The sequence below is a fragment of the Typopeltis vanoorti genome, chromosome 25 (genome assembly GCF_054136105.1).
Source record: "Typopeltis vanoorti isolate ZY-2024b chromosome 25, IOZ_Tvanoo_1.0, whole genome shotgun sequence".
NCBI lineage: Eukaryota > Metazoa > Arthropoda > Arachnida > Uropygi > Thelyphonidae > Typopeltis > Typopeltis vanoorti.
The window spans coordinates 61,037,758-61,171,571 of record NC_143573.1 but is presented as its reverse complement, the minus strand read 5'-3'; the positions used below and the strand labels follow the sequence as shown (position 1 = coordinate 61,171,571).

Sequence of the window (133,814 nt, the reverse complement as noted above, 5' to 3'; positions counted from 1 at the left end):
TTCTAAGCAATTAGAAGAAAATATTTTTTTTTAAATAATTCTCTAGAATTATTCGGTTATTTATTTCCCAAGAGACGAATTTTAACCTTGGTATCATACATTATTTTGATCAGTAAGGCATGCTGCATTAAACTTTGCTTGGATTTGCAAAAACTCTTTGCTAACCTTGGCTTGTTCAAGTGCCCATTGTTAAGCTGGCAAGCAGTAATGAGCTTCATGTGTTGTAAAATGAGTCCTGTTTTAATTGGCAGTAGACAGGGTGGAATATTGTACGATTAATTAAAAGTCTAATAAGTAAAATGCAAATTGAAGTTTAATGGAGAAAGTGAAGTATTAATTATTTGATTGAATGATGACTGATATTCGTTAAGTGACTGAGAGAGAATATAAAATAATTTGGTGTAGATTCATAAGCGGGTCTTGTTCGAATTTAATTAGTAGAATGCAAGAAAGTAGATAAATAATATAGTTAATTATTATTATTAGTTCTCAGCTTGATTTCGTAACGAATATTTTGGTTCCTTATAACACAATGAAAGATAAAACTCATTGGATCCTGTCTTTTCCTTATCGAAACAGATGTGTCTCCGAGGATGGCGAAGGTAGTAACGATGGGTGGAATTCTGTCGTCCTATTTAAAGCGCGCTATCTCCAACGTTACTTATACTGGCAAGACGCCACTCTGGTAATCGCTCGTAGTTAGGAGCGAGCGGGGCTTAATACATGCACATCGAAAGTTAGACTATATTTTTTATATATATTTCTTTGTTTGTTTTCTGGTTTCAGTGCTGAAGATTACTGTGATTTCTTGGATGCGAACTTGGACTAGTTACTTGGTAAACAACTGCAATGAAAAATATTTTAAGGCTTGAGTAAAACATTTCTTTTTAAAAAATACAAAATGATAATGTCGCTGTTTTGTAAGCAATATTAGTTGATTCTGAACAAAGCATAGCTTGATTTAAAAAAAAATAGAACTTTTTAAGTCAGTATGAGTGTAAATGACAATAGTTGGTTATTAATAACACTAAGTAACTCACACATTTTACTTATAATTAAATTATAATACCTTTAATCAATCCCATTTCAATTAAAATTGATCAAACACAGTACCAAACTATTGCTACTATTGTTTTTTTTTTAAAGATTTTTCTGTTCAAATGTTTAATTTTTGTGCTTTTAACGGACTATTTTAATGTGTGTGTGTGTGTGTCAAGAATCAGTTTTGTTATACCTCTTACCAAAAAGAAAAAAAAATAAATAAATAACACGTTACTGTAGTAAGAAATTTTCCATATTATTTCAAAACGTTCTGTGTTGTTCAAGATCGAATTATGTCCAAACAAAGTGAACCGTGCTTTATCAAAGGATATAGACATATTTTAGTGTGCTATGCAAATACTAAAATTCTGATCTTTTTAATAAAAGTAACGTTTCTAATTAATATTATGATTACCTGCAAGTTGGAAGAAAAATAAATTGGTTCGCAAGACATTATAATCCACTTGAAAAGAAGAAGCGAAAAAGGTACAAAATGGGAAAAAAAAAGAAAGAAGAAAGAACGAGAAAAGAAAGTTGGGGAAAATATGGAAGAAAGAAAGAAATCATTATAATTATAATGTACCTTAATACTTCGAGTCTGCTTGGAATTAAATAATGGGAACTGCTTGAGAGACGAAACAAGTCATTGTTTTAAGCCCCTCCCGACTTCGATAAGAAAGGCAATAGTTGCACATCGAACAGTAAGAATCCTTTATCACCTAAAGACGTTAGCTTTATTAAGGATCCATGTCACAGTGAGTCGTTATATGTGATCCATCAGGCTTCTTTTTTTTCTCGTAAAAATTAAACGATAACTATGATACGTAAAAAAGATACTCGTATATAAAAAGTATACTGTTATTGAAGACGACATTGATCTAGAAATATGTGCAGGTAGAACTAGATTTACATTCTTATTTTTATCCAGTACATGTTAAATGGAGAGAGAGAGGGAGAGAGATGGCTATTTGGCCGAAGTACGAGTCTATTAACTTCTGTTCCCGAACTGAGTTATGTATTTTGGGATTCATTCCACAAAACACAAGGAAAATCCATACATCCCTGTATGAAACTGAGATTCACCTTCAATTTAAAACTCCTTACGAATTTCGTCTCCTCCCTCCTAGATGCTGTTCGAAGCCAGTCTTTCTAACCTTATGGAAACATCATATTATATTTCAGACTGTCCTATAGAGGTAAAAATGAAAACAGTTACTCGCTAGCAATTTTGCATCTGGAATTTGTATTCTGCGTGCTTCATACTAAGAGATGTTGAATTCATCTCGTTTCGTTTTTTTCTTTCTTTTTTTTTGCTTCAATAGTTGGAAATGTAACTGTTTCTGTTATGGAGGTGATTTGGTCTTTTAAATATTTCATCTGCTTGCGAGGCGATTACAGAAAGAGTTGCAAACTTTTCCGAAAGATTAAACATTTTAATTCTTTTAATTTTCGTCATTACTCATTAGATGCTTTTAATTTTAATAGATGGAAATTGAGTACTGAAATCGAACCCTCTTTGGATAATTTCGACAGCCTTAAAAGACAGATTTTCCTAGAGAAAACCCCACACATTTCAGACCGCATAGCTAACCTTCAGATTAAAGAACCCCCATTATAAATATTCCTCGCCTTCTAAATGGGACTAATGCAAACCTAGTTCTTTCCATCCGAACAGTAAATGTTACTAAGTCATCGAGCCTGCACTACGAAGGTCACTTTATCCAGTTACAGTAAACCAAATGTTGCACTAAATAAATGAATTTTGTTTACATGAAATGCAAACTGGGTATGATAGAGAGGTGGGAATAGTGTAGAGCAAAAGTTACGACCACTTGCTTTAGCAAGAGACCAAACACGGCTGCCATTTGGGCAGGCTGCAAGCTTCCTGCCCGTTCAAATTCTGTTTTGGAAGCATTGATAATTTTCTTGCATTGGTTTCGCACTTCAATGTAAGCACTGAAGGTGGATGGAGTTTTTGGTTTGATCCCGTTCTGATATGCTTGATTTTTCATTTGTAAAACCTTGGCACATCTTTGATGAACCAGGATTTAGATGGGGAACGGCAATTCAGAGTATGGAACTACTTTCAGAGTATCAAACTAGAGTATCTAAAGCCATCTAACTACCCCATCTCACTCACCTCAGTCCTACCTAAAGTGATGGAGAAATCCATCAATTCTCAACTCTCACATTACTTTAAAGGCACCCAGCTATTAATCGACCACCAGTACGGATTCCTTCGCTGCCGATTAGCAGATCTACTCTCATATATGACCCATTTCTGGATATTTGCCATGAAGAAACTTGATATCTCAAAAGCTTTTGACCGGGTCTAGCACAAAGGCTTACTAAGCAAACTTCCATCATTTGGACTGTCTGAGGACTTTTGCAGTTGGATTGCTAGCTTTCTGTCTGGACGCACACTATGTGTGATGGCATCGGTTCCCTATCCTCTCACCATCCAACTAATGCTGGGGTTCCACAAGGTTTTTTCTCTCGCCAACCCTCTTCCTTCTGTATATCAATAACCTACTTCAGTTGACCTCCAACCCAATACACAGTTTTGCAGATGATAGCACATTGCACTCCTCCCTTTCATTTCACAAATCTTACTCTATACAACTCACTTCAACCTACTACTACCCTCAATTCATGCTCCAAGCCATCCTTCAATGGGGGGGGGGGCTCAGATGACAACGTTAACTTCAATGCTAGTAAAACCCAGTTATCTCTTATTTCTCACAAAAAGGAACCATTTTCTTCCAATATTGAATTGATAACACTCAAATTTCCAGACAAGATGAAATTTCTCTTCTTGGAATTACCCTGACATCAGGCCTCTCCTGGCATAAATACAACCATTGCATCCTCAGCTTCCAAAAAAAACTAGGATTTCTCTTTCGCTGAAGACGATGCTTCACCTATAAACAGCTGTTAACCGTATACAAGTCACAAACCCGCCCAGCTATCAAATACTGCTCTCACATTTGGAGTGGGGATCCTAAAAGCTCCCTCAAAATGCTTGACTCAATACAGAGGAGAGCAATTAGATTGATAAATGACCCATCTCTTACCAACTCACTCTCCTCACATTCACACAGACGTTTAGTCTCTGCAATTTGTGTATTCTATAAATATTTCCATGACAAATATTCATCTGAAATAGCATCAATAATTCCCACCACTCAGTACTAAGCCCATTGGAACACGTACAGCTTTCACCTAACATCCTTTCACAGTACACCTTGAAATCCATAAAACATGACGAAGTATTCTTCATGTTTTATGGATTATGGGACTATGGAACAGTTTTTCCACTGATGTATTTCCCAAGGAATACAATATACAGACTTTTAAATCAAATTAAAACACGTTTCTCCTTTCCCAACCCATATACGGTGCTAACGTACTATAGGTTAATCAACAAACCTCTCTTGTATGGGCCCAACATTAATATTAATAATAATAATAATAATAATAATAATAATAATAATAATAATAATAATAATAATAATAATAATAATAATAATAAACTTCATGTAGCTCAAATTTCATTTGCTGTCCTTATCTGTTCGTGTGTGACATGTTCTTATGATTTCATCTGCTGGTCGACAGTGAATCATGTAGACGCTTCCAAATTTTGAAAGCTTGTATTTTCTATCGTTCAAACTAGGTTGCTCGTGATGTTGGCAGCAATTTATTACGGAAAAAGGATGCTAAAAAGTAAATATAACTAGCACAATTTACCTTTATGTAATAGGGTGTATTCGCTGTTTTGAAGATGAAGTCAAAAGTTAACTATAACAGTATTTCAGGAAATGTTTCGCCACAACTTTTTCACACAAACGTTTTCTCAGTTTAGAATAAATACGGACATACTTTGTTAAGATATTTCAAGAACAGCTAAATATCTTAACAGGCTCTTCCTCCATTAACCCATAATTTATTTTCATCTTGCTTCTGTACATTAATTGAAGTCATAATACAGAATTACGAACAAACATTACTATAAAATCCAACACCTTTTCAGAAAACAACATAATATTTTTATTAAAACAACAACGTAAAATAACACAAATAATACGTAATTGTAATTTTCTGGAACTTTTTAAACTTTGTGGACTCCGTATTTGCATCTTGTTGCAAATATACAACAAAATGCAATTCTGATACTTCGCAAAGTACTTACCTGGGCTATGCTATTAGTAGAGTATGGTAAGAATCGTAGGAAAGAAATTTATTTCACGGATCGCTGTTGCGATGTTCGCTTAAGTTATAATAAAATTAATTGTCTAGAAAATCAAGTTTTCTAGACAAATAAACTGGAGTGTAAAAATATATTAAAGAAATCATGATCCAACTGGATCAAAATAGGGGGGGGGGGGGTAAAATTTCTCTAAGAGATGATTTATCCCCACTAAGCCTAAAAGATTTCTCCACAGAACACGATTTGAATTGTGCAATTTATTTTCAATTTTGATCTGCAGTAATGAAAAAAATTAGTACTTATTAGCAACCATATTAGGGCAAGGTATCTACTGCCAGCTTATGATTCAAAATTAGTACTTTGTATCTGCCTTTTAAGAGATTGTTATCTTTCATAGTTTACGTTTAGAATCAACGTGTTGCTACCTTTCCTATCAGAAGTAAAGCGAACAGTTTCTGCGCATTGAGGATGAGGAAAAGTCTTAAGTCTGACAAACATATAGTCAGACTTAAGACTTTTGGGGATAATTAATTTACGTTTGGGGATAATTAATTTATGTTATTCGCGACTGGTAAGTAGAACGCTCAAATTTATTGCACACTGCCTGCTCAATGTAGTCAAAAATGCTGACAGAGCAACCATTTATTAAAATAGATACTGCAGGAGAATAGAAACTTAAATACTTCAGAAAATATTATGTATTGCGGTTGGGTGCCGCACGTGGCACCCAAACGCAACGTAAAACTGTGTTCCGCAAATCAGCTAAATGTAGCACATTCAGTGAATCTATCCCAATGGCTTTAACAGGCCTTTAAGGCCCACAACCTTCCAAGCATGCTTGGATTTCGTAACCGAAATACGAGGATAGAATGGTCACTCCTATGCCTCAAGGTATTCTTGGCTGTATCCCTGTGTGTTCACGGGGCAGGTTTGCCTGCTTGCGGGATGAAAAACACCAGATAAACTGGCGGAAAAAACCCTACTGCCGGCGCCCAAGACCGGCTAACTTGGCTATAACTGAGGAAGATCCTTCAGCTCCTCACGTCTCCCACGGGAATCGAACCTAGGACACTCCTTCCCCAGGAATATGGTTGCGAAGCGCAAAGCCACTAGGCTAACCGCGCGGACACATTCAGTGAATGAGAGAGAGAAAGAAAGAAAAAAGAAACTGATATAATAACACAAATAAGATATGCTCCGAATATTTAATGCGTCCCCAATGAGTCGATTCACTGTGATATTTCTACGAACAGTCCGTTTTAGTTTTAGTCATTTCAGGTTACGTGTGAAATACAAACCAATATTGAACACTTTGGGTGGCATGTTTTCACCAAAAGATTAATATATATTTTTTTAAACATTTTATTATTTCTCAGATAAATTACATACATACGATAATAATACATGAATACAATTGTATATAACAGATACTTGCACGCACATAATGGTTTTTTAAATAATAATAATAATCTAATAAAGATTGGAGGTCGACAGATATTTTCAATACGATACGCATATGTTATTATCAAATACTGAAACAGGACTACAACATCTGTTGAACAGATTACTGAAAATCCTGTATCAATTATGGAATGAAAATTAAAATAAGTAAAACAAAGGTATAGAACGTAGAAAGGAAAGAGGCAAATATGGATATCAGAATAAATGGGGAAAATTGAATCAAGTAAAGCCATTTAAACAACTAGGAAGTGTGATTAGCAGTGATGGGAGATGCAAAAGTGACATAAATGTAAGAATAGCGATGGGAAGAGATGCCTTTAATAGAAAATGGAATTTATTCAGAAGTAAAATGGACAGAAACCTAAAGAAAAGACTAATAAAATGTTATGTGTGGAGTGTTGCCCTCTATGCAGCTGAAACTTGAACACTGAAGAAAGAAGAAATTAAGATTTTGGAAAGCTTTGAGATGTGGATTTGGAGAAGGATGGAAAAAATAACTAATGAAGAGGTCTTAAAAGAGTAGAAGAACAAAGAAGTCTGTTAAATAGGATAAAAAGAAGAAAGGGAAACTGGATCGGACATATTCTCAGAGGAAATGGAATCATCAGAGATGCCATCAAAGGTAAAATAGACGGGAAAAGACCCAGAGTAAAGAAAACAATGCTAGATGACATGCTGAATGGAGACTGGTACACGACCTTGAAAGAGAAGGCTCAGAACAGAAGAGAGTGGAAGGAAGCTTTTTGCTGCTAAGAGAAGAACCTGCTCAATTGCAGAATACTTAAGAAGAGGAAGAATAATAGTAATCGTATAAAACATATATTATTATTATTATTATGTTAACAATGATAATTATTACGGTTTATTTTGCATTTTTTACACTCTATATATATACAATAACAATAGATATTATTTCTCTATATAATAATTTTTTTAATAATCATTTTTTTTCCATTATCATCAGACAAAGTACATATGTACATTTGTACATTTGTACTTTGTCTTAAATGTATGTCATATGTACATTTAAGACCTATTACATTTTCTGCTCTGTACAAAATTCTGTACGCAGTTTAAAGTACATTATTTCTTTAATGTTTTTTTCTTTTAATATAAATACCCATATTTTTTTTTCATATCAGTATCATCATTTATTATTATACACCGTATTGAACATATACATTACAATAATTTCCAGTCTATGATTATGAGGATTAGTTGAATGTGGCGGACTAATTCCCCTACTTCGAAGCTAGGGTTAGGTTTTATGAAGAGAGTAGGATTAGCCTTCACTATTTATTTTGATTGGCACTGTTTATGGATGGAATGTAGGAGTTGGATGCTTGTGATTTGTCATGTGTATATAAGTGTTAATGCTATTATTATAATAACGGCTATTATAGCCTGTTTTTTTTTTAGGAGTGTCCCTTATTTTAAATACCTTGGCTATTATTATTCAAAAAAAAGGGGTATATATATTTTAGGGCATTATGGGTGAGTATAGAAGGCAATTATAGCAGAATAAAAGAGGTGGAAAATTTTTGTACATACCTGGTTTTGATTCCAGGATGTCTTCCAATTTCATGATCCTGCTGAAGGTTGTTTATAAAGGGGGGAAAGGAGAAAGGGAACGTGGGGGTGTATTTTGACGTGGGAAAATATATTTGGAAACCCGGGTTATGTATTAATAATATATATATTATTGTGTTTAGGGGCGCATTTTATGGGGGAGAAGGAAAGAAGGGGAAGAGTTTACTTATGTGGAAACTGGGCAGAGGAGGGGTTAACGGGGTGCGGACCGTTTCGGTCGACAAATTTTTGCTATATTAACTATATTGGTATAGTTTCCAGAGTTCGCGTTTTAAGATTCTGTAGTTGTCTATGTGTTTTAAATTTCTTGATAGGTTGTTGAGTAACGTGGGTATCAGATGCGATCTCACAAAAGAACCGCATGAGTTGTTGAAGGGTCTAGGGATACAAAGGGTTGTTGTGGGTCGTGTTGTGCGATATGTGTCTCTGTTGTTACGATAGGTGATGTTACAGAAATTTCTTAGTAACATTATGTAGTGTTTCAGATTTTTAATGCTGAGGATTCCGTGTGTCGCCATAAGCGGTTCGTATATTGGCTGCTGTGTATAAGGCTCGAAATCGCTGTTGACACTATTTTCCTATATTTCTAATTTTGTTAGGTGGCCGTTTGATGTGTTTGCGTAGACCGTTATATCGTACCTGAGTAGAGATTCACAGATACCGTGATATAGGAGTTTTTGTATGTTGGATAGAATCATGTCTTTTACATGGAAGAGTTTTGCTGCGATGATGCGGAGTTTAGTATGTAGGTAATGTATACAGTATGTTTTGTCCATTTAAGGTGGCAATCTATATAAAGGCCAAGGTATTTTGCATATGTTACAGGTTTGATTTCGGGACATTGGCAGGTTTTTTGTTGTTAAAGCAGCGATAGTGGTCCGAGCACATGATTCTGTTATTATGTATTATTAACATCTGTGTCTTGGTGCCGTTGATTACAATTGAGTTTTAGTAGAAGTATCTTGTGATTTCATTTAGGGGTTGTTGTGCATTGGGTAGAGGCATGTTGATGTCTGTGTGAACTGCTAGTACAGTGTCATCTGCGTATACCGAAATATTTGGCTTCGTGTGTCCAGGTTATTATAATTAATTTATATGTTGAATAGAGTAGGTGATACTATGGCGCCTTGTGGGACATCTTGTTTTAACTGTATACCCCTGCTGTAACACGAACCTGTTTTTGTTACTTGTGTTCTGTTTCAGAGATAGTTCCTGAACCAGGTATGCAGTGATTCTCTTTTCCCGAATGAGTATAGTTTAGTCAGTAGTATGTCATGTTCACGTGTATCAAAAGCTTTGGTTAAGTCAAGCAGTATAAGGATAGCGTACTTGTTTTTATCGAGAGCTTTGTTTATTGCTTCGGCAATGTCTTCTAATACAGTGATGGTGCTTTTTGTTTTCTGAAAGCCGTATTGGTTTTGTGAGATCATGTTGTACTTCTATAAATAGTTCAGTATATGGTATGTGTGTTATGTTTTCTAGAATTTTTTTCTGGTAGGGTAGCTATTGGTCTGCAGTTCTGAGTATCGTTTCTTTTACCATGTTTAAAATTAGCGTAATTATCGCAATTTGTAGTTGTTGTGGAATAATGCCAGTGTCGAATATTATGTTTACGAGTCTCAAAAGTATTGGATTTATTTGTTCAAAGTGTGTTAAAAGGTCTGTGAGTCTTATTTTGTCTATTTCTGGAGTCGTCTCCAGGATTTATTGCATTTATTTGTTCAAAGTGTGTTAAAAGGTCTGTGAGTCTTATTTTGTCTATTCCTGGAGTCGTCTTTGGTTTTAACTCTAAGAGTGCTCCCTTCAGTTCCTGTTTTGTTACAGGTGGAAAATACATAGTTTGCTGTCACTTTGTGTTGGTAATTTTTTGTTAACGTTGGTAGATTATCTTTTTCGAGTTGTGTGATATTGACTGTGAATGCGTTGTTGAATGAGTCTGCTAATTCCACTTGGTTTGTATTCTGACAGAAGTTTCTTGCGATAAAATCTTGTGCTGGAGTTTTCTTTTTTAGAGTCAGTAATTTGTTAAGTGCAGCTCATGTTTACTTCATATTGTGATTGTATTCTGTAAATTGTGGAAATAGTAGTGTCTTTTTGCCCTACGAAGTTTGCTGTTAGTCGATTTCTTGTTTTTATATAATCTTTGTAGTTGTGTGTTACTGGATGACTTTTAGTCTTTTCCACTGATTTTCTTTCACAATGATACCATTTAGAATGTCACCATTTATCCATGTATTATTGTCTGTTTGTCGCCTCGTTTGCGTAGGCTTTGTTACTTTTTTGTATATTTCTGTGAACATTAGTTGGAAGTTCTCATATAAAGCAGGCAATTCCAGTCTGTATTTTTTACAAGATTGTCCACAATGCTCTTTAATATGACTGAGTTTTGTTGACTTTTGTGGGAGGGGGGGGATACCGTAATGAAACGAAATTGAGACAAAGTAGTGATCGCAATTTTGATTGATTACTGATGATGTATGGATGGAAGCGCGTATGTTGATATGGTCAATGCATGATTGCGTTTGTGAATTGTTGAGTATTTCTCTCTTGTTGAGGAGTTAATGGTAGGGTTTATATTGTACTGACTTAGTATATCAAGATATGTGTTAGTGGTTGAAGAAGCGTGGTCAAGAGTATTTATTTTACTGTCTCCTATTAGGATGAGCTTATGTGTTGTATGGGGTTCAATACCGCTTAGCGATGATTCTAATTCATGCAGAAAGCTAAGTGGATTATCTGGGGCGGAGGGGTCTGTATATATGTTTATTGTATATTTGATGTTGTGTTTGTCGCTATTTGTATTTCCAAAATTAGTGTTTCCGCGTGTTCGAAATGAGTTTATTTTTCAGTCGCATTGTATTTTTTTTGATAAATGTCACGATGCCACCTCCTCTTTTGTTTGGTCTACATAAGTTATAGGTTTCGTAATTATTAATTTTGTATGCGTCAATTTCTGTGTCGTTTATTGCAACTTCTGTCAGTATTAGAGCATCTATGTTTGTCAAGGTGTAATTGAGCAGTGTTATCAATGTAAGCCAGTGTTTTTTTATACTTCTTATGTTTGTGTGTATGATAGTGAAGTTGGTATTGGTGGAAATGTTGTCTGACCATTTCTTCAAAGAGTCAAAGACCTTGAAGTTTATATTGTCTGATTGGACATGTTGGCCTAGATTTGAGATCTTCATTATATAGTTTTTAAGGTGATTTTAAATCGTGTTCTTAGGGATATGGGGAGTTAATGTTTTATATTGGTAGGCTGTTTAGGTCGGATTCTCTTGCAATTATATAAACTCGAGTGTTTTCATTCTGTCTCATAAATATCTGTGAATCCTTAGTCACAGGAAATTGTAGTTTTTCTCTGTTTTTGTTTTCCTTGCTTGGTATAAAAGATTTTTAAAGTATGGAGTCCAGAAAGATCCCATTTCAATCCTCCAACGGGAAGGTAGCATTCAAACACCTACTGATGAAATTCATCTATCACCTAATGACATTCACGAACATCCCTGTCCATTCATTGATCAATCGGTCATGACGTCATGACCGTTTAAACAAATAAACATGCAAACAAAAATGGTCAGTTATTGAAATGATCTTGGAGAATCACGAAAACATGTACAAGATGAATTTCCTATCTGCAATGTTTACTAAAGCCTACTTTATTGTTATCAATTTAACTGGTCAATAAGTGTATTTAGTTCAATCGACAATCATTGTGTGTGGTAACATTCTGCTAAAGTGACGTTATTCGTTATATACAGTAATAAAAGGGTTTTTTTTTTCGGTTTTCAAACTAATAAATTTAATGTATTATCATTTGTAAATTATCATTTTGTTGTCGAATTGTTTTCGCCTTATATTGCAACTAAAATATCATTACATTTTTCGGCTGTGAGAGGTCATGTTACATAATTAGCAACTGATGAACAAAGCGAAATTAGTTTGTGTCTATTCATTGTTACAGATGAATAGACACAAATGAAAGAAAATGACAAGTCATGTTCTTGTACTAACTGCTGCATTTTTAATTTTTATAAAACTTACATTGAAAACCTATAATACAGATTGCACGTGGAAAACAGCTGTAAATTGATAAAACTTGTGATCGCAGCACTGAATGTTCCTATTTTGTTTCGTTTACATTCTGTAGTTCTCATGCAAATGAATTAGCGATTACTCAGTGATCATTTGTGTTAAAAATCGACTAATGGGAGACTTGTCCGACTTTGAAATAGAACAGATCGTTAGTGTGCATTTAGCGGAGCATCAGTGACAAAACCTGTCACATTAGTTGACCTTCACGCTGTTTCCTATATCAGGACGAGTTTACGTTGAACAACACCCAAGGAAGTTTACAATCGGAAATTTGGTTTCAACAGTAAAGCACGAGGGTGGTTCTGTGATGGACTTGGCAGCAACATCGTGGTATTCTGCTAGTCAAATTCTAACTCTTCATGGCAGAATTACTGCAGGGGATTATTTGGACATTTTGGATGATCTAGTGCATTGCATGATCCATATGTTATTTCTAAACAATAATATAGTAATCCAAGATGACAATGACCCCCATTCACACAACTTGGACTGAATAGTCGTGGTTTGAAGAGCATGAAGGTAAACGTCAACGTCTTCCCTAGCCAGCACAGCACGATCACCAGATTTGAATATTAATGAACCAATCTAGTCAGTTTTGGAGATAAGATACGGATTACCACCTCCTGTCTTTAAAATAACTTGAATATGTTTAAGAAAAATGATACAAAATTCCATAAAGAGTTATTCAAAACTTATTTGAGTCCATTCCAAAAATAATTTAGGCTGTCCTGGAGGTAAAAGGTGGTCTTACACATATTAATTTGAACTCATGTTTTTCCAACCAAAGAACGTCTTTACCGATTGAACTACAAAGACTTCCACAAAAGACAGCTGATATTCTGAATGTAAGTACAGTTTGAAAACTAGCTTGATGAGCTCAAAAGTAAAACTAACGAGCAAGTCTTGAACACCATTTTAAAATCAGAACAGAGGAAAGGTACCAAAAGCAGCGATATTCGCCTAAAAACGAATTTCTTTCTTTTTTTTTGCATTTTAATTGTAACCATTAATTTTTGCATTACATTAATTTTTGAATTATTATTTCATTTTTCTGTCAAGTATTGGTACATGTAACCGTGAAAAGAAGCTTATTCTGTATTGTGAACTATTATATTTGTTTCCAGTTAGAAACAAATATATAATTTAGAATTTCATTATTACTTATATTAATGATATTACTTGTTTAATTAGTTATATAAAAAAATTAGTTATATAAAATGTATATGAATAAATCTTACTACAATAACTAGGAAATAGAAATTTGGTAAGGGATATCTCTGAGTGTCTTCAACGAGCTTTTTCGTACACAAAGTATAAAATACTGATAAATATACACTACAGATGAAACTAATGATGGTACTATGTTTATTCAAAAAAGTAATAACATATTAGTTCACTTTTGACTGTCACAACAGAGAGAACAATCATATTACAGATACCATAGCAGGTGTAGCACACCGCTAGTATTTTGCTCAATTTCTTTTTTTTTTAAATATGTTTGTTTAAAAATATAAATTTTTTAAAAAATATAAAAATATAAAAATAAAATATATGCACATATTAAAAATATATGCATATATACAAGAGAAGATATTTAGTTTTACCCAATATTGGATAACATAAGGCAAATATCGATGATATAAGGCTGGAACTGCTTCATTTATTCCCATATATAATTAATTCAATCCGTATGAAGGTCTATCCATCATGACACATTTTAAACCTGCAGAAATAAACGTTTATTATCGGTTCACTGCCGCATTCTGAAAAAATATATTTACAGTCATTTTGTGAGTAAAATATATCTCCAACATAAAGTTAATTGGAATTTCCTCTTAATTTTTTTCTCCATTTTCGTAATGCATCATTCTAAATTTTGATATTGACATATACATAATTTATCAGCACATCATTAGCATGCAGTTGATATCTTGAGCTAGCGAGTAAATATTTGATGTAAGTGATACTTAATTTAAAGATGTTTCACGAATGTGTTTGAACTTTCCGTAGCACATTTTTCTTTTGGCAACGGTCCTAATTGCCGTGAACAGGTGAAGTGTGGTGTTGAGAGGCGGATGATGCGATGTAAACACCTAACATTACATCCGCAATGATTTCCTGTTTGACACGCATTCTGGTATCCACAAATTGCCAAACCTGTAAGCTGCAATCGCATATGACATTATCAATAACTAACATGGTTTTAATCAGATTTTCATTCTCATAGAGTCTCGAGTGCAATTAAATATGACACCAACGTATGTCATTCATAATCCATAATGATTAAATTAATTACGATCATTTCAAATAAAAAAAATACCATCCATCAGCGTTCTAATCCCACAAAGGGTAGGAATGTTTGATTCTCTCATTAATTCATACATACAAAATATTCTGGGACTGGGTTACCATGGGAGAAGTAGACGCATGCATGTAGTAGATATATATTATCAATGTTTGGTCTTTATCCATTTGTAACAGGATAAAACTTGGCTAATATATACTCAGATACTGTCCTCGGCGAAACTGAACAATCATCAGAATGTCCCTCTAATGGTATTTCAACTGATTTGTTACTTAAATCAAATAAATATTGATCTACCATTTTAATATATAACGATGTACAGAATAAGGTAACCATAGGATCGTAATAAATAATTTTTATTCACCTTGAGAATTCCTCATTCATCTTCTATAAAAATCTGACTGAAAATAACTCGTCTGTGATTTTCTCATAAGACTAATACTTAACAATAAGTAAAACGTTTAGGGATATCATATAATTACAAAATTACAAGCAATAACGTTGAACTTAATTTTCTCTGAAATATAGTACTTTGACCTAGAACTGGCCAGAATCCCATCCGGAACTGGATTATGGCCAGTTGGCAAACTAGTGTCCTAGAGGGAAAGGTCCCGCAGTTCAGAGATTGAGTTCCAAATATAGTTTTGCATTATGCTCCCAAGAAAGACTGCTTTTAGTTTCTCGGGAGTTAGAAACATCTTAAATTTCGTAGAACACTAAGTCTTTGATGATGCACTAGCTTTGATCATTGCACCTATGGTTACCTTCTCGAAGACAGTTCAAGTTTTCCTTTGCAATTCTCCTGGCTTTGGCAGCTGTAATAAAATATTCTTTGTTGCAGTTTTTTCCAATCAATGGTTTGGACTTTACTAATTTCTATCCCACCTTTAAAGCCTACAGGGTGGAATATTCGTTTTCGAAGGAGGAGGTGATGAAAGCCGCTACGTGCCAATCTCTTTCCCAAAAATTTTGCCAGCATCTTTGGACATCTACTATTCGGTCTTCTCTAAGCTGTGAATCGATTAAAATAAGAAACTATTATCTAATAATAGTTGTAATTGTAAAGTTTTAAATAAAATATACATTGTTTACACATTTATTTCTTTTATAAAGGATACGGCAAGACTTCAAAATTTACAGTTTATTCTATTTTATGAAAAGATTGACTAACGACTGTTATTTTGAAAACTTTTTATTGCGTATAGTCGTTAGGAACAAGAGGGTAGGGTAGTAGGATATAGTGGATTAGAAGTTTGCAAAAATTAAAAACAAATGAGTGGGCGAATTTCTTTCATGTGCATTATAAATTCCAGTACTTATTCAGTTACAAAGAATACTATATTTTAATAACCCGTGATTACTGTTTAGTAATTTTTGCTTCTTTAAGTACATAATTACTGAGTGAATGATTCCTTTTTTTACTTAAACAAACTGAAGGATTATCAAAAAATTCGATTTCCTGATTTTTGCAGTTTTTGTGTTAGCATTGACTACAGTATGTGCAACTTTGCTTTTCATTTTGTACTCCATTTCTTCTTATAATTATAGTTTTTATTTTTATTTTTTTTGTTGATATTAGCGTTACGTATATTTTTATTTTGTTTTATGTTTTTCATTCAGTGTCTAGAATAATACCTTAGAAGACCGACAGTAAAGTGCAAACAAGTGATAGATTAATTTGGAAGGAAATTATTGATAGGAGATTATTAATAATGGAAATTGAATCATGTGGTGCTAAGGATCAGAAAATTGATGATGATGAATGACTACTACAGTTGTGAACTCTGTTGATCTCCGTTCAATGAGGATCAACTTGTACTACAGAAATTGAACTGCTTGGAAAGAAGTCAACGAACATCCACATGGGCAAGATGCATCGCGTCACATAACGAGTCATATGTGTGTAGCCGGTATAAATTGGAGGAATATGATGCTCTCAGGTCAGTGCAACTGTGCCCAGGTGAAATGGATGCAAGAAGAGGACTGACGGAGGTTGAAAGGGACGTTGTGATATGTTGCCCTCCGATCTGTTTGGAAATTGTCGACCAATTGGGCCATCTCAGGTCAACCATCAGTGATACCATGCAGAGATGGAAGCACAGTGAGTCAACTGCAAGTGCTAATCGCAGTGGATAACCCATCACATTCATGGAAAGTGACCGTAGAGTGCTACGAAGGATAATATGTAAAAACTGCCATTCACTGGCTGGCACATTCCGGGCGTCGACGGGAACACGAATCTGCACATACATTCAGAAGCGGCGAGACTCACAACATGAGTTTCCATAGTAGGACCACAATATGCAAGCCATACATTATCCGAACCAACATACAGGGTCGCTTTCAGTGGTGCAAGAGCGTATAAACAGTGGGACATGGAAGATTGGAAACCTGTGTTATGGAGCTACGAATTACTACACCCTCTACCGATCAGATGGACAGGTGTGGGTGTTCAGATGTCCGGTGGACGTCTATTTCCAGAATACGTAACCCCAACTACGATATTCGGAGGTGGATTGATGTATTGTCCTTTTTTTCCTGGTTTGGCCTCATACCTCTGTCTGTGGTACTACGAACATTGAACGCGGGGAGGAATCTGAACATTCTGGGCAATTCAATGCTTCCTATTTTGTGGCGTGTTTACGGAACTGACCATTGTCTCTTTTGGCAAGACGTAAGGATGTTGCTCTTCTGTAACTTCATGGTAACTTCTGGAGTCCAGTCACCACATTTGACTGGACTCCAGAAGGCTCTGATCTCAACCCTACGCAACATCTGTAGAATGAACGGGAGCATCGGGTGAGGTCAAGGGACATCCGCTGCACAATAGTTCAGGACTTCGTTACCTGCCTACAGGAAGAATGGTCCAAAATTCCCATTGATCGCTATGGTGCGCTTGTGGAAAGTATGCCCGTAGGATTGCTGCAGTCATCACAGCGAAAGGAGGTCCTACATCGTATCTAGATGGACGCCATGGCTGTTTGTGCCTCACAGTATGGTGTCCATTAACCTCTTTCTAAGCAGTGTACGTCTGATTATATTATATGTTCCACGTGAATTATGTACCGGAGGTATAAAGTTGTTTGAAAAAGTTCTATGTTCGTCTCTAAAGCGGGATCCAAGATTATTTATCCATCAGACTATCGATGTACTTCATTTAATGCAGGTTACCAACCTTTATTCGATAGAATTGATACAAAATGATGAAAAGTATTGTTCTCATAATTCAGGCTGTGCACCAAACATCTTGCTAAAATACTTGCTATCCAAAAGAAACTATAATTATCTATTTTTTGACTTGATAATCTTGAAAGATAACTTTTACATATCTGATCTTGATTACTCAAACGGCCTAGTTCTTTCTTATGCTGTATTTATAGATATTTCTATGGGCGCTGACCACTAATTGATCTCACTATTACTGCACTCTCTCCTGTAAACCTATTTAAATATAGATAGCATCTGCTTACCGAACGACGCACACACACACATACACAAATTAAGCGACTAAACCTACGACGCACGATGTTTAGTCGCTTATGCCGATTATAGCCAAACCAAACCACGCATTGACCCTCCACAACAAAGTTCAAGAATAGCACTTTATGTTCCGAGTGGTTTAATATTACTATTTTAAAAGATAAGTGTTGGAGTTCTACAATTGCATTGGAATGACTCTGTTTGTCTGACTATTGTACAGCCCATTATCCGTTAGTCATCGAAATATTCCCAGTTGTTAGAAGTGATATTCTCATAAGTATAAATAAAGTAGGTCGGTGGAACTATTTCTAAACTCTATAACACTCACTCTCTCTTTGAATGATATTAATATTAACATTAATATTAATATTAATATTACGACACTGATTACTGTTGCATTGTTGCATAGAATGATCTCTTTTGTCCTGATTGGAAAGCACTTTTATCACACTACTTTGATGGACCCGTGTTTCACTCAGGATTTCTTCATGTGCAGGTCACAAAGATGCCTCCAACGATCTCGATCCTCTCTCTTCCATGTTATACCCATAGATTTCACTAATGGATCTTCCCATATTGTAGGTGGTCTTCCTGGTTTTCTCTTTATTCTTGGTTGCCAGTTAAGTATTCTATATGTCCATCTGTTATCCTTGAGTCTAGCTATGTGACCAGCCCATCTCATCTTGCTTTCATATACTGCAGTTACCACATCTTTTATGCCTGATCTCTTTCTTAGTTCCGTGTTTCTAACATGTTCCATTCTGATGATGTTACAAATCCTGCGTTCTATTGCACGCTGAGTTATTCTGAGAGTCTCTTCTTCTTTTCTTGTCGTGTTCCATGTGTCTGATCCATATGTGAGTGATGGTAGAATATCACTATTAAATAGTTTTGCCTTAGGAGAGATGTCAAGATTTGGATGAGCAAGTGTTTCGTTTTCTGTTGAATGATAGCCATGCAGCTTTCTTCCTTTTTGCTAGTTCTTTAGATAAATCGTGATTCATTTTCATTGTTTGTCCTAAGCACTTGTATGAGTCAACTTGTTCTATATGGATGATTTTGATCCATTTTGTTTTTTCTAGATTCATTTCTAAGCCTATCTTACTGCTGTTTTTGATAGGCTTAGAAATGGATGAAGAAGTTTAGCTTAGCTTCTTCCCCCATTTCTTCTAGGTCTTTTGGGTTGTGGGATATAAGTACTAGATCATCGGCAAACATAAGAATTTGTAGCTTTTCACCATCTATGTTTATTCCTCCGTTTAGGTCTATTTTTGTTTTCAGAATGTATTCTAAAGTGCTGGTAAATAGATTTGTGGAGATCACATAGCCTTGGCGGACCCCTCTCTTTATATCTATATTTATAGGTTGATCAAATAGAGTTATTTGTGTGGTCTGATTTTTGTTAATTTCTTTTATCATGTGGATATGAGTAGGGTCCACTTTTATTTCCAGTAAGTCACTGATGATTTCATCTCATGCTATATTATATAGAGCATAAGTTTAAAAATAAATTGTCTTCATGCTTATTTCAAAATTATGTTTACAGCATTCGTTTCATCCACAGAAGTTTTGTGCAGCTGTTAGAAATATAAAATGAGTAACGAAGTAAAGTTCATAGTTATATTATCTATTATTACCTTAGCAGTCAAAGTTCGCTACTAAATGTTAGTCACATTTTAATGGTGAGTTCATTGCAAAGGTCGTTTATATTTACTTAGAGAAGAAAAATATCCACGTTTGCCGTGTCCGCTATATTATTTTAATTCATCTTCACAAATGCCACTATTTTCTCTCGAGCCATATTTTTAATGCGATATTCCGAAATACCAGTGGTTTAGTAGTAAGAAATTTTACGTCTTCAAAACATGTTTACAGTTCAATTCTTCGTCATTATAGAGGACTACTTCCATGCTATCGATAAATGAATACAAGCAGCTATATCTATTTCGTGCATATTTGTGGAATAAAGTGCACAAAAAAAAATCAAATATTACATTTATTATAAAAATTGAATCTAAATATATTACAGATATCTGCCATCATTGCTTTGAAAAACTGTTATAATAGATAACAAGTAACAGAAAAGAATTGAAAGAAAATATGTAAGAAGCATTAATTTACGGATGTATTTATACATCCGTAAATTAATCCATACTAATTAAATAAATCCATACTAATGAAATAAAGGTTTCAACTTTTAAAGGACCGGTTTCAACCTCAATAAAGGTTGAAACCGGTCTGGGTAGTGACCTATCTCCCTTAATGTAAAACAATATAACATCTCATAGGGGATGAGTTTTACATTAGGGTTAATACTAAGAATAGTGATCCTAGCTTTATCCACCTTTACTACGAGTTTCCCGGTATTGTACTACCCAGGTGTTTGCTTACGCTTGGACTCGCCGAACTTTTATATTCGGCATGAAACTCTTTGATTTCTATCTTAGAGTTTCTTATTCGGCTTTGAAATAATGTGGGATTAAATATCCCCTTAATTTAAATAATCTCTATTTAAACTTTATTTATCGCAAAAATATATAGGAAATAATCTAAGGACAAACTCTTCGTTGTTCTTAATACGTATGGGGTAAATGATTGAGTTGCGAACCAGTAGTCAGAGCAATGTTGTAAGCAGAGTTTAATCTAAGCATACGATATTGAACTTATTTTCTTTATACACGTATAACTGTTGATTTTATTCTATTACATAATATTCACTTCATATGAAAAAAAAGTCCGAAAAGTTCGCGTGAACGCTAGCAGTTTAAAATCAGGAAATAGCTAAACATGACAGGCTGTTTGATGTGCATCCGATCCCACTAAGTGGTAGTGTAGCATGGCTGGGTCTGAATGTCTTTAGGTAATAGTGATTGAATTTAAATGTACAGTTTCAGGCCACCATCCATTGAACTAGAAGCTAAAGCTGATTCCAATCTTCGAGTTTCAATTCTCTTACATGGTAACATTTATCGAGCATCCATTCTCCATTGCTCGCATTACTGATTACCATGACTGATTGTAAATAATTCATGGTAATCGTTCTAGCTGATTGTAAATCAGTTACTAACAAACAATTGTATATTTCTTTTCAGGGTATCCACAATTTTTGTACTATATAAATTAAACAACAGTGGAGTAGAGAATCTCTTGGGGCATTTTTATCTTCTTTGAATTTGCTCCTCTATACATTACTCTGATATGTATCGGGGATCAACCCTGTTATTTACCTATAATTTATCTAAAAACTATAATCTATGATGTTTTCTAAAATCTTCTTTCAAAGGTCCAGTACTGTCATCATGTAGTCAATCCATCTTAACTGCTACGTTTATTAAAATGTAAGCATATTACTGAAACATGTTCAGCATTAAGTTTCATATCACACTCTACCTTGCTTTGAGTTCTGGATTTAACAAACATTTTTAAAAAAAACTTTAACGATTCCTTTAACCTGCCCATAATTTTTACTTGTTTACTGGCAAAACTATTGTTACATGGACATATTCTACCGCGCTGTGGGCTATAGATTCAAAGGAAATAAACTCATCAGATGTAATAATTCCGTTTTATATTCTTTTAATAGAGGCTTACCGCTCATGCTTTCAATGAAATTTCGCAGAAAGACCTCTAAGACATCCTTTCATCTCCATTATATTCGCCTTTTCTCTCCTTATAGACTGTTATATCCTTTCCATCCGCATGCTATTACTCTGTCATAGTAGCTGTTTATTAATCCAAGTACTTGCAGTTCTCAACTGAAGGTGAATTAGCTGGCCTCATAAGAAGGAGGTAGGATTTTGCTCGTAGAAGATTTTTCGAGAAATGCAAATTCTCCAGGACTATCATTTTTTATTTATTTTGTTTTATTTGTCAGACGGCGAAAGAATTCCTTATGATGTCCGTTGGCCTACTCAGCTAGTTTTCTCTCATAATCATATTTTGTTTTCCTTACTGTTCTTGCAACTTTTAGCCTGAACTTTGCACTCCATATACCCATTTCTGTATATTCCATCTGCACCAACTTAATTTATTTCGTTCTTGTTCAATGATTTATTTATCCATTTTTAGCATCTATATTTTGACTGTTTACAACTTTTCCTTGTCATTCTTCATCTCACGGTATCACTTCAGTTTATTATATGTTTGCCATAATTTCCTACTCCGCATCTTCTATGTTTCTTTTCCCCAAAATAAATCTAATATGCCTGGCTATCACCCACGTTACGACTTTATGATCCCCTCCCACCTTCTCGCCTTATTTATAAACATATCCTGTGGAATATAATGCTATGGTCATTAGTCATAGAAGGCAGTTCCTACTCTGCTAGCAAAAAAACCTTATAAATTTCCTTTTTTTCCTCCCATTTGCTTTTTTCACTATTCCTTAAAATTCTAAATACTATAACTTTCTAAAAAGTTTCAAATCAATGCAACGTTGTTATTTTATATTAATTCAAACAAACAATTAAAAAAATGCAATACAAAGAGGTATTTCTACATTGCAAAAAACTATTAGTTAACTTATCAATCTGAGATTAGCATTTTTTTAAAATTATTTTCTTCTTATTTTTGAATCTTAGAGAAATTCACAAAGAGTATTGATTGAGGCCAACACTTTTACGTTATCTCGATTAATTTAAGGAATTTGACTTAATCAAAAAAACAGATATCGCCTTTAATAAATAAATTAATTTTAACAATGCATTTTTTAATAATTCAATGAATATTTTTAATAACTTGTTGAATTTTTAAAAAAAATGAAACTGATTTATTAACTTTATTGATATTATACGTCTGATTTAATAACTCGATTAATTTTAACAATTAAATTTTATAACTCGATTAATTTTAACAATTAAATTTTATAACTCGATTAATTTTAACAATTAAATTTTATAACTCGATTAATTTTAACAATGAATCCGATTTAATAACTCGATTAATTTTAACAATGAATCCGATTTAATAACTCGATTAATTTTAACAATGAATCCGATTTAATAACTCGATTAATTTTAACAATGAATCTAATTTAATTTTAACAATGAATCTAATTTAATTTTAACAATGAATCTAATTTAATTTTAACAATGAATCTGATTTGATAACTCGATTAAACTGAGTAATGTGTTGATTTCATAACTAAATTACTTGAATCTAAAAATGCATGATCACCATTGTATTACTCAATGTTCCAAAATTTCACATTATTGACTATGTTGTTTCTTATGTAGAAAAAAAAAAACGAATCAATCAGAGTTAATAAAAATAATAATTGCATATAAAATATACTTCAGTTTTATCAACTAGGTATAATTTGTGAACTAGAAACGCAATTATGTACTCTTCATGAGCGTTTCACTGTTACTTCTTTATTTAGATTCGGAGATATTTTCTTGTAGCGATACCACGTGATCAAAGCAGTATAGGTAGGTAGGAGGTGGAAAGAAAAGGAGGGGTGAATTATAATGGAAGGAAAAACTCTGTAAATTTGGGTACATGGCCCAGAAAGTTTGGCACGATCTGGCTGGTGCTCGTGAATCGGTCGGGACAACCGGCAAGCGAATCCAGGCATTCCTACGAACAGTGCACTTGAGTGTTATCTGCTAGCGAGAGTGCGTGTGACTCCAAACTCCGAGCGTCGCGCTCATTCTACTGCCGTTGGTCCATGGAAACTGTTAGGGGTGCTTTTTAAGCTATAATAAAGGGTGGGTGTTATTTGTTGAACGTTTTCAGCTTGGGAGTTTTTACGAGTGTGGGCTGTTGCTGTCAAAGTCAGTGAAGATACAAAAACAGAAGTCGTTCGGTAAGTTTTTATTTCTGCCTTAAGTAATTTGTGTTCTTCTTAAGTAAACCGAAAAGAGAGAGAGGGAGGATGAAAAAAATATATAAATATCATCTTTCGCGCAGTCAATTTATATGCAGTTCTTTCTTTTATGCTCCCATTATTATTGAGGAAATCAAGGGTCTAAATATTGCACAAAATTTGTGAAGTATTTTTTTAAAAGTGAAAAAGTCAAACTTACCCCCCCCCACTCTTGAATACCATGTACTGCTTTCGAATTTTTTCAAAGAATTATGATTAATAAATAACGCCATTTAATTATTACTATATCATTAATAAAGAAATCTTTTTTTATGTTATAAAGAACTTTTTTTTTTCTTTCATTAACGAACTATACAGAGACCAAAATTGATTTTTCTGAAATGTTTAAAGTCATTTTTCGCAAAAATTAAAGTTGATCAATCATTCGAATGTGTGTTATCACTTAAACTACGTTCTCACATAAGATAAAAAGAATTAATTTATGGCTTTTTAAACTACACTGTGTCAATAATAACGTTGCTATGATGTGTTGATATGGGTTTGCTCACATAACGACTTAACCGCGTGCTCAAACACGTCAGACATTTCAAAGTTTAAAGGCTTTCCATGTCATTCAAATTATTTTGGAGATCATTCTCATTTTGCTGAGTTTTATCGGAAAAGACAAAGTATTATTGACGTCAATGTGTTTTTGTTTCATTAAAACCGTTACAGAGTGCAAGGTTTTCACAGGCAATTTAGCAACGACTTGATACGTTTTTGTTACATTCCTTAAAGGTAGGGCAGATCATAGTGCAATGGCCCAAAGTTTGGCTTACGTAATACAGCAATAATACTGCATGTATATAGTAGGCACAAATAAGACACTGGCAAAGATATAAGGCTGGTTGATACATTTGGGATTCTTGAGGAGGTAGCCGATTTTTTTGTGCAGTTCCTAAATAACGAAACTGCTCATTAATTTAAAATACTTCAATATTTTTCAAGTGCGTTTGAAGCAGTGTAGCGGTGGTTCTCTTTTCTCTCTTAATTCTGACTAAATTGAATTCGATTAAAATAATCACTTTATATCGATAAAACGCAATACCGATCTTAATTTATTTCGATTTACTTTGTCTTGATCTCCATCCTACAAAAATTCTCGAAACTATTACTGTTGGCAATTCAGAATAGCCAGTTGTAGTAATCAATTATTAACGCACTAGATTTTAAAATGCCAATGTTATTTCCAAAACAAATTGAGCACAATCGGTGCATGAAACAAAAAGGAGATATTTAATTTTTAATCCAAGTTTGATCTTTTATTTGTTGTAACGATCAAAATTGTTCGATTAGAGAATTATAATCATTTTAATTATTAGGCGAGTTATATTTTTTTTTAGCTGAAAATTGCACGTGAGTTTATTCGAAAATTTGATTTGCTTCAATGGTTTTACTTTTCAGACAGAATCCACATCTCATTTTCGATAATTATAATTAATTTTTATAATATAGCCTTCGATTTCTACGACTATTGGTTGGCCGAGTGAATATTATTGACGCTGCTCGTTCAGTAGGTTGTGTGTTCAAATCCACGTAAAGCATTCGGAAGTTCCATGTTAAGTGTCAAGAGCAAGGTTCATGGATTATTGACCGTTAAACAAACCTTCAGCACTAAACTGTTCTATAAGTTTATAAGAGGGTATGATTCACATTGAAAAAAATAATCTTGATCATGGTCTCACCTAAAAAAAATTTTGACACCTATTTCATGTTTGTTAGCGTTGATGAATTAAAACTAAATTATCAACAGCGTAACTGGTTCATTACTTGTCATTCTACACTACTAAATTCTCACTACTACATGGAACAGCTTGAATTCTTAACTTGAGGCATATTTTTTTATCATTCCCATATAATAATGAGACATTTAATTCGCTTTCTTTAAATGTTTAATTTACACATAAAATTATTTATTTTTTGTGTATCGGATTTGTTTATATAAGGAGAAGTTTTAACTCCGGTTGATATTTTTTTATTCATTTAATTTGGGAGAGTGCGCAGAAGGAATTTAGCTATAAAAAAGAATTAACTTGTCATGTTTCTCAATGATAATAAGCTTAACTCTTATCGCCAAGTTTACCTCGTTATACGACCAAACATGGAATTTTTGCAACGCGTTCAAGTTCCCATAATTAGAATGGTGGTTTCACACAACTACCGTCTGTCTCTCGAAGACAGGAGACGTCCATTCGGCCAACCGATCAGCAACTGAATTATGAAATATCAATTATATTAAGCATTAATACAGGGTTCTATATTAATATTATATTAATAATATTAATATAGAACTATTGTCACAGTTTAAATAAAAATTTAAACTGTGACAATAAGTCACAGTTTAAAATATAAATAATTCTTAACTAATAAAAAGAAATCCCAAGATTCTGCTTCCATCATAACAAAAAAAAAAGAATAAAAATAAAGTTACTAGCTGTTTAAACCCGTCCATGATTTATGGGCTACCCTGTATAAATAAAATTCTCGCCACTTAGTGTTACCTAAAATTGGAAAACCTTTTTATCACTAAAGGTATGTTAAAAGAAATCTTGAAGCGCTTTTTGATTTTCCAAAGAGAATAGGTAGCATTAGTTCTGAGTAATTGGGAGGATTTCATGTTCATCCGGAAGGAGAAACTACTCCATTACACCAAGGATGACTAGAATTGATTCTATAATACCATTCTTTGTTCGGGCTCAGCGTCTTAGAAGTACAACGAGGATAAACAGAGCTTTCGTGATCAGTCTCGTATGTAAACTAATTATATCAAGTTCTAATTAAAAGTATTACATACTGTAGACGTAAGAGTATAACCACGTTACCAAACCACCCTGGCGACCATTTCTATCTAACCAGATTATACCGTTGTCCCGATATAAACCGGTGGTGGAGGTATCCTAGAATGGGCATTGTTCTCGTGGACATCACCGGATTCTTTCATCCTATTTAAACCTTGACCTCTAATTCTTACCTGGAGGTTGTTTGAGACCAGGCATTTCTCTAAATGGTGACAATGTGGCCCAGTAGAGTTGGACTCCTCTAGCAAGACACTTCCCGTGTTATGAAACTCGCGTTGTACAAGCATGGTTAAAAAAGCATATCAAGCACATTTCATGCGCTCCCCTGGATGAGTAACTCTCATTATTTGAATCGCATCGAACATTTGCGGGATATTGTAAAATGCAGATCTGTTAGTGTCTCGCGAGGTTGCTGATTTCCGGGCTTTATTCTGTCTAGTTGGTCCAAAATACCTTAGAACACCTTCAGTGGACTAGCAGAGTTAAGGCCAAGATAGGTGCAAGAGTTTATCTCGGCCAAAGAAGCTCAACGCACTATTAGGCAGGTAGTCATGCCTTTTGGCAAATGAATGTACACTCTTATAAGTGGCAGCAGGTAGGCTGTAATTCTGTATGTTTGTCAGTTCTTTCCTTATTGTTGGGTCCTATCAAAATTGTTATCTGAGCATTGAGGTCAAAATACTGTCAAAAGTGAGGTCTGTGTGTTGGGGGAGTGAGAGATGAAACGGCAAAATGTAACTTTCCATTATTTCAGTACTCATTGTTGGCAGTTAACTATAGTGTTAATCAACGATGGCAATTGCTGATAATGTAAGAAAGATAACATGGTATGCATCTAGTGGACGAGCAAATTGAGAACGCTAGGTCTACTGTGTAGATAAAATGTATACCACAGATTCATATTTACTTGTATGATGATTAATCTGCGACTTCTCTTTTCATGTTATGTAAATAGGAGAGAGAGAGAATGTTTTGAGAGCCAAATGTGTCATCAATAAATTGCATAACGTGGATTTTAATCTTCCTCCATTATACTTACTATATATAATAGAGTGGACCTTTTCGGCTTACTGTTACAATATTGATTGCTCAAAGGCTTTGTGATTCATGTAAAAGTCAAAATCCTGAGACATCCATTTCTTGTGACTTCTAGTTGCATATATTCGCCTCTAGGTTTATTTGTTGATCAGGAATAATAAATAGGCATATCAAAACTGTTACTTCCTTTTGAGAACAATTAACCTGGTCGTTCTCAGATGAAGGCAAGCATGTACTTTCCTGACGGAAACTTGGAATAAAGAAATTTGTAATGTATATGCAATTTTGAAATCAAAGTAGTAACGTTGCAGGTTTTTACGATAAAATTGGGGGGGGGTCAGGACATAGTGAAAAAAAGTTTGATTTTAAGTAGAACTATAGCCGAATGGAACTAAGAGTGAGGCCAGTGTGTTATGTCTGTTAAACTGTTTTTAGCCTGTTTTCCTGTTCTGCGTGATGTATCAAAGAGCAAATACATCATCCTGTCCATTATGCATACAGCTTTTTTACTCTTTCGTATGCAATTTGTTTTATGCAGAATAAGAAATGGAATGATTTCCTTTCATCCTTACGGATGGTAGCGGCAGCTACGCTACCATACTAGGGACGTGACTGTGAGCAAGGTTGTTTCCTATTGCCCTCCTTGCCGTGCTATGTCCTGTGGCTGTATCCTGTGTGTTCACGGGTTCCGTTTGCGTGATGAAAAACCGCAGATAAACTGGGTGAAAAACCCTACTGTTCACGCCCAAGACCGGCTAACTTGGCTATGGTCGAGGGAGCTCCTTACGTCTCCGGCGAGAATTGAACCTACGACACTCCTTCCCCAGGCATATAGTTGCGAAGCGCACAGCCACTAGGCTAACCGCGCGGTCATGCAGAATAAGACATAATATTAAAAAGTTTTTTTCATTACCAAAAATATTAGACCCGCATATTCTGACGGTGGTCTAATATTTTTGATAACTATCCATTAAAAGTGCTAGTTAACTCCGTTTTACCCCTTGAACAGTGCAGAAGTCGAAGGAATTCTGCAAAAAAAAAGTTCATTTTGACATCATCCAACAACAGCAGCTTTCCACCAGTAAATGACTCGAGGAGTTTTTTATAAAGGGTTTTTAGCTGAAGATATGTTCTCCAATTTCATAAGGAGATGGAAGGGTTTCACATCCACCAAAACACTCTCCAGAGACAGAAGCGATTGTAAAAAAAAAAAATACTGATCTGATAAGAGCCTATGTAGCTCATGTAGTAGAGGCGATGTCCTTTGGCTGGAAAGACCTGTGTTCGCATCTCGTCTAGGAAGCGAAGCATCTTTAGGACTTTTTTTCAATCCATGATAATTTCATCCTCCCGGTAAACTTGAGTTTTTCTTCCATCAAAGCGAATAAGTATGCCCATAACACAGAGTTAATAGATCTAATTACACTGGCTTCATACCTACCGATAATTGTTTCTATGTAATTCAAAATAATCCACTCAAGGTGAACCCCAAGCCATAGTGCCATGTTTCCCATTTTATGAAGAATAAGACACTATTAACGCGCTTTGGCATTACCAAAGTTGAAACGAATGCGTTGCCGCACAAAACAACCCTTATTATTATGGTCGAATCACTCTACATCTCAAATTTGGCTCTGACTTCCATCTTTTCCTGACACTAGATTTCATCTGTGAGGATATTGTCCGAAGAAGATCATGAAATTATGCGTGTTCTGTCACAATTAAATTAAGAGAATGCTTAATTCTATCTCAATGGACTTTTTTTTTTTAATCTTAAAACTCAAATCTTAACATATTTCGAGATAAGTGATCGGATGCTTATCATATCCGTAATTATTTTAATTAGATTTTGCCTTTTTGTCTTAGATAAATGTGCTAAATATATGCTGCAAAGAAATATTCAAATAAATCAAGGCAATCTAATGCCAATTTTCCATGACATATATGGCACATTTTTGTGTCATTGGTGAGCAAAATGTTGAATATTCGAGAATCTGCTCTGAAGAAGACCAAATATAGAACTTTATAAAAATTAAAACATTGATTAAATCTCGGTAAAACTATTCATTCCGCATTAATGAAGTTTTTATACAATAATTGCAAAAAATATATAGTTTTTGATGCTATTTGATTATACAAAATCCAATTGGAGGAGCAGTTATTGAATAATAGGTGTATGGAAATATTTTGATTTAAGACGGCATATTTCTGATTCAAAAATAATTCCCTATATGATTTGCATAAAGAGGTTTTTTAAAAACGAGATACTTTTATTTCATAACAAGTTTTAAATAAATTTTAAACTGGTAATTTGACTTTGGAGTAGTTATTCAAAACTTGTGATGAATGCAATGAGGCAGACATACATCTCAGAAATGTCTTCAAATTATGTAACTTACATTGTTGTCATAGCATTGTTACAAATATTTAGCGTTTTTTTTAATTCATAATAAACACAAAGCACTTTCACTAAACTATAATAATGAACAACTCCAGTTTTTTTTTTTTTCGAATATGAAAAAAAATAAAAGTATATCCACTATATACATTTGCGTGATTCGAAGTTAACTTAAACTTACCGTCTTGAAAAATCCCAGGAGGACTGGGGATTTTTTTTCAAATACGTACTTTTCATATCTATTTCTGGAGAATATTTTTCCAATATTTTATTTTATCTATACACAATTTTAGAAGTTTATTTGTCTCTTAGAAAAGAAATCAGACCATAACTGGAGTTCAAACATTGAACACTAATAAATTTTCATCCTATTAATGATAATGCTTTTTTGGCATGCAATTTCAACTCTGGAAATATACTCCTTCCCTAAGGTATTCTATAACTGCACACGATTACACAGATTAAAAAACAAAAGCTTGGACAAGGCAAACACGCATGCCTATCCTTATTGCTTATCAATGTGATTTATTAAGCTTGTAAAATTGATATATTTTTAACGCACGTTTTCATGGTGACTAATGGAGTCAGTGATTTATAACGCTTACAACAAATAAGCGATTATTGTGCGTCCTGTAATGTTCATCGGACTCTGCTATAGAACCAAAGAAGCTCTGCGCAGATTACTTCCATCATTACTTATCTACAGTGCTGTAACAAGGACAAACGACTAGCTAATTTTAGAGAAGCCACGAAGCAAAATATAAGCCCTCTTATGCTGAAGAAAGAAGCATTAAAAGAGAATAAAAACCTAAGAAAATTTAAGAAGTAAAAGAAGCAGACCGACCTTAAAGATCAATTTTAGGGTGAAAGAAAAATGACGAAATTCTAAGCATTTTAGTAGTTTGACTAGCTTCTAATGAATTATGATTTTAATCCAAAATAGTTTAAATGGGATGCTTGTACGTTTATTGGCTTAACCAAGTAACCATAAGTTACTTTATGATCATGTTAATGAGTTATTTTAGTAATTAAGGAAAATAAATTGCTTGCAAAAGGAAACCCTTGAAGGATTTTAACTAAATACGTTTCAAATTTTGTTTTATTTCACATTATTGTCAACAATTCATCATATAAAATGGTTCAGTTTAATAAAGTACCTATATAATCAAAGTAACAAAGAACAAATTTTATGGCTGTTCAATTGTTTCAATTAAACCACTGATTTTTCCGAAGTTCCCACTTTAGTTATCGGCTGCAAATGTTTTCGGCAAAATATGCTCAAAAGTTTCATGCATGGAATTAATTTTGTTCATGTCAGTAGTTAAATTCACATCCATTTAGTCGTTTTTAACTCAGCAGGTCTTCTGTTTTTTGAAAAGTATAATAGATTTTGCATTTTCGTGATACTTCATTATTTTTTCTTGACATTATATATACCGTTAGTCACTACGAATACAGTATAGGCTATTTGGGCACTCGAACAAAACTGTTGGATAGGTCTATTCGTGAAAAAAAAAAGTGCTACTGCTCCTCTGACAATAGTTTGAAATCTTTTCTCAAAGAGCATCTGTTTTTGTCGACAGAACGTACATCCTATTCGAAATTTGGAAGAGACACAATTTTTCAGAACGTTTGAACTATGACATGATAAAAAAGACCATAAAAACAAAAGTCGCAAACGAAAAATGATTCTCTAGCGCTCAATAATTTGGAGAAAAAAATTGACATTTATGATCGATACACAGATTAAAAAAATTTATAATTAATAAAATAAAATTTTATTTTAAGATTAATAAAATAAAAGCTCCATTATTATTCCAGTGTTGTTTTATTCGTCTGTTAAGAAAATTGCACCATGACTGAATTTTGTTTTCCCAAAATTTTATTCAAACCTAGCTTTTGTTAATGATTTTCTTTAATGATTGTTTATATCATCACAGCCGGCAAAAAAAATCATATTTTCAATATGCACGTATTTTTACAAACTTTGTTACACAAATATGTGATTTTTCAGTATGAAGTTAAATCAAGAGAATCTTAAATTTTGCTCTCTATAATAGTTTCATCTGATTCAAAATGACACGAAATTGTTGCAATGAAACATTTTCTGATTTTGGTAGCACAGAGGAAAGTGGAACATCGTTACTATAGAACATTCTGCATTCGAGTGTCACTTATCCTACAAGTTGTTTTGTTTACTTACTCGGTTCTCTTCTACCTGATGGTTTAGAGGTGACACAAAAAGCACGCCACTGCTTTCGATTTCTAGCTAGTACATTGGCATCTTTCCATCTCATTTCTCTCTGTGTATGTGCATTGGATACTTTCTTCCCTGTCTACATAGATCTACCCATGGATCCTTTCCTATACTGTCATGCTTGCCAAGCTATCTATGGATGTTTCCCATCTTCTTTCCTTCCTTATAAATGTTGATGCAATTTGTAGACGGTAATATTTAAGAAATGAGTTTTGCCGCAAAGCAGTGGAATATTGCAGTGGCAACAGTTTACAAATCGACTCTAAGAAACAAAGTTATTGGGATATTTTTCTTTTTATGCGACTCACATGCACTACACGTAATAAACCTATAGTACATTAATAGGTAACATAATAGGTTTTCTTTCTTCATTCTCTTACATAGTCAAACTCTGCTTCAAGTACAGTACTAAATCTGGATGTTTTTCAAGGCTTCCAAATATGTGGATTGATGGTTTCTCACTGGACGATGAAATTCATCTGCTACCTACAGACAATCGCAAATTTTAAGTCATGCCAATGACCGAGTTCCAACCCAAGTCCATTGGGTGGAATTGGAATGCGTCAGACAAGTAGGCTAGCGATATATATAATATCTCTTTAGATACACATTACATAAAATGATCTATTCAAAAATATGGACAACTGGAAGTTATTGTGCTAATAATAATCTAGAGAATTACTAATATGCACCCTCTATTGTGCGCCTCTAATTCAAATCGCTTCCTTTTTTCTTCTTCACTGCATTGTTCTCTAAGTTTTAAAACTTATAAGACTAAATATACTCGTATTCTAAGACTACTACCCAAACTTCCGATTTAAACTGTGCTTTTATATTAACATCCTTGCTCGTATATCGCCGTAGCTTGCAGAGCGTGGGTAACTATCCACTCGGGTGGTGAGTGAGTATTTTCCAAGCTTTTCAATCAACAAGCTTCACAGCTTGCTTAAGACAAATCGATAATAACTACTAAATATAATTACAATACATTTTTCAGTAATACTAACTAGACTCAAATGCATTAGGCAGCTAACACTGTGTGTGTGTGTGAAATAACTGTCATCTTGATATCGTAGGATAGGCTACCATTTTAAGGACGTGCCGAATTAATTGATGGGAAATATATTTTTCCTTTAATTTATATTTATGAAGTATAAAATGACAAACCTGAGCCTACAGATCATTCCTGCCAGCCTCATTTGCGGTCTGTTCTATTTTAAATCGGATATTAATGACTGATTTTTCAGGATCATTGAAATCACTAATGATTCAGATGGTTATATAAATTTTTAATAAAAATTGACAAAACTTTATGACGAAATTATTATAGGATCTTCCTCTTAATGATCCTAAGTTAGAAACAATGGAGTCTATTCTTTCTCTGATATGACAATATGTATCAACAGAGGCCATATATGTGCGTAAATTTGGTCTCGAGGGTTTCAGAGGTGATATAGAGGAGAGGATGCATGCAAGGGAGATTATTAAAGAGGAATGTGAAAAGTAGATTATGAAAACATTGATAATCTGTGGGTTGCAGGCATTAGCAGAAAGGAGAAAAAAGTCTATAGAAACCTTAACTTTTTAAAGGGTGATATCAGTAGATGGAATGTTTTAATTTTATGGAAAGTAGGGAGAGGACTAGAAGTCATCCATGGAATTAAGGATGAATACAGTCATGAACGTCGTGCCAGTAAGATTTTTCTTTCATAAATGTGCGCGCCTGTATTGGCTTGTGTTTGGATGTGGTGAATACAAATAGTGTGAAGTCCAAAGGAGAAAATATCTGGTCTGGGTAATATATGATCTCCCTCGATTAGTCCCCGATTCCTGAATGTCCCTGATAATAATTATCTAGTAAATAATTGTATTTGTTAGAAAATGTACTCATTTTTTGGATAAACTAGGGACAGAAAAATTGTATTATTTATATGCTGGAGGGGAAAGGAATGCATTAATAAGGGTAAAAGATATAATGAATTACATTCAATGTCTGCTGTGAGATATTAAAATGCAAAATATTACGGAAATTTTCAAAACTGGAGTTTTCTTGTTCAGATGAACAATATACCAGTCTCGAGTCTCTATAGAGAAATGACAATATTTATGCAATTAGTGAATTGGCAGGAATTTCGACTAGAAGATCAGAGTATTCAATCAGTTTCACTATTGAACAGCACGCAGTTTACTTACAAATAATTTGGGGTACAGTTACACTCTTTACTAATTGACATCTTTCCTATTATTAGGAATTTTTACGCCCTTCCTACTTGTGCCCCCCTTGTGTAATGTATGAAAACTTCTTTTTTTTTTCTCATGAAGTAACTATTTTAGTTTTCTCAACCATAAATTAATGTTGCTGCTTGAAGTACTAAATATATTTGTGGCAAGCTGTTCAATAGTGTCCTGCATAGTACCTTTATGGCAACTGATTAATGCACGACTAGGATGCATTGGATTTAAGATCGGTTAAAAACGGAGTTTCTATATGGCTGTGACCCAGGAAAGGTTATTTGCATATATTTGCTACTTTCTTATCTTGTGTGAGCTAAGGCTTATTTTATCAGTTTTATTTTTGTATTTCTTTTTGTATTTTGGATTTACCGATTAATTGGGAAATCCAATTAATCTACCTAATCGGGAAATCCTGCTGCTGTAAGGAAACTTTTTCAAGCCACTTCGGTCTGCAATAAACGGGTCAGTGATCTCACACCGAGCAATGAAATTCATCATCCACCTTCGTCTTCTTCTTAACATGGAATTTAGGCCAAGTGGCCTGTTCCAGTCTCATGCCATCTCTTTCTTGGTCTTCCGATTCTTCTTTTCCACTTATTTTGTATCTGTATAATATTTTTGGTAGTCTGCTGTTGTCCATTCGATTTAAATGTTCTAGTCATTTTTGTTTATACTGTCTTATGTAGTAATTAATTGGTTTTATTTTCAGGGATTGTAATATTTCTTCGTTTGTTTTGTGGTCCTACTTGGTATCTCCAGCTGTTTTTCTGAGAAACTTCATTTCTGCTGTTTGAATTCGTTTTTCATCTTTCCTTTTCATGGTCCATGTTTCGCTTCCGTATAGTAGAGTAGGTTTTAACAAGACATCATATAGTCTGATTCAAGTGTGTTTTTGTACTAGGGATGGCTTAAATATATTATTTATTATGCTATTTACTTTGACAAAGTTTGATATTTTAGTGTCTGTCTTTTTCTTCTTCGTATGATAGATCACATCCCAAGCATCTGAAAGTGTTTACTTGTTCTAGTATTTTATTATCTATCACTATTTTACATCTTATTGGGTTTCCTCCTTTGAATGCCATTATTTTTGTTTTTTCTTTAGATATTGTCATTATATTGCTTTGAGATATCATTTAACGATTTTAATGATCTTTGTAAGTCATCTTCAGATGTAGCTAATACTATTTTATCATCTGCAAATAGTGTATCTATCTTCATTTGTGGGTGATTTGTATACCAAATGGGTTACGGTGTTTCCAGATTGTTAATATTTCATTCATGTGTGTGTGTGTATATATATATATTAAAAAGCAGGGGTGAGAGGGTACATCCTTGTCGTAAAACATCCACAAGCTTTTCATTTGGCTGACGTTTTCTTTTAGTCAACTATGTTGACATATTAGAGGAAACATATATCATTCAAGTACCTCGAACTACTGAAGGAAATTCCTCTTTTTAATATGGTAATATCTTTATTTTAGTTTTCAAATCTTATCTTAAATTCATCCCATCATGTACATTAATTATGCATATTAGTTGCCATTAATGTAGAATGTGTAGGACGCTCAAAAAGCAGACTTACTATATATATATAGTATGCTCACTAAATTTTTATTTCATTGTTGTAATAAATTAATCCACTAAAGGTCATTAAATCATGAAAATGCGTTATCCTTAATAAAGCATTTTATCGTATCGCCGAAACAATTGTTTGAAAGTACTGCAAAACACTGGAGATCAAATTATAATAGCTTACAACAGGATACATCGAAGAAGTATCTCAGCCCAATAAGAAGACCAAGAGACCCATGGATATCAGATTCAACATGGGAACTAATCAAAAGAAGGCGATTGGAAAAACAAAGACACTGGGACTGAAGAATACAAGGGATTACACAGAGAAGTCAGAAGAGCCATCAAGCAGAACAAGGAAATGTTCTATACTAACAAATGTGAAGAAATGGAGTTCCAGATGAGAAGGCACAATTATGAAAGGATGTTTCATTTAGTTCATGACTTAAAACACAAGTTTAAGCCTAAATTGAATGTCATCAAAGACAGGAATGGATCATTATTTACAGAAGAATTGGAAATAAAAAACAGATGGAAAGAATACTGTGAGGAACTGTACAGCAGAGTGGATAAAGAAAATGTGGAGCACTCCCACCAGGAAAATTTTGATTTTGATTTGAACCTCCTCCACTTGGGCATGAAGTTGAAAGAGCAATTAAGCAGCTCAACAGCAATAATGCTCCAGGTGCAGATGAAATTCCAGCAGAGTTATTTAAGACCACAGGGGAATGAGGGATAAGAGTGTTTCATAGATTTATTACAAGGATATGAGAGACAGGATCATGGCCTAGAGACGGGAATAAGTCAGTTTTCATACCACTACATTAGAAAGGTGATATGAAGGCATGCAAGAATTATAGAACTATTAGTTTGATATCTCATGGAAGCAAACTTTTATTGAAGATCATGCTAAATAGGATTGGGGCCAAAGTTGAGGCAGATGCCCGAGGAACAAGCTGGTTTTAGGAAAGGTATGGGCACCAGAGATCAGATCTTTTGCCTTAGACAGATCATAGAAAAATATAAAGAATTCAGACTCCCTCTGGTAATGTGTTTCTTAGACTACTCTAAAGCTTTTGACTGTATTGAGCATGTGAAACTGTGGGAAGTAACGAAAAGAATGGGTTTTCCTTAACACACTATCAGGTTGATAGCCAACTTGTATAAGGAGCAACAAGCCACGGTAAGAACAGGTGTTGGATTCACTGACTGGCTTCAAGTTGGAAAAGGAGTTAGACAAGGATGTTTACTGTGCCCTCACTTGTTTAGTATATATGCGGAGGACATCAAGCGTGAAGCATTGGATGAGCTCAGGACAGGAATTGGGATAGGAGGTAGATTGATCAGTAACCTGAGGTATGCTGATGATACAGTACTCCTTTGTAATGACATGGAAGAACTAGGAGTAATTCTTGACGAAGTTAACAAGATCAGTAATAACAGAGGACTTCATCTGAATCCTAGCAAGACAAAGATTATGATTCTCAAAGGAAATACAAACATAGAAGCTCTTGAGAAAGAATTGAGGAAGTCAGCAAGTTTGAGTACCTGGGATTCATTATTAATGTGAAGAATTGTTGTTCAGAAGACGTCAGAAAAAGGTTAGGAATGGCTAAAACAACAGTCAGAGACCTGTCTAAAATTTGGAAGGATGGATCTATCTCCATGGAAACAAAGTTGAGGATTTTGGATGCAGTTGTTTTTCCAACAGCGACTTATGGATGTGAGACTTGGAACCTAAAGAAGTCAGATAAGAAACGGATATCTGCTTTTGAGATGTGGTGTTACAGAAGGAAGGCTGTTGAGGATTTCATATACTGAAAGGCGTACAAATGAATGGGTGTTAAAAAAGATCAGTAGGACTTTGAGGCTCCTTAAGGAGAGTGACAGAAGAAAGTTAAAATATTTTGGACACATAGAAAGGATGAAAGGGGGAACTTTTCAGAACAGTAATAGAATGTAAAGTTCCTGTAAAAATAGGCAGGGGTAGACCATCAATGAGATGGATAGATGGCGTGTGTGGAGTGACTGATCTACAGAGAGCTGAGGTCGCCAGAAAAGCAAACAAGAGAACTACATGGCGAGGCCTGGTGTGGCACATCACCGAGCATCGGAGTGACCATACGGCATCTGTAGATGTAGTGGTAGTACAACAATAAATGCATCTGCTTCAATTCTTTCTTTTATGTAGGGTAGCCTATGCTAGAAAATATTTTCTTTACGGTACCTTTTATTAAATTAAATACTAAAGAAGACAAATGGCAATGATGGCTAATTGATACATCATGTAACAAAATGAATTTCAAAAATATAAACCTGTCTTCCAAAAAATAACTACGCCATCGAAGCATTACTTGAATAAATGCATTTCTAGTTGTAATTAAGTAACATCTTTTCCTCTAATCCAGTAGTTTTCAGATTGTGGGGCGCGAGACCCTTTCTTGGGGGCACAAAGCAAAGGTGGTCAGTATTACGTTTATTGAATATTTTTGTCATTAATATATTCAGTTAGAGATTTAAAATTGGTTCGAAGTATAAATTCACTATCAAAAAAACTAAGCTTCTTAGCATGCATTTGTATTATAGTAAAACGAAGTCAATATTATTTAATGTGAGAAGCAAGAATTTTCTTTGATTAAAAAAAAGGGGGGGGACATCTCTTTCAGAAGGTGAGACCACTTCTAAAATTTATCTTTATAAATTCTTAATCCACTTTCTATATATTTTCATGTTCTATAAACAGAAAAAAGACGATTATCTTTGTTCTATACTGAATATTTCCGACCTACCTTTAACATTTCCTGTTCTTATGTAAGTGGCCAGGCATTTCACTTCTAGAACTACTTCTTTCCTCGCGTAAAAGTAAATTATTTTTTTCACCATCGAGACATAATTGCTTTCTCATTCAAGGTATCTGAAAAGTAGTAACAAAGTTGCCTGTGCTGTTTACTTAACTTTCTTTACCTTGCTTCAATGTAAAATATTTTGCAAATCACAGAGATTAAAGTAAACTTACGTTTTTTAATTAAGATGTTCAGTAACGTCTTCAGTTGTGACTTATAAAGCACGATATTAAACCTTCCATGAAATGATGAAACATAACAATAGGATAATACTGAAGATTTGAATTAATCTTTCAATACAGCAGTCTCGCAAAATTTCATTTTTGTTTACTACCAAGATTTAGTAGATACACAAGTCCAAGAGTATTGGATGAACACTTAATCTACTTCAATAATATTTTAATCCATGATAAATTGTCAGTATTCTCATCTTCCATGAAACAGCTTATAAATTGCAAATTGTATTCTATCTGCTGCTTTTTTTTTTAATTCTTGAAATAATTTGAAGGATGAACTAAAAATAAGCCAGGATGTTTCGCAAGAATGCCTATCCAACCAAAACATCACATGGCGGCGTTATAGACCGGTTCCACACTAGTGGTCAGAACCTCGGTCAGAGTACATAATTATAGTATGAGAACAGCCCCGACCAGACGTCTCCGGGAATAATAGAATAATAATAATAAGGGGAGGAATTGATGCAGGACAGCATACACTGACCAGCTTAAATAGTGTTTGTTATCGAATTGGCTTAATTGGGAAAAGATATATTTATAAAATTCTATACAATTGATGTTCAGTTAGTCCTACGGAAGTGGTTTTTTCTTTAATCTTAAAACAGTAACTATACAAATACTAGTGTTCATGGATATGAGATTGAAATATAACGCAGCAGTTGAATTCCCGGCTTAATAAAAATATCTTTTTCCACTCTCGAGGAATTCTGTAAGTTACTATTCGATATTTAAATTCTCTCACCCAGAAAAAATTTAACCAACTGTATATCAGTAACGTGGGAGGGATTTGAAATTTTTTTATTATTAACTTAAATGTACAATAAAATTCAGAATGTGATTTGAGGAGGACATAGTTCAACATTATGCAAAAATTTCTATAAAAAATGAAATACATGTCGTATGTAAGTATAAAAAAGCTGTAGGTGAAGTGCGTAATGGGGCAGTTCAATATACCAGAATTTATTGTAAAATCTTCATTATTGGGTTAGAGACCTCCTTAATTTTTTTATATAGCCTATTTCAAAGTTTACAAAACAGACTTTGTAGTGTTATTAAAATTACCATTTTCTCCTTAGGGATAAATTACTTGAATTGATTTTATTGGCTTACTAGTACGAATACTGATCGACACCACTTTGAACAATAAGCTAAGTGAATAACAATATTCAGGTTGTTCGAATTTCATTGATAATGTCAAGTCTATTAATATTATGAATGAGAAGCCTCAGTCCCGTAAATACAAGGACTGTAGTATGTTGTTAAGATTCATTTTCTTCACATCTGGATTTATTCCAAACCAACTTGGATGCAGCAACCGAAGAGCATGGAAAAACAGTTCCAAGAAAGATGGAATTCGGCACTGTGACTTCTTATTAGGAACTCCGGAAGTTACTTTTAAATAATTTAAATTACCTAATTTTGTAATAATTTTATTCTTTTATCAAATTATCATATGTATTTCACTTCCCTTAAAAAGTGGTTAATGATACAAAATTATCGAAGGAATTTGATTTCAGTAGATTGAAATTTATAAAATATGCCAAATTTTGCTCTTATGTGAACATCGAATATTAAAAGCGTCCAATATGCTTTGTGGCATTTGTTTGACAGAAAATAAATTTGCAATCCGCAAATTACTCTCCCGAATTGGAGTTAAATACACCTAATTTTATATGCCAAAAGGCTAAAGAGAGTAACTCAAAAGGCTTCTATCATCTAATCTTCCTTTTGAAGAAAATTATTTTAGATAATCACGCTTTTTATATGGAGCACAAATGATCAGTCATCACAGAAGATAATTTGTAATTATGTACAAGTTTAGAAAATTGTACAACATTATGGAGAACTTATTTTCGACCTCGTACTTTATTTCAACCAATTTACCTTTCTTCCGCATTTACGTAATTCTGTTATATAATTGGCACGCAATCTGTCGTCTCAGGTCTTGGCCTCCCAGGTACCTCCTAATTCAGATGGTGGGTTATTTTTGGTTTCTCATGGTCAGAAATCGCTGGCATTTTTACTACATGAATATATTAGAGATTGCTTTTTATTTAAGAAATGGTTTCAAGATAATTTCCTTACAATTATATTTCGTTTGTTGTCATATTATATGAATATTCGCTGAACATTTATTAAGTGAATCCTACCAACCAAATGTAGAAAGTGTTGTGTGTGAATCTGTTCGTTAAATATTTCTTAATAAGCGTCCATAACTACAATAATTAATGCACACAGTTCATCCGAAAAACATTTCTAACGAGAGGGAGCCAGATACCTGAGTACAGTTGTCATCCTCCGGTCTAAATATAGAGTTCCACATCTAGAAATGAATAATGATTCGCTCGTGGCATTTTCTTTTGTTTATTTAGAACCACCGATGACAAGGAGCAGTAAAAGGACATCTACTTGTGTTGCGACCATTTTTCTAGACTCCTCGTGCTTCTCTTGTGATATCACGAGTTCTCTGCACTCTCAAGGTGACAGCTCTTAGATGCCAACTCTATTTTCGTTTTGCATTTTAATACGTATCAAAATATCATTGAGACTGTTGGATGGTTACACACGAGGTGGTATGCCGTCAGTTCTTCGTCATCGAGGAGGTACTTAACGCAATTCAACGTATTTGGTGACGTCACGGACACCACGCGAGATGAGATATTTATGTCAGTTTCCTTTTGACACTATTGTTGTCGCCAAGAAACATGTTTCATAAAGTCTTTGTACTGACAGTGATGCATATAGTTTATGCATTGATGTTGTTTTACTAACCGTTATAACTGGAATGGTGACAAAATAGCATTTTTGGGGAAATATCATAATAGTAAAGTTTGTATTTTTGGAATCGATTTGATAATTTAAAAATATTGCACGTATGTCGCGTTAATCAACAGTTATTTTTCACCGAATGATGAATATAGCTGTATAATAACGAGCGGTTTGGAAAAGTTATTAGAAAAATGAAATTATTTAGTAAGCATAAACAACTCATTTCTCAGTTATTCGGTTTTTTTATTTACAAACATTAATAAAAAGTTTCCAAACTGGAAGACCCAATTTTTGGAGGGGGGAGGGTAACTGAGAATATCATTTTATTACACAACTGCCTCTTATTTCATGTTGAAAGGTGGAACCCTCACTTGATGAGAAGGAATGACTGACATACCACTCAAGATCTACTCATAATTTTCTCTCGAGCAAATATAATTGCAATATCTGATATTTTGCAGATAATCTTGTGGCCTCTCTTTGAGAGCGGTTGCAGCTAATTACTAAGGAGATATGAGCAAGGTAGTTTCCCGTTACCTTCCTTGCCATAGGTGTTTATGACTGTAGCCGTGTGTGTTCTCGGGGCCGGTTTGTCTGTTTTGGGGGGCAAAAATCCCTCCGTATGAGACCGACTACCACCTTTGGTCGAAAGAGACCAGATAAAGGTTCTTCACGTTTACTGACCGAATCGAACCCAGATCTGTCCGACCAAAGAGCTTCGTCTATACCGACTGATTTAAGAAGGCTCTGCAGATAATCATAGATCTTTATAATACTAATTGCAATATTTTAAAACCAGCAATATATTAAATTTCGAATAACTTCGTCAGTAAAATATCTTACAAGGAGTTGTTTTTCGTCGACTTTTTGCACTCAAGACGAGTTCAATATCTAAAAAATAGTGCACAGTAGTGAATCTGACTAATTAAACACCACGCATTCAAATCAGCAGCCAGATTGCTGGCAAATATTTTTAAATATCTGAAATTCCAAATTTCAATAAATTCTTTTGGCAAGATTTTCAGAATATCTCGTCTAACTAATCTAATAGGTGCGTGCATATTTGTAAAAATGCATCTAAAATGTCGAATAATAAAGTTTATTCAGTGTCCGATTTGATTTCGAGTGTCTCCTGGACAACTGCCACTTGACGAATCCATTCGTAACATGCGTCGTGGCATGTGACAGGCAGTAAGAATGTACCACCGGATGTAAATGGTATACGCCTGACGAATCGGTATCGGGATTACATGCTTAGATTGGGAGAACTAGTCATACAGGCAGGGGTCGGTAACTGCTTTACTGTTTTAACGTGAATAAATATATATTAAACGGGAAATGAATATTTAACCCATGGCAACAGGTTTGATGAGGGGAAAAGATTATGCAGATGGAGCAATTAAATATTGGAGTAGTGCCAGAGTTCTGAGTACTTGAAATATCTCAAAGAAATAAAATTCATTTGCCGTCAGTATTATCCTACACCCTCTTATTACTAAATTTGACAAATAAAATTTATATTTAGTCCCATGAAAATAAAGCTATTTTCAGTGTAAATGTGTCCTAGTACAGAATAACTAATTTCAAAGAACGTGTATTTAAGCATTACTTATTTCATACCCGATGCCTGAAAATAAAAACTAAAATGCAAATTATTGGTTAATGCATGACATGGTGGCACTGAACGTTTCCTATTCCTATGCTGTCCTTGCATGGTTCAGTTTTATTTTGAAGATCCTCTTGACATCTTGTCTAAATTAAGAGCCGTGTGAAATTTTCAAACACTTGTTTCATTTAAGTTGTCCAGTTGTTCAAGTGTGCTCTTCTCTCAGCCTCAAGTCACTTTTGATGTCTCGGTAGTGATTTCCAAATTACTATGTTAAGATGTTTTCTTTTTCACGATTCAATTATTTGCTGGGATTGGGTTATTGAAACACTTCGTACTGAGTAGGCTCTTAATCCGTTCAAAATTCTTGCTATATTCAAGTCTTGGTTACTCAACAAGTGTGCTGAGGTAGCCCATGCCAAAACCTGAGAATAGCACAAGTAGTGTGAGACAACCCAATCTTTCACAGACGTCATTCAACACTTCAAAATCGCAACAAATAAAGCAATAATAAAATTACTTTAAAACGCCAAATGGAGTTATGGTTACTTGCACGAGTATAACTAATCCTTAGATTCGTCTGTAGAAAAATGCAGAAAACAATTTTTTTTCTAGTTTTATTGCACCGTAAAGACATTAAAATTATGTTTCAGAAGTCGTTTTAAGCAAGACACATAACTGGTACAATGTCCTTTGTGTTGTCGCTCAGACTTATTAATCATTGTCAATGGGGCAGAATGCGTGTCAGAGACAAAATACAATGGCACAAGCATTCTTCATTACGGACAGCTGTTTCATTGTATCTATTTTGACGTCGGCTCCTAAAGTAGCAAATCGTGCATACTTTAATGCAATTCTCTTGAGTTTCATTAGCCGTAAAGCTAATGCTTCAAATTTGAAATATTCTGTGAAAATTTAAGTCTGAATTTGAAAAAAAAAAGTTGCTTTGGAGACTTGAATTATTTGCTGATTTTATTAAATTTTATCGGAGACTTTATTAAATGCTGTAAAAAAAAATTAGTTCTGTGCAATAACAATGCTGCTTTATATTACGAAATAGGAAGAATTTCTGCTTTCAATAGCTATGCCGTTAATCTTAAATGAGTTAACTCTTCAGTCTTTAGATGACTGCTTCTGATGTGATTACTGGTCTTAGGATTTTATATTTTTACACGAGTATCCATCACCTTTACGACAAATTATTTTTTCCTCTAAAACAACCATGCGAGTATTACTTTAAACTTCTCATCTCAACTTCTTTTTCTCTCTTTTACCTTGCGGTGTCGAGGGTTTTATTAATCATTGGACCTCAAACCGTTCACAGGATAAAGTGGTCAGCCCTACGCCACGGTGTATCTAATGTCCGTAGTGTCGAGTTTTCAAGGCCGGTTAGCCTGATTTGCGGGATGAAAAACCCCAGGATAAACTGAGGAAAAAAACCCTACTGTCCACTCCCAAGACCGGCTAACTTGGCTATGGGAGGAAGATCCTTCAGCTCCTCACGTCATTGACGGGAATCGAACCTAGGACACTCCTTCCCCAGGCATATGGTTGCGAAGCTCACAGCCACTAGTCTAACTGCGCGTGCTTTAAACTTAAAGCCCCAAATTGTCTGCTTTGAAGATTACGAACCAAATAAGAAGCAAATTACATTAAGAGAATAACGGTAAGGTTTTAGTTTCTGATTGATATTCAAGTCATTTGTCATCCCAATTAGTTTCTTTTAATTTTTTTTTCTCTGATCGGTCATCTGCTTTTTTTTTCTAGTGATTCTGCTATTTAATTCCTTCTGAACACGGTGTCAATACCAAATATAAATGAAAGTAAATCACAATATTACTATTACATTGAATGTGACGAATACACACGAAAAATGTTCATTCATAATCTTCTTCACTTCCGTCTAAGACTGGCTGAATCTTCTTGAGCAGGATCTTCCAGTCTTTTCTATTCCTTGCTGTTCGAAAAAGTTCCTTATGTTCTGCATCCTGAGATGTTCTTTATTAATTTCAGCCAGGTAATTCTTGGTCTTCCGGGTCTTCTTTTTTCAGTTGGAAAAGTATTGGTTAGGAAGTCTGTCTGCGTCCATACGTACAGTGTGTCCAAACCATCTCAGTTGTGGTTTTCTAATTTTTTCTATTATTGTCTTTTTATACAATAGTTCTTGTCTGACTGTGATTGTTTTATTTTCTATCCAACTTGTTCTATTTATTTTTCTTAAGCATTTCATTTCGAATGCCAGCAGTTTTTTCTCCTTTTTTTTTTTTTAACTGTCCACGCTTCTGCAAAAATGGCAATATTTGATTTAGGCATCAGTTTTATTTTAATTAACTCAATTTTTCACGAGCTATCTTAGAGCGAGGTATCATTCATAATTGGATTCAAGAAATATAATTGGCGAATAAATAAGTATAAAAATACTGCAAAATGGAGATACAAATATAAGATAATCTGAAGTAGAAAAACTATTCATTTACTTGAATGACATCAGAACTTTATCTTAACAATATATAGATCCATTCTGAATAGCCAATAAGGTTTCTGGCTTGATTCTATCCTTATAATAATGTAGATATACAAATCAGAAATTTCATGCAATATTTAATTAAACCATAAAATATAAACAACACCAATGTAATTTTTTTTTCTTTCTACTAGACGAAGTTTTAAGCTTTTTTTTTTTTTTTAAATCTCAGGTTAATAGCATAACATGATCAAGACTTATTCAAAAAAAATTTTTTTTTTAGAATCGAATGTGGATTATAAATAACTGTCGTGTGTTCTTGACTATCAAGTCGTTTTGTGGATAATTATATTATCCGGAAAATGTAAAATATAAGCAGTTATTGAATGTTACTTACAATGTTCAGCATTTTTGTGGAGAGAATGGTCGACCTTCTACGTGATCACCAGAGGATCCAAAGAGAAGGAAGACAACCATTTCTCAAAATATTTAAATAAAATAGTGAAAATTATGATTTTTAGTTAAATCATAAAAATGAAACCCTCTTTATCTCATTTATAATTCACCCTCAAATTGTGATATCAACGTATTAATGAAATTGCCTAAACGAAGCAGCTTCTATCCCCCAATGGCTTTTAAGATAAGCATGAAAATAAAACAGAAACAATTCCTATAAAACAGTTCAAATATTGTCATTTTCCATTATTGAGATTTTAATTTAGGCATCAGTTTTATTTTAATTAACTCAATTTTTCATGAGCAATCTTAGAGCGAGGTATCAACAAAATTTAAAAACATGCATCACAAATAACATCATTATGGTCACTAAGAATTTTCGTTACTGTACTTAAAATACATATGAAGTTGTGATAAGTTTGTTAGTTAGGCCTGCCTCTGGTTGATGGATATTACTACTGTTGCATATCCTCTCAAAATATAAAGATGCAATTGATCGACAACTTACAATCCTTCACCAAAAGCTTGAAGTTTATTTCATAGTTGATTTAATTAATTTAGAAATGTTTAAATTGGCGATCTTAACATTTTGCTTAAGTAATTCAATACGAAATAAGTAGTCACATGTTAGAATACATCAATGGTGTTAAACCAAAACAACACCCGACCTTCAGAAAGTAAACCTAAGATCTTTTTCTGAAATACTGATCGTCAAATATAGAAATCAAAAGCTGAAGAAAAACATAGCATAATGTATATAAAAGAGAAAAAATCTGTGCTTTAATTACAATCCCGACTGGCCTTTCGCCTGTTATGCAAAACTAAGCAGATTTAGATCTTTAAACTGTCAACATCTGACACCCAGACACGAAGCTCTTGAATAGTGCACACGCGCTCGCTCTCTTTCGTCCGTGTGGAACGAGGACAAGGTGACAGTGTGAAGAACCATTTGCGTTCGCGAATACCTCGTCAACTGCTACGATGTCAAGGTCTTTTAAAGAAGAATCCTCAGCGTGCCTGTAAGAGTGTTGTCGTTCTTTTGGCTACAAGGAAAATCTCAAATTACTGAAAGTTGTGACACTTAGTATAATTGTGCTGCTCTATTTAAGTGACAGTTGTTTTTGAATACCTCGTTTTGTTATTCTTAAGAAATAAACACGCCAGTTGAATTAGCGCATGTGTGAATAAAGATATACATGTCTATAATGTAGACAGCATATCAGATGTTTTCATTTTAAATGAGGTGTCAAGAAATCATCAGGGAACGATTTATTTTTGTCTCTAGATCCGTTTAAAATAACGTATAAAATAGATGAGTTTATAACGTCAGCGTGGTGTATGATTGGTTTATTCTTGAGTCCGAATTTGAGGCAGACCATTTTTCTCATGATAAGCCATCTCAAACATTACGTCCTGATTTTCAATTAGAAACAAGTACATAATTCAGCACAGATTTTCAAAATAAGGTATTCTTTTGGACTTAGTGGTTTATAATTACAGGTGTTTAGAGGCTATTGAATTTTTGTTTCGTTTTTGGATATTAATGACTGTTATTGTTTATAAAATGCGGATATTTAGTCGCACTTTTTTCAAGGCGTTTTGATAAACATTTCAGCATAGTTTGGGGCAATCAGTATTCTTTACTCATGGTGTCTTATTATAATATCATTTGCACGTCTGTGTATTTCTATAGATTTGGGATTCAATACTCTATTTTTTGGATTTATGAAGGGCTAATCGGAAGCACAATAGTATCTATTCACTCACCTTTAGGTTAACTAATTCGTACATTAATGATTTTTTGCGGATCCCATCCATGAACGGTTGTAAATGCATAGATCGGTCAGTTTCCAGTAAATTACTTTATTCAATATATTCCAGTTTCTAGAGTTAACGTGATCATCAACAATAATAATTACCCCTCCCTGTTGCGACCACTTAATTCCTAAAATCGGTTCGATATTCTTGATCGTAATGTGGCGGACATATAAAACACTAAAACTAATTACACGGAAAAGATACAATATCAAATATGTCTCAATATTGTCTATCATTATAGCATGTGTTCAAACCTAGCTACACACCCGTCTAAGTCGGGAAGAATATTCATAAGACCTTGTGACGTTGAGTTAGTCGGTTATATGAAGGTAGGATAGTACGGTTCGCTTGCCGCAAAGCAAGCAAGCGAACCGAACTGGGAGGGAACATCTAACTAATGGACATAGTACACTGGCTTCATAGCCTTCGATTGCCTTACCTTAGCAATCTGAATTCCTTCAGCTCCACCAAGCATCCATTTTGGATGTATTTAGGCACTTTACCGTAGCTAGATCGAAGCTGTAGATTAACAAGTGTCGCCTACCTGACAGCTACACGGTGTTTGAAAGTACATCGAGATGAGAGATACTGTCGCTTGGCCGAATGTTTGGATAAGAGGAGAAGACACACACACACACACACACACACACACACACACACTCACACACAGGGTGATCAAACTTAAAGTATTCCCTGTTTAAGGCCTTGTGGAACGCCACCCAGTGATTCAAATATTGCGAAACTTTCCAGGAATACATTGTGCGTCATTCGAAAGCAATATCTGAAAAAAAGTGCTTCCACAATTCATCATCAGGAGCCCTGTATGATGTACCGAATGTAGACATTTTTCTGTGTAAGGAGAAAAGCGACACAAGCATAAATGACACGTTTTTATTCACTTTCGTTATGCATTCACATGCACAGGATGTACTACTCAATGTGCTGCGCTTCTGGTATGAAAACGTTACTTCCTTTGCAGTGTGTTTAATGCCAGAAAACAGCTAGTCGGGACTGATGTTGGCCACATGCTGTCTTTCAGCGCTGGTCAGTTATCAGAATGATCCCGATAAAAGCTGTCTTTGAGAAATCTCCAGAGTCACAAGGGATCAGATGAACTAGTCAGCCATACAGTAAAAAACGTAAGGCTGTAATAACTCTGACTTCCGTGAAATGTTATCGAAGAACTACCTTTTACGGATCGACCGATCTGTGGAGGGAAAGAATCCTGCATGGAAATGACAATCCATGCTGTAGCTCACAAGACTATCATATTTCAGTATCTCTGGTAGTAACTGAGCTGAATACAGAAACCAACTGGCGAATGTCCTCAAAGAAGAACGGTCCAATGGTAAACGAAGCTCTAAACCTGCACCAGACAACTTTGGGTGAATGCAAAGGAAGGAATTTGTTGGACTGCATGCGAGTTTTGCGCAGCCTATATCCAGCAATTGTGGGTATTCGCAACTCTGTTCAGGTGAAGGTGAGCTTCATTTCTCCACAAAATCATTCACAGCCACGCAGTGTCCAACTCCACTTAGTACGAAATGAGCGAATATCAATCGACCAAAGCCTTACGGGCACAACTCCTATTTCAGGTTATCTTGAATGGGTAGAAATGCAGAATCTTTCATACAGTTGTGTGAGGCCCATCCATGTGTCTTGATACAGCGCGTGCACTGAAGAACCAACGCTGTTATGCATGGCCTGCTCCACAATGGCAATAGCAACTTCATTTCCTTGTTGCGAACTGACTGGTTTGCGACCACCTCTGCCAGTTCTAATGCAAAATAATCACGCTTCTTCAAAACGACTAATCATTTGTCGCGTTGACATTTGTTCAGGCGAAGAAATTCTCGGAGTGCAGGAACAGCATTGCATGTTTTCAGGTAGTATAACTTCACGAAGAGTGTCGTTGGTACAAGATTCGATGAAAGAGTAACGGAATCTCATCATCGGCCTATTTAAATAAAAGAGTCCAAGTCTAGAAATTAGAGGAAGGCGTGATAAAAGAAAAGGTAAGGGAAAAAGAGGAATGTTAAGGAAAAAGTACGAAATAGGAAAGTCAAGGGAGAGATACAGAGATTGGGAGAGAAGAAGGGAAAAAAGGCCTCATCTAATGATTCTCATCTTAATGTGTGCTAATTAGATGTTTAACTCTTTTGCCATCTGCCCCACAGGTCTGCTGGATGATCACGACCACCGGGGCAAGCGGCGCCCAGGTGATAAACCGCTTCCTGGTGCTGGCCTTCGCTGCCCGGGTTCACGTCTAAGTTAACCCCTGTGGAAAAAGTAGAACCTAGAATAAAGTGGCAACAGATGTTATAGATGCTATTGCTGATGTTAATAGCAAAAGGAGTGTGAACTTAATGACTCCTTCTTTTGAGGTGTACAGGATGGGAGGAGAGCATCAGATGGACTTGAATTTGTGCTCACCAGAGTCTTTCTCGATCATCAGGAAACGTCTTGTAGAAACAGGACATGATCTAGTGATGTTCATCCAGCTCGGAGGATTGATGTTTACCCGTTTTGTTTTTCCCCTCACCTTCCAAATGTGATATTTGATCCTATTTATCACGAAGATTAGTAACCTTTGCCTGTGGTTTGCTGGTGCTGGAAACTGTACGAAGATGACTTGATATTGCGTTAAGTGTGGGATGCGGAGCACGTCACAGTCACCTCCTGATGTTTTGGGAGACTAGGCACTAATAGAATGCGTGCTTCATACCCAGGCGGAAATCACAGAAGAAGTTTCTGGTGTTGTAGAATAGCCAGATGTTAAAGTTGACTTGAAGATTACGGTATGCAATTCTCCATGCCAGGTCCTTTCTCGACGTGTAGCCACATGTTCTTGCTAAGTGACCAAACAGGATATTGTTGGTGCCTAAATTCGGGACGTAGATGGTTATAGATGATATTATACCATTTTATGCCGTTTGGGATGTTGTTGATGTCTGTACCAAAAGAGTAGACTTGTAAAATCTGGTCAAAGTTGGTTGTAGTGTTCTGGGACAATTTATGCCTTGGATATTTGGTGAGCTAAAATTCCAAACAGGGGAAGCTTGAAACCCAAAAAATACGGAACAATATGACTAAGATGGTTCGAGTGCAGTATCCTATTGAGATGGAATACAGTATTACTCAGGTATCGTATTTTGAGGACCTAGGAACCCAAGCTTCTCTGGAAGTTGAAGGATAATGGTGTCAACTTCCGACGCAAGTTTCCCCCAGATGAACTTTAAGGGTTTCTTGTTCAGCGGGTTCTCTTGATGTTCCGAGATATGCTATGTTGACGACATATTGGTAAGCTAAGCATGCAACGGTCTTGATTGCTGTGGCCCGGGAGAGACGCGACAGTAGTCCGATCTTGGTCCTTCGAGCTGTCGTTAGAGATTTCTGATGGAGTCGTTCTCACCACATCTTCTTCATAGGCTGTTATTTTTTATTCCTCCTTCGTGAGCGGAAATGGTATTTCTCTAACGGTACGAGAGATGTTGAATGCCTGTAGAAAAGGCTCAAGGAACAGAGCAAAAAGAAGGGAGCTGAGAGGACATCCTTGTTTGACCTTTTTTTTTGTATGATAGTGGAGTCAGATAAATGTCCTTTTTATATGGAAGCGAGTAGAGCGCTTGTTGTAGCCTCCCAGAGAATGGAAAGGAGGTCCCCTGCTGACCCTAACTTCCTGGAGAATATGGAACAGATATCAGTGTTGGGCGCTGAAAAATGATCGGTTGAGAGCAATGCTATTGGTATTTTCTGCGTGGATACCAGACGGAGCAGATTTCTGATAATACTTAAGGTCTGGGATGTCATACACTTGGATGCTTTTTGATGACGTGTTTCATCCCCACTGTGAGTCCGTTGTTGATGACTCGGGCGAGGATCTTGTAGTCTATGTTGGACAGACTGATAGGCTGCTAGTTTCTGATCAGGGAGAAATCCTTTCTGGCCTTGTGGATGAAAACCGTATGGAACTCCACGAATTCGCCTGGCACTTTTCCGGTGGTACGGAAGATGTTGAAGTCCCAGGAAAGCAGCAAGGATAAAGTCCCATGCCTCGTGATAGAACTCTGCCCCAGTCCGTCTGGACCAAGCGCTTTGTTTTACTTGGCATTGCTTGAAGGCTGTTATTTCGGCAGCTGTAAATGGATGGTCCAACCCTGACTCTTCTTTAATGTGTACAGACAGGGTAGTGACGTTCCAGGAGAAGTAGCCCGAAGAGGCACCGTCATCTGCATAAAGTCAAATTTCATTGTAGTCAAACTAAGGAGGAGAAGGTCTGTGCACCGATGATCTCTTTTAACAGTTTTGTTAAGACTGGGTTCTTCACACCCTGGCACCTCTATTCCTAGTTGCTAGAGTGAGAGTGGAATCGTTTTACTCGTTTTTGATCTCTGCGTAAAAACGGAAAAAACAAAAATATATTAATGTTGACTGACTTAGAGTAAAGTTAGTAAAATGTTATAATAAAGCAATGCATATCTAAAACAAGTTATCGAGGGATGTGATAGTTATTCATTACAAACAAAATGTTTCCTACAAACGCGTCGTCGATTCCTTTAGTAGGAAACGCGCATAAAAGGAAGAAAATATTAATGGAAAGCATATCAAGAGAGGGCAGAAAATAGTCATAGTAATATTGTCAGTCAGGATTTATGTATTATGCTTACTTTCAACATGCACATATTTTTGTATTCAAGAATTTGCGTAATAGTAACGATATCTATGGGCGTGAAAAGTCAGATAATTCAAACGAAAACTGTTCGTGTGGAATTACGTGTTTAAAAGAGGAGTAGAAGCAAAGCTTCTTTAAATTAAACTAAATGTCTAGTATTTTATATAAGGTTAATTCTTTGGAATTTTCTTTCAGGTATTCTTAACAGGTGAAAATCTACTCTGGTGCGCAGCTTTCAATAGTAATCTGCTATGTCTATCTATATCGACGAAACAGAGCCTGGTGAAGGTAAATATATTTAATTATTTTAAAGAAAAATTATTCAAACTTTTGCATATTTCATACACTAATGTTTGCTGCGCATCAAAACAATTATATACTTTAAGATATTGTCACTGGATACAGTAAATGAGTTATTAATTCAAAACCCACTTTCCATTTGAAATTTGAACATCTTCCTGTACTGTGATGAACATAAATATCATCAACCACGTAGAGGAGCAGAAGTTAAAATTGAATGTATCACACAAGCTCTATAATAGATGAGCAAACCGATATCAAGGAAACCACAAGAGCCATCGTAGCTCAGTCGGTTTAGACGAAGCCGTTGGGTCTGAAAGACCTGGGTTCGATTCCTGTCCATGACATGTGGAACGCTTATCTGGTCTCTTTTGACTAACGGTGAGTCAGCCGGTCTCATACGGAAGTAGAGGTTTTTCGCCCCTCAGAACAGGCAAATCGGCCCATGAACACACACACGGATCTATAGTCATAAAATGCATACTTAATCCCTCATAGGATTGCTCAACAAGTTCTAAGAGACGTTTGAGGACTGCGGGAACTCCCATACGAATAAAGAAATAAATGGAAACCACACAAGATATTTATAATTGTAGCAATAAATTAAATGTTATTACAAGACACCTCCAGGGATTCATCATGGGACATATCGGATACAATGTCTTACTTGCGTTCATTCACACTATTTGCACTCTACCACTTCCAATCACACTGTTCCTAGAGGTTTTAAGGTGTAAGAAGAAAATAGAATATCGTTGTTAATAGTACATTGAAAACTACATTTCACAGCATTGAGGTGATTCAGTAAAAATCTTTTTCGTAACCTGAAAATATCCAAGTAAAATTCGTCTTTGGGAAATTTTCTTTGTTACAATGTAACAGTATCCAAGATTCATGAGATACGTTTTATGATTATTTTTTATACAACTCAATTGTAAATGTACGGTTTATATTATAAAATCTACATTTATCATAATATACAAAATTAATATTTATAACTGATGGGTATGAAAATCACTAAAACATTAGGGAACCTATTAACTAGTAAATCTGTCAGCTATTCAGGCACAAATTAAATAATATTTGTCCTAAAATATTTAGAGCTAAAATAGAAATAAGATGTCTACTGTATTTCTATTTGACACCTATTTCAGCAGTATTTGTTTTATGCTATTATGATTCTTCAATGTCACCAGTAACATGTTTACTTTCGTCAGCATTGTTTCCAGATTATGTAAAAATAATTTTTAAAAAAATTCATAACGGTACTAATGTACGAGTACTCTAACTAAACAATAATTGATGGGTGGGAGTTAAAATGTACAGAACTAAAGCTATTATTATTCGTGTTTTGAACTTTTATGTATCTCAGTGTAAACTTCGGTGTTGCTTATGTTAGAACGTCCTTCGACAAATCTTCGTATAACTCGGATTGAATTTTATTTAGAGGCAGAACCGACTTTTGAACCAAGGACTATTGTTGTCAAGAAAGGAAGCGATGTGAAAATCGAATATGACCTTCATGAAGAGCTGGGTAGGTAAGTAACATTTTTACGATAAAACAATGCGTTGTTAATGTGCAGAGATTGCTATATTATACAAAAGAGATGAACATATTCTTTATTTTATTAGTCTTTCATCAGGAATTATAGTTCCATCTAGGATGTAATATGAACTCTATGACTTGACACTTTTAACACACAACACTGTCACCAAATGTGTTAGAGGGTTTTTTATATTAAAGAGGATGAAAGTGAAACATGAAAGGAAAAAAAAGCCCACAGTCCTAGAACGACTAGCTTATTTATAGAGGGAAAAATGCACAGTAGCTGGTAGTAACCAATACGTGCAGTAGTACAAGATCTCAGGTTTGCCTCACTTATATTCACTCATAAACGTATATTATTATACTTTATCTCCATTCATTAGGAATCTTGATAACCCATTTTTGTGACGGTAAGATGATTGGGCTCATTCAGAGGAAACCCTGGTTTTAATTTCACAAAAGACAAACTTACATATAACAGTAACACCAGTGTTTAATTGGCGTCATCTGAAGTGAAATTTCTTGATCGCCAACCAATTTCTGGATAAACTGGATTTCGCATAACTGTTTTTCTCCTTGTGTACATAGAAATTGTTATGATATGCAATATCCAACTAAAGTTTTGTTCAAATACACCGAAACAAGCTTAGCAACTGTTTTCTCTAAAGAGGTTGTGTAAACCTTTTCAGGAACAACAACAATAATAAAAAATCTGCCTATCTTCTTTGCTTAGTGTACTTGGCACTTTGCCCTACTCGATGACAAATGAGGAGCTGCTACGCCCATTCTAGAATATTTTTCGTGAATGCACTCACTAGAATCGAACTACAATTTGACTATTGCATCACATATTTACCTGTACTCAATGACTCTGAACACAGAAACAATGTTATGTTTAGAGGGAGTGTAACAGAATTACCGCTAATTATCTGAGCATATTTTATTATCTGTCAGCGTTGTTTTGGCACGTTATCCTCAGTGATGTTTAAATTTTTTTTCTTCTTTAAATTGAGTGCTATTTCTTTCAGAAAAGAAAGCTTTAACAATAACTCTGACCCAAATACAACGTCAAGTCCTTGGTCCCCAAATACCTTTAAGTCCTTGGTAAAATATGTGTAATGCATCCACGTGTGCTTGTAAAATGTAGGGGGAGTGTTGTAAAATATGTGTTTAGTAGTAAAAGACGGTAACATGAACTTTAGTAGGATAACCTTCAGCCAACACAAAGATAATAAAACTGTTATATGAAGGCAGCAATGAAACAGATCACAGCAAGAATTAGAGCGAGCGATCTAATTGCAACACGCGTTTAGTTTCGTATATTTAAATCCTCTTAGCAATTTGTTGATAACCAGCAAGCTATGACAGATATTTACAAACTCGAAACAATGTTCAGACAATGAGGTTTTGAAATTATAACTAAATTTGGTGATTTGCGTCATATTAATCCGTCTCTCAAAGGATAATAACCAATAGTGCTGCTGCTTGGAAAACTACAAGTTAAGAAAGAAAACCATATAAATGGATTTCTTGAATTTAAAACAGATTATTATGGAAGAAAGATGTTTTTCAAGCGTATACTTAAAACTACCAAAAGTTTTAAAAGAAATCCTACATTCTTGAATAGGAATACCGCTATTATGTTGGATTTGGACTTAAGTTGACTTAAGTCTAAATCCTCACACTAGTGATAAAAAATCTGCCTATCTTCTTTGCTTAGTGTACTTGGAATATTCAGTGATAATGCAATATTTATTACTAATTTTTGCCTTCATTTTTTGTTACGAATTATCGTCATATTTTGATATAATAATACAAAATACTTATTGTAATGTATTTGTCCTTTAGGAAATTCTCTAGTGTTAATATTCTTAAGAATGTAATTTTTTGCATCTCCGTAATATTTACTTTTTTATTATGGAAGAAAATACCTTACAATACAATAGAGAATCATATAATTTTATAACTAATTATTAATGGGTAATCTGTCCGGCGAACACATATCATAAACATAGAAAATGGCTATAGTTTCAGTATTCGTTAATTGTTGGCTTAGAAATTCGATAATTTGCCTGAAAAAATGATGCCAATGACGACAAAAATAAATAATATTGCTTGATGAATTTTATTTTTAATGCATAAACATGTAAAGACAAGGTGAGAAAATCTTTCACATTTTACAAGTTTTCGCAGCACGATAGAATGCAGCAGAGGGTATTTTAATTATGGATAATTACTAAAAAGAATAAGAAAAATATTTAATGAATGAGAAACATCATCTGAATCCCACCTAATTAAAAGAATAAATACATTAGTGCCTTATAAAATTGATAGTTTTATAATCCAGATTTCATACTTTAGATACTCGCATCTTTTTAGACCTAAAGAGTGATGAAAATCATTGAGCACCTGGGGACATTCACAAACATCTGTCTGAAATAGGATTCGAACCAACAGCATATAGTTGGATAGTGGAAGTGATTTCCATTCGGCAAAGCAGGGTTACAAGTGATTAAATTATTTTAAGCTAGAAATGGTAAAACTAAAAATGTTGAATTTAAAAAATGCATCAGTGGATTGTTTAAAGAACTTTTATATGTGGGAAAAGTATTTTGCTATGTCTAGTCGCATGTGACACGTTATATCATAAAATGCTGAGCCACTATTCAGTTATATTTTCTATATTTTATTATTTTCTTTTCTATCCATCATTTATTATTATCTTAGTTTTTCTTCGGCAAAAGAATGACCGAAGAATACACAATTTTATTTTTAGTATATTTACGAAACTGTTTATCAAATGCAGTTTATAAAGTTTAATTTTTAAGTTCCTTACAGTTTTTAAAGCAAGATGCTTTTCTGCGATTGTATTCCGCGAATAACTATAGTAGCTGCTTCATGGACGCAGACCATGTCCTCGATGAGTTTGCCCTTGAAGAGCAATGTATTACTTAAACCGGCTTCTGTTGTTCCTTTATATTAGCAACTTTGAACTCTGCCAAAACAAACATGCACCAACCGACAAATGGAAAATCCCTGCAACAATGCATCTCACGGCATTCCTAAATCATCTTTTCTACACCATACGAAGGAGATAAGCTTCTTAATACTCCGTAAACAGGAAAGGTCTTCCTTCTTTTATTTTAGACAGTTAAAACCGACCCTGGTGCTTTAATGATGTGCTTAGCCAGCAAAACCGAAAATAAAGCCCTTGTGTCCCACAAACACTAGAATGCAGTGACCTAGAAAAAAAAAAGCAAGGATGTACTAATTTCTTTCACAACACTTCCCCGTACTTAATGACAAATGACCTAAGAGTGACATCTGTCGGATAAAAGGATGACTACAGGCTTAAACATACTCTTTGTAAAACCATGGCATTTTGCAGATGAAGAAAACTATTCGATTTTACTGGTCAGAAGTTTTTCATAACTATGATTAAATGCATGAAGTGGCATTTCATTTATTGACTATTCTTTTGAAGATATACAATGTATATACTCTAGAAAAATTAAACCTGGAGATTTAACGACCGTAGTACGCATAAAAGTGAATACTTCCCAATATAATACAACTTGCTCTATATCTGTGTGAAGTCCATTTGTCTCTTCGCGTATTCACACACAATACTGTTCATATAAAAATGTAACGATGCTTAAAAATAAATTTGTTTAGAAACTTGGTTAACGTTGAGTAATAAAACAAGGAAAACATTGTTACAGATTCGTACAAACCTAGAAAACTGCATGTTGTTGAGCTGTATTTGTTCATTAAATCCATATGAGTGTTTTTATTTATTCTGTTAGTATAGTTTTTTCGCGAACTCAAATTTAATGTGATTATTATAGTATCGCTTTTTTCCTCGGCATTATGAATTTCGGAAATTTATGAACTTTAACCAACCAAAAACATATTCAGCTCTTTATTTGATGCTTAGAAAATGAAGGACAGAGAAAGTGTAAGGACCTTGTTGCTCTGTTTTTATAATAATCATCAATGAGGTTGTTTGGGAAGGAATTTCATATTAGCAGACACTTGAAGACTAACTTCAAGTGTCTGCTAATTCGAAGACACGAGAGATAAGATTAATTTCAGTATCATCGGTTTAGAATAAAATATTAATACGTTTTGCACTGTTCAGATGATGTTAAGCCTAATAATGAAAAGGAACAATTGTATCCAACACCAAAGGACCACGAAACATTTGTCCCTCAGTTGACCTGATTCAAGTTCAAATCTCGTATAGAAAAAGGGGTTTTTCATCCCCCAAACCGGTTTTCGCCAGAACATGAACAAGAATAATAAACAGCCCTAATTGTGGAAATTCCACTCGAACCGAAATAAAACAAAAATACATATAAAAATGGATTTTCCCACGCTGCGAACTCTTGTTTATCGTTCATCTCCATTTCACTTTTTCTACATTAAAATATTTAACTAGAATTTCAGAATATTCGTGAACTGACTTTTGCATAACCTGACGAAATAGTGTGGGTTGTTATAACGATTAAATATTATAAACAGTGTGTGTGTGTGTGTGTGTTTCTATTTTTAACATGAATGGCATTTTATGTAATTCGTATGTTACGAAACAATAAAACATCGTTAATTTCAAGAAAACTGTTTTTGAAGACATGTTATGATAAATACAATTTTAATTATTTTGGAGAGTATATTCTAATTTTTCGTAATATACGTAGCGGTATAAAGAAAAGGGATTTGAGTAATGATTCCGAATTACCCTAATTGAAGTAACTTGGCAGTCACCAAGAGGTTGCCCCTTCGATATCTAAAGTTACTCTTATCTTCACTATAAATTTTATTACCAGTCTCGACTCGTACAAAAAGGGCACTGAATGGCAAACGGAAATGTCATTTTCTTATCTAAAGTGGTAGTGACCGAATATGAATTTAGATAGGTTTAGTTTATTCCGTTAGATAGGGGTATTCCCCATTTATTTATATATAACACAATATACACGGAGCACTATACTTTCTGTAATTTTAGAATGATTCTGTAATCATACGAAATCCTTTACAACCGTTATGCATAATATAATGACTAATGATTTAAACTTGAAAAAGGGAAAAGCTAACAAGGAAGGCTAAAAAAACAATTATAAAGACTAACAAAAACAAATATGCAGACGCATCGGATATATAACATTTTTTAAATTAATGAATACCGAGGCAACTTATGCAGAAGATTATGAAATGAAGTCTTACATCACGTTCGAAACATTTTTTTAATTGAAAAAAAATGCGTGAATATTATTTACCTACTTAGTATAAAATATTGACTTTCTTTCCCTTTTTAAAATAAATAATATAAAGCGATTTCTCCTGAGAATTGCTGAAATATTTGCATCTGTATGTAGCAGTGGACAGTTCTTACCGAATGTCTATTTATATACTGATGTAAACATTGATTTTCATAAATACTAAAAACGATTTGAGAGAAATATTTTTTCACTTATTGCATTTCACACATATTCATATTGCGCTGTTTTATATTCTGTTTAATTTTTACAGGCTTTAATGCATCGGTGTCATATAATATTAATACTCTCATTGAGCAGTGCTAAGAAATATTCTCCAGAAATATCATTTTTTTTTTTATTTCAATCTAAATCAAACCAAAAACAGAAAGAGCGTCCCTTTATGGAATTAGGCTATTCTTTCGTTCTATTTAACTTTTGTGTCATCTGAATGTGCCTCTTTAAAAGGTTTCCGATTATATTTTACATTCCAAAGTAAATAGTTCCGGAATGCGACCTTGGCAATAAATAAATTAGTGTGGGATTGCCAAAAAAAAATCACTCTTTCATGAGATAGGCGTCGAAGCTAATGAAAATCCGCCAGAGTTAGTAAGTGGGCGAGCGAGACACAATACCCTCCCCCAATTTGTTTTTACACTAAAATTACATTTGACTTCCAGTAGCTAACTAGTGTAACGTACTCTCACTAGTTGAAAGATAGCAGAAATGGCGCGTAATTATATTTAATCGATATTAAGAAAAATACTTCATGTGAATTTAAGCATAACTTGGTTTTAAACAAATTTACAAACAAATGTTCATTTTAGATATCTATTTACATATTTTTTATTCCTAGAGTAATAACAACAATGCGTTTAGGATCATGATAAACAAGGTAGATTATGTGCAAAACAGGATCGTCCAGCAGGTCAACGATCCCTTCTCTCAATGACTCGCTTATTTAAGTCTCACAGACAGTACTTTTCAGACTTATGTCTTTTCTAGACGTCTATGGGCTCTGCTGTTACTGGTCTGTCACTCACTTCTCGGATTGTTATCAATTATGTTAATACATGAGCATGAGTGCGAAACATCCTTTTCCCAGTCCAATGTCAGACACCAAACCGACTTCTTTCTTCCATTTCATGCCAACTGACTTTTTTTTTCTCTTGAGCAACCTTATTTCAAGACTCGACCTTTGACTTCAAAAATATATATAGAGGCCCCTGCTCTATTTTCTCTGACAGGGACACTGGGATTAACACATGAGTCCCTATAGCCGCTTATTCGGTAAAGATGATGCCTTCAGTTGTAAACATCCGGGTGAGAATCCCAACTAGGAATCGAAGAACCTTTATAAGGATTTTCAAATAAATTAATAGCTTTTACACGGAGTTGGTAAGGTATTTCATCCTAAAAAATTGAAACAAACAGCCAAAAATACACGTAATGTAGATCGGATTAACCGCCTTATTGAAGCCTGTCATTAATTGAATTTTATTACAGCAAATTATTTGTTCGTTAGTGCTCATTGTGTGATACGTAAGGAAAAGATAATAAAGCTAACGAGTATATAGAGCTAGTATAAAAATAAGTACTAACTCTGTGCGAAGCATGTTTTAAGCATAATGGATAAAATGACTAGAAAATAATAAATATGCCTTATTTATTATTTTCTCTAATAATGTCTCTCTAATTAGGCATATTTTCATTGCAAATTGTGAATTACAGATTTAAATCAATTTGTCTGGTTGCTGTTGGCCGAGTGGACAGTGACCAACAGGCTGTGTTGGGATCCCAGGAGGGCATTTCTGTTTGTAATATGACCCTTAACCAACCACGATACTAATGGGAATAGGTTTTCCTTAAAGTGTAACCTCCAACCTAACAGATCATTGCCGATCTATGCAGACAGTGATATTTATGAAAAGTGAGATTTTCATGAAAAATATAATGATGGACGTATTATCCTATATTAAAGTGTTTTCACTGTTTTTTCCCAGAGGAAAATTTGGTACCGTTTACCGTTGTACAGAGAAGACGAGTGGTAGAACGTTTGCGGCCAAATTCATCAATACACCTCGCGTAGATGACAGATTGGATGTGGAACGAGAAGTGGAAATTATGAGGTGTTTACAGCATCCTCGACTGTTACAACTTTATGACGCATATGATGACGGGAAAAGAGAAATGTGTCTCGTTTTGGAACTGTAAGTAATAAAAAAATTTGTTAATTGTAATTATCGTAAGCTTTTTTAATCTGAATGGATGTTACGAAATTGCATTTATTTATAAACTTGAATAATCAAATAGCATTTTGCATCATTAAAAGAAAGCTTAAAAATGATACCAAGGAATCAAATAGAAAATTTTGAGAGCAACTCGCTTAAAGAGAGCGAGGAGAAAAACAGCACAATCGAATGCCAGTTATCAGCAGGCAGGAGTTCACTGCTTACTTCATTTCCAGTAATAACCCTCTTACAATTAATCTGAGGTTATCTAGTCTTATTGCTACATTAAGATAATTTCAAGCCTTCCCCCGAGCCTTAACAAATTGTAACACTAGACAGAATTCATCTCGCTGATGCGCGAACATTCTGTGAATATTTTATTTTATTTATTTTTTTTTTTTAATCCATTGGTCTAACTGGAAGGCAGAAAAGTTCGAAAAAAAAATTTCTATCTTTTCAGGAGACTTTTGACCTTTTACGTTGAGGCTGCTTTAGACGATAAGCTTTGTTTAAGACCTTACTGGAAGTTGGACGGAGCCGTTGAAAATGCTCAACTCTGTTGAAAATTATCCTAATCCTCGCTCTCAATCGTACGTTACCTCTTTTTATTTCTCGTTTTATGTCAAATAAAAATCAAAGACTTATACTAGACACTCTGGATCAAATGTGCGTTGCATATGGATATTTTGAAATAAACAGAGACCCCATTTCTCGTCATCTGTTTGCATAGTTATGACCAATTTTTAGTAATTTCGATATATCCGTGTAAATTTGCAAACTTCACATTTTCAAAATTTGTATTCGGGATGTGGTTCATTATCCTTTTGTAATGCACGTTACTATTTATGGAGCATTTCATTTACAGCATACGAGTAATTTTAATCGGATTTTGTGTACTGGAAAGTTAGCTTCGTTGTCATTTAGAATCTCGGCGCAGTATATGTATTTTGGAAATTTAGAAATTGCACAAAATAGGTATAAATATGTCATTTAAGCTTTTATAAAGGAAAGTTGTTTAATAGTCTATTTCTCTTACTTTTGGCAGCATAACAGGAGGTGAGCTTTTCGAGAGGGTTATAGACGATGACTTCATTCTTACCGAAAAGGTTTGCACGATTTTTGTTAGACAGATCTGTGAGGGAGTTCTTTACATGCACCAACAAAACATTTTGCATTTAGACATGAAAGTAAGTATAGCAATAATTAAGCTAATCTTTACTTACATATTTAGTGCTAAATTACTATACGATGATTTACAGAAAACTTGTAAAGCAATTATACTTAGGATATCGTTGTAGCTTGATGATTTGACATTAGCAAGCATTAGTATGATATTCGTTTGTAAGGAGTAATCGAGTACAGGCAGTGTAGGCAATTCTAATGAAAAAGAAAGTTGGCTACGTCACAAATCATCTCGCTTTAATTATTTACATAATAGTGCTTTTAAAAGTAGTAGAATATCTCCCAATTAAAATCAATCATTTAGTATGCCACTGCAGCATTTGTAATCATTCATTGTTCATTTATACTTTAGTTATATTGCGTGGTTTGTCACTAGCGGGCAGTGTTCGAAACAAAACAGGGAGATTCCATGTATTTCAATGTAGTGTGATAAATAAAAGGAAATGCTATTATGTTATATTAATGCAGTATGATTCGTTGTTCTTGAACACTAAGCAAAAATGATTAAAGAAGTTCAACTGGATTACATTTGCTTTTAAAAACAGGCATTAAGTATGGAAACACCATTAAGTGACAGAAACGGATGAGACTGCATTACAAAATATTGTGCATTCTAAAACCATGACGGAGCGTTAGAAAAGATTGTGCATTTTTCTTGTCATGTAATTGCCGATTATCTTAATCAGGAGTTCACTGCAGCTGTAGAAATCTGTGCTAGCACATTATCTAGTGCATCCCACCTTTTTCTTGGAAGGTCTACTACGTACAATCCAAAATCTTCTCTTTCAGGGTTAATAATGTTAGGGAATCAAGTATGCTGGCGAGGTTATGGTATGGAATACTTCTGTTTTAGACTAGATTTCCTCTCACAGCAATCGATAAAGAAACAATGAATTAACATTTATTTCAGTGGATACGATACAACCGAGTATCACCAAGATCGCACCTCTACACTAGCAGGACTGTAGTGAGCGGATTATAGAGACAACTGTATAGGTACATAATACTTCGTTAAGAGTCAGAACGTAAACTTGCATCTGAAGGCAAACTCACCGTGTCTAATTTCACTTCAGGAAATGATTAGTTCAACGGAGAAATGAGTCAAAATATCAGTTTATTCGAAGTTTAGTGGAAAGTGTTTTCAGTAGAGTGGTACCATTTATCGCAACTTGGACTAATTGTCGAATAAGTTTCATGAAACACTAAGATATCCATAAACTTGCTTATTCAATTATAGCAAATTAGAATAGAGTGAACTGGACTTCCCATCTACATTCTTATAGCTTATGGTTTGTTTTTATTGCAATGATTTCTGATGTAATTTTAATTGATTATTTTGTAAAACAAGCATAAATGCTTTTCAGTTCATTGTATGTATTTAAGTTGTTTTCTGTCACAAGAAATACAACCGGAATTCTGATTTGCATCCTTTTTTTCTTTCTCGCCTCTAGTAGTTTTATTTCAGTTCATAAGAAATGGGACATTGCAATCTCTAAAATTTTCATATAATCGGGACTGTGGCGATCTAATAGTTGATTTATAGAATGATCACAGCCCGTTTGACGTTGATTATGTTATTTGATGAACTTTGCTAATTTCGTAAACAAGACTTTATAGATTGATTTAAACATCTGATATAGAGGAAGTTTAATATTTTTAAAGATAGTTTCTATGAAAGAAAGCTGAATGGGTTTTTGCTTATCTATCTACATATTCGAGTAGTTATTGTGGATATAAAAGTCTTAAGTATTTACTTCAAATTTGTAAGGGATATAAGACATACATTTACATACTGTTGAAATCGCGAGCTTCTGTGTACAATAAGGATGGTGAAATTCATAATGTAAGGGGTTTACCCTACATTACTCGATTTGTGGTGTATTTAATAATTGATTAGGATATAGTATGCAGTATTGGTTTAGAAAATAAATATTATGAAATAGAAATAATATTAAAATACGTTAATGTTCGGTCTTGTCTGCTTCTCCAAAAAATATATCTAGGATGAAGGACTAAATCATCTAATTATTAGGATCTAACTAATCATCTACAAAGGGGGGGGGGGATAAACTTTAGAGCCCACCATTAGCAGACAGAAAGTTGAAACACAATCTGTTAGCAGTAGTCCATTGTTGTAATAACAGTAATCCATCTGTTATTTATGTCTTTACTATTTTTTTAATCAGTTTAGAAAACTACTACTGTAGTGCGACTAACGAATGCAATTCATTCAGTGGTCCGATATTATCAATATCTATCCAATATTATAACTAAAAGGTTCTTAAAAAAATATTTGTTTATTTTCAAAATTAGAATTTTGGATTTTAAATCTTGGATTTGGAAAATTTTAGATTCTAATGATTTTACCTTTCTGTACAATTTTAGCCTGAAAATGTGCTCTGCATTAGTAAAACAGGAAACAGAATAAAGTTAATCGACTTCGGTCTAGCAAGGATGTACGATCCCAAGAAGAAGCTTAAAGTGCTATTTGGTACACCTGAGTTTGTAGCCCCCGAGGTCGTGAGTTTTGATACTATCAGCTACACGACAGATATGTGGAGCGTGGGAGTTATTTGTTACGTTCTGTAAGTTTTTTTAAATCTACACTAATAATTTTGTAATATTGACATTGTTCTTTATATGAATGCATTTCGAGTACTTTTTGTTTACAGATGAAGCCGAGAAGTTTCGAGAAATAAGTTTGCCGATTGAAATCGTACTTATTTCATCAATGGATAATCGGAAGAGATTATCTCAAAACGACTCGTACTTAATGCAGTAAATCATTTTAACACTGCTCTGATTGAAGATAAAGTGAAAACAAACTAATAACGAGTTTGTTTTTTTAACTCGTTGAATTGAGAGTAACGTATGTTATTTGAAAAGACATGGTTATATCTTGTCGGATTTAATATTTCTTCTAGCATACTGTTACAGATGTCATTATCGTAAGTTTGATTTAAGGATTGTAGTCAGTGCACCATACTGACACCATATATCGGTGACTTTTTTTGAGAAAGTTGCAAATCAGTTTTTCTGGTTAATGTGATTCCGAATTTTCTGTATTTATGTGTAACAATAACTTTAATTATGGCCTTGTAGCTATTCTCTGCGTCTATATTTGTTGAGTTGCGGACCTGATCTCTTTCAATGTATTTGCTATATTTTTCCCATATTTTTGTCTACCTGAAATTTGGATACTTAGTAACATTGTCAATTATTTACTAGAAAAATTACTGGTATTTCGTTTTAATATATCTATTACGTATTATTTCTTAATTATATTTTTGTTCTTTCTAGTTGCTATTTTAACCAATAACTGAATATTTTCGTTCACTTTTACATCAATCCCACACACGAAAAGTTAGAAAAACTATGGCATAATAGTGATACGTGCGGGTTATCGGTTAGCGAGAAAGGATGCCAATATTTTATGAATAGTTGGGGTTCTGTTCATTGGAGAAAAGCGGTGTGGAGAAAGGTCTTCCAAACTGCACAGATAGATGAAATGAAGGAAAATGTTGTGATTTGGTTCAATGAATTTGTAGTAGAACCATATATGGAAACTGAGCAAAAGCTACTCGTTCGTACACGATTAAAAGAAAGTGAAGGGACGATGTTGGCTAGTTTGGTAGAACGACGTCAGTGAAAATACTGATAAAGAGACATAATCTGGAAAGGGATTGGCGAGAAAGATATACAGGCGGATGAATTGTCCGCTTCTGAACACAGTTTGGCATATCTTTTGTATTCTATTCATAACTTTCTCATGTAAGAAACAAATGTGAACACCCGATAGTCATCTCTGTCAAGTTGTTTATCCAAAATCCACTGCGTGAGCATCCTTCCTGAGCAACAGGAAACATTTTATTGCTCAGGTGTACATGTTAAAAAAAATCGATTTAAACAATGTATCATGTATTGAAACCAGCAACAAAATATGTGCAGTACTCTTGAGAGTGTTAGTTCATCATAGGACGTATGAGTGGAAAACATTTTGACATAAAACGGCTGGACATTATTCGTGGGGAGCCACCCTGCATTTTTATTACATCTTAACTCTACAAGGCAATGATGTCAAAGGGTATATGCCACTAGGGAAGGCACGGACGTCTTAATTATAGCAAAATTTTACGATGTATTTGTCTTCGCATTTTAGAAAAAATGCAACAAGTGTTAGTAAACATGCCACAGTGCAAGAAATATAGAATTGTGTAGGTTATTGAACTCTCTACTCCCATTAATATATTCGCTGGAGTCGAGAGTAAACAAGTGTTTTGTAGTGTATGACCGCACTTCTGTGACAATATTTTTCTTCACTCTATATTTTCTATAGGCATCATTTGTGACAAACCGCTGTGTGTTGCGTTGCCATTCCTGTGACTTCAAAGAATTCCTTCTATCGACGTTACTTTTATGCATCAGGTTGTTTTAAGTAGGAATACATCCATTTCGGAGTGCTACTATTTCTGAGAAACAAATCCGTATAAGTAGTTTCTAGTACAGGCAATGTAATCTTATTGTTTATGACAGTAGCGAGGCTATTTTCATTTTTCAGTGTAATGTGTCAAAACATAAGAATCAAAAAATGTTTCTTCTCCAGCCACGCTGACTCCAACAATTAGGTTTACACTAAAGCATAACTAGAATCATGCCTTTTCATTTCTAAATAAAGCAAATACAGTATTATCCCTTTAAACTGAATGGATGCTTTGTTTTTGCAGGCTATCAGGATTATCCCCGTTCATGGGCAACAGTGATCTGGAAACAATGGCGAATGTAACGAAAGCTGAATATGACTTCGATGATGACTGTTTTGACAACATATCTGACGAAGCGAAGGATTTCATTGAAAAACTTCTCCTCAAAGATCGGAAGTGAGTAAAAATGAAAACAATTTAATTTATTGAATGTTCGTTTCTTTTACAATATCATTCATTGAAAAGTAGGTCTTACTTTGGAAAATATTTCTAACTCATTAATGAAATGATTGCATTTGCAAATTTTTTCACTGAACAAGCATTTAACTTAGGGTATCAAGTTACTAACTGGAGCACAAATTTGATGGGTCCGGTTCGGACCAATCATATGTGTGCAAAGATGTCTATATGTGTAAGGCTAGAGAAGAATAGAGATCTGCAAGTTGTCCAACTGTGTCAGACAGACAAAGACAAAAGAAAAAACAGGTAGATTATTATGTTTTGTACACGAATGCTAGGGGTATCAGAAACAAAGAGATGGTTTGTTGCCTTAGTCAATACGTTACAACCTCAGATTGTAGGTATCAGTGAGACCTGGCTATCAGAATCAGACCTACTAACTTGAATCGAGTGTCCAGGGTACAGTATTTTTAGTAAGGATAGGAGTGGAGGGGGTGTACTGCTAATATCGGATGACTTGGATCCAGTTAGGGTTGAGTCCTATGACTGTAGTACTACTACTAATAACAATATTTCATGTGGTACTGAGTTTGAAGCCATCTGGTGCGAGGTGGAATCTATCAAGATCAATTACATAGTGGGGTGTTGTTACAGACCTGGTGGATCCGTTGCTAGTGATGAAGAAATGCATCACCAAATAGAAAATGTGAGCGCGGAAAGAGTAATCATAATGGGAGACTTGAATTATCCAAATATTGATTGGGTAGCAGTAGAATCTCATGTGAAGAATGAAAATGCATTTATTGAGCTGTTGCGGACAACTTCCTCAAGAAGCATGTGACAGACGAAACTCGAGGTCAAAGAGTGTTAGATTTGATTATAGTGTCAGAGGACGTTTCAGTTAAAGACGTAACTATTCTGCCTCCGGTTTGTGACAGTGATTATGCGGTACTCACTTGGGAATTGACTAAGTTTAGGAAATGTCCCATTCAGAAAAGGTTACATGCTGAACTACAAAACAGGAAATTATGACCAACAGGAGTATATTAAGTTCAGTGGAATGGGTTCGGTTGCAGGATGAGAAGCATTTAAACAATACTCACATGATGCGATATCAGAATGTGTACCGAGAGTTTGAAGAATAAATAGAGTAGGAGTCAAATGGATGTGTAATCTTATTAAGCAAGAAATTCGTAAGAAAAGGACGATGTGGAAGGAATACCGTTTGCATTAGGATGACGTCCGTTATGAACATTATAAGCAGCAGCCTAGAATAGTCACAACTGTTGTACGAAGCAAAGTCTGAGTATGAACAGAAACTGGCTCCGCTTGCTAAAGACAATTCACAAAAATGCTACCAATATTCTGCAAGTAAAAGAAAGAATAACTCTTATAAATCCAGATAAAGTGAGGGTTACAGATGCAGAAGAGGTTGTTCAGTTAATGAGTGTCCATTTTGTTAAAAGCTATCAACCTGGTGAACGCAACATTGAGCTCACTGTTACTTCTTCGCTAGATGAAGAAACGAAGTTTCTTCATCTATAAAAAGTGAGAGCCGAGGTTTTAGACTATTGCACAAATTGAATAAAAATTCAGCAATATGGACTGATGGAATATCAGAACGTGTGATAAAAGAGTGTTCAGCTGAACTGGCCATTCCTTTGATAATTTAATATGAGTTTCAGAACAGGGAAGATTCGCAGGAATGTATAGTAATTCCATTGCACAAGGGTGGCGCAAATACCGATGTATCCAATTATCAACCCATCAGTATCTCAGGAGTGGTGGTGAAGTTTTGGAAAAATTGGTTAGGGCTCACATTCAGAAATGGGTTGAGAGTGAATCTTTACTTTGCAATGAACAACATGGGTTTACTAAGACAGTCATGTCTTAACAACTTGCTCACATTCTATAATAATGTTACAATTGAATTGGACAAGGGGAATGGATACGCCATGATACTTTTGGATTTGAGAAAATTGGTTTGGGTTACAGAATATTAGCATGCATAAGAAGATGCCGACTGACAGATATCAAAAAGTGGTATACGGGGAATTTGAGTCTGCAAGGGTTAAGGTAATAAGTGGTGTACTACAAGGATCAGTGCTTGGTCCACTATTATTCAATCTGTGCATTAATGATACTGGGAAGGATTTGACAAGCGACATACAGCTATTTGCTGATGATGATGGAAAAATAAGTAGGGTAATCAGAAATGCTGCTGATACGCAGTACTTGCAGAATAAGCTGGAATTGTGGGCATGGGAAAATGGGTGTCAGTTCAATGTGAGTAAATGTAAAGCAATTCACTTCGGCATCATTAGATATCCAATGTCTCGTATTATATTGGTGGGAGTAGGCTAGAAAAAACTGAGGTTAGGGATCTTGGAGTGTTAATAGATAAGAAGTTGAAGTTTAGAGGCCATCTCAAAAGATAATTGCAATGCTGAAACGAACATTCACATGTAAAGATAAGGATGCCATTTTGTCTTTTTACAAGGCTTTGATAAGACCTCACTTGGACTATTGTGCGCAGGTCTGGTCTCCTGGTTTCCGTTGAGAATCTGATATATTGGAGAGATAACAAAGGAGAGAGTGTTAAAAATGATGTCAGGATTGTGAAATACTGATTACGAAGACAGATTGAGAATTTGTAGACACTAGCAAACAGGAGAAAGAGGGGTGATACGATTGAGACTTACAAACTTATGAAAGGGTCATACAGGATTTCAGTTGATGGAAGTATTCAATTTATGGAGGGTTGGGAAAGGACGAGAGGGTATCCTTGGAAGCTGAGAATGAAGGCCGCCAAGAAGGGTGTGAGGGCCAGATTTTTCTCTCAGAGGATGGTGCATGATTGGAATGGATTGCCATTGGATGTTGTGAGCGCGAGCAGTGTGAATGAATTCAAGAATAAATATGATAACTGGTGTGTGTAGCATGTGGCCTCCCTCAATGAGTCTCTGATTCCCTGGAAGTCTCTATTAATAATAATAAATCCACGTTTAATTAGAATTAGCTGCTTCTGTAGCCTTGTGGAAATAGTGTTTACTTCTGTGTAGCTAGACTAAGAAAGAATATTTAATTCACTATTACTGAAGGATGGTGAGGGACTGCCAATCTGTCTGCAAAAAATTAGAACTAAAGGATGTCAGTTTACTACTTTTGGTGTATAAGACATTAGGCGATATTTGACTGTAGTTTAATTTAAACCCATTTGGGCGTAGCGTGTTAATACATTAATAGCTTACTCAGAGCTGTTTGTCTTAATGCAATTATAATTTTGAAATTTTAAGTGACATATGATATTCTTTTAAAATTAAACTTAAATAGATTTATTTACTATTGACGGCCTTTCAGAGGACTATTTCCATCTACGGAGGCTAAGGTATGAACACGAATTACAAAACTTCATACGTATAAGATGATATACACATAAATAAAAACCAAATGTGTTCTAGCTTGGTTTTATTTAAATATTGAATAATAGATTATAAATGCTATATTATTTCATAGAGAGATAAAACTACGTTGGTCACTTGAAAATTTCTTTATTTCTTTCTCATAACATGTTATTATTTTCAATATTAGGCTTTGGGAACTAGAGCTATTTTTCTATGGCGGATCAATGAATGGAGATTAAGAATGCAGACTAAACACTGCTGGTATCACAGCTTTCAGTTTAGTTTACTTTTCTAGTCTTAGATGAGTACATTCCCCCAGCACCTCTTTTTTTATCGGTATTACAATATTGAAGACTGATTAGTAGTTTCTCAAAACATTTTCCCGTTCTATTTAAATACTTGAACTTATAATTCTTTCAGAGCGGATTGATTTTCTTCAGAAGTTTTTAATCTCTCTAATCGATGAAAATGAAATTACTTTGTGCTCAGATTATTAATATGTGCGAAAAATTAATTACATATTTTCTAACGTGTATAATTATGATGTTCAGGATGAAGTTAAGTTAATCCTGAAATAGATACGTATATATATTTGAATATTAATACTTCCTAATTTTTCTTGTTGCAGTGAGCGAATGACTGCTGTAGAAAGTTTAAAGCATCCGTGGTTGGCGGTAAGTGTCTAATTTAATGATCTCTCAATTGAATGCGAACATGCTCATTTAATGAATGATTTTGTGTTTTTTTCCCGAAGAGTATTGGATTACTATTTGTCACTTTGGAATTTATCTCAGTTTTTCGTCACATGTTTTTAAAGACTAAACTTTCAATTAACTTACAATCCAATCGAATCGTTAAGTACGTTATGAGAATTCTTCAGTACTTAAGAGTATTTTTTCTCTTTAACTGTATTTCAGTAATGTTCGTTAGTGATCCATAATAAGGAAGGTTTCTGTTATTAGAAAATAGCTAATTGATCAAGTCGTTAATATAAATCTGCCGAATGTTGCTTTGCAGTAGAGATTATTGTATTTGTGTCTGTTTAAGTAGGTGCACTCAAGATGGATATGCTCTTACGTGAGCACACAACTTTAAAAAACAAAAATTGGTAACTGAATAGTTCTTTCCCCGTTTCTTCATTTGTTAATGTAATCACTTACGTTTTCTCACTATATGACCTACTGCTACTTACTATGCTTACCTGCTTTCTATACAGGGATAAATACTTTTTATTTTCCCATGACTGCTTTTATCCGATATCTTTTTTTCTGTTTCTGTCCTGGCCTTCTTTACCTCGTGAGCTGACTGCTTCTCTCATTTTTTTTTCTTTCTTTTACGTGGTGCTTTGTACTGATCTTGGGAACTATCTTTTATGCAGGCAGAGAGTTCTTGATGCGCGTATGTCATAGATGTGCATCTTGTGAGAATCCTGTCGTAGGGGCATTTAATCATATGACTGGGTTCTAACACCTAGCTCTAGGAACTCAACACTGAATTTCTTCAAGGCACGTCAGATCTCGATTAAGGAGACGGTAATCTTTCGACTGACTGTGAAATTCATCTCCCAGTCAATCGTAAACATCAATGCCGAAGACTCGATTCGAACCTCCAGCTTGTTGGTAGGGAGCGGATACCCTAACTAGTTGGGCAACCAGCCTGTCTATTCTAACGATTTCTACGTAATGGCTGTAGATTTATACAAGGTATCATCGGTATAGGATGGCAAAAGACTTGACAGATATTAGGAGTCAATTGTCTGTTGGTTTCTGAAAATTGTGGCATTTCTTTCGTCAAAGTTTAGGTGTAAGGAGTTACTTTAAGTCTGTTGGTGGAAGCGGGATCTCACTGGCTTTTGCCACTCAAGTGTGTTAGTTTGTAGGAGTGAAAGCAGAAGTAATTAGAATATACAGTGTATGTATATATGTATGTGTGTGTATGTATGTATGTATGTATGTATATATGTATGTGTGTGTATGTGTGTGTGTATGTATGTATGTATGTATATATATATGTATGTATGTATATATATATATAGTGTTTCTGTTCGATTTCTTTATGCCCTGTTGCCAGTTTATTAGCCAGAACGGCTACCTTTCTGTAATTCTATTTTAATATTTTTAATGTCATTTTTGGATACCCTTAAACGTTTTGAAAATTTTAGCACCCAAACAAAGAGTTATGCAATTCTTTATCTTGCAGAAAGGTAAGAAGGAAGAGAAAGAGACGACTTTGGACAAGAAAAATCTGAAGAGGTTCGTGATAAGGAGACGTTGGCAAGTAAGTGAACGGTATTACTTGAAACTTGCCGTGCGTTAAACTCGGTCTTAATGTGGGCGCTATATTTTTGCTGAGAAATTTAAGATTTCTTTTTTAATATTGTTTCATGATTCGCAAAAATGTCTAATTCTTTATTCGCAACACACAAAACATTTGAATATAGCTTTAAAATAGTTAATTCAAGTCGTATTTTCCATTGATATTGATTTGAAGTTGTAAACGAATGAATGAATTAATTCAACTTTCGTTCTATTATGTCATTGCTTATTCTATTACGTACGATAAAAGTTGAATCATTCTTTGATTATATATTAGGGAAAGTGACGAACATGATTATGAAACTATTAAGATTATTAGCTCTATGCGAACCATTTGAATTAAGATTCTTGAAGAAATAAAGTTTAGGGATATTGTGAAAAAGAATTAACAAACGTGTTGTGTTCCGAGAAATTATACCTCTTCAGTATAATTTTTTTCTAAAGAAATACTGTTTCATTCGGATAAAGGTTATCAGTACTAATACTACTATTATCAATAATACATACATAATATTTAAGCATTTTTCGCAAACGTTTCTACAACTATCATGTTCTTGGATCTTCGTGTATAAAGCATTAATCTCGTTAACTTAAGAAATACTATATTTTATTATTTTTTTTAAATTTCGTAACAATTTGTTAGATTTTCTGTTTGTTTTCATCTAGTGGGATAGATTGGTTGAAACTAAATGAGATGCTTAGTGATACAGACTCTTCAGATACTTAAGGAATCAGTATTTTCAGTTAGAGTACTATACGTTCGTTGCTGCAGAAAAATTGTCGTTTCTCAAATATTCAGACTTAATCCCTACGCTTAGTGACTTCTTTGTTATTAATATAAAATCAGGATATTAATCAACCAGGAAACAATTTCCACGACCAACTTTAATATTTTGTCCACATGTAGGTTCCAGATATTACTTATGAGGGATTCAAAAATGCTAATTATTTTTCTCCCAGTTTTACAAGATAAATATGCCCTGAAGCGCATATAGAAAAAAAAGCAGCCTATAAATAAGTAATCTCATTTCTCATGGGTGTCAAGAGGATAGCGCAAATGCGATGAACCATGCGATCATTTCACACTTCTATTCGTGTTTGGTTATGTTGTACCAGAATTTACCGTTTCATTTGGTATTAGAATAGCGAGATTATTTTTTTAAAGTTTTTTTTATTAACATATTCCAATATGAATCCTTTTATTTTTACAATAACAGACATGATAGTGGGAGTGAATAAATTTTGCTTGTCATTAAGTATTGATTTATAAAAAGTGGGCAGTAAGACTTTCCTATTTCTTTAATAATAATTACTAAAATATAAATTATATTTTAACATAAGATAATTGGCTTATAAAGTACTGATATATATAACTATGACTTATCTCTTCCAGAAAATTGTCAATACTCTCATTGCTCTGAAACGTATGGGGGCCACTTTTTAAGAACTGGTGGTGTGCTTTCAAGGTAATTTTCTTTTTAAATCTAATACCTTTTTGAAATAACGAACACCGTGTCTGTGTGTAAAGAAAGAGATAGTCTTCTTATTGCATGTAGGCTATGTCCAAAATCAATGATTAAATTAAAACCCAGGATTATGAACTTTCTCGTTGAATTTCAGACATAAAATATTTTATCATGTTCTTAGTTGAACTGAAATGCCGAATTCGAAGATAATTCCTGTAACTTACTGATCTGTTTAATCTATTTATTTTTTAAAATAAATAGATTAAACAGATCGATGCTGATGAAACTTAGTAGAGTGAAGAAAAAGTATGCCCATTTTATTTCTTATTAAAATATTTTCTGCAACGCCAGGAACGACTTGACTCCGTGGGTGTTGACGCCAAAATGTAATTATCCTTTGGAATAGTTCATTCTGATCACTCTCTAGGAATATTAATTAATGATACTTAGTAAATGTATTCCGGTACTAATCTTCTTGCATTAAGTAGCTAGTACAGCATAACATCGCGAACAAGCCTGCATTACTACTTTGTATACGTTCCCAAACTTAAAATAATTTCTTAGAAATAAATATTATCCCAAATAAAAGAGGTATATCGGCCAGTAAATCTTCATGTCCTTTAATTTTGTAGCAATTCAAGAGTCAGTTTTTCCTAACTTTTTTCATAACACTGATATATAATTTTTAATAGAAAAGAGATTAGTTTTTGTTTCAACATTTCTGTAGCGTCATTGTGAAGAGTAAAATTGCTGTTCTGTAAACGTTAATCTTAAATTGACCCGCAACCATCAAAAATATTGTGAAATTAATTCATTCTTAGTTAATTAGGTCTCTGAAATAGCAAACACTCTAAGAGCTATATAACTATTAAATTCCTTTTGCTTGATAAGTGATTAATTTCTAGCTATAGAAATTTAAATGCTGAGTTAAGTAATCCCTTGGTTTACTTATGTTTTCTATTTCAGGAGGTTCTACTCGGGATGACTGCAAGAACGTCCTCTTTCTGCACGTATCTCCGTCACAGGAAATGACGGTAAAAAAAGAAGGCATAGAGTTGACTATCCTTCTAAACACTGTTCGAATTATTCTATTATTTAAGACAACACACACACACAATACGTACGAGCTTGTAAACGAGGATGGTGATTGTGACACCTAATTGACCCTTTGACCGCTGTCATTTGTTTCCTTTGTATACAAAGCTTGGTTTCGGACGGCGTTCATCCAACAAGAGGTTCTGTTCGATTCCTCGTGTGCACATTCCTACGCCAGTCCCCCAAACCCCTCCTTTGCTTTTTCACCTATCCGTACTTATATGTATACACACAGGTGACACATCATTTTCCTCGTTCTGGCTCCTACGTGTTAACTAGTCACAATCGCACGTGTGTGTGTGTATTGGAGTGAGAAAAGTTTAACGTTGTTATATTTTCATGCAAAGGGTTGAACTGTATATTAAAAAGCTGCGCAATTATTGAATATATAGACTTGTATATGCACTTCTGTGTACAAATAGTTATATTTTGTCATTTGAAAAACAACAAAAAAAAAGTTCATGGAGTCAAGCGACTTGCATGCGTGTTCCAGTTGTTTATGGATCTGTCGTTCAGACGAAGGTGATAATAAAAAATAATAATAAAACTTGAAGAGTCTTTTCTTTAACGACAATTAGGCCTCTTTATAAACAAAGAAAAATACTGTGGAAAGTATAAAAAGAAATACCACAAATGAAGATAATTCTCTAACGTGTATTTAATTCTTTCTTTCAGATAAATGTGCTTTTTTCAGATACTGATTAATATTATTCTGCACTGTCATACTTCAATAGTTATGAGATCTTCCGATGGATTGAGAGTAAGAAACTTATTTTCGCGTTTTTTTTTTAATTAAAAAGTTTTGCTTTACTTTTAAACAGTTGGTGCTCTTTCACTTATGCCTCCAACTTTTTTAATAAGATATCATTGTCGATCTTTTGCTAATTGAAAAACTTGACAGCATAGTTAACATCAGTGTTTTTATATTCATGACACTTGCAGATTCATTTGATATTTCCCATACGATCATAGGTCTTGTATTTGATGAAAATAGTTCTAATTACAATAATAGTTAACGATGTGAAATGTTTAACTCATTTTATTACATTTAGTTTTCGTCTAAAATAATTATTCAATTAACACGAAAAGTCTAAAACAGTTCAAAAAGTTGACATGGTAATATCTCTTGTCTGCTAAAGATTTTTAGAGTAATGGAACTACAAGATATTTGGCAAAATTAGATCCGTATACTTCAAGGATGCGTTTCTTTTATAATTGCTGCGATCTTTACCATTATAAGCATAAAGCTGAACACATCTTCAAAGCAGCTTGGTATAGAACTGTAATTGTTTACTTTTGGATTGGCAAATAGTTTTATGGTATTAGACACAGATGCTCAGTGTAGTCAATGTAGGGTAAACTCTACTAATCTTAATGGTTAGTTTCATTTAATAATAAATTATGTACAGAAACTAGCAAGCAAAAAGTATTTGAGAATATGGAAAACTTCATATTATAATATAAACATAGCAGGATATTATTATACTGCAATGTTTAACTGTGCTTGAGTAATTATAACATATCATACCTGAAAGGCCAGCTTTTCAACTTACCCAGCATAGAAGAGTAACTAATATTTTCGGGGTTTTATCACATGTGTTTAAGAACTATACTCCAGTAAAGGAAGCTTTATTATGCGATTTATTATTCACTTTTCCAATGAGCTTTACTTTGATTAAAAAAAAATCAGAGATTCCTTTCTTTGGCTTCATTTTTAGTAACTGTTTATTGTTTTTGAAAACATAACAAATATCGTACTTTAAAAATATATTCACCAATAAATGTTTCCAAAATTAAATCTCAAATCAGTTCATGGAAAGGATATATCCGGAGGTTTACCTGCAGGAGGAGACGGTCCGCATTATGAATGAACCTTGTTGGATGTTTCTGTCACTATCTTCCAATTCGGGGTGTCATTGGAGGCTGAACCTTGATGATTACCAAACGAACAACTCGAGTTTTATCTGACTGTGTACGTTCATCTCCATCGGATCCGTTTGAAGATAAAGAAGAGTTCTCGCTATTTGTTGATTCTGATCTACTATTTCTTGGAAAGGAAACATTCCATTCATTTAATACTCTGCCTTTATCTGTAGGTTCATTAGGATAAATTACGCTGCTTTCAGAAATTTTTCTTTTGTGTTTTTGGATTAAATCCAGATATCGAAGTTTCATTTGTGTTCCGACATTAGTGCTTTCTTCGTTCTCTGAATTTGCAAATGTGTTTTGTCTTTCTTCCTTCTCTTCATTAAATGAAAAACGATCATCTAACCAAGCATCGTTCTTCTCTATCATTTGCTGTTTCATTATTTTCCAATGATTGGTCTGCATACCATCTTCTCTAGATCTTTCCTCTGTAGTTTTGATGCAGTCTACTTTGGTACATTTTTTCCCATATGGTATAGCAATTACGATCCCGTCGTCTAAAATTGTGGAATGTTTAGTTTCTGGATGCAACTGGTTGTCATCGATATTAAATGCATATTTAGAATGGGTATCAGTTTTCTTTGCTCTTGTCAAGGTATCTAAAAGATTATAACGGCATATTAAAAACAGCATTTCATTTTATATCTACAGGAATGAAAATAGTTTTTATTATATTAAATAATAAATTAACAAGAATTAATTACACAAGTGAAGCAAAATTACATTAAGTTTATATATAATTTAGATAATATACCAGGATATATTTCAATGTAGAAAAGTGGCCTTAAGCGACTTTTCATTTCTAAATTAAGGATGGTTATCCGTCAAAAGAGAAAACATAGTGTCTGAAACTGACTGTCAAGTTAACTCCATTCAGAAGTCCATGAATGGCCAACATTATCTGGCCATTCATGGACTTCTGAATGGACATTATCATCTATATACATTTTTGGTTTCTATCTCTCAACGGAGAAAATCTAATTAGTTAAAACCTATCAGCTCAATCTTAACAAAATATCCCTAACAGAGACCTGCTTATTGGGTGCCCAAAGTGGTTAGAAAAGCAACTTTGAGTGACGCTTTTTCAAATAGAAGAAGTGACACAGTTAGTCATGACAATTGGTTCATGACTTATGGACCAAAGCATTGACTACCTATTATACAGAAGTAGCGTGTTTGAAACTCCTTTGGCTAAGATAACCGCTTGCATCCATCTTAGCAACAACTCCACTAAACTATAATAGGTGTCCTGAGATATTTTGTGCCAACCAGAAAGAATAACGTCCAGGAGGTCAGCGACCGAGCAAGGCATTAATTTCGGATGGCGGATGATGCGCTACACATGGTCGATTAATTTCAAATCAGAATTAAGTAGCCTCGGGGAGCATGGACTGCTCTTCAAATCATGCTTGTATAATGCGAGACTTGTGATACTGGACGTTGTCTTGGCGGAGGAGTTTAGACCTATAAGGCTACATTGGCACCATGTAGGGTCTAACTGTTGCGAAACAATCCTCAGGTATGAATTAGCGATCAGGGTATGTTTAGTTGGAATGAAAGGATCCAATGATATTATCCACGAGAACAATCCCTCTACTAGGAAATGAAATCGCTACCACCAGCATGTTCCCAACCAAGTTGTAATATAAGTTTGTAATTTAAGGGTATGCTGATACACTGATTTTCTTTATCAATCACAGTTTCCTCAATTAGTAATGTATCTCTCACAAAATCCATAATTGTTGCATGCACAAAACAGAGAACAGCCTATCACATGTGCGAATATTTCATGTAAAGCAGAAATTTAGTTCTAAACACTGTATTTCAATAAGAATCCCATAGGTTCCTGTACTAAGTTTATTTAGTAAGCGAAACAAAAAATTATTATGCAGTCTAGTATGATAAAAGGTACTAAAACGTCTCACGAAAATCACATTTATCTTAAATTACAGATGAACAAGAAATGCATAAAAAAAAAAAGGAAAGATTGCAAAAACATCATGCTGTTTGATCACATGCTGAACCAACTCGTTCTACAAATGTATTGAAGATATTCCAGATACAAACTGAGCACAAATAACTTCTTGGATGATCAGAATTCTTTATTAATAAACGTCAAAATATGAACTTGGAAGAAAACGTATGAACTCTAGTTTAGGTGTATTAGCATTTTGACAACGTCGCTACCCCGATCCAAAGCTTGGACATCAGTGAAGTAAAATAGAGCAGCGTACATTCAATGAAGTAAAATAAAAGAAAAAAAGATACTATGAAAATGTAGTCATGGATGCTTCAAAAGAAACCGTGACAATATATACTTCACACGGTACAGTGAATAAAATGTATGGTTATATATAACTAAACCGGAAATCCTAATTCTTAAATAGAACTGATATACGCAGTATTAATGCGAGTATATTAACTGAAATAAGTGACATAAACCAAATTACTAGGCTTATATGGAACAATCATTTAGTGCCTCAAAGTTCCATATTCAGAATGTTAGGATGAATTTGGTTTCGGGGCATGATAGTTCCCTCATTACTGATCGTATACTCCCAGGAATTTCATCTTTCATAATAGTTTCTTTTTTATGAGAGTTTTACTCCAACATATCCAACGTGAGAGAAAGAAATCGATTGCATTACGTTTTCCCATCTGTTACTGCCCAAACTATACGAATTTCGAAAACCTGTGAGGGAAGGATTTACAATATTTCATTAGCAAACAGTATTTAAACTACGTCTTGTAAGTGTCATCGGACTTTTAGCATAACATTGAGTTCCTGTTACAAGGTAGATGTTTCCTTATTCAGAATTTAATCGTATGCGGTGAACCTACTTGTCTTCTTTTAGTCACAATTTTCTTTGTGACGAAAACGGAGAAGAGATATCATTAAGAATGTCATCTGTGAAAAAATGTCAGCGGTGCGAATTGCAAGTAACAGGTTTCATACGGATGTCGTAGAATTTTCCTCGCCAAACGTGGGATTTTCATCTGAACAAAACGACGCTGGAAGATCTAAGCAGTTTCTCATTGTGTGTGTGTGAGAGAGAGAGAGACTGTTTCGTATGGCTTAATGATCAAGATCTACTTCGCCTCGAACTGAAAAAGGATTCGTTGCGAGAGTTCAAGGACTTTAAAAAGAAAAAAAAATGCTCAAGGGAAGAAAGCTGATGGACATGAACACAGTCTATGATTTTCTACAAGACTTACCCTCCTGGAAAAATTTGGAACGTAAATGACCTGAAGAACTATTATTCAAGGCTATTCAGCTAAAGGTGAGTTAACCGTATAATATAATATAGGTTAACTCGCCTTTTAGCTGAAAACTAGTAAAAAGGAACTTCCACTGCCCTGTATAACATCAGATACAACGCACAATTAGGAACTCGACTTTCCGAGACAGTCTGCAGGAAAGTCGGGGTTCTTCATCCCGTAATTAGTCAAGCCAGCCATCCAGGAGAACACATTTACATACAAAGTGTATTTTTTTTTTTTTTTTCAGCCGGAGTGATTAGTGTAACCGACTGCTGGTTCCTCCGTGGGCATGGATGTTTGCGATATATATATAACGTAGAAAAAACATCAGTAGCCCACCTACAGTATAAAATATACTATAGGTTTGCAAATAACCTTTCGTGGGTGGGAGCAGCATAAAAATATAGGCATAGGGCTAACCACTCAATCCTGAAATTATGGTTATGAAATCCAAGATACTTGGAAAGTCATGCACGTCTAAGCGCTTCTTAAACCTAGATGATATAAAAACGAATAATCAAACTACCAAAATGATCATATGAAAAAACACCAACCACGCAACTACTTTATAGATGATAAACTTCTTTCTCAGTCACTAATTCTCATTTTATTTAGAAAATTTTGAAGGAATAATACCAAAACGATTGCATTTACTTGACAATCCATACGCTCTTGTAAAAGCAAACAGTTGCACAAATATTCAGATTTATTTGTCCAAAATGCATTCGTTTTGTATAAGAATTTCATATACATATTATCCGTATTTTTTTCATATGCATTTTACATCCAATCCTTGGAGCTACTCTTCAAATCTCATTTTCTGTGGAGAAAGTTTTAGAAAACATTTGCTGAAGTCCTTAGAACCACGTTTCTAGCTCAACAACTTTCTAGTTCCAAAATAATGAGTATCTATATCTAATTCGAAATAAATTCGTAGACTTTTACTTTTTGTTATCCATAATTCTATTACCAGATCCAGTAACAGAATAAAACTTAATCTGAATTATATATGAAAGGATTAAATTAGATCAGTTAAACTAAATCCAAACTGATAGGATTAGTTTACGAGATTTTTTAACATTCAAACGTTGGATGCGTTTCGAGATTCCTTGAACTATGAGAGATATGATAAACTACTACTTCACCCTTTGAATATAAAATAGGATCTGACGTTCTTGATAATAAAAGTGCCACTGAAGTTGTTTTGTCGTTAAACACTAGTACTCATTGTATTGTACAATCTTTTAAATTAATCATGCCGAATATGCCAACAAATAAATTCAAAAAAATTAAAAGTTTTTGCAGAGTTTTTCTACGCAAAAAGCATAGCCCTGTTTTAGCATAGTAAACAGTCCTGCTGTCCATAAAAAAAATATTACATTTTAATTTCAGTTTGGCTAGTTTAATTCTAGGTTAAGCGTTGGAATTTGTGACGTAATTTAAATGCGACTTAAAATTGTCATCAGAAAGTTCACAAAGCAGAGAAACTGAAACAAATAGCAATTGTCTAATATGATTATTTATGGATATTCTTCGCACATTTTATAATAGTTATTAAAAGTTGATTCTTACCAAAATGAAAGAGACAGATATAAGCAAATAAACTTTTCCAAACTGCAGTCATGTCCACGATAGGCTTGCTGAGTTTAGCTTCAACTGCAAATCAAACTCGCTCTGTAACTACCAACTCCCTTATTATATACATGTGAGTCTACCCACGAAAACCTACACTAAAGAGTCACCCCCACTTTTAAGTATCTAAAGAAATACGATCACTTGTCATTCTACAGGATAAAAGGGATATCCGAAGCTTTAAGGATTTCACTGAGTGGATATAAATGGAAAGATTTATAGCTAAATCTTGTTGTCTCTTCTGTGCGGTAGTAACAGATGTGAACTAATCTGTGTGCTGGTTTATTTTATAAATCATGAAATCAAATATCTTAAGACAGCTACGTACGTAAATCGTTTTTCATCTATCCAATGAGGCGGTGTGTACACACATATATATATATATATATATATATATATATATATAAATAAATTAAAAGGAACGCGTACTAACCACAGTGAAAATTATTTAATTGTAAATATTTCATCCTAAGTATCTTAGGACATCATCAGTTTAAAACAAAATTGTTTAAATCTACTGTACTGATGATGTCCTAAGACACTTAGGATGAAATATTTACAATTAAATAATTTTCACTGTGGTTAATGTGTTTCTTTTAATTATGATCCCGCCACGGGTTTCATTATTTAATATATATATATATATATGAAAATAAACAGCCATGATAATAAAAAGGTAAGTAGTATGATTTTTCTTAATATGTATAACGAGAGAAACCAGTTTGTTATATACGCAATGAACTCATTGTGGAAACCAAGCTGTTCTAAAGCATATGGAGCACACAAACTTTATAAAATTCTTACAGATACAAACTGCATTGGTTTCCATAAATTAAGACGAAGATAAACGTCACGATAACTCAAAAACCGTATGAATGAATTTTTACGCAATTCGATGAAAAGTAGTATGGTATAAGATCCTCACGAAAAGTGGTAGTTTAATTCAGTAACAAGTGGGTACTTGAAGAAAATGGTCAAAATAAGATTGTCAAAGTGCCTCAATAAGAAATGTAGTCATCCCTCGCAGAAACACACACGACGATGTTTCATACTGTTTTTAATGGTATCCAGGAGCTCAGGTGGTAATAATATTCATTGCTTATCTGTGAAAAATCTCTCGAAAGTTCCTCCCGATTTTTGGGGGTGGAGACGTGCTCCACCTCAAAAATCGTGTAAAAGTTGAGCATGTCTAGAGCATCCTAGACATGCTCAATACAATTAAGGTCGGGACACCAGTCAGGTGTCCCGACCTTAATTGTATTGAAAACACCTGGTTGGCCACTTCATATGTATGATAATTTCTTCTTGAAGATCCATGAGATTCGCTCGATGAGGACGAGCATTATCGTCATGTAGGTTAAATGTATCCCCAATTTCACCGCATATGGACGAACATAGGGTTCAGGACCTTATCTCTATTATATAATATAATTTACATTATTCATGATTAGGAAGAACATGCAGGTCGGAGAGTCCACCGATCAAGATGACTCCCGAAACCATCATACTACCTCCACCATAAGTTGTCTCTCACAAATATTAAAGATATGATAACGTAACCCTGGTTCTCTATAGAACGATATGACTCGAACATCTGATGTGCGGAGAGTCACGGTCACGTTATCATCCCTCTAACATTCGGGGGGGGGGGAATTGAATCAGAAGAATTATGCTTGCGAAATGTTATTTTTTATAATCTTGATGTAAAAGTTTTGCGGAGGAGAAATGCATGGTGTTATATTATTTTTGTGTATCTCCCACCCACGAAAGAATATATACAGGTAGTTCATCAATAGAGTATTGTGGATTTCTTGTAATTTTTTTAATCATTTTATTACTTTATTTTCTACATAATCCTGAAACAACCGTGCCCTAGAGACCAAGCTGTTTCTAGAGCACGATTTTAAGACCAGTTAGAAAAAGTCAGTCTGGGTCCAAAATGTATAAGGATAATAAAACAAAATGTGCTTACATACTCAATCTATAATAAAAGTACACTTTCACAATGGCCTAACAAAGATGCATATTATCACCATTGTTGTTTTTAAGATCTTTTTGTATTGGATTACGTAAAAAAATCAAACACGATTATTTCTGAGCAGATATTGCTTTAATGGTTATGTAGCTTATTGGATTTGGCTCTTCCGTCAAGGAAACGCCTTATGTCACAGGCTCGCATGCGAGCATGATTAGAAGAGCATATCGAGGCGTTGTATGCTCCTCTGGCCCCTAATTATATTCTTATTCTAACCCGATCAAATATTTTTGGGATCATGTGGAAAGTGAAGGACGCCAGTGTCTCGTTAGCTCACTGACATCCAACCGTTATTCTGCCTAGTTTATCTGGAGTAACTCAGGCAGTCTTCAGTGTTCTCGTGGAGTGATTGCAAAAACTGTGCAATCACTCCACGGGTGATCATGGTGGATGGTGGTTCGTTTTTCTTCTAGCAAACCAGTGTCATAATAGGGCGATAATATTAATTGTCGTAAACAAGTATGGTTTGAATCTTTTCCTTCTGCAGCTACACAAATCTTCTATAATGGCCTTGTACATTTCGATAATTCGTACGCAAACACATCTATTTTGAACTGACGTTCAAAGAATAGTATAAGATGTGCCACATTTCTTAGCTGGAAATAAAGCTTGGGTTAAATATCTTCTGAGATTTAAGAGAAGGCGAGAGGAAATAATTATTTTTTATGAATGATCACAGTGTAAAACATTTTAATGAAAAATTAAAATGAGTTCCACCAGTCTTTGATCCTCCCTATCTTCTACTTTTATACTTACACACGGACCCAAGCTGTTCCATGCAAGTGTTCTAAACCAGATCCAGGAATAGAGATTCTTTGAAACGAACCGAGCTAGGAAGGCTTTCATTGTGTTAGTAATGTTAAAAGTAATGCACATTTGTTCTTGTTTGTTTTAATGAAAACCAACCGAAATCAAAAGCGAATTCTATGTAAAATGAATATACTTTAGCTAAGTAATGTGTTTAATACTATTTATTGGAGGGTTTAAACTTGATTTAATTTATTCAGAAAAAGAATCTGTTTGGTGTAGTTCTGCCAATTAACTTTTCAAAATTTGCCTGACTTAAATATGATAAAAATGCATTTATGACAATTAATTACTACTAAAATCGTGTTTATGTTGTCATTCATGCACTGAAAGTACTTAGGATATTTTACAGCTATTGTTTAGTGGGAAATGTTCTTAATCATTTCAAGCAAGTTAGAATAATATTTTTCCTTCAAAAATTCTTGGTACTAACAACCTGGTGGGGGGACGGAAGAGAGCCATATGAGTAAAGTCTCTAACGCTAATTTGCTTTGTTAGGACACCAAAAGAACAGGTACAAACCATTCAAGTTAATAGAAGGAATGCTAATATAACAAGGGATACAAACGAGTATTCTTCAAATGATGTTTGTTATCATGGCTTATTATACGTGCCGCAGGTAGAAAATAAAACATAGATTGTGATACGCAGTTGAATATCAAAATCCAGTTGTATATGTTTCATATAACTTTGATGAAATCTGTCAATAATAAGAATATAATAACAAACATACGGTTAGTTGGGTGTGTTACATATATTATTACATTAGTTATATATTTCTTTCTTTCTTGAATGTAATATAATATTTTTTGTGGGGTAAGGATTTCATTATCACGGGAAATCCTATATATAAAATATATAGGATAAACTGGAACTTAGTGGTATCACAGCGCCTGCTAAAAATCAGGTGCTACCAAAGATTTTCACAAATTGACATGTAATGCCATAGTAGAAATTGAATCCACCATAGTGGGTTCAATTTCTACTATGGTCTTGTCTGTCAGTTGCATACTGGGTAGGATTAGTTTTGATAAGTGTCATCCAGCCCTCATTGAAAACTGACTCAACCTCGCCGATGGTAACAAGAAGTACTGCCAGACTGTCTATCGATAAATGATATTCAAAGCGCCAGGATTAAAAGAGATTCGTCTATCACTTTAAGGATAAACTGGCCAAATATGATTCTTATTATTATATATACGAATTCTGTAATTTGTAACGAGCGGAATAACCCATCATCGCTCGAGTTCAATGGTCATTGCGAAGATTTTAATAAACAGTTTTCAAATTTGGTAATTTAAAAAAAAAAAAAATCGAAAAGAAATGAAGAAAAAATGGTAAGAAATTATTTTCTCATATGTTTCTGTTGAATGACAAATTTTGCTGTCATAATAGGTTTTAGGACGCTTGCTTTATTCAAAGAAATAAAATTTTGTACTGAATTCAGAAAGTGTAAACTAAATACTCGGCTTTTGTTCTGAATTTATATTTTTATTGATAAGGCAAGATTTCATAGCCATACATCTAGTTATATATGGATTAGGAAATGTTGTTAAACTGTATCATAGTTTACATTTTCAAAATTTCAATCTTCGTTCATTTTATTGTGATGATGTTTTCATATTCTTTCATATTGAGCTGTTTACAGTTTTCTGAAAGTAGATCTTCCTATTCTTGGAGTAAATTGGCTTCCGGCGTTCAAAGAAATCACTTTTTGAGAACGCGAATGACGAGGATGATAGATTTCCCTTTCTGGTAGTAAAGATTCATTTTCCCAATCGATAGGGTTAAGAAATGTTATCTCTGAAGGATGTAAGTCTTCGGCGACACCATAAGACTTTAGGATTAGATCTTCTGTGCTCTTCCTTTTCCCAATACGAGGAATAAATGAATGTGAATGCTCGTATGGAATTGCAATGAATTTAATATTGAACCCATCAGGACGGGATTGGTCTACTGCATTTGAATTCCCAGCGAGTGTAGCTGCAGTTGTGGAGGACTGCTTAATTTTAAGAGGGCTCGTGCTTCTAGAGGACTCCTCATCGAAATATTTTCCAAGTGTTTCAAAGAGAGCAGAATTCAACTGATTAGGCGACATGGCTCTCACTCTACGTAAGGAATTTCCTGTAAGCAGTAAACATAACTGTAAATATATGATCATTTGAAATTAAACCAAACAGTTCAAGTAATTTAAATAGCTCAGTTTAATAAATTTTTAAATTATAAAATAATACGTAAATTATAAATAAATTAATAGGAAGATGTATATTTTAAACTCAATAAGTAATGCTAAAATTTTTAATCTGTATTGTCATTTATGATGATTTTTTCGCAATTTTATATACATATTACTTTCTCAATATAAATTTATATTAATTTCGCATTATAAAAGTAGATCTTATTTATATCAAATTATGATTTTATTTTAGTTTATTAATGTTTTTGATCCAGTATTGTCTGATATAAATAGAGCAAATATTTAACTAAAGCTACATAAATTTGATATGTTTGCATTAAACATTAGGTTTTAGTAATTTTCTTTAATTTTTCCATCACTTCTAAGACCGACAAAGCTAATAATCATTCGTGTATTATGTGACATTTTAGTTGTGTTCTTATGTAGTTTTCCCGGAATGTTCACATCCCATATGAGGTATCTCTCCTGTCGATTACACAACAGAGTTTTCTACAAAAGTGATGGGTTCAATTTCTCTCTCTGAAAGCAGCAACTTTATTTGTACTTTTAAGTGGACAAAGATACTCGTAAATCTACTGCTGTTATACCCAGTCTAACCCCGCCCTTTTCCAAAAAGACATAAATTGAAAATTAGAGATAATTCCTTACATTAAAAATTCGTGTTGCTATAGGATTTTAAACCATATTTGTGCTAGCCTTTCAATCCATAGAAACAGCTGAATATATTAGGCGAAAAATATTATTACACATGAATATTCAAATTGATGAACATTGACAATTTCATGACAGTTTTATCCAAACAACGCTGTAAACCTGTGGCACGTTACTATGAGATTATATATTCGGGGATACTCTTCCATAGACTTTATTACAGACGCCAAACATGACTCTTGTTTCCACTCAGTCCAGTTGATCTTAATCACAAAATTTAATCTGAATATTGAGAGATGGCATCATATAATGAGGAATTCATCAAATATTGAAATTCATGGTAATATTAGAATCTTATCTGTACGATAGATCGACTTTGCTTCTTCACGTATTCTGCAGAGAAAGGTTAAAATTGCTAAATTCGAGGAAAGCTAAGAAAACGACGTATAGTATTATTTTTCATTATTATATTATATATGCGATATTGATGTTTGCGCTGATATCAGATATTGATATCTGGTAAAATAAAAAAGACTTATACTGAGCATTGACAAGAAAAAAAATGAATAACATAAAATGATTAGTAAGCATTGGTTTCAGATGCAGTGCATCGAACAATCATTTTGTAACTGAGCAGCTGAAATACTACTAAAATGCAGGAACATATTTAACTTTTTTACGTTATTATTCGAAACAAAACAAATCGGAAAGGTTTGATTACCTCGGCATTGAAAGGAGATGAAGAGGACTGTAAAAAACAGCCTTTGAATTACACGAGCCTTCTCCATGGTATATGAACAAGCAGTATATTGTCTTCTACTACCAACAGATGTCTGTTGAAATGCTTTCACACCTCTTATATACTTTCTTGCAACGCACACCATCAATAGTTTTATTTTGGTTTTCTGTTTTAGGATTAATTTAATGAAAATAGATTCCATTTGAAGAATAAGAATAACATCTCTTTAGCTGTGGATGTTTGTTTGTCTGATTCACAGAGATGAATGTCCATAGTCAAAAGGATTCAGACAGATTAGCTAATCGAATCAGTCTCCCAAGAATTCTCTCTTTCTAGCGGTGTTGAAAGGCTACGTAGACTGTCACCAACTGCACTGACAACAGGAAAACATGATTAGGTTAGGGTTTGTACATGTACGATTTCTACCGAATGAAAAACTACTCCTTTGTTTAGGGAATATTTGAGGATTTTAGGAGAATTGTTGGATTTAAAGATTACATTTAATCAGTTGAAAAATTCCCTAATTCAGACAGTCATGATGCTAAATTTGTTCTCTTTAATCTTTCTTTTATTTTAAAATACTTTGAATTATAAACTGACATTTTATTATCACACGCCGTTTACTAAATATGCAGTGCTTGACTACAATAAGTCAACATAAATAGAGTGAAATGGGCTGATTTGGTTCATCTATTGTAACTCTTTGTTTGCCCACACGATGATCTCGGTACCAAGTCGAAATTTTTTCTACTAATAAATAGTAGGTCGTGTCCGTTACAATTATTTCATTATGTTCTCCATACGTTTTAATATACAATCTCTCAGAACCCTGAATTTGCATTATACGAAGTAAACATAATTAGAACGTTAAAATAAATTTAGATGTTCATCCTGACATATGAAAATTATTAATTATGATACCAATTAACAGATAATTTGGTCTTTCACAACGAAATTTGCTGCTCTGGTTGGTAAAGTGGATAACGTAATCTGTCACCTTCGAATCTTGTCGTGAGCATGTTTGAATGTCTTTAGGTGATAATGAAATTCACCAGCCTGTGAGAGACTGCCGTGTTGCTTCTTGGAGGCACGAAGTAGATTGAAAAAAAAATAGGTCCTCCATTTGTTGTCTAGAGCAGACTTTCCGGATTATGTAAAAAGAAATCTTCCAATGTACTACTGGTTTATTACATTCATGTCTTGGAGGGACATAAAGAGCAACATAGCTTTTCATTAATCTAATTTATGCAATTATAACTCTATTAATCCTATAGCCACAGAGTAATCTGCTTGTTAATGCATGTGTAAAAGAATCCTCTGACTTGCTTGTCTGTATAAAATTAGCTGATAGTATCATTTATAAAATTCTTTCGCGTCTCCAATAAATATTTCGGAAACAGAGGAAACTCTTAAGGAAACCCTTAAAACGTCTTCAGTAAATACAAACAATAACTATAATGTCCCGATAATGCAGTCCTTGATTCAAAAATCAAGTTCTAATCTCACGAAAATGGAGTGAATTGACATTAATTGCTCCTACGTATCCATCCCTCCTGAGATCAGAACTAAGAGTTTTTGAGGTTTAAATACTACTACAACCCTGATTAAGTTTCCTTTTATAATCACGTTTTCGTTCATCGATATGTGATCCAAGTACCATTTATTTCAAACTAATCATGTGCTCGAAATTAAAATTCTAGTTCTTACTAGAATAATGCCATCTACACCAGTTAAATGGTTACTACGTTGCGTGTTTTCTGCATGATATGTACTCGAATGGAGAGGTTCCAAGTAATGTTTGAAAACGAGCTTTTACTTTGAAGTGAAGTACAGTAACGGTCATAATTGACATGTCTGAGCCGATATTTTGAAAACAAAAAAATCATTTTTATGTTACAGGAAGAGAATAGATTGAAAATCTAAGACTCGAAAGAAATTTCCTGAATAATACGACTAGTTAGATGGTATATTTTATCCTAAATAACGAAATTTCAATGGTAACATCGCCTTATCCTTGCACTTTCTTCAATATGAAACCACTGAAATGGATTTGTTTATTCACGTGACCTTTTATCCACAGCTCAAGATTTCGTTTTCGGTGTTTCTATGAACTATTATTCGCATAGCACATTGCTTTTAGCTTATTAGTGGTACTCACTGTATTTGTTGACTTCTACATACCAGCTCTGAAATCTTCAGATGCACTGTGCGTTCCCATTATTCTCCCTTCAAGGTGTCACTTTTATACTGTGTTGTAATTTTAACCATTTTGACGGGGCAACAGGACATTCTTTGCACCTCAAAATGGTTACTACAGGATATATGTTTCATCGATTGGATATATTCTGCTGTATGAGCCATTTTCAGTGTACTTAAGCGACTGAAGTTTGTGAAAAACTCATCAGGAAATTAGTTTCTACAATACTTGCAGAAACTGAAATCTCATTGGGTTGAAATTCCATCTAGGACTCAAGGAAATTTATAAGATCTGCTCAACTAAAAGTTAGCAGCCAGTTCTCTTAGAGAGTAGAAGGGTTTCTCAGAAACTCGCATGTTTCATCCCACATAAAGAGACAAACCGAAAAATATATTGATTTCATTACTTTAACGGATTCAGTTAAATTTCAGCTAATACATATATTAAGATTCTATATATGCAATATATGGTCAGTGAGGTTAGCCTAGTGACCTTGCGCTTCGCAACCATATGCCTGGGGAAGGAGTGCCCTATGTTCGATTCTCGTCGACGACATGAGGAGTTGAAGGATCTTCCTCAGCCATAGCCAAGTTAGCCGGTCTTGGGCGTGGATAGCAGGGTTTTTTCTGCCAGTTTATCCTGGGGTTTTTCATCCCACAAGCAGGCAAACCGGCCCCGTGAACACACTGGCTACACTCATAGGATATAGGATATTATAATATATGAAGATGTTTGAAATAAATAATAAATAAAACGACTCCTTCCTCATACTACCAGATAGTATCACACTTTGTACACACGATACAAATTGTACTATAGTTTTTAGCTTTCATGGATGACAGCAACAACAAAATGAAGGTAGTATCATTACTTATAATATGGAAAAACGACAAGAAGGATCATTATATACAAAAACGTTACACGTAATTGATCCAGTTTTTGAATGATAAGAGTTTGCACTGCAGAAATGGCCTAGAAATGAACAAAATTACATGTTACGAAATCAGGTTTGAGTTTGGTGTAAAGGGTTTGTAGCACTGCGTTACATAGTGTTACTGCTCTCCTATACGGAGTTTCTGGACACCTACTTTACAATTTATAATCTTGTTCCCTGTTATTCATTAATGGGTCATATAGTTGCCGAGCACTTGGCAACTGACGGGAATGTACAAACGGTGTTGTATGATACTTAACACCGATTTCTTCGACGACAATATATGAATTGGTGCTAGCGCGATAAATGCAAAAACAGTAATTACAGCAGCGACTATCGAAAGAAATGCTTTGTATACCCAAGGTGACAAGTGTCGCTTTAGCACACATATGCGTACTCACTCTTTGGTTTGTAAAGCAGAACTCACAGACTGCCGAGCGAAGTCATTGAAACTAATAGCAATGCAATATAGTATACTGCCCTTATGAGCGAGATTCACGTGTAAAAAATAATAAATAATAAAAATACATAATTTTACTTAATCTGAAAGTGATATATAGCTTTATTATTTATTTATTTATTTTGATGAATGATATCTATAGAGTTTCGCATTGATCTTCTACAGCTAGGAAAGTAATTAAGTTTGTTATGACTAAAGTAAGAGTTCTTTACTATTCTAGTGCATCCTTCTGACGAGCAGTTAAGTGAAAATCGTACGAAGTTAAATAATAGAAATTTATTGTACCGAAATAAATCCTTAGCATTCCCACCATAACCATATCGAATAGGACGCGTAACAAATATTTTGAGTTCATAATAAGGTTGGTCGATTGGTAGAGTCGCTGCCTACTAATGGCTCACGCAAAGCGTTAAGTAAGTTTGAGCGGTTTAGTAGTTAGAAGGGTGAATCGTTCGATGCTATTGGCACACTCTCCCTCGATGAGTCTTTGGGCTCCCTGGAAGTGTCACATAATAATAATAAGTGTAGAGGTCTAAAGTACGTTAAACTTGTTTGTTATCTGGATCACCATTTTGACAATTTTAATTAGCAATTTCTGGTTAGCATTAAATAGATGACTGTATCTTGTAATCGATTATTACTCACAAGTCTCTTCGTGCTCTGGATATAACTGAAGAGTTTTTATGCACAATCTGATATGCGAAACACGGGAACATTAGTTACTGTAGATACTGAATGAGATATGATTTACACAAATGAAGAAAATGGGTTTGTCTCAGAAATATCTTTTTATGTGAGTGGAAGAAAATCCTTTAAGAATCATTGCTGAATGATTCATGGTTCCTAATGTCATAACACCAGAAACATTTCGTTGTTAGAATATGCACTAGTTACATTGCAATTTCTCATCCACATCAAGAATGAAAAGAGGGATAAAGTTAAGGCTTAGATTCCTCTAGAGAATAAGCAATAAATGTATATGAATCACAACGTAATCATTTGCTGCAATATCCAGCTAAAATAGATATCCAAGATTATGTGGGCTGTGATTATGACTTTAGATGATCATCAATCACGGAGTTACACAGTCCTCTGTTTCTATGGAAGTGCGGATGCACATACATCAACATCAGTCATTGTAATCAACAACACAAACTTCAGGAGTATAAAGAACATTGCTGATGGTCTACACAGCAAAGGAAATCTGGCTTATGAAGCTAGGAATCACCTTTTTTCTGATTGAGAATTTAACTGGATGTTACTGAGAGCGTTAGATCCTCCCATCATCATCAGCGCATCATCCCATCCTGGAATGTGCTGAATGAAGTGTAATAATTGAAACCTCTCCTCTTAGCATGGATCTTGTTTATTGGTTGCAGTGCTAGGAAGAATAAATGTCACTGGATATGCAGCACTGGGAGTTTTTGAATAATGCAATGTTTACTTCATTGTGGCCAATTATATGGAAATGACTGATGTTTTTTAAGACGATAATGCACAACGTCAAATTGTAAGCATTGTTGAGACAGTTGAAAAAATGATGCGCAAAATTAAACTTGTGCAGAGTACCGATTTCGTGACAATAGAATACCTTTAGGATAAAAATTCGTTGTGGGTTAGATGAGACAGGTTTACGGTATACTTCTTGAAAATGGAAAGATGAGTGGCATAAGTAGGTACTCACGCTATTAAAGTGCGTTCAGACGCTCCTAGGTGTCTCTCAAATGCTGTACTGTCTGAATGGTCATTGAAACATGGCGTATGTAAAGTAGAATATACACTTCCCAAAGATATTTTGTTTTTCTAAGGAGAATAGAATGCAGTCTATTTAAAATGTATAAAGGAGCATCAGAGAATAAGATATTCACTTTTCCGGTATGATTAAAATTATCTATGGAAATTACTCTCATTACTTTAAAGTTCTGATATATTCGCAGGTTTGGATTAGGATGTTTAACAAGACTTGGTGAAGCGGCTCTGTGATGAAGTTCTAAAACAACTGCCATTTATTACACTTTTTTAGGAATCTTTAGTATTCGAACCACATTTTATACACTTTAATGAGAGGTTAGTTGTTTAGCAATGTGCTGTTCAAACAATAAAGAGTTTGCATTCCTGGACGTTCTATTTTCCATAATAACAAACCGAAATCGAATCGTGCATTAAGGTCTCATAATATTTAGTTGCAAAAATCCTCTTCAAAGTTATTGACAAAGCTAATCATAATCTAATTAAATTAATCCAAGGAGGAAAATGAGTTGAATAAGAAGGACGAAAGATCAAATTTAACACTATAAAAACATTTTATTCGAACCAGATACCAAAGGTCAGTGAGTATTAGTTCATATCGGAAACAAATCTAAAAATAGCCAAAATGAATTTATGAGATTTCGTAAGTAACTTGCTCAGTAGGTGAGAAACGTGGCAAATAGTCTACTATTTCTTTCAGATTTATTAGCAGAATATAAAAACCGCAATTACCACTATTTACGTTCTTCTAATATTTCGTTTTATGTCAACACAGCAGCGAAAACATAAAAAAATTGAAAACTAGATCCAGTAATATTATATCTGAGATATCTAAGCCACGTGAATTAATATCTATGTGACCACTGCTAATTAACTGAATAACGATACTGTTAATTCTGTGTGCGAAAAGTTTGATTGATATTTATTATTTTTATTATTATTAAATAACACCTTCAAAAGTCCCAGGACTCATCGAACGATGGCACTCTACAACTCCCCTCCCCCGCCCCTTAATCCACTTACTACTACACAGTCTCTACAACTATTGCCATCATCATATATACAAAACGCCATCTACTGCACACTGCCATCACCACTAATATTTTTGGTCTGTAAATTGCGCATGTTTTCTAGCCGATTTCTCTGTATGCGAGATGATTTATATATCACATGGAATATTTTATAGTAAACAGACAATGGGATGGTCATCAGGAGAAATATTATTGAAGACTACATCGAGTAATATTATATCTGAGATATCTTATAGTAAACAGACAATGGGATGGCCATCAGGAGAAATATTATTGAAGACTACATCGAGTAATATCATATCTGAGATATCTTAGCCACGTTTTACAGATTGTGGTGCGTAGAATGATAGTTAATATGTGTGTATTATTTCAGATTTCGATAATCATTCTGAAATGATAATTTGAAGTCTTATTTCTAAACAAACATCTCTTTAGATTTCTATAATATTTCATTTTTAGATTTTTGTTAGCAATAAAATGAAATAATAAATAAAAAGCAGTTAACGTATTTTACTCCCTTATAGGGAGTAGGCGAGGCCTTTTAAGCCTATATAGCTTTAGGAGACTGAGTGGGCAGTTCAACCTCCACTGCTAGCCACTCAGAGATAGCTAGCCCATGACTATCACTAATTATAAACGGAAACTGATGAAGAAACGGGAAAACAAGTGCTGCCATCTATTGGTACTTAACTTTTCAGGATATGTTACTGTCTGAAATAAAGTGGGTTGTACGGTCGATTTTCTTGAGTTTACGGGATGAAAAACCAGCATTTCATGGAGAACAAAATCCCACATTAAGTATTTAGCAAATTACTGGAGCACTATTCATTACTTTTATAATCGAAGGAACCCCGTAGAATCTTTCACAAGAATACAAAGAGAATTTGGACGTATGTTAAAGACCAACTGAAGTACACTAATCTGTAAAACGTGGCTTAGATATCTCAGATATAATATTACTCGTGTAGTCTTCAATAAAATTTCTCCTGATGGCCATCCCATTGTCCGTTTACTGTAAAATATTCCATGTGATATATAAATCATCTCGCATACAGAGAAATCGGCTAGAAAACATGCGCAATTTACAGACAAAAATATTAGTGGTGATAGCAGTGTGCAGTAGATGGCGTTTTGTATAGATGATGATGGCAATATAGTTGTAGAGAGTGTGTAGTAGTAAGTGGATTAAGGAGCGGGGGGGGAGGAGTTGTAGAGTGCCATCGTTCGATGAGTCTTGGGACTTTTGAAGGTGTTATTTAATAATAATAAAAATAATGAATATCAATCAAACTTTTCGCATACAGAATTAGCAGTATCGTTATTCAGTTAATTAGCAGTGGGCACATAGATATTAATTCACGTGGCTTAGATATCTCAGATATAAATATTACTGGATGTCGTTTTCAATTTTTTATGTTTTCGCTGCTGTGTTGACATAAAACGAAATATTACATGAACGTATAAATAGTGGTGATTGCGGTTTTTATATTCTGCTAATAAATCTGAAACAAATAGTATACTCTTTGACACGTTTCGCACCTACTGGGCAAGTTACTTACGAAAGCTCATAAATTCATTTTGGCTATTTTTAGATTTGTTTCCGATAAGAAGTAATAACTACTGACCTTTGGTCATAATTCTGAAACAAAATGAAATATTTTGTTTTAGAATTATTGGGACTGAAATATTTTGCACATAATACTTTTATTTATTATTATGTAAATATGATTATATTTTATCTAAATTTAATAATCAGACATTTAGTTTTAATTTTCAATAATTGAAGTTAGTTTCAAATTTCGTCTGCGCCGGGTTTGCCGAGTGACTGTGCGCTTCGCAACGATATGCTGGGAAAGGAGTGTCCTTGGTTCGATTCCCGTCGCCGACGTGAGGAGCTTAAGGATCTTTCTCAGACATAGCGAAGTTAGCCGGTCTTGGGCGTGAACAGCAGGATTTTTCTCCCCAGTTTATCTGGGATTTTTCCTCCTGCACGCAGGCAAACCGGCCTCATGAACACACGCAGCTACAGACATAGGACACATCGGGAGGCATAAGGCTAGCCACCTTATCCTCGGGATGGGTACTGCTTAGAAGGGCTAATTATAGTTCCGTAGCAGGCCACTAGGCCTAATACCTGAAGGGAAGAAGCAGTTTCAAATTTTAATCATGTCGTCAGTTTCAAATAATTTTTTTACCATTTAACTGCATTGAGCGAATAAAAGTTTTATAAAAACATTGCTGTCTTTAGTAAAAATTAGATAATTATCTTAAAAAGGCAGTTATTAAAAGTGATCGATTGAAAGTGAAATAAAGAAACAAGCCTAGTTCTAGATTAGACCACATTGTTTCTATAATCTGAAGACAAATAAATAAATGAAGTATTCAAATTTTCGATAGATATTTTTTATTGATCATGCAAGGTTTAATACATGTTACACATCTGTACTAGTATGTCATGCGTAGTTTCAATTATAAGGCTTTTAATCCACACATTTGGAATATTCGTTTTGGAGGGATGAATTTATCACACTGAAGAAATAAATACATAAATATATGTATATATGCATACATTTATAGTTTCCTAGAAGCAGATCTTCCTATTCGAGGAGTAAATTCGCTGCCAGCATTGAGATTGATCACTTTTTGAGATCTGTATTCACGCGGACGAAGCAATGAATTTTCTGTCATCAAAGATTCGGTTTCCAAATCGAATGGGCTGGTAAATATTAGCTCAGAAAATTGCGAGTCTCCAGCAGCGCCAGATGCTTTAGCGATTAGATCTTCGATTCCTTTTCTCTTTCCAATACGAGGAATAAATGAAGATGGATTTTCGTATGGGATTACAATAAATTTAAAGTTTATAGGACCAGGACGATTTCCATCTGCAGCATTTGAATTCCCAGGGAACGTGGAAGACTGCTTCTTAATTTTAAGAGGACCTGAGCCCCTAGAGGATTCGTCATCGAAAGATTCGTCCAATATTTCCGAAAGGGCAGAATTCATCGACTGATTAGGTAATGAAACTTTCATTCTCCCTAACGAGCTTCCTATAAGCAATAAACATAACTGAATTAGATTCTTTATAATGATAATAAAACGTATCATTTATGAGACTATTTGTTTCAATAAATTTAATTAAAATGAAATGTTTTGTTTGATTTTTATTAATGTAATTTTAGAAAGTAAATTTGAAATATTGTCAAAATATCCAGAAAGGTCAAACAGGCATTGAATAACTAATGATCGTTGCTTATAGATTATTTATTCCTGGTGCATAGGTTTCCATGATTTTATTGGCGAGATTTTCAGAAAAAAAACTTTAAATTAATAGACATTTCAGGTATTGTACTATTCAACTTCTGCGATGCATCTGGTCATAGTTATATGCACTTCAACGACTATCAAGTATATGGTAGTTACAAGTACTGTAATGGTGTAACTGTGAACGTAAGTAGGTCGTTCCATAATTCCAAATTAAGGTGGACGTTAAAAAACAATGGCAATTAACCCAACAGTGCTTTAGCTTTTCGCTGTTCCTATATAACTTGAAATTCAGGGCTAATGTTCATTTGGAAATGAGAGTATAACTCATACCTTCGTAGTATAACTTCTGCTAAAACCTGTTCATAAAGGGTCTTCGCATCCTAGAAAAGATTTACACTAAGAAACTTTTTTCTAGGATGCGAAGACCCTTTATGAATAGGTTTTAGCAGAAGTTATACTGCGTCATATCGAAGTCGTAGGGTATTCCTTTCACGAAACTCCGGAATTTTAATTCGTCTGTCCTTGCATATCAAATTCCCTTTAAAGTGTTAAGCTCAATAGGATAATACTTCATATTCTTTGGAAATTAGATGTAGTTCTCCGTACGACTTCAAAACAACGGTGCTTTTTGTTTTAAATATTTTAAAATACGTAGTAAAATAAAAAAACACATTTTAAACATGGTGCACCTTTCTTCAAGATGTTATATAACGCTTCCATTTGTGGTACTCATGAAGGTTTCAAGATTGAAAATAAATTTCTTGGTAGGTTTAATTGCCGATTCTTGATTTAAGATAAAATACAATATAATTATCTAATTACACAATCATTTACAACTATACAATCATAAGATTTTATAAAATTATACAGTATATGCAAACACATAATTGCTTCGAAATCTAAAGACAAACAGTTAAATCAACTTAAAACTTAAGGAAATTTTCGAGGAACTAGAATTCTATATATATATAGAAAATAAATCGTTTTAATTACCTTGGCATTGAAAGATGACGAACAGGATTGTGAAAAGAGTACTTTGAAATGCTTGATTTTTCTCCATGGCGATGATCAAGCGTTGAATTGTCTACCAGTTCGAACAATCTCTGTCATGTGAAACGCTACGGCCCTCATATATACTTTTCTCTACTACAGACCCACGTGATGTACTTATCTATGGATTTATCTGGCTATCATTTAGGATTAATTTAATGAAAATGAATAGAAGTTGTAGAACAAGAAGAATCCGGCTGTTTCCTTGTCCCGTTCATAGTGGTGAATGTCTCCTTCATGAAATAGATTCAAACAAATTAACTAATCGGAGATCAGGCTGCGACCCCTCTTACTGGCCGTACTGAAAACCTAAAGATGCTTAGTATGTCACCTAACACTACTGAAAACAGGAAAACAAGATTAAAGGTTGTGAGGCGTGCATTTCGACAGAATGAAAAACTGTTCCTAGATTTAAAATCGGCGGATTTTGCGATATTATTGGATTTAAAGATTTTTCGTAATCGGTTGAAAAATCATTCAAGTGAAACAAGCCTTGGGTTCTGTTGTTTGGTAACAGATGAGGTTTCGGATGTCCATTTGTTTTGCTTTAAAATAAGAATTGAGAAAAATTTCCAAATAAGAGTTGGCATTTATATACAACTTTTAAATGTTGATTGTCAGGTAAATATTCTGAAAAATCAATAAATTTCATTCTCTGTAGAAAGGGATATTGGGAGGTATAAAAAAAGATTTCACTTTCCACTGCGTTAAGGATATTATAGGTACACTTCCTAAATTGCAGTTTCACTGGAAAAAAAAGAAGTCAGATTAATAATATTCATTTTATGATGACAATATTCTTTACTTTGATAACACTATTTTGTACGATACATTTGCCAAAAAAGTTACAAAAATGGTGTAAATATGAAGGAGAACGTATCATTCGACATGAACAGTGAACACTATCATTCTTCTATATTATACGTGTACATTCAATTTTTATTTTTACTGGAAACTCTTAAATTAATATAACAGAAACTTTTATTTGAACCGATATTATAAACCAGCTAAACAATTACATTTCATAAAACTTTTAATAGTTATTAGAGGGACTGTAAGGTTATTACTAGTTGTCGATTGAAATTGATATAATCTTTTTTTAAAAAAAAAAACTATTGCTTTCTCTGCAATTTGGGTTTTTATGAAATAAGTTGTCTTCATACTTACTGTGCACATCGATATTGCGTATATCTTAATATTTACACAAACTGCTACTGACAAAATGAAAATATTTGAGTAATGCATAGTTAATTTGTACTCTAACTTAAATATAGGTTTAATTATTATCAGAGCAATGACTATAACTAGGAAGCCTAATAATTTTATTCGTACTTATTCAAACATGATACAATACTTTAGATATGCACGCAATCAGAAAACTCATCTTTGCAAATATCTGTTCATTCACTGCGAAAACCTGGTCTTTCACCAAATATACGGAAATCAAAAAATTTCTATAGGCGTGATTTAGGGTTCAAATAATTCAAGTTCCGCGTATTTTAAAAATTTGAAATTGAAGGAGGAAACTCCTCTACAGTTTGATTATATACTTCAAAACATATTTTTGCCGTTGAACGGTTGTATTATGTTTTTTTTTCTTTATAATTATAATTTTGTTCCTTTTTTATTCGATATAATAGTTGCTTCCTTGCTAATTCGTATAAGTTTACCAATTAAAAAGAAGTATTAGTAATAACAAATCATAACATACTTTCTAGATTGGAGTATCTAATCCGGATACAGAATATATAGGATAGAGTTCGGGAAAGTTCTGAAAAACACCTAGAACAAAATTGATATTAAAGTAAATGATATTACCACAAGAAACACATACTAGTAACAGAGTTATGAAGGAAACTTATGTTCTTATATTTTTATACCCTCATATGTTCTTGTGATTATATCATTTTTGTTCTAGGTGTTTATCAAAACTTTCCAGACCCCTCGTATAATATTCTCCATGCTGTGTTGAAGAATGGCAACATTTTGATCTGAATAATTATTATAAATAGTACGCATAAATAGTTTCGTTTGCATGTTATAAACAATGCAAAATATAAATATTGCTTTTAGACTAATTTTTCTTGTTTTACAACAAGCAAACAGAAGGATCGATGAAGCTATGAGAGAAGAGGAAACTTTTTTTTTATATCTGAAGATTCTTCACAAAAAAAAAATAATAATAATCGTATGAAAACTACTAAGTAATTCCATACAGGATTTCTCAAGTACTTTTCATGAAAAGAGGATTTTAGCGAATTTTTACATTTTGTGGCTGGAAAATTTCTAAGTGTAAATTTAGAAAAATCCTTATTTTTGTATTCTTTTCTAACGTATTCGCAACTAATTACTTTTCTGTTTTCAGCATTCAAAACCAGATGATTAAATTGTGGCAAACTAAAACTTGTGTCAGTAGCTTACTGGGTGAATACCACTGCATGTTTACTGCAAAGCTTGTGATTCCAAGCCCGAATAATGAATGTCTGTAAACGCATGCGCAGAACAAACGTATTCCTCAAGTTCATACAAGTTTATCTTAAGTAAATAAAGCATACTGGTTTTCGCCACTTCCTAAGACGGATTAACCTAGACTTTGCTTGAAATTTATTAGGGTACAGAAGTTTTTTTTTCCTTGAAACTATTTGACTCTAAATGTTCATCGTCATCGTACTCATGTTAAGGGAAGAAAGGAAGTTTTACACCCTGTCAAATGAACTAAACATAATACCACGAACTACATTATCGAACTTTAAAAATGTACTAAAATGTGCAACTTCTATAAATATACATAAAATCATTTTTTTAAATAATTTTTATTATATTTTAAATGATTTAAAAAAAAACTTTTTCTTTGATTGTTTCTTAGCAAAGTATTTTTATTCTCACATAGAAGTCATTTTCCCTTTTTATTATGCATTAAAATTATATTTTGATAAACATTTACTCAATTTACGGCCATTCCTACATCTCCTTAATCCTAAATACAACAAAAATACACCACTCCAACCTCGCTCTGATAGAGTGATAGTACTAAAGATTGATATATCCTCATGAGATATCAATATTTACTACATTAAGGTCTCCTTCATTTATACAATATAAAACTGCTGCCATACAAACATATACAAAACATATAAAGAATGCAGTCGTTGGTATTTGTTTTTCGTTGTTTACTATTTATTTATTCATTTGTATGTGGTTTTCCCTTTTACTTTCTTTCCCGTCTCTTTTTTTTGGGGGGAGGGGGGGTGAGCCCTTTTAATGAGGGAGTAGGTATATATATTTTATGGCTGTAAATCCGTATGTGTTCACGAAGCTGGTTTGCCTCTTCTGAGGGACGAAAATCCTTCTACCCCGTATATGAGACCGGCTAACTGACCTTCAGTCGAAAGAGACCGGATAAAAGTTCCTCACGTCATAGATAGGAATCGAATCCAGGCCTTTCCAACCAAAGGTCTTCGTCTATACGACTGAGCTACCATTGGCTCTATTGTTTACTATAATTGCAAGATATAAGAAATGAATCCTGATGTTGCTAATGTCATAATCATTTTATCTAGAATAAGCTATAAGGCAGATAGCAGTGACTTAACGTAATCTCTCTCTCTCTCTCTCTCTCTCTCTCTCTCTCTCTCTCTCTCTCTCTTGTATTGTTAATATTTCAAATTCTGTATCAGTTCCTTTCTCATCTTCCAGTGGGACTCTGTCAGCTTTCTTTCGGTGTACATCTAGAATTATTCATTTTGCTAGTTGCACATTGTTGCATAGCATTTTAAAACATTTAAAACCTTTCGACTTGATTAGATGATTGAAAGGAGAGTGCTTCGTAAGGCAAATGAAAGACAAATAAAAAAAAATAACTAAAATATATAGAACTACTTTTATAAAACATGAATAAACACTAAAATTATGATTTTTTTAAACAAAACAAACAAACACCCCTCCCCCATCCAAACATTGTGAAACCATTTGGCCCTCGGAATCAGGTCTAATGATACAACGTTTGATTTTTTTTCTTTTTTTTTTAAGAAATCTACTCAATCATAATTTAATTTACTATCTTTTGATTTTGATGAAATCAACGTGATTTAAACAGATGTGTAAATAAATTGTTCTTCGTACGTGTAGAGTATATTAGTGAAAATACCACTGAATAATTTCTTTCTGATGCCTCAGATTTATTAGCTATAAACAACTCGTACAATCTCAGGTGAACTTAGAAGCTTACTTTTTGTAGCAGTAGTAGTTAGGAAATATTCGTTTGGGAAATATTTCTTTCCCAACCGAAAGTAATGAACAGCTTATTGATGACACTTTATATTTCGGAGATATACAACCGTCCGCGCGGTTAGCCTAGTGGCTATGCGCTTCGCAACCATATTCACGGGAAAGGAGTGTCCTAGGTTTGATTCCAATCGACGACGTGAGGAGCTCAAGGATCTTCCTCAGCCATAGCCAAGTTAGCCGGACGTGGACAGCAGGGTTTTTCCGCCAGTTTATCTGGGGTTTTTCTTCTGGCAAGCAGACAAACCGGCCCCGTGATCACACACGGATTACAGTCATGAATATCGCCCTTAGGGGATACAGCAGAGGAGTGGAACCTGTTGCATTAATACGCCAGTAACCCCTCATTAGGAAGGGACTCAACCCGTCCTAGGACGGACGAGAAGGATAGGATATACAAGCTTTTACATCATGCCCGGGCTGGGCGGGTGGTATTTAATTGCAAAATAAACATAAGCCATCTCATCTACATCCCATATTTGGAAGAAGGATGCGTGCAAAAATGCATACAAAATATAAAAGTATATTCTTGGTATCGTTAATTATTTTCTACCATTTTATTATAAAACATACACGCTGATGAGATTCTTAAATATGAGAGTACTTTAGAGGATCCACAGATGACACGTTATTTAAAGATGATTGTTTGATTATGACTGTGATCATTTGACTACGCACATATACGGATATTTTACAAATCGTTCATCAGTATATTTACAGTTCTGGAATAAAACAGGTAGCGGTTCGCATCTGATATATATACTGGTATACAGACTACAGATGAGTGCATGTGGTATATTTCAAAAAGGAACTTCAATTTTCTGTGATAATAGGCGGCTAACTTTGATTTCTTATTCTTTTTATTGGTTCACATGAACTCTAGTTTCACATTAGCATATTAATTTTGACTCATCAATTAAAGTATTCCATTCATCAACTAGAAACAAAAATCAAATGTGAATGCACCTAGTGCAAGCCACGAAACCTTTAAAGGAAGAGTAAGACCAATTTACTGATTATTCCATCAAATCACTTTTCTATTTTATTTTTTAAACTATGAAGTATTAATATTGAATTCATATGGTAGCTAACTTTATCTGGTTTTATCGCTTTTTTTTTCTTAATAATAATTATATTATCATCAATAGTACTACAACATGTCAATATCCTTGGATTTCAAATCTATAATTTTTAATAGGAAAATGGTCGTCTTATGACATATATAAATTGCGCATGTTCTTTGGCGTGGTATCCTCTTTTGCAGGATGATAAACTCGATTTTTCATGAAGGAAAAAAACCGACCACCGTTATATGATACAGGCTAACTCACATGCATTTAAAAAGTCCTTATAAAAGTTCAAAGCGTCATCGACAGATTCGAAACTAGGTCATTCCGTCCAAAGGATGGAAAGTCAGACTGAGCTATGGATGCAAAGTAGGCATTACAAATGCGTTGCCGGACTGGTTTACCAAGTGGTTAGCGTATTCGCTTTTTGAACCAGAAGGTCGTGGGTTCGAATCCAGTAATGAGGATAGATATTTGTAAATATGTTTAGATGGCATATTCATTTTATCACCCGGTCAGACCAACCTCTGCTTATTTGAGGCTTGAATACTGGTCTCCAGAGTAGGTCTTTCAAACTATGTAAAATATAAATAAAAATGCAAACATAATTATGAAAATTAATTACACCATAATAAAAAATTCATAGCCTTCCTACGGTACTAATGACCTACAACCTTTCGTTAGTGGGAATGACATTAAAAATATATAAATGCATGTAAGCATAATTTCCTATATAGAAGCTTCTATAACGACAGCATTTTACAAATAATTTACCTTTGTATACTTGGAAGAAATATATTAGCACATTTTTTATATAAAAAGGTCAATAGCTTATACTGCAAAAAGCCACTAGTACCATAAAAGCAGTTTTAACGATCTGTTTAAAAATCAAGATAGACATCCATGTCTTTTACAACGTTGACCTTAATTAACTGTAAAAGTGGACTCTAACACTAGCTTGTTGAGAATGAAGTGTCATGACTATGGATTCATAGTGAGATGACAAAGTTCTCCACTACACATAATTTACTCTCTCCCCTACTTAATCATACAACTACACAACTAGACTATTACTATAGTATTTTTTGTCTCTAAATTATATGTGTGTTCTGGGGCGATTTTACTGCAGGACCAAAAACCCGAGATCGGTTGACTCGCCTTCAATCTCAAAAGCCCATAAAAAGATTTTTCTCGTCAATAAGAGAATCGAACTCATTTATTTTCCAATTGAAGGTAATGCCCTGTTCTTTAACTGCTCTACGGAGGTGCATGTGTAGTTATACTTTCATAATTTCCTATTAGCATAAAAATATCGACCAAAATATATGACTTAGAAAACAACACTGACTTTCAACGAATCCTTTTCCTGGTAGATTTAAATATTCATTTTATATTATTCAATTTTCGTTTAATGCCATACTTTGGGAACGGACATTAAGAAACTTTGATGACATTCTTCAAAAGAACTCAAAAACTTTACTCCCTTAAGTGAGTATTCTTTGACGGTCTTGAATGAGAAGTTACAAAATGTGCAGGGACTGTAAATTAGGCATTGTTGATATATGAATACATTTATTCCGAAACATCTAATAGAGTGCTCCTTTACAGTTCTAGAATTATTTAATAAGGTCAAAGCACCTTGGCAACTTGTTTAGGTAAAATTTATAAGTTCTGCATTACTTTAACCTTGGCATTTTTAGGTCTGGCTCCCAGTAACGAGACCTCAATAAAGGTCGAAACCGGTCTGGGTAGTGGTCCTTGCCTTTAATACATAGCATCATACATCTCCGCAAGGGGATGGCTTTGCATAAGCGGAAAATACTAAGGAAAGTGATCGGAGCAACCTAATCCACCTTTACCACGCGTTACCTCACACTTGAACTACGTTCCAGCGCAAACTTGACTTACTTATCTGTTTTTGCTTACTTTGGAAATAGGATTAAAACCAAGTTTATATAAAATTTCTTGGTATCTTTAACTCAAAGTTCTTCTTATTCTTGTTTAGCTTCTTTCCATCCATTGCCGGATACAAGCTTCTCCCCTAACTTTGCACTTCTTTCTATCTTTAGCGATGTTTATCATATCATGTCAAACGTTTATAGATCATCCTTCATCTTGTTTTTGGGCAACCTTTTTTTTTTCTTTCATACTTTTGGTATCCACTCACTGCTTAATTTTATCCAATAGAGTACTAACATGAATTGTATGTATATTAAGTTTTATAACCAATTATGAAATTATTTTGACGATTTGGAATTTAATATTGCCAAAATTAGTTTTTAGATTAATATAATCAGCATTTCTACTTTTTTGGGGGGTTTTTTTCGATATAAATTGACCGTTATAATGTTCTTCATTTCCTTTCACATTTAGTTTATTACTCTACACAGACGTCATCACATATCGGTTCGATAATTTAGCATTTCAAATTTCTACTTGGCACACTAGGTGCGAATTACAAAAGCATATTCCATTTGTATCTTTTATGATTAAGATAGAAAACAAACTAAAGTATTTTTCAGATAGGAGCCCAATTTCAATTCTCAAAGCAAAAGATTGGAAGAACTCTTTGCGATATTCACCTTTGCATAAAATATTTTTCTAACCGAAAGATAAAGTAATAGAAGAGACTCCGTATTTGCATACTGTAGAATATATTCGAACTTTATTTTGCAATAAACCTAAAATAGCAAAGAAAACAAAAAAATAACTATGTTATGTTTAGCTTGTGGTATTGGCCAGGACTTATATAGCTCGTAGTATTGTGGGAGTAAGAAACAGAGTGAAATATGCTTCCGTTTGGCTAAAAGTTAATAATTCAGCAATGGGTTTACTACATTCAGGCTTTGTTGTTGCGAATGTTTCTCGGTTAGCTGTCAGTTTTGACAATCAGACTCTTTTCCTGCAGAAGATATACAGCCGTGTACGTGAGCAGAGTAGTTCGCTCCTCCCGAGGTGGAGTCCAATGCTCTTAAAGCAAGAAATTACAGACACGGCGTTAAAAGATGTATTGAGGCACATCAACCAAAGGGTAATCTTTCTGTTGTACGAGAGAGGGAGTATAGGCAACTAAGAATTAAACATTTATATCCAAAAGAAAAATAAATAAACTGATGGATTCTCTCAGTAATAGAAAAGGTCAGATAGGATCTATCTGACCTTTTCTATCTTTCTTATCAAGGGAATTGTAAACATTCATTTTATTAATCTCCTTTAAACACTTAAGTTGAGAAAGCAATTTTTGGTTTTTATAAATGGATCAGTGGAACATTTTAAAAGTTAAGGGACTTAATATGCCATTAAGCTATGCGAATCTAAAGATTCTTTAATCTATTTCGTAACGATCTATTAATGAAGGATAAATTGTATAGAATCAATAATGATCATAATTAAAAGGGGATGTACAATAAAGTGGTGATCTAAGAAAAGTATATTATAACTATTACATGAATAGGTAATAGTAATGGTTGCTCTGCATATTAATTTATCATACGTTCTAGGGAGCCAGTTTAACGCAAGAATAAAAATAATGTTTAATTCTTCATTCGCGTGACAACAATCAACATTATATAACTGATTGTATGATTAAAATCATTATGTGCGCATTCTAATTATAGAGACAGGAATTCTTTGAGTCATTAAACCTTATTAAAATTATAATAAATTTAATTTCCTGTATAGAATAACAAATAATTTTAGACACACATCGTTCTAAAAATAATGTATAGAATTATTTTCTGTACATTATTTCTGTACATTTCTGTTTTTATTTTTAGATGGGTTATCAGCTAGAGTTTTGAGAGAAAGTGCAAGGCAGTGCTGATGACTAAGTTCTTTAAGTCTCAGCCCTGGTAGAGTTCCAAAGGAGTAGACGGAGGGCAAAATATTTCCCCTGCATAAGGAAGGTTCTAAGACTTTAGTAGAAATGACCAATCCCTCACCAACTCACTCCCCCCACTTTCACATAGACGCTTGGTCTCTGCAATCTGTATATTCTATAAATATTTCCATGGAAAATGCTCATCTGAAACAGCATCGATAATTTCCCCATTCTGTACTAAGCTCATTGGAACACGTACAGCTGCCGCCCAACATCCTTTCACAGTACACCTCGAAACCCACAGAACAAGTTTCTTTTCTTCCTCATTCATCCTGGCTACTGCAGTACTGTGGAATAGTCTTCCCCCAGATGTATTTCCCAAGGAATACAACATACAGACGTCCAAATAAAATGTAAACAAGTCTCTCCTTTCGCAACCCACCACCCATATACAGCACTAACGTACTATAGGTTGACCAACCAACCTCCTGAATATGGGCCCAACATAAAAAAATAAATACATAAATAAATAAAGTACTGGAAAAATTGCTCAAAAAGAGAATTCAAGAACGGGTGGATAAAATATGAAACTGTATGAGGGAACAACATGGCTTTGTGAAGGGTTGGCCATGCTTTAGTAATTTACTATATTTTAATAATAGAATAACAGCAGAGTTGGATAAAGGAAATGGCTACACGATGATTCTACTGGAGTTTTGCAATGGCATTTGACAGAATACCATAAGGAACGCTGCTACGCAAATTAGAACAAATAGGGATGGATATGACACTGATATGCTGAATAAGAGGGTGGCTGCTGGACAGATATCAAAAAGTGGTATATGGAGGGGCAGAATCGAGGCGAAAACAGATGAGTAGATGTGTGCAGGTTCACTGCAGAGACCATTGCTGTATAACTTGTATATATAAATGATATAGGAAATAACTTGAAAGCAAATATTTAGTTGTGTGCTGATGATGCGAAATTATGTAGTGTAATAGTTAATCAAAGCGATGGGGAGAGCTCGCAGAATTTTGTTAACATAGATCAACAGCCGGAGACAACTGATGGGAATAATAAATACTAGTTAAAAATATATTTCACTACTTTGGATTTTCTGAATCTGAAGTTTACTGTGCTCCTCTGTATTTTCTGGATAGATTAACTAATGTAGTATAGTTAAACGAATTGTTGTACTTAATGTACAAAACATTCCTTAAATCTCCTTTATAAATTGATGTATTAATCATTTCGGCTTTTATATTGACTTCCGGGAAAATTTCCATTGGAACTGAATTTGAAATAATTTGTAATCGAATGTTGATAGCAGAGACTATAATTTGAATAATTTAAATTCACGCACGCACGCGCGCGCACACACACACACACGCCCACGCACACGCACACGCACACAAACTTTCATTTAATTAATTACTTTAATTCTGGAGTGTTATAACAGTTCTTCAATTTTATTTTCCATTTAAATTTAGCAATTACAAAATAAACGTTAATATTTTGATATTTCACTTTGATGAGTAGCATTACGGTGTTGGAGCTGGTTCAAAAGATCACTCGTTCTAGAATCCAAAACACGATGAAAACGAATACATGAGAGTGTTAAGAGCGTTTTTCCCTATATATGAGTAGCATCAATTTTTAAGGCATTAGATGAGTTAAGACTTGTTGGGAGCAGAGATCCATACTTTATTTTGTTTAATTTCTAGATTGTCGCTATTAAGTAAGGTCTATGAGAATGTATGGCATGGGTATTTGTTCTAACAGCTAAACTTTCAGATATATGTCATTGTAATCGATATTTTGAAGATCTAATCATATAACAATTTGGTTTTCAATGGCATGTTTCCATTTTGCGACATATAACGTTTCAGTTGTTGAGAATTTTTTTGATTTTTTTTCATTGTTATTTTATTGAAATTATCTGGACTAGAAATATTACTAATACGAAAGTTTTCTAACAGAAGTGATCATGCAAGATCACTTCGAAAAACTCATGATTGCAGTGTACCGGTCGAAGCGTTGTAGTATCCAGGAAGCTGTTAATATTGTAGGCTGTTCACTAAGTGCAGTAGCTTAGATACTGCAACAGTGCTAAGATGATGAACAGTAGTCGCTGGAACAATGGTGAGGTGACCATGCCTTGTCGATGTTCATTGGAAATGACAGTTCTCATGTCTTCTTTGCGCAAGCCTATAATCGAAAAACTGTGGAACAACTGAGAGAGAAATTTAACAGAAGTACAAAGAGATTAAAGTTACTAATACTTAATTCTAAATATAAATGATTAGGTCCACAGTTTGCACCAGACAGACGTCAGTGAAACAATTTGGACTGGGAAGTGTCCCTTGGGCTTTAAAATCGTTTCCAGCGATATCGTCTGGGTGGTAGATGGATCACTCCGATATCATTATCCAGCAGAAACAGGCAGGAGAGGAGGCACTTCGGAATCTCTTGGAGCACTTATAAACCGTAAACAAAACTACGAGAGGGCTATAAATTAACTGTCTCTTATGGTTGATCAGGTGCACTTCTAGATGACTGCCTCCCCACAGGTGTGTATCACAGCATGGATAAACGTTCCTATGCAACCTTGCCGGTATTGTTAGAGATTGCTATCTTGACAGTGGAATTCGCCGGATTTGAATCCCACATAACATATCTGGGATTATAGCATTTAAATCCTCTTTTACGAAGTTATAGCTCTACTTGAAGTAATCTTAAAGATGTAGTATAGCATAATGTCATAGGAAATCATCCATGCTAAACCACGTGGAGGATATGCTGGCAGAAAGAGGATTGTACGTACTCTTAGGTTCGTGATTATAACATTTTCTCTGGATTGTGTATATTATTACTGTAAACGAAATGATGGTATTAGAAGATATAAAGATATTTTTCTTATTTCAAAATCGATTTTCTAACTTATTATATTTTGAAAAAAAAAACTACTAGTTAGTGTTTGAATATATATTTGAAGCCTTTGGCTTCAAATATATATTCAAACACTAACTAGTAGTTTTTTTGGGGGTGGGCATATTTGAATAATATGCCCACCCCCGGTTGCCAGAATGGATAGTGTTTCTATTCTGTTACCAATATCCACGTCCACGCGGTTAGCCTAGTGGCTGTGCGCATCGCAACCATGACTGGAGAAGGAGTGTCCCTGGTTCGATTCCCGTCGAAGACGTGAGGAATTTGAGGATCTTCCTCAGCCAAAGCCAAGTTAGCCGGTCTTGGGCGCGGTAGTAGGGTTTTTTCCGCCAGTTTATCTGGCGTTTTTCATCCCGCAAGCAGGCAAACCAGCCCGGTGAACACACAGATCTACTTAACTCCTAATGAGGGGGCTCAACTCGTCCCAATAGTGACGGGGGAGAAAAAGGGAAGAAACTCCATACGAATAAAATAAATAAAACCAATATCCACAATCCTACTTGTGATTAGGTGAAAGAAGGATTTCATGGCTCACTGTGTGAAACCACTATCTCACTTAATGGGGTTGTGAGGTTGCTTAAAATGTTTTCTAGAGAAAGTTTTCCGAATCATCTAAAACTGTGACATACTCTAGAGGCTTGCAACCTTTCAGGGAATAAGGAGTTACATAAAAAAAATGTGCATTCTATTTAGGCTTTTACAATAAGTTTATCACTTTGTATATGTAGTTTATTAATACAGACATTGTCAATAGGTGTTAGACAGCGGATTTCTTATTGATGTATGGGGATCATTGGAAGTGAGGATAATTGATGATATTTGTGGATTTATGATATATTTTGGTAATAATATAATGATTGGATTTTGTAAGGATTAAATTAAGAAAACTGGTGAAATTATCTATTTCAAATTCTATTGTAAATTTTTGTCGTAGTAAAGTTGTGAAATAAGTCTAATAGTGTTTCACAAGTGTTTGTTCTTTCTCATACGCAAAATACTGTTGATATTTGAGGCGTAATATGAGATGTCAAAAGTTAGTGGGGGAAGAGGATTCTTACATGGAGATAAGCTAAAAGAATTCAGCAAGAAAAAGGAATTACATGTATTGCTCTGTGTTAAAATGACTATAAATGTATTTACTTATATTTATAGTAATTTTACAGTAAGGAATGAATGATTCCAGTATTCGGTAGATCATTTTGATGGCATCGATTGAATCTATAGAAAATGAGTTTAAGTTGTAACGAGATGATAAAGTTAAAATTTTGGTATGTAAGGTAGTCATTGGTGATTTTAATAGTGAAACTCGAGGTTCATAATAGTGATATATTAGTTTATATGATGGATATTTAGATGTATTAGATTCATACGAGATAATAGAGAATATCAGATGGCTAGACTTAGGTATTTTTACTTGCAGAATACTAGAGAGATGATGTGGGGAATGGCATGATATTTTTCTTTTCAAAATATACCCATGTATTTTTTAATATCATTTTCGAGTGAGATAAGCAGCTTTTATCTAATGATACTTTTTTAATTTAAACTCCTAAATCAAATTTGTCATTGATTGCCTTAAAATCGCCTTTTATTAGTTTATGTTATTATCATATATCGTGGTTATTTTTAAGCATTTAATATTTTTCGAGGCAAGAAGATAACTTAATTTTGTGAATATTTTGCTATTGGTTTTTACTATTAATAATATTGTTATTTATTTATTCATTTATATTATTTATTTATTTATTTAATTATTTATTTATATTATTTATTTATTTATTATGAAAAAGGCTTTTTGGTTTAGGTCGGCTTCCAGCTTTATTTGATCTGAGATAATTTCTTTCGATGGGAAAATTCTTGAGGTATCCTGAAATTAACTCATACCTTTATTAACAGGCCAGTTCTAAATAAATACAATATGATCTTCCTCCGGAAGATTATGGCTGGTTAAATTATTGTGATGCATTTAGTGACTGTACTGGTAGAAAGAAACAAAGGGATAAAAAAATAATAATAAAAATCTACTGATTAGTTAATGTATTCCATTTTTACAAATACAAAGGAAGTCTGGAAAGTTCTGATAAGCACAGAACAAAAATGATATTAAAGCAACTCATATAACCACAAGAAAGAACATACTAGTAGCAGAGTTATGAAGGTAACTTATGTTCTTATATTCTATATCGCCGTATGTCCTTATATGTCCCTATACCCTCCTCGTAAAAGCAGAAATGACTGTATGTTGCAAATTCATTTCAGCTTTTATATTTCATTTCATGTTTACAAAATAATAATAATAATAATAATAATAATAATAATAATAATAATAATAATAATAATAATAATAATAATAATAATAATGGATTATGTACTAGTATTTGAGTATGAAATAGCGACAGTTTCAGCCTTCCCTAAATAAATATTTAAATGTGTTTTATATAAAATCATAAACAATGTATGAGTTAAGTTAATATCAGTACTATAAGTAAAACATAAACAAAAAGTATCCACTGAAGTTTCACATACGCGATAACGTGATTTTATTTATTTGGTTATATATTAAGTGTGCTTGCAGGTACCTTAATTTCCAAACAAACAAAATATTTCCAGATATTTTTTATCATCTTTCGTGTTTAGCTCTTATTTATTTAAAGAAGTACAAACTTATTTTGTTCTTCTTTAAATCAATTTAAAGAAAGATAATTTTTTTTTCCTTCTTTACGTATACACCATCTATCCGTAGGTGTATGTTAAGACTTTCCTGGTTGTTCTCTTTTTAATTAGAAAATATCCATTTCCCTAACAATTTCTTGATTTTCTTAAGCAAGTTAGTATTGAGATGTAGTTCAATTATTATAATGGTTTTTTTTTTCGTAACAGTATCTTAAGAATCACTATATCGGATAAAACCTTTATACTATTTTTTAAATGTGCTTAGTGAAGTTCTTAAAAAGCTTCTCAATTAAAATTTTAGGTCTTCGTTTTTTTTTTTTCTACGTTAAAATTGAACGTCATCTTATGTGTTCAGTGTCATGGATTGATTTCGGTTTGTTTCTACAAGTCTACATCGCCGTGTTTTGGAAGTTGACCTCTAAGTAGCCTTTGATAAGCCAGAGCATCTAAAGTTCATGTTCTCCAGGGGCGTATTCTCCTTTAACTGGTAATCTTATTTCGTAACAGTCATCCATTGCTCAAAATATAAGTTCTCAACATTGTCCACAGATAAGTCAAAACACTTATCTGTGGACAATGATATTAAAAACAGTCAGACGAAGATGCGCTGCATCTATTATAATTTTCGTAAACTCAGTGAGGGCTCTTTCCCTACGATCAAGTACCCTTTATGGAATAGGAGAAATATTTAATGTCATTAAACTATAGCCTGTGGGAATTGAAACTAACTTGATTAAACAAACAATGGTGATCCCTGATAATATTTGTATACAGTTTGATTTGGCCTATGAATACTAACATTGCATGATTATTGCTTCTTAAACGCAACAATAAACCACAACAAAAACAGTTCCATAGATTTATTAGTGTCTGCATTTACATAAAGTGACTGCTTAAATATGCAAATATACAGAGAAAAACTAATCAAAAGTGGGAATTCATTCAACTGATCTTTTACTATAGTTTTCTATGAAGATGAGTAATCAGTGTAAATTAATTCTCCTTTAATTAAAAAGAAATAGATTCAACGTTCGGTTTCTTTATCTGCTGACTGGTAAAGTGACCTGCCAAGCCTTGGCGTGAAACCACTTCCGGCATCCAGGTGAATTACGTGTTGAGCGCGACCGCTACGTTGCTCGACTGAAGGTACACTCAATACATTTCTTTCAAGCTCGTCAGTGTACGATGCGTGATCATAAGGAGCCTCCAAGTCAGATCGTTTCTTGCCTAGTCTGGGAACGAATGCAGCTCTTAGATTCAAAACTGTTGGGTTCTCTTCGGCTCGACCAACCCTTGACCCGGGGATAAGCTGACGAAATATCTTCCTCAAAGCAGGAGCATTTGAAGAGACGTCTTCGACATTCTTGAACTTGAGAATTTCAAATGGATGATTGACAAAATGATTAGCATGATTGCTGAAAAAAGATTCTCTCAACCTTCTCAAATCCTTTTTGCCAATGCGTGGAGTAAATGAAGACACAGAAGCTTTGTAGGGTATCAGGACATACTTTATAGGATAGTAGTCGTGAGAATCTCCCGAAAAGAAATCTCCAGGTAGACCTGTGACTGTTGAAGACGATTTCTTCGATTCTGCTTCTTTTGCAGCTTCTAATAATTTTTCCAAACTGTGAATTTTGTCATCGTTCCCAAACGAATATATTTCTCCACGTGAATAACGAGATAATAATTCTTGAATTTTCTCTTTGTCAGTGATATCAGCTGAAAAATATAATCATATTTTTAGTCAATATTCCATTTTTGTTGGAATAAATTAGATAAGTGATATTCAATTACTTCATTTTCCAATATATAAATACGAATATAATGAAATTATGGAAGAATAGCTTTCATGGTTTCTATTGTATTTAATTGTGGAATTAGACATTTATTCATTGAAAAAATAATAATGTTTATTAATTTAAGGCAATACGCGTGTAGTCAGTTTCAAGTAGTTAAAAATTTGGTGTCTATTCTTGTACTGAATAAGTAAATAAGAAAAATAAGCAATTATACGAAATATGTTTTAATGTAAAACAAACTAAGGCTGAAATAAAATGCAAACATGCAACAAGAATATTAAAAAAACTGACGGTATCTATTATTACACGACATAACCCTAAAATTCTAGACTATACTGAATCTCAGGGATTCATAAGATTGCTAATTCCGGTACGTCTCATATATAGGAAGAATCTTGGCTGTAAAAAAGTCTACTCAAGTTATTCAGACAAAATATTGGACAAATAAGGAATTCCAAGAACTTTATTTCACAAATAAACAACTTACCACCAGGAAATCAGGAACACAAGACAAGTTAAGCAGCTTGGAAGTTGTCGCGATTTTATCAAAGTGTCCATCAAAGAAGCACTGTATCTCGTAATTGACTGTTTCACCGAAGATATGGTAGCAATGTTCTGCATCACCCTTTATACAGTTCTTTCGAATAGAAAGGTAATATATATAAATAAACTAGTTAATGAGTTAGCTGTGTCTTGCCTTGGTAAATAAACATTTCGAATCTAATTAAATGCGTCGGAGTGGAGAGGAAACAAAAATGAACAATAGGAAGCAGAAATTCAAATAGAAAACATTACTTCTCATAAGTTCATAATAAACCTCTCTGTCGGTATGAATAAAAGAAACCAAAAAACAAAACGAATATTTTAATAACTAATTCCCATTAATCAAGACTGTTATTATAATAGAATATTACTATGAAAAGGAAGAAAAAGAAGAACACAAGAAACGGGTGTTTTTAATCCATTAGGACGTGAAATAGCTTATACTTTGTACTTTCTTAAAATACTTACCATTCAAGCTAAAATACTTAATCTGCTTCAGAATATTAAAACACGAACTAAAGAAGTTTTACTAATACATTTCATACATCATAAGCAGAACAATAAACGTACAGACTACAATTAGCAAGATAAGACTATGTGGAAAGAATTAATCGAAATATCGTAAATACAATATCTTAATCCTAATCCTAGTTCGAAGACAGTGAAAATACAGCTATACGTTATTGTTGTAACTCTGTAAAATTATCTATAATTATAAAATGATAAAATAACAAAAAAACAACATGTAATCTTTTATAATCATCATCATCATGCATATCAAGGATTTAGGCCTAGCGTGGCCTGTTCCGGCCTTGGAAGTCATCGTTGAATCTTTTAAGAGGACGTCCTGGTTTTCTTTTTGTAAACGTTTTTAATGTAACTCTTAAGTACAATGGCATAAGGATTTTATTTAAATTTTTTTATATGTTTTAATATTTTTATTTAATTTGCATATTCCAGAAACTCTGTTCTACAGACACCAAACTAGAAACTTTTCCAAGTCTCTACAGATCCTCAATAATCAGAGCGATGATCTCATACTGGTCGATGAAATTCATCTCCCACCAAACGATAATCACAGACATCCAGGCCCTTGGCGGAATTCCACATGCAACCTGTTGGTTGGATATTAGGTAGTTTATGCCTCAGTCAATCAGGCGACCAAACCTGCTGCATTTTAAATTTAATAGAAAAGTATTATTAATCTATATCCATCTATTTCGTTTATGACAATAAATGTTTGCAGCATTGTATTGCAAAATTATTAACATAATTCATAAAGCTATAAAAGTGTTTCTGGCATTGTCTTGCCATGAATAATATCTTTGCTTTCTCCACAAAAGGCCATTAACAAAAATATATATGTGCATAACTTGTAAAAATATATTATACAAAGGTGCATAACGCAAATTGTCCACTCAGGCCAATAGTTGATAGTATTGATTCAGCAACACAAAGATTATCAAAATATCTAGCATCCTCCTTAAAAGATCTACTAGGAAAATCTTCCTCTTACATTAAAAATTCAACGGACCTCCCTTCTAAAATCAAAGATATAAAGCTAAAGCATTCCGATATTATGGCGAGCTTTGATGTTGTGGAACACTTTACAAATGTTCCAACGCAAGATGTTCTCAACATTTTAAAAAAGAAGATCTCTAAAAAGATTTTTGCTCTCTTCTCACACTGGATTAGTTCGGTGTATTTTATGTTCGAAGAGAAAATTTATAAACGGAACAAAGGACTAGCTATGGAGAGCCCCCTCTCTCCAATACTGGTCAACATTTTCTTCGAGGATTTAGAGGAAAAAGCCATCTCTAATGCAACATTAAAACTTAGAACATGGCTCCGCTACGTGGACGATATATTCCTTATTTGGGAGCATGGTGTAGAGAATCTTCACATCTTCCTAAATCATTTAAACAACTTCCATCAAGACATAAAATTTACCCTCGAGATTGAAGAAAATGGTTCTCTTTCATTTCTAGACATGAAGCTTACTAAGATGTCTGATTCTTTAAGGACCTCAATCCTCAGGAAATCAACATACACACGGATAGATACCTACATGCATCCTCACATCACTATCCTGCACAAAAGGTAGGTATCATTTACATATTGGCTCACCGTGCTCGCTCAGTATTGTCCGATGAAGAAAAAACTAAAAAATGAACTAAAATATCTAGAAAGAACTTTCTTAAATAATGGATACTCTTCCAAAAACATTAAGAGACAACTATACCAGTGCCCTCGAAACAACAGAGAGATCCGTAACAACCCCAAGGGTTATATTTCTTTACCTTGCATCACTCGCTCTCCCGGAAACTAGGAATACTTTTGAAAACATTTAATATAAAAACGTGTTTTTCAACTCTTCCAAAACTAAGGTCAGTTCTAAGCCACCCAAAACAAGCTCATAACGATCTTCGGTGTATATAAAATAATATGTGATTGTGGGAGGCCCTACTATGGCCAGACTGAGAAGTCAATCCTCCTAAGGCTAGATCAACATCAGAGAGACATTTCATTCAACGGAATCAGAGCAAGCACACTCTCAAGTCACGTCTTTTCAGTGAACACAAACGATGAAGGCCGCCAACAAGGAGTAGATTGGAACGCAACATCAAACGTTTATATTTGTCACGATGAAGTGGAATGGTGCATAGTTGAATCCAAAAAAATTGTCGTAGTCCCTTCTCACATCAACAATAACCTCAGTTATAGTCTACCTGGCCATTAGATACTGGCGTACGCGTAAATTCCTACTCTCTCATTTACATTATTATCTTCATTTACAGAACTATAGAACGGATTACAACGACATTCAAACTTAATTTCAGTTTACAAGTCTGTTATTATAATGGCACAGTATTTTTATGGATTTTTAATTTGCTTTAAGTGTTACCACACATGAATGAAGAAGTCGACTTTAGTAATATCCAGTGTAAGACAACCGTCCCGCTTATTGGAGATCTGAAGTGGATGTGGACATTTTGTGGGTTTTTTCCCTAGTTAATCCTGAGGTTTTTCATCCCGCAAAGCAGGCAAACCGGCACACACACACACATTGATAAAAATGAAAAAAAAAATCCTTACCCTAACAATGGTACAAAATGTACTATAAGTTTATAACCTTACGTAGCTGGCAACCACACGTTACATAAAAATGTGTGCAAATAGTCAACAGATAAAGAAAAAAAAAACTCTTATTCTACTCCGAAAAATTCATAATTAGTTGGTGTGCAGAGTATTTCAATTAAACAATAGCTTTTTCTTTCTTTCTTTCTCAAAAACAAATGAAATGCAATTGAAGGACATATTCGATTAATATTCAAAAATCTTATCATCAGTCTTATAATGTAATAATAATAATAATAATAATAATAATACTTATTATTATTATTATTATTATTATTATTATTATTATTATTATTATTATTATTATTATTATTTTAATTTGGTGTAATAAAAGCATAAGTAGTTTTTAGTCCAACACTGTCGTAATATATATTTTTAAATCTAAAGCAAAATGCGGTATAAGCTGATGGATAATGAATCACTTTTAAAAATGTCAATGCAGACAGAAAGAAATGGAAACAGAGAGAGAATCGCGAAGAAACTTGAAGTCTTTGAATTGTGAAAAATGAGAACTATTTCTTAAAGAATTTGATGCAGAAAGAAGATCTAAAAAGCATCTAAATATAGATTGAGAGGAATGCTACTCAAAGCAATATCGTGTTTTATTGATAAATTGATGAATAAAGACAGTCATTTTCCATCTGAAAGGTTAGTTTCCAAGAAAATAACCCAAATGGAATATTATTCTGAAAAAAAAAAAAAAACGAACGTCGAACAGAAATGGAGAAAAACAAATTCAGATTGCAGAGAAGAAAGACACACATACAGAGGGAGAAAGATTGCGGGTTGGGATTCTGTTTCGCAAATTTAATACGACTTTATTTACACAAGTGGGATGCACGTATAAAAATTTTGTTTTTATATACTAAATATTTTAACTGTTTAATTTCTAAGTTAGTGTTATACTTTTAGACGTATACTTTCTCAAAAAAGAATGAAAGAAAAAGAAAACGCCACTTTGCTTTTTTTACGAAAAAAAAAAAGAAAAGGAAAAAAATACTTATATCATACTAGAAAATCCAAGAGTATAGGATATCTCATTATTAAGCAGTATTTTTGAATAATATATGGTAAACTGTGCATTCCAGAAGAGTCATCTTTTACATAATTTCACTACGTCACAAAACCTGAGATCGTATTATATATATAGATATAAATAACTGGCTTTGTTGTTGTTAGGAGTATTTATTTTCGTAAAATCTTCTTAAGACAAGAGATCTTATTTCTCATCGTTATATTTCAATGTGCAATACATATCCTAATACTGTATATTCTTACTTATGTAGTGTCATACTTTTCCCGATATATTTATTGATACAGACATCTATTATAATAGATATGAACAGAACGCGTATCCTTCAATATCGAAAATTGAATAAACGCAAATACAACGAGAAACAATCATAGTGATGGAATTTTAGAATGTATTAATAATAATCTTGCACGGAATAAATATCGGAAAGCATCTGCGTTCAAACCCAGCGTTTGAACGACATCACGTACTTTCTCTTTTGGAAACATTTAATATTTCAAAAGAATAAGAGAAATAGCTATTCTTAAACTTATTTATGTATTGATATGCATTTTTATGGATCGTGAAGAAAACATAGAATGCCCTAATATGTATAAACCTAATGTATATCAAAATTGCAAAGCTAAAATTAATTGTGATAACAATATAATTCAATGCATTTACATAATAGCAGAAAACTCAAATGGACAAAGAAATAGAGCATTTATTTGAATAACAAAACGGATAAATGATAGCAACTTTGGTTATAATATGATACAAACTGTCAATGATCAAATATCCTTAGATAAATTATATAATCTTTCTTATATAATACTATGCGTTTTTGTTGTTATTCGTTATTTTTAAATGTTTTCTCATTGAGTGATTTCTATAAAACTCGCTGCCTTTTTTTCCGCATCCTATCTTGCAGGTCATCTGAAATTATTGGCCTGAATTCCTGGTCCATCTCTGTCTTCTCGTTTAGTTATAGTTTCGTATAGATACCCCCTTTAATCCACATTGCTGATCTAATGTGTATTTTAATCATTCTGACTAGTCTAGTTTAGATTGTTATTCGCTGTACTCTTGAGTATTACACTATATTTGCAATATAACAGAGATGTTTGGCTTGAAATAAGCGATATTTCAAAGCTGCACGTGTGAAATCAAATATAAAGAACACACAGGACTGATACTTTTTATTGATTAACCTTTATCCGATTCTAAAGTGCTTCTATTCGAAAGTCTTTGATATATCGTGTTGCTCCGATCATTGAAGAAAGACAGGAATAAGGGGAAAATCCCATCTCTAAGACTGGAATCCAATAAAAACGAACCCAGACAGGTTATTTAATACGAAGATATGTGTTACATATCATATAATGATACGATAAAAATAATTTAATGATTCAAGATACTCTACCGTTTTTGTAATCCATTCAAAATGCCGCATTTCATCTGGAATTAGAGGATCCAAAAGCATTTTGTCGGTATTAAGTTAAAATGTTTTTCTTGACTTCCAAAGTTTCGGAATTTTCCCACATAATACCAAAATTCATAATCATTCTGCAAATATTTTTACTCTCTTTTATAATTTCTAACTACTTGCTTGGCTAAATGGTTGCACTGGGATGGGGGAATCTACGGCTTTTTGAGACGTTTGGCGAGGGATTTTCACATATTTTGTTAATTATGTATCTTCATCGTTTATAAATTATACATTCTTAAAAGATGTATATTTTAATTGATTATATTAAAAAATTGTTATTTTTGAAGTACAATGTTGAAAAATCAACCGTTATTATCTATCTATTCATTGTTCTATGGTTGGCTTTTCATCTTTATTCATTGTTCAATAACCAAATGACAACATGAATTAGCTATCAGTGTCACTGAATACCATCAAAAATTTTGCCAAAATGAAGATAATTATTTTTCGATTGCCCTAGATGAATCCTCTGATATTACTGACTCAGCATAAGTTTTATTTTATATTTGGTTATAACTTTAGATTTTAAATATTATGAGGATCTACTAAGTTTAGCTACTCCCATAAGAAGACAATGAGATGAGCACACGTGGAATTGACGTTCTTAATATTTGTATAGATAAATGTCGGAAAGCCAAGCTTCATTTGTGTAATTGTATGCATAAGTGCATGCATAAATAATGCTCCTTCTATGAGAAGAAAATAAGCATTTGCTACATTGTTATACCATGAAATACAATTCAAATAACTTGATTTCAATTCATTTTATAATGCATTAGCAGAATCTTTGCTTCAAATTTACTCTTTTAGCATTAACATCAGAGTTTCTGTAAAACTCTGATGTTAATGAAAAAAAATGATAGTTTCCTCCCAACAAACATATCAACAAAGTGATTAATGGACACACACTGTGATTGACAGAAATAATAGATTACAGAAATATTTGAGTATTAAAATTACGTAAGTTTCCTTAGGGACAGTAAGTTTTTTGAAGAAATTTGAATATAAAAGTATAAAGTTTCAGGAAAAACAGATAACCTTTTACACATACCGACCACTGAATTAAAAAAATTTATTTAATACCTTGTTCGACCTGCGATTGAGACTGACAACACCGATCCTCTTCAATTCCCTGCACAGAGTTATGGGTTCAGAACAGCCTTCATTAAATGTTTCGGTCAATTGCTGCGCACAGGAAGTTCTATTTGTTTGTACAAGCCATCTCAGACGACAGCGATCTCCTTCCTGACAGAATGTCTTAGGATCACAGTTAGGCCTCTTAGAAAAACAATGTGATTTATTTTTCCACTGATTACACACCCAGGATATCTCACTTTTTTGAGAAACTAGTCTGCTCTGCTGTTTTTCAAAATCGTGGCTCGCTCCAGCCAGATGGGCACCAACAATAAGCCCTTTATCAAACTCCGAAAGATCCTTTATTTTACCATGGTGATTCAAAAATGACTGACCAGCCGTATACTTAAATAGTTGGTTATATGGTTACGCACGTGACTAAGTATTTGGTATACGATGCGTAAGTGATGTTTGCGCACATCTGCGTAAAGGTTTGTAATTCAGAATTCGGTGTGGATACCCTGAACGGATAATCAAAGAACATACATTTTCTCAAAACTTTGTGCCTTACCTAAACTAAACCACAACTTACGTTTTTTTCCACAGTTTATTTGCTTTTGCTAAGAGAGGAGTAATATAAACGAGGACGACCATTTGTGGAACAGCTGTTCACGTAAAAGTTACCTGGAAACGAATTCTTCATTATTTTTAAAAAGGATCCAGTGAGGATAAAAAATGTGAATCGATCTACAAATTAGTCTGTCTTCTTCATAAGCTAATTCTCATGTTAACATGATAAATAAATAATAGGAGAATTATCGGCTGTTATGGCTTCTTTGGTACACTTCGAATCACAATTTTTGAAAGTAAATAAAGAATTTGCCATTAGAGCAAATAAATAAATAAAATAAACGTTTTTTAAGATACGTTTGTATTAAACTTGAATTAAAGAATTCTTTAGTTACCGGAACAAGGTTCCGGGTACAAACATTACACATCTACTATTTTTGATATGTAGATATTTTATATATGGATATGTTCAAACTGAACAATAAAATAATTACGATATATAATGGATTGCGACGGTAGTAGGTAGAAATTGGGATAATTTAGCGCGAGTATTAGAAGATGAGATTTCTGGTCCCTCATTTTCCCACTTTTGTTAATTTATTTATTTCTGTAATTTTTTGGATTTTGTTAATATTTAACTTCTACTTTTTTATGAATTTTTGTTAACACTTTTGTTTATCAGTCAACTGTGGTATATTTTATCTTTATTGTGGGCTACCTTGAAGCATTTGCTGGAGAGCTAAAGTTTGATATAGGATGTAAATAATGGAAGTACAGAAATAATTCTAATAAAATTCATTATTTAAAAGCCTTCTAAATAAAATCTGGTTCATTTCCATTTTAATTGGGATTATGACAAATTACTTTACCATAACAAAACTAATACTATGGACGATGATGTTCTGGATACTAAAATCGCTTTTCCTCCTAATTGCATCTCTCTTCTCATTATTTGCACTTCAGAAGTAGCCCCGATGATAGGCTGTTTTTTTCCTGGAATTTACTACATATTTTGTACAACAGATATAAAATGTATAGGGAAATATTTTCTATTATTTCCAATAACCTATTGTGAATCCATCAGTTCTCTTCAGAGAACTCGTGGATTCGCAATAATGTTCATCTAGGTCAGCCGCTTGGTGACATTGCATCTTCAAAAAATTTGCTGTTTAACTAAGTGTGAAAGAATTTTAAAACGTAGTGATTTACCAAATACGAGAGAACTTTTAAATGACGAATTAAGAAATGTTACATGTAATGAAAAGGTTTTTATTATAAAAAAACTTTTCATACAACTTTTTACATATAGTATAGTATTGAAAAGTTCATTAGAGTGTACTTGACAAATATACTGTACGGAAGTCGTTCTAACATAGCTTTTTGACTTCTAAACTCTTAACTTATAGCGATGGGTCTAACTTCTAACTTACAGAGTTGGTTTTAACAATTAAACTTCTAACTTATAATCCTGTGTTTAGTTTAAATAAATTATAATTCCGAACAGTTCATTAGACCATACTCCAAGGAATGCATTCTAACTTATGGAATTCTTATTTTATACGTTACTTGTTTTCTAATTTAGCGTTGGATCTATTTTATTGTATAGAATATTTTATATTTTTAGCAAAATGAATAATCAAAGTATTTAATTTAGATACTTTCTAATTAGCAAGTAAATAACCTCATATGAATATTTTATATTATTTTTACAGCAGTTCCATATTAATTAATAGTGTTATAAGTAAAATTAGATATTTTGAATATTTTATACTTTCGTAATAATATACTAACAAACTGCAGATCGGTATGTTAATATGTTGTTAAAATTATATCTTAAATGTAATTGTAACGATAATATTTCGTGAGTTGTAATTAATTCCCGTTAGCATTATACTGTTTTAGAATTTACTATATGCCTTCAAGTATTCACGTATTTATTCCGTTTGCTACTTTTATATTGATCAAATTAATGCTTTAAACCTACTTAACTAATTTATTCAAATACCTATTGAAGCAATTGTCATTTAGGCGTCAGAATTTTGAGATCAGAAATACTTATTAACAGCATTTAAATGCAAATAATTTTTGCATGGTCATGGATGGATATGTTGACCGCTACTAAGCAATACATGCCGCGAGCAAAAGCTTCTGGCATTTTTTTAAAAGTGTTTCAAAACTGAAAAGCGTATAATGACATTAAAGATTAATGCTAACAAAATAAACGATCCAATGTGATATCCCTCCTAATACTCACCTTGACAGGAGATGCATAGAATAATGATAACAATTCCACAGAGATATTTCTCAGCCGAATTCCGGTTGATGGCCATGATTCCGACGCTAGGGGAGAAGTGAATATTGGTGGAAACTTATTGAAAGTCTACTGAAGGATAAAGCAAATATTTTCCACGTACTGTATAATAACAGTGTCAGTCCGTTTTCGGCAAATGTGATAGTCTTCCTTTTAGTAACGATACTGTATATCTGTTCTCCAGCCTCTAAGGATACTGGTTAGATGGATGTACCTATATACCTCCAGCTGCCTAACGTATCGTCACGTGACTCGAACTCTCTCATATACATCAAACCCACGTCTTCATCCGACGGGCCAAATGAAAACAAATATTCCTAGCGGGTTTTCTGCGGCGACTTGTTGCGCACCGTGGCAAAGGTAGGTAAAGATTAACTCCCCCCAGGGTGCCGTGCCACTGCTGTGAAACAAATTGTTAAGAAAAAGTCCGCCAACACTCGAGTGTAAGATGGTTATCCCATAACATGTAAAAAAAAAAAAAAGGAATGACTAAATAATGCTCTATTGGGTAGGACACCAGTAAAGTGGATTACGTGTAGATGCGCCGGATACCCAGGCTTTAGAATGAGCTGAGAGAATGATAAGGATGAAAAGCGATATCTTAATTCGATTAAATTCCCTGATTTCGCTCCGTGTATTGGATTAAATCCAATGGTCGTTTGTCTTGTTGAGAATCCTATTATGTCTTGTGTGAGTAAGGTTTAAAGAGAAAACAATCGATTGGATGAGAATGCGTCAAAGACAGAAAGATAGGGCATTCTTTATAATAAGAAGTCGTACATTGAGTGCACAGACACGTTGCTATTAATAAGAGATTAAAATTTATTAAAGAGAGATTTAACTATGCGAATATATTAGCATTAGTTACTACACATGATGAAGATTTTTCCATCTGACAGAAACATTCACGTTTGTGTCCGAAAATCCCAATTTCAACAGAGCTCTTAGTAATGAACGAAATTAGATACCTCGGAAATTCAATCAAAACAATTTCGGAACATCGGAAGCAGTTAAATGCTTTAAACATGATTATCGAATTCTACGATATCATTAAGAAGCTGGATGAAACAGAATGTATTGCGTTAATAATTTCTGTTTGTATAATTATTCATTTCGTATAAAATGAAATTAATAAAATTAAAACCATTCATGATTTTCTTTTTTTTTTTGTCTCGAACTACCAAATTAATTATGCACATCATTTGTGTTGTCCTTCGGTTCTATATAAATTTAACCCAGTACAATATAATACAATAATTAATTCCGCTGATGATATCAAGAAACGAACTCACAGCAAGTTTTAATTCTTTGAAGCATTTTTTTCACATCACTGTATTATATATTTACGTGATTTGTTAATCAGTAAACAGTGTATTAAGTCCTTTAATTGTGGATTAATCAATTTTACTGAACGAAAACCCGTTTAGGGAAGAGAAAAAACCCTGTTATCTTAAAATAAGAGTGATTATCACAGTCTCAGCTGAACTGTCTTATAGAGGATCTTCCGGAAGAGGAGAATCCGAACTCAGTTCTTCCCAATCAACGGATGTCACCATTACCAATTCAGCTACGGTGGATCGAGTACCACCAGCAAACAGTGTTTGAGAAGACGCAGGTATATAGAATTAAGGACGAGAGGGAAAAAAGTAGTTAGGTGGATATGTATTTGAATAAATGGATGCACAGAATCCGCTGGAATTCCTGTACAGGCTTAAAAAGACATTGGAGGAAAGGTGGATGTATGTTTAACAGACAACATGCGTGCGTGCATCAGTATACCTGTCCAAAAGGTACACGTACAAAACAGATCCTAATTGTAGTGAATCATGAGAGAGAGAGAGAGAGAGAGAGAATACAAGATCGAGAAGCAAATTCCGATCATCTTTGAGAATTTGGCAAGACTAAGTGATGGACCCAAGAGAATTTTATTAGACATGTTACAATTACCATAACTAGGTGGGGATGTCCAAACCACTTATCGTTCTCAATAAATTTGAGACTGCCTTGAAAAGGATGAGTGGTTTAGGGTCAATTATTTGTTCTTTCCTATAATATACGAACTCATACATTTTTCTACAAAAATGAATGTGTACAGGTAACTACAGTTATCATCCAGTTGATGAAAAAATAAGGAAAATAAGAGCTTGATAGCAAAAGTTTCTAAAAGCTCCAGAAATAATGGAATTAGCGTAGTCTAACTCCAATCATTTCAATTGAAGGCGACTATAGTAGTGTGGATACATTCTCTCTGAGAAGAAATTTGTTTCCCAAGCTGATGAGGCTCCAATACCGTCTGAAACTGCACTTCCTATTCATCATACATAGAGCATATCCAGGCATTTCCGTTGCTCGAGTAAACAGCGTATCCACTTCTTCAGCCAGCAGGTCGTTGACACGAGAGAACGTGATGTGAATGTCCTTAGATGGTAGATGAATTCTATTTCCCTTGTGAGATCACCATCCTGCTTATTGAAAGTCTGAAGTAGTAACACGTTACCGTAGACTTAGGCTCTCCACCCATAAAAATATTTAAATTTCTCAGTTACTATATGATATTCAAATCGTTCTAGATCTTCAGAAGTAAGTGATTTCTTCATTAATTAAAACAATGCATGAGTGATGAGCAGGTTCTTGTTAGTATTACTGCACTCCTATACATTTCAATTAAAGAAGGTTTCTGATGAAAACACTTTTACAGTTTATATTCAACCATTAAAAAAAGTTGAACTGTCTTCTCATTAATAAATTCTTTTGACAAAACTCTTTGCTGTTATCAAAATGTCGCAAAACGTTTGTCATTTTCTGATTTTAAATTAACCACCAAATCTGAACCAAGCAATCTCCAAGGTCCTGACTTTTAGGAAATTGTAAGTAAATTCTAAATCAGTTTGAGCAAAGCGTTTATTTTATTTTTATTTATAAATTTGAGTATCTTCTTACATAATTTGTAAGGTATAATTCTGCATTGTCTGAGTGCGTATCAGTATATACACGTAAGTTTTTAATACATAATTTTCACCGTGCGGTGTGACACTGCTACCTTGCTTATTATTGGCATAAAGTGGCTAATTAAAAAAAACAAAAGCGCACGATTAAGTCTGTAAATGAAGTTCTTAGATTATCTATTCATTAGACTAACCTTATGATAGGTGCAACAGGTTTACAAGCTTCTGTCTGAAAGTGCAATTCATATTATTAAGTGTCATTCAAAGCTGCAGAGATTTCTTTATCTTAAACCTAATCTTTGGAATCGATAGTTTTAATTCGTATGCAATTAGAGAAACAATTTTTTTCTAAGCACGAGATACACTTCTTAAGAAACAACATCTAGAATACGAAACAAGAGATCTGAAGAGAAAATATATTTCTCCTACTACTTTTTTTATTCCTCTTTGTAATGTTCGCGTTTCTTAAGGGAGCGTGAGAAGACGATTTGTCAAGTTTGACGCCAAGTGGGATTAAAGGATAAACAAGTTTCTTTCTTTACAACAAACTTCTTACGCCAACCACAAAGACCAGTGTTCCGATTCGGCTGTGATGAATTGAAATAAATTACGATCTATTATTATCTTTAATCCGTGGGAAGATTAGACAAATACGCAAACCGCATATCCGGACGCTTGTCAAACAGTGATTATAATGTCCATGGCGGGATTATTCTGCCTCTAATGACAACGACTTAAGTGGAAATCATTGTATTAATTGAGGGATTAATTGCGAAAAAAATATGTGAACGTTGTTATATTAATGAAGACATCTCAAAAGTGTAATTAAGACACAACAAATGACATTCATCTTCCTATATAAAAAATCAATATGCGAGTGTATTTTATATGAAATAAATTAAAAAAAACATTATGCCAAAAGACTGCATGCATATAACGCAGTTGGTTTTCACATTTCTTATACTGCTAGGCAATTGGTATTAATTTTATTATTTGAAACTATTCGTGGGAATTCATTTAGTAGATGAAACTGTTTATGCTATTTAGTTCCATACACTTTTTATTTTATGGTAATGATTTAAAATATCTGCTGTATTTAGAGAATTTTAGGAAATAATCATAAGCTATATAAATAGTGAATTATGATTATACGTAAAATAAATTAAATTAAATCTGCTAAAGACTTTTTATTCTGAAAAGGAGTAGGTTTAGCTATAAGATTTTTGAAAACTGGAGGGCAATTAATCTCCATCCTTAGATAATTACAGATAGCTGTCTCATGACTCTCAATGATTTTAATTGGTGCCTGGGAAGAGAATACCGCAGATAAATCCCGCCATCTCGTGGTCCCTAAGCTTAACTCTATATTATAATTATTTTTTTAACATAGAGTTCTACGGTCTATTTTGTTTTGAGGGATTAAAAATCTCAGTGTTCGGGTTTCTTATCCATGCCAGAGATCGACAAACTTCGCAACTGGTCAACGAGAGGCTTAGGAAAGTTCCTCTAGAATCGAACTTAAACAATGTTTCTTCGTGCGACTTAGCGCTGTCGATTCGAACGTCATTTACACAGTCCTTACTAAAAATAAAATATGTCTCATTATTATTTCTAGAAATATGTAATTGCAGAGACAAAGCATCTAGAACAGGGGTCACCAAAGTTATTTGCCCGTCGACCCCTTCAAGAGTTTCTTGACTTGTTATCGACCCCCTATATTTTACTATTACGTAATTATAATAGGACAAGCAAAAAAAGACGCTTATGTGAGTTTTTAGATTGTTTATTTTATAGTTACAGTGTTTATTGTATGTATAATATAGTATATATTATTATATTACTATTACTACTACTATTACTATCACTAGTAATATCAGTGGTATTACTAGTGATATTAATAAACTACCGGTATTAATATCACTGGTATTACTACCAGCGCTGCTCAACTCTTCAACATAGAGAAGTTTAGTTCGTGAATGAATAACGATTGAATTATAATATGTACGTTGATGAATTTTAGAACATTAACGCTCACTTGTATGTCGATGCGCAAAAATGAGACTGGGATCGTATACTTGTAAGTATCAGTAAATGAGAACCACGCACGTGTTGCAATCTCGCTCCCACTGCGCCGGCCGGCAGGAACCACCAACATCCGTCCACCATCCGTCCACCAACATCCACCATCTATTTTCATGACCTTACTCCATCTTACAGGTCCATGAATAGGACCTGTAAGATGGAGATACTGATCCCACGATTCACTCTTAATTGCGTTGTCATTACCTCCACGTCTTTTGTCGTGAAGGTAATCCAAGTTAACCGAATTAAATATTACCCATACAACGATGTCTTATATTTTTCTGTCGACCCCCAATCGACCCCTGAGCCCGAATCAACCCCTAACAATAACATATCGACCCCAGGGGGTCGATATCGACCCCTTTGGCGACCACTGATCTAGAATGTGTAAAAGTATGCGTTAAATCAGACCCATAAAGTGAGAAATAACAGAATTAAAAGTATCATTTTTATTATTAAATCTCCTTTGGCTGTTTTTGTTTTCTTTTGTACATTGCAACATATATACAGAGGGTATTGTTTCTACAGTTTAAATAGGATTCAATTAGGCTTAAATCTTATCAACTGTCTTTTAATCATTACCAAGTTATTATTACTTGCACGCTCCTTGTTCATATAGGATGTGAAGCAAATATCTCCATAGGTAAAATCTATGATTCGGTAATCAAATTGTGTCTATGCGTTTTACAGACAGACCTTTATATGGTAAAAATTATATATAATCCTTTAAAATATACTATATTAAATTGAATTTTTTGCGCAAAACAAATACTACTCACTGTAATAATTTTATACGTTTAATACAATAAACTTTTATGATTAGTATATTACTTTGCTGTAATCACAATATTAAAGTGTGAGCTCTCAAATACACTTCAAGAATATTTTACAAAGCCTTTCGAGTATTAAAATTGAATCTTACTTTTTCAATTATTGTACAAAGTCTACAGAAAAATATGTATTACAATGAACAAAATCCTTTTTATAATTAGACAGAACGTTAACCTGACAAATGAATTAAAAAGGTATCTGGATTATTATTCGCTAATTATAGTCTTTAAATATCAACTAAAATAAATTGCAACTTATTAGAGTCAGTACTATATTTAGTAAACATAAATTCGCAGAGGTGGAGACTCCGAGAAGGTTTATACTGTTGTCAGTATTTCAATTATCATTTTCATCGTCTCAAAAAAATTCCTTATTGTAATAACCAAGTACTTAAGCCAAGTATCTAAGC

General features: G+C 33.9%; 2 protein-coding genes across 2 annotated transcripts; one reads left to right on the top strand and one right to left on the bottom strand.

Moving 5' to 3' along the window:
• Window positions 1–23,698: 23,698 nt before the first annotated feature.
• Window positions 23,699–77,437, top strand: LOC150092780 (myosin light chain kinase, smooth muscle-like). The gene is made up of 11 exons (XM_090414613.1): window positions 23,699–23,982; window positions 53,403–53,495; window positions 54,955–55,045; window positions 62,315–62,521; window positions 63,588–63,729; window positions 66,110–66,309; window positions 68,449–68,601; window positions 72,637–72,682; window positions 74,208–74,285; window positions 75,717–75,789; window positions 76,756–77,437. The coding sequence occupies exons 2-10, from the start codon at window positions 53,459–53,461 to the stop codon at window positions 75,765–75,767; spliced, it is 1,005 nt and encodes a 334-aa protein (XP_090270739.1). The 5' UTR covers window positions 23,699–23,982; window positions 53,403–53,458; the 3' UTR covers window positions 75,768–75,789; window positions 76,756–77,437.
• Window positions 77,438–78,507: 1,070 nt separating this feature from the next.
• On the bottom strand, window positions 78,508–83,768 carry LOC150092779 (uncharacterized). The gene is made up of 2 exons (XM_090414769.1): window positions 83,644–83,768; window positions 78,508–79,409 (listed from the first exon to the last, which is right to left on the bottom strand). The coding sequence occupies exons 1-2, from the start codon at window positions 83,693–83,695 to the stop codon at window positions 78,778–78,780; spliced, it is 684 nt and encodes a 227-aa protein (XP_090270895.1). The 5' UTR covers window positions 83,696–83,768; the 3' UTR covers window positions 78,508–78,777.
• Window positions 83,769–133,814: the final 50,046 nt, after the last annotated feature.

Bases quoted from the DNA above. Each gene is read 5' to 3' on its own strand.
- LOC150092780 (XM_090414613.1), top strand. From the start codon at position 53,459: ATGTCTATCTATATCGACGAAACAGAGCCTGGTGAAG. The intron at 66,310-68,448 runs GTAAGTTTTTTT...TTGTTTTTGCAG, and splicing joins GGAGTTATTTGTTACGTTCT to GCTATCAGGATTATCCCCGT. The intron at 72,683-74,207 runs GTAAGTGTCTAA...TTTATCTTGCAG, and splicing joins TAAAGCATCCGTGGTTGGCG to AAAGGTAAGAAGGAAGAGAA.
- LOC150092779 (XM_090414769.1), bottom strand. From the start codon at position 83,695: ATGACTGCAGTTTGGAAAAGTTTATTTGCTTATATCTGTCTCTTTCAT. The intron at 79,410-83,643 runs GTAAGAATCAAC...ATAATCTTTTAG, and splicing joins TATCTGTCTCTTTCATTTTG to ATACCTTGACAAGAGCAAAG.